This window comes from Astatotilapia calliptera, chromosome 16, assembly GCF_900246225.1.
Source record: "Astatotilapia calliptera chromosome 16, fAstCal1.2, whole genome shotgun sequence".
Classification (NCBI taxonomy): domain Eukaryota; kingdom Metazoa; phylum Chordata; class Actinopteri; order Cichliformes; family Cichlidae; genus Astatotilapia; species Astatotilapia calliptera.
Window position 1 is genome coordinate 11935586 of NC_039317.1, and position 142280 is coordinate 12077865.

Sequence of the window (142280 nt, forward strand, 5' to 3'; positions counted from 1 at the left end):
AGAGTGAACAGAGTCTCCATAGTAACCACTTTGCACAATCTCCATCACGCTGTTTGTCTTCTCGGCTAAACCCCCTCAAAACAAACAGGAAGTGAGACAGGATGGGGGGAATGGGATGTCCTGTAAGAGGACAGCCTCAGTATTAATCCAATCCAATCGGAGACGGGAGCTGCAGTGAGGTCACTTCCTGTCAGGTCAGTGCCGTCACATGGTAAACTCTGAAACAGCTTTGTGAAGTCAGCGTGTATAAATGCTGCAGCAAGCAGAGAGGAAGGCACACACCACACACACACATCCTCTGTTTGTCCTAATGAAATTGTGTTGTTGTTTTTTAGCTTCGTGGCCACTGTGTTATTATTTTCTTTGGTGTTGCCAGTAGCGATATTGACATAAGGAAATAGAACATCTGCCATAACTGGAGGCATCGCCACAGCAACCCAGACCCACAATGCCTCTGGAGCAAAGCAGCTGTTCTGTCCAGGGGCGAGAGACCCAGAAAAAGACAGAGACTGTGCGAATGAGAGAGACAGAGAGAGACACAGTTTTACTAATATGGGGGCTGACATTGGGGCGCACGAGTTCCCACACACAGTGGAATGCTGACAGCATCACTATCTGAATTCCTCGAACTTCACTCTGTCCCAAACTGTGAGTTTCACTTCATTAAAGGCAGCTTCAGTGGACCTTTAGTTTATTTAGCTACACTTAGCCTGAAAGCTCATCTATCAGTTCTCACAAACATTCATACTTTTGTTTTGTCTATTGTCATGTTACATCAGGTAAATTTGGGGTTCAGCAACCTGTCCACCCCCGTGCAGACTGTCAGAGCTGGGAATCAAAATAACTTTTTTAAGGAAACCTTTATTAAAGCAGAAACTGTTTCACGAGGTTAGAACGATGAAGCAAGGGGAAATGATGAAACTACCCATTTTTATTGGAAGAAGGATGGATGCCAGAATTTATTTTATAATTCACTCACACCAGCCGCTCATTAAAAGCCATGTCAGACAACCGCGCCACCCACCAGCATGTCTCCTGATGTGACACCATGAAGAAGAAAGATATGAAAAACCTTATTTAGACCTTTACTTTGATAGGAAAGCAGAGAGGAAACTGGAAAGTAGCGAGAAAGCTAGATTTACTAGCAAACAGGAAATGTTCCAGGGCGGTTTCAAACTCAACTCTGCTCTATTGGAAACAAGCTTTTTTCCCTATTCAAACAGCAACCTGCAGGCTGGGAAATTCAATTATGTACCAAAAACTGCAGTTCCTCTAAAGGCCACTTGAGGCCGGGTCCAAAAGTAAGTCAGTCTAAAGCAGGGATGGGCAACTCCAGGCCTCAAGGGCCGTTGTCCTGCAGGTTTTAGATATCACCCTGGGTCAACACACCTGAATCAAATGATGAATTCATTAGCAGGTCTCTGGAGAACTACAGTCGTGTTCAAATTTATTGGCTGCATCCTCCTGAGGACCCGGCCTTCGTGGTCTACGTGGGTCGGGTCCTCAGAAGGTCGGGTAGGCCGAAAGTAAACGGCTGTGAAATTGGACGGTCTAGCCTTCAGATTTGCGTCACCGCTGTCTCGGTGGAGTTTAATAAACTCAGCTGTCTGCTCCTTGCTATCTAGAATATAACAGGACACTGGTGTAAATTCTCGACCATCTCACACTTCTGTTTAATCAGTTTTCTGTTTGAAGTTTATTCAGCTGTGTGAAAACCAAGGAGGAACCCACCCGGGGGATTAATAAAGTTTTATTTTATCTAATCTAATAACTTTAATCTCAGCCAAACCGATTTACTCACGAACAAATAAAACACTGAAAAAAGCCCAACAATAACATTTTTAGATTATCTAAGTGATTTATATATTACGTTTAACCTGAGTAGCGAAAGACCGCAGTGATCTGAAAATGATGTGCCGAGAGTTTGCCGCTCTCGCCGGCTCTAGTGACCCTCGAGCTCCCGGCTAGCTATCGAGCTGGTGGATAACAGACATCTCCGACAACATCGGAGCACTTTTGCAAATATCCGATGTCTTGATAAACCAAGCAGATATTTGAAGTTTACACAGCTACATTCTCGCCTGAAAATATGTTAAAAGTCTATTTTGTGACCCAGAAAGAGTAATAAGAGTAATATTAAAAACTTAGTAGCGGCCGCCATTGTTGAAAACTGGAATTGGCTGGTCCGCGCTATGAATTCTGGGATATGGTGGGCCACGAAGGACACACCCGGCACATCCTTCAAATTCGGGGAAAAGGAGGACACATTTGTCAGTTGCATTCGGAGGAGTCTACAAGTTTGGACAGCCTTCATTGCGTCGCTGTGACGTGATCGGCCTCAAATACACAGTTTTGTTTATAACTTAGTTCATAAATCTTAATATGCTCACTTCTGGCTCCAAAATCCTAACCACGAGGCTTCAGAACAGAGCTTCACAAACCAGTGGGTGACGTGGATGTCACTACCTCCATCTTTTATATACAGGCAATGTTTCTGCTGTGATTTCTGTTTTTTCTGTGATTGGGACCACCAACAGCTCAAGCATAAACAGAACAATGTGTGACAGAGTTCTAAGAAGAAATATTGTTATATGTTATTTGATGTTAACCCTTGAAGTCCAAAATGTTCAGTTTAGTTTATTTTTGGGGGAGAAATGGATTATTAAATTCAGAATATTGACACTGGCAGAGGTCTGCGCTGTCGTAGTGCACGTCCAGTTTTATTAAGTTAAAGGGCAGCTGATTCCACTAAATTCCTCTAATATTTTATTCATTATTTGTTGATCTACTGGTTGAGAAACATTTCAGTACCCTCTGCAAAACTGCAGAGCATTTACAAAGAAACAGTGGCAACACTGACATCCGACCTGAAATATGAATCACAACCATGTGTGTGTGTTTGTATGCATGCACATGTGTGTTTTAAAGTTAATTAAAGTTTAAATTTGTACTTCCTGTCTGTAGTTCCCATGGAGACTGTGGGAGAGACCGAGGATGTGTTTGATTGTATAGCAACGCACAAATACACACAAACGTCCATACGCAGAGTGAGCAGATATGAACTCCACAGGACAATAGGAGCCTCCTTGGTGTGCAGCAGTATACAGGGACGCATAACTGTGCAGCTGCAGTGGAGGAGGAGAACCACTGCTGGACATTTTCTGATTAAATTGGAGAGAAACAGGACAGCAAACAGTAGAATATACAGAAGAGTCTATGTATGTTATTGGGGTTTTAGCTCTATTGTTCTGTTTTGTCCCAGATCTGACAAAGCTAACTGTATTAATGATGAAGAGGCTAATATACACACACGCACGCCGAGGCAGTGCAGTGTTTAGTTGTTGGACAGCAGAATGGAGCTCTGTTGTCACATCTGCAGCTGTGTGCATTTTCCTTCATACAGAGGCCGAAGGTTATTCCACCACTGGGAGGTCAGAAGTCAGAGGTCACCTCCTCCTCCTCGTACCCGCAGCCGCTCCCTCCGTTTCGGATGTCCTGAACCTTGCTTTTTATGAGGAAGCAGTTCATTTTCATTAGCAAACAACATGCTACAAGGATCAACTACAGTCACGGACAGTTTATTAAGCACACCTTACTTTTCCCTACTTTTGCCTTCAGAACTGTCTTAGCTGCCTTCTTCATGGCATAGACTCAGCAAGGTGCTGGAAACATCCCTTGGAGATTTGGGTCCACACACACATAGCATTATGGGAGATTCCCTGATGTCAATCTCCTGTTCCAGCACATCCCAGAGGTGCTCGACTGGATTGAGATGTGGTGACTGTGGAGGCCATTTGAGTACCGTGAAGCTATCGTCGTGTTCAGGAAACAAGTATGAGCTGATTTGTGCTTTGACATGGGTACACTGTGGTCATAAAGGGGGTGAAATGGTCAGCAGCAATTCTCAGGTAAGCTGTGAGGTTTAAATGATTATCAGTTATTACTGAAGGGCCCAAAGTGTGCCAAGAAAATATCCCCCACACCATCCTACTGAGCAGAATAGATCCATACTTTTATGTTGTTCATCCCAATCTCTGACCATACCATCCAAATGTGACTGCAGAAATCGAGGCACATTAAACTTGCAGCGTTTTTACAATCTTTTCTTGTCCAGTTTGTGGTCTTGCGTGAATTGTAGCCTCGGTTGCCTGTTCTTAGCTGATAAGAGAAGCACCAAGTGTGGTCTTCTGCTTCAAGGTTTGACTTCTGCATACCTTGGTTGCGATGAGTCGTTATCTTAGCTACTGTTACATTCCTAACAGGTCAATGCAGTCTGGCCATTCTCCTCTGACCGCTGACCTCTGGATATTTTCTCTTTGTCATACCATTGTCTCTAACCCCATAGATAGTTGTGACGAAAAACCCAGTAGATCAGCATTTTCTGAAATATTCATACCAGCCCGTCTGACACCAACAACCAAATTCAAAGTCACTTAAATCATAGTTTTTCGCCTGTTGATGCTCGGCTTGAACTTCAGCAGGTAGTCTTGACCACGTGAGCTGCTGCCGTGTGATTGGCTAGTTAGATAGTCAAAAAAACAAGCAGTTGAAAGGGTGTACCCAATAAAGTGGCAGATGAGAGTATAATGTAGAGTGTATTAATTAGATACCAATGAGGAGCAGTGAAGATCAGCAGGTATGTGAAAAGTTGGGTTTTAAATGCAAAACCACAGGTTCTTTCTTTTATTTAATGGGCAGGGCTTCTTTCTACTTCCACTCTTTCCACCTAAAAAATGTAGCAGCCTTTAAATCTGTAGCATTTAGAGTAGAGAAATAAAAAGGTTTAAACACAACATTACCACCTCATAAAGCTCAGACATCTGCGTCCACCAGATGATTACGAGTCCGCACTCACTCTTTAGCTTAATTCTTTTGTCTCTGTGGTGTTGATCCTGTGTGCTGCTGAATGCTGAACAGGCAGTTCTGGTGTTCACCGCTGTTCCTCCACTGCTGCGGATCAAACGATGAATATTTTGACAGTTTTAAAGTTCATGGAAAAACTTCTGCGTTTGGATTGCCACCAAGCTCAACAACGCCATCTGGCGGTCAGGTGTATTAAATTCTGATTGTAGAGGTTGCGGATTTTGTCGCAGGTCCCTGGTGGTCTAGTGGTTAGGATTCGGCGCTCTCACCGCCGCGGCCCGGGTTCGATTCCCGGTCAGGGAACAGCCTTTTCTACCAACAGTTAGAATTTTTCCCTCTGTCTTTTTATTTTTTATTTTTAAAGATTTTTTATATTTTCTTAATTTCTATTCTAGCATCTATAAGTACTAAGCATAGATTTTCATCATTTGTTATTACATCAATGTTTTTGTACCAATGCCTATATTATATGATATATTTCATTTCTGTATCACAGGTTTTTGCACAATGACATCAGGACAAATTCCTCATTTGTGTACAAACTTAGGGATAAGTCAAATTCTGATTCTGATTAAGACACATCAAGTAAAAACCTTGGTGTATGTATCCTTATGATTGGTGAACCATTCTTGCACAAACAGTTACCGTGAGTGGCAACATCTATATGGCGTATTTTGTACAAATACCACAATCGTATATATTTGTGTATCTATATTTGACAGTTCAGTTCAGCAGTTGACGAATGTCAGGTTAGACTGGAGTGTCACAATATAATGTATCATAGCATCATACTGTAATGATCATATGTATGTATGTACTTTCCCTGCCTCCCACACATAGCTTGGGAATTTGTTAGTATATATAAATATAATAAAATAAGGATAGGTTTTATCTTTTAGTGACACACATAGATACAGATTTTATTAGCAGAAGCCTCAAGCAAGGTAACCTTGCAACCCTCTTACTGTAGATGAAGCCATGAGAAGTGTGATTGAATGATATTTTTCTTACCTTTTTCTTATTGTTGTCAGGGTTGCGTGGCTCCAGCCAGGTGGTTGAATTGAACTGTTCTTGCTTTGAGACGGTGCTAATCACCGTGTTGCTGTGCTGCCTGGAGTTTCTTACCAGTGATGATAAATATTCTTTCATCATCTTTCTCACTTTAGCATCCAGGTAACACAATAATACAGAAAGGAATGCTTTGTTTCTGAGCTTGTATGAACTCGCTTCTCGCTTTTGTTACAACAATTTAAAGTGACTGCTTTATTTCAATGCATTAAACAGTGAACAGAAACAATGAAACACGGATGTGACTGGTAAAGACATGAAGATCTGAGACTGCAGTGTATTAAACAAACATCTGCAGGGTCATTTGGAGGATCTTAATTAGGATGACTCCTGTGTCCTCAGAAGAAACAAAAACACAGTAACGTGTAAAACCTGTGTGCATGTGTGCAGCATTTATTCATGTTAAGCCTGTGGGACTTTATAAAACAATGCAGCATCACAATAAGTGAACCACCTATTTATCATGGACACTGTCAGCTCTGTGGGTGTGTGCATGCCCCCATTAATCACAGTGGATTGGTTCCACCAGCGGGACACTCGGATCTCAGAAGGGGAGCCAACTGTTGCTCTCACATCTTCTTCTGTGGTGAGAAAAATCACAGGGGACTTGAGGTAAATTTTGACTTTTGCACTAAATTTACACTTCCTGCTAATTTTCCCATTAAAAGTTAGTGCATCTCGATTTCAGCTGTCCGGAGGTATGCGCTAATGCACTAATACCACCCTGCTGACTTTCAATGGTGAAGCTAGAGGACAAAATAACAGAATCCCAGAGTCCAGTGGCATTACTTCAGGGGCCACATGATCTTTTAGAACTGGGATGACTTTACCAAACATCACTAGAATGACAGTGCAAGCACATTTCACACTAAAAGTACTGATAATATCCCTAAAACATAATTACCAACATCATTTAACGCAGGCCAAAAATTCTGCTTAGTAGTTCACATGTCACAAATGTCATGATTCTGCTTTAGCAAGCTTTGCTTATATGCAAATTCATATTTAATATGTTTTTTAAATTGTCAGAAGCTTTAATTTTCAAAAATATTTCAGGCAATTATTTCATGGTTGAGCATAAAAACCACTCTGACATTATTTTGCTGCCATCTCCTGGAGTTCATTTATTCCCACAGTCTTTCTTTTTCTTTTTTTCTTTTTCTTTTTTTTAAGAGGGCTGTTCTTCTGTCATCATACTCCTCAGTAAAGACTCAAAGATCCCTGTATACTTTTTTTGTGTAATGCTCAGCTACATTTAGAAAGAAACTCATTATAGGCTACTATAAACATCCTTATAGCCCCCCAAAAATGTTTCTTTTTGTTATTTTTCTATCTTCTATCATTCAATGTGTGAAAATGTTTGTAATCCAAATTGCTTAAAGGTAGCGTTTAGGTTTATTTATTCTGTATTTATGCTAAGATTGTGCTCCCATCATTTAACACATATAGAGTTTTAATACCTCAGTGCTGCGATTCTTCTATTTGCGACAATCGCTGCTTACTTCCGAGTTAAACTAAGAAAACGAGGACGAAGCCTACATTTCCCGTCGGCCCCCGCGGTGATTTCTCCGGAAGAAAACCTTGGCTTTTTCCTTTGCACTTCCTCTTTCCGTCAACGGAGTTTAGGTAGGATGTCTACTTTCTGATCCCCGTCCTAAAAATCTGTTCTAAATCCAGATTTAATTAGGCCATCCGCTTTAAAAAGACATTTCTAAATACGGAACAAGTGTATAAGACTAAGACCTAACGAGCATTTTAACGACAGACTTTTGATTTTAAGTTTTTTTTCGTGCTTGTGTGTCCCTGTTGGGCGACATGGCGCACTTACAGCGGTGTGCTGGTAGCTAAAAGGCCGGCAGCCTTTCATATGAGCAAATTTGGCAAGCTGCTAATAATTAAATTTGTATATACTCGTGTAAGTGTTGGAATAAATGAAATTTGTGTTAAACCTGAACCGTTACTTTAACAAATTGACTTAACGGAGGCTAGCTTGGCGGGCTAACGACAGCTAGCATTATGAGAGATGTATTACTGCATATGAGAAGCCAAACTCGCTTTGTGCAGTGTTTCAGCCACTATACCGACAAACATACATAAGCTTTAAGTTAAAGTTCCCATAAAGGAAAACTTCATGTGACTTTACATTAGTAGCAGCCCTGTTAGCATTTCATATGTCAAGCCGACAGATACGTGTCTGTTTCAAGCTTTTAAAAACCAGTGGAACTCATTAAATCCTCACATTTAAACTCAGGCCTTTGAAACGTTTTCTTTAACTTGCTACTGGTTAAATGTTTGCTTTAAAGTGTTTTTATGTATCATAAGTTAAGGTTGGATCCATTCAATGAGGTTTAGCTTTAGTAATTACTACACAGGTCTGCTTAGAGGGGTAGCCACATGTTTCTCTCTGTTTTGACCTGTTTGATGGAGATGCTGGATTTAATTTTATCCTGTATTAAACAAGACACTAGAATGTAACTTTTTTTTTTTCATTAAATGCTCTGTTTTTCAGTACACGATGGGACGTGTAATCAGGGGACAGAGAAAAGGTGCGGGCTCTGTGTTTAAAGCCCACGTCAAGCACAGGAAAGGTGCTGCTAAACTCCGTCACATTGACTTCGCTGAACGCCATGGTTACATCAAGGGGATTGTGAAGGTAATTTGATGATAAATCCGAGCTGTTTTGGGCAGTGGTGAGGGTGGACGGATTTGTAATGTCTTTCCTGCTGGTTTCCCCTTGCAGGACATTATCCACGACCCTGGCCGTGGTGCCCCCCTGGCCAAAGTGGCCTTCCGTGACCCATACCGGTTCAAGAAGAGGACGGAGCTCTTCATTGCTGCCGAGGGCATCCACACCGGACAGTTCATCTACTGTGGCAAGAAGGGTAAGACGCTGAGCAAGGGTGTATGAGCTGCTCTTAGATTTTCATCTGTTGCCATGGATCTTTCCACAACGTGACGCTAATGCATGAATTATATTTCTGCGTCCGATCTTACACCATAGCTGGATCCCCATTTTAACCTTATGCCACAACCTGCTACATAATCTGGCATCCATCTCCTGAGAAATGTAACTAAACATCAGGTCGACACATAAAAAGATGACTTGAATGGCGTGGAAGGTTGAGGTGTACGGATGAAAGTAGTTTCCGGTTACTGTGCAAGTTATGACATAGATTTCCCACAGAAGTCTAAATCAAGCTTGAGAAGGAATTTTGGACCTCTGTCTCACTCAGACTCTCTTTTAAAGTTCCTGTTAAGATTGAGTGGCTTCAGAGGTGGCAGTAGTTCCAGGGAGCCATGTAATGATATGATTTAATGTTTTCCTGTCATAAAGTTAGTCACAGGAGTAATGATCATATATGATATAGGAGCTGATAGAATATGCAACATACAGAGCAACTCGACAAGAAGCTGCCTGAATGTTTTCTGCTCTTTCATAGTTTGGGTTAGTGCTGGACACACTTGAGATCTCAACTTCACTCTCTGTGTTTTCACTCATAAGTCTTAAAGTCCTTGCAGGATGTAGCTGTTAAAGTTGTTTTTTAGCTTTAGTCAAAGTGTAATTACACTACTTGATTACTTTTATTTGTATTTCCTTCTACATGAATAAAAATCAGCATTTCCTTCATTGATAATGGTGCTGTTGTGCAGAGAGTCAGCTGTTTGGGACTGCCGTGATGTTTTTTATTTTAATATCTGCTGACAGAAACTCAACAGTTTGAAGGCATTTACACACTTTTTTTTTTAAACTTGGTATCTGTAGTTTTGGGGCTGTGGTCCACACTTGTGCTTTGTGGGGACAGAAGAAGCACCCAGTACCATGTGTTTGGTAGTAGAAGATGGCGACAGTTGCCCTCCTGTACTTGTTATGGGGTTGGAACCAGCAGCTCTATTCTGATATATAGGTCAGGACTTCAGCTGTCCTCAGCCACACTGCCCACTTCAGGGGGATCTCTGTTTTCCCCTGAGACTTTTAAGTTGTGGTTGTTAAATGACAAACATGATAACAGCAATTTTAACCATGAAGTGTGTAATGTTTGAGCTTTCATCTGCATGGTTAAATATTTTCTGGTCTAAAAATAAATCTGTTCCATTGGTGGTCCTTGATGGAGAAGATGGATAAAGTTATCTGAATGAACCACAAGATGTTTTAATAATAATTTTCAGTCTCAGTGTTGGTTCTAATTGAACTATTGTCTTATTTAGCTCATTAAGCAAAGATGAGCATCCGTGAAAATAGCAGAAGAATCCTAGGGTGTAATCAGAGAGCGATTATTTGCTTTTGTGCTGTGCAGCACCTGCTTATCTGCTGCCTCGTGTTTCTGTTACATTTTTTGATTACCTGTCTTCAGTCAGCCTCCAATGAAACGCGAACAGAGCTGTTGCTTAGGTGACACTGTTTTCAGATTGTCAGATGGAAGTTTGAAGCTTGTCCTCTCATCCCTTGTCCCACAGCTCAGCTGAACATTGGTAATGTCTTGCCCGTTGGCACAATGCCTGAGGGAACCATCATCTGCTGCCTTGAGGAGAAGCCCGGTGACAGAGGCAAGCTGGCCCGTGCTTCAGGAAACTACGCCACAGTCATCTCCCACAACCCCGAGACCAAGAAGTCCAGAGTCAAGCTGCCCTCAGGCGCCAAGAAGGTCATTGCCTCTGCCAACAGAGCCGTCGTTGGTAAGAAAGCGTAACGAAACAGCCGCGCATTTGATCTAGTCTTTGGACTGAGGAAAGCGTTTAAACGTGTCTGCCCTCCTTCTGTGGTGAAGGTGTCGTTGCTGGAGGTGGACGTATTGACAAGCCCATCCTGAAGGCCGGTCGTGCCTACCACAAGTACAAGGCCAAGAGGAACTGCTGGCCACGTGTCCGTGGTGTGGCTATGAACGTAAGTGAACATGAGCGTACCGGCACTGTGCTGCGATTAGAAACACATACAGGACTGCAGGCAGAGCAGCAGACAGATGCATGTATTTATGCATTGAACTGAAAGACATGTCATGTAGGCAGATAATCAGATTGTGTTATTTTGGGCATTGAATCTTTAGAAAAGTTTACTATGGAGCCCCATAAAAAGTCTCAGCACTGATGCAGATGATTGCCTATTCTCAGAGGTGGTGAAGATAATAGCTAATCACTCGGTATTACAGTTACCCTAATGGGTTTCCAGAAGAGTCTGCAGAACTCACACACACTGCAATGAGTCTGTGGGCGGGCGAATCTCAAAACGTTTAGAGGAACAACCTGCTTTGAGGTTTTAGATGGTGCTGCCTGTGTTGTCAGAGCACCAACCACATGAAGAAAGTCCATGTTTGAGCCTTTCTGGTCACAAAGAAAACAATCTTTATTGAACATATGAAATAAAGGCCTGTTGGTTCTGATTCTCAGAGCTAAGAGGCTGGTGAAAGGATGTTTATCACAATACCTGGTTGTGTGCTTGCTGTTAAATTAGTCAGTGAGGAAGAAAAGAGTAGAGGATGGATTCCCTTTTGAAAGTCCTCATACTAAAGATGCTTCTCCCCCCCCTCTCCTGCAGCCTGTTGAGCATCCCTTCGGTGGTGGTAACCATCAGCACATCGGCAAACCCTCAACAATCAGGAGGGATGCACCTGCTGGTCGCAAGGTCGGTCTTATTGCTGCCCGTCGTACAGGCAGACTGCGCGGAACAAAGACCGTCCAGGAGAAGGAGAACTAAATCTGACCGTGTTGATAATAAAAACCTGTTCCAAAACATTTGATTGGCTGAAGTCATTCCGGAGTCCACACCAATACAAAACAATGAACCCCATTTCAGTGAGGTGGTTAGATGAGCAGGTTTTCCTTGTGTGAAACTGAGTAGTTGCAGAATTTTAAAGGTGAAGCTGTGATATTATAATCTGAAGTTAAATTTGACAGTGTTGACTTTGCTCAACAAGCTTTCAACATGCACAAACTTTGGGGAGTTTAAAAAAAAAAGCAATATAGTGGGGGGGGGGGGGTTCTTCCTGAGTTGTGATAATCAGGAGCAGGTGTTTCAGCTGTCACACCAGCAAAGCTTTAACACAATTTAAAAAAATACTCAACAGATGTTTTTTTAACCCTGTTAAGGCTAATTAGTTTTTAATTTGAAACAATTTGTATACAAGTTAGAATTTGCATCAGGTTTTAAAGATTTAGTCAGATTTACTGGGGGAAAACAAATCACACTGAGGTCACCAGTTATTTACTGTTTGGTGACAGGAATAACTTATACCAAATCCCTTTGTCTTAATCTTTGTTTTTAGGTTATGGTCTTTGAGGAGCGAGGGTCGGAGTGTTTCCCTTATCTGAAAGATTTCAAAAGTTCTTTGGGGTTTTTTGGAAAACAAAATCAATTTTAGCTGCTTTAGTGTAGTGACCACTTCTAAACACTAGAGGGCATCTTATTGGGCAGGTGATTGAACTTTCAATGCATTGAAGTATATAAGCAATAAAATAGCCTGACCTTAGTAATTCATCCCTGCTCTCAGCCTTCTGAGTGTGACCCAGAAATCAGTAATAGTGAAGGGTACGTGGAAAACAGACTGGAGACTTGATGGAGGCGAAACAGCCACGTGATTGGCAAGAGTTTGTTAAAGAGACTTAATTATTTTGCTCTTGTGGCCACTATGTAAGATTCACACTTTCAACAAATACTATGTGCTTTTCAAAGTATGACTCCCTTGAAGTTGGGCCTTTATTAAGGCACAGATTCAGTAAAAGTCACACTGCACACACAAGTTGTTTGTGGCAGTTGTTTGAAGAGCTAGTCTTTTTTTATTAAGTTTTGTTAAACAGTTTAGTTTTTAGTCAAACATATTTAATTGACATTGTAAAAAGGAAAAAAAGTCTCATTTTACTACATGGCTGCTACCTCGCATCTTCGGTGGGAGGTACCAAAGGGGAAGGGGAGGAATTGAGGATGTGCAGTTCAGGAAATGAGTGTGAGTGTCTCTGATAGACAGAGATTTGAGACATTTTCACAGAAGTCAGGTTTTGGCCATCAAAGCAGGAGCACCACAGCTGTAATTTATTAGTGGTGGATTCCATTTAGTGGAGACCCGTCCAGGGACAAATTGATGTACATTTATCAATTAACCAATCGCTCAACAGAACAGTTCATGCAGAATCGAAAACAAGTATCTTCTGAACTGTCCAACGCTTAAAAATGACACGCAGGCAAGATTCCATGTTCTTTATTTGCTAAGGGCGCAATGCTTTTTTTTTTTTGTTATATTTCTGTGCACAAAAAACCTCACAAAGTGAAAGTCCACATCGCGACTGTAGCTCCAGAATTCAACGTCACACCATGGCCAAAACAAAAGTCGGCAAAAAACAGGGCGCAGAACTCTGTACAGTCAAATATCTTCTTTAAAAATAACACAAGGACAAAAATGTTCCTCTTAAATCAAATTCTATTTTTTTAGTGAAATACAACAAAATAAATTCTATAAAATAAGAGCAAAATATTTAAATATAATACGGTGGGCAGAATATTTTCATTTGCAGGAGTATTTGGTATGTTTTTGACAAAATAAAAGAAAAAAAATGAATAAAAAAAAGAAAATTACACGCATTCAAGTTACCAATTAAATACAGTATTTACTGATGTTTACCTTTACTCCTACATAATCACAAGTTAGCTCAAGTTGCAACATGACTAACCAGCCGCTATTCTTATGGTAAAACCCTGCTGTGGGACCTACTCTCAAAGGTGGGGATGGGTGGGGTTAGGTGGGGTGGGTGCTCGCTGCTGCTCAGGATCAGTCACATCATCCCAAACCGCAGCCAGATGCCAAACCTGACCAGCTCCACGGCAGAAAGGAGGCCGATGGGCAACAAAGTCTGTCTACGACTAGGCTCTATTGAAGAGACAGAAGCAAACCACACAGTCTATTATACACCAGAAAGCCCAGTACAGCAGTTCTGTTGCATATGTGTTCATTTTCCTATAGATGAAAGCTAAAGTTGTCTAACCCACCGAAACTGACTGCCAAATGTGAAGTTGGAGGATTATAATGTGCAATTGAAAAGCCACTTATTCATACATTGGTTCCAAAAAAACAAAAAAAGTATCGCCCTCTTTGTAGACAGGGTAGATGAGTAGAAAAAAAAGACAACCTAAAGGGAAACAACACCCCTCTGGAGATGTGGATTAAGAACAGCTTTTAGGTTGTTATGATCACAAGTCTTCCCATGGGCTACACTATTCTGGTGAGAAGCCATGCTAAATGTTACAGCATATTAACTAGAGCTTCAGAAAGGATTGAATTAATTACCAGAACCAAAAAAAAAAGAAAAAAAGAAAAAAAAAGACAAAAGTGAGAGAAAGGCAATGAGTTTCAGAGCAATGTTGCATCAATGCTGTTTCACATCAACCAAACACCATTAAAGTCCACCCAACCATTCCACGTCTCGCAGTAAAACCCAACCACAGCTCGGGGGTTGATTTGGCGTGGGTCGTAAGGTTGCCAAGGAGCTTAAGAAGAATATAATTATGATGATAACAATGCGTCCTTCTACAGGTGAATGACCAGAAACCGTCCGATGGCAGAACAAAGTTTTACTGCTGAGCATGGGTGATAAAACAAAGGAGTTGTTGTCTTCTTACAGTTTTTTTTTCTGGGGGGGAATTTTTATTATTTATAATATCCATTTTGTTTTTCATAACATCTGCAACATCTCCCAACAGCAAACCACACAGAGTTATGCTACTGGGGAATCTGAACAGTCAAAAACATTAACATACTATGTACACCTTTTCGTCGTGTAGACAAGCGCATCAGCATCGTCAGCTCCAGGTAAATTTGTTTTTTTCGTTATTAGAACTCTTGTCCACTCCCTCGCCTCTGCAGCCGAGAACGGGCCCCTGTCACACAGTCAGGCGGCCTCAGGTCAGGGGAGAGCGTCTCCCGCAGGCTGTCGGGGGGAGTGGGGACAGTGGAGAGAGAAGTGGCCAGGCTCTACCCTGCCCTGGGGCCAGAGAGAGAGAAAGAGAAAGGTGGGACCCGGCGAGAGGAGAGAGTGGGACGATGGAGGCTCGAGGCACAGCAGAGGAAGGGAGGGGGAGGTTACTCCTTAGGCGGGGCGGGCGCTGGGGTGGAGGTGGGGGCGGGAGCGACCTCCTCTGTGCCCTCCCAGTTCTCTTGTGCTCGCGGGCCTGTTCCTGGAGTGGTACCGGGGGCAGGGGCGGGGGCGGAAGTCTGGGTCGGGGCTGGAGTCGGAGCGGAGGCCGGACCGGGGCGCTGGGGGTTGTTCATGTGCTGAGCAGCAGGCCCGGTGTACGGCTGCCCGTGAGGGTGGTTGTTCTGTTCGGGGGGAGAGCGTGGAGAAAAATCAGCACATCATATAAGAAATGCACTCAAATGAAAACATGACATGCTTTAATTGCATCCACAGCCACGTGTTTTATGCACGTGCAACGCTGCTGGGGCCAATAACTCCAAACTAATCTAAACTGACAGACCTCACCTCTGCTGCTGAATCAGTAAAAACATCAGAGCCACATTTCTTCACTACAGTCAACATGTGCACCACAGATTGTTTTTAGTCCGTGTTTGCTTGCTGTAAATGCACTAAACAGGAAATTACCCTGCCTTTCACGAAGCAGAACCTATAAAAAAATTAAAAAAAAATCCCCATCTATGACTAGTAATGTATGTCTTCAGTAGGGATAAATGCCCTGACAGCCACAGAGTCACTCAAGGTGAAGCCACATGCCGCTTCCTGTCTACATTTTACTTGCACTTGACCTCAAAGACGGATGAAGTGTTTCTGATGAAAGAAATGAGCCTGGTGTGGTAAATTACTGAATACACAGACAAAACGTGCCAAAATCAGTGTAAAGGGATGAACTCAAGTACAGTTTGTACTCGGGGAAGGACACAAAGTTGTCTGCAGTACAGCATTATCACAAACTGACAAACCTGAGTCACTGATTGTGTGAGTGCTTGGGCACGAAATAATACTCAGGAAAAAACACTTTTCACCATGGTTACCAGCATCATTAACAGATAATACAAGACTCGCTACGGGGATGGAAACCACTGTCTAAGACTGCGTTCTTTTACCTGTGCAATATGAAAACTCGAGAACATCCTGTCTCAGAGTGACACTGAAAAAACACTTCACAAGCTCCGCACTTCTGGGATGGATTTATTTATTTATTTTTGTAAAATCAGGTGTCGTAACCCCTCCCTGAAAAGTTTCCAGTTAAGCAAAAGTTGTTGGCAAACAGAAACTAGGAGATGTCATATTTCTGTGTCCCTGTTAAATCCAGAATTCATCTTAAAGTCTTTCCTCTCACACACCAAAGTTCAGAAACCCCATGTTCAGCTAGCAGGCCCCTCTGCTGTGGACCGAGCTCCCAGTTTGAGTATGGGAGACAAATACTTGAACTGTACTGTAAGATTATCCTTTTTTCTTTAGTAAAGAGCTGGATACTCTCTTAGTTATGCTGCTAAAAGCTTAGGCTGCTTTCTATTGCAAGTTCTTTTCCTCACATGTTATGATTTAGAAAGATAGAACATCCTTTGATGGGAATGGGCAGTAAGCTGTCCTCTGAGACACTACCTGCTGAAACTGGGTTGTTCCGGGAGAATGTGGGTACAGAGACGTATCCTCAGGTGGGGAGGAGTCCTGATCATCGGGTGCTTCCTGTTCATCTGGCTCCTAGAATAAAAGAGATGAATATATGTTTGTAATCACATATCAAGACAAAAACTGGAAATGTGCTCATCTATTTGAACAAAGTATAATAGTCTGACATCAGAGAGTAGCTTGTGTGGGAAAGTCAAACTTCCTACTGTGTTGTCAAGTAAATAAGGTTTAGGAGATTGAATTATGTGTGTGGGTGGCGTCTACAGCTGAGAGCATGAAAAAATGGAGCTAACAGAAGGTGCACATGAACCTCTACTGTGGAGGCAATTTCAGTGCGTCGTTTTTAAAGGACAAGGCTCATTGGCATTTGTACTTTTATCATGCTATATCGAATAACATCAGCCTCATCGTTTTACAGTCTTATCTCTGAGGCAAGGTCAAGTACACATCAACATTACAACATGATGTAACGGACAGGACCTGAAAGCTATCTGAAACATCACGAGTTTATAAACTTTTCAATTTAGCTTTTGTTCATTATTTTGTCACAGATTAAAACTTAATACTATGAATATGATAAGTTCTGGCTTTTGATTTGATCCAAATAACAAAACTGACAGCTTCACATTAGGGGCTGCTTACGCCTTTAAGAGTAATGTGCAACCTTTGAGATCTAGAAATGTACAAATCTGCAAAACAGCGGCTAAAAAAGCACAACGGCTTAACAGTTAAAATACTGTAACTAGCATTGAATGCTCAAGTACAGCTGAGGCTAGGAGATGCAGGTGGCTGGCCGTACCACACTGCAAGTTGGGGAGGAAGCAAAAACTGGCAAAAGAGCACTAGACTGAGATTGAAGACTGGCTATGTCAGTGCTGCTGAGACTGGGCAACAGGACAGGAAGAGAACAAAGATCTGTTCACTGTGTGCAGCTGCGTAACATGACTTCTCATGCTTAGTTACACTACATAGCATCTCATATCTCACCAGTGGCCAGTACACCTTGCCTTTTACTTGAACAGCCAAGAAATGATTTATTTTTTTATTTTTTTTAAATAAAATATCATGTACGCTCACAATCTGCTTTACCTACGCAGAGTGGACATGTACAAAATTGGAGTAGTTTACTCTAACTGCACATCCTAAATTATTTACATGACATTTATATTGAAAATACATGCAAAAGGCTCATCGTCATAGTGTTTCAAGCCTCTGACTAATCTACAAGAAACTCAAAGCTGTGCAATTCGATTTAAACTAGTGTTAAATGTGATGGAAGCTAAAACTGTTGTTTCTCTGCTGATTCTTTTGGTAGGTTTTGTCTCACTTCCTTCTTTTATGTCGTGGTGCCTGGAATACTGACCTTCCCTGGGCTTCCCTGAGTACACTTGAGCTGTGTATGGAATATTACAGGAGAAGTGTGTCATTTGACTGGATTTTCCATTCATAAAAAAATATATACAAGTAACGCATTTTAAGTGAAAACAACACAATCATATCTGTGTGTATTGTGAACTGCAGCCATGTAAACAACACAGAGTCAAACATGGTAAGCTGTACTTTAATCAAGCTCAGTTTCTTTTAGCTGAGCACTTAGATTCCAGATAATTTACTCTCTGTATGTTTAAAAAAAAAATCAGGATACAAAGCTAAAAATACACAACACATTTCGTGCGTAACTACAAGAGGTAGAGAAAATGGTAAATTACAAATTTTCTGATCGGCTTAATATTCGATTAATCGCCGTGTTAGTACTCATACATATCCACATGTTAAATGCTGGTCATGTTAGACCATTCATTTGGGCTATTTGTGTTGAAGTGATGTGATACACATTCACATTCAGCCTCAGTCTTACAATATTTTTTCTGTTACCTCTCCCTAAGACTGCAAGATAGTGTTAAAGAGAATCTGTGGGTGTGTACAGTACAAGGTTAATGGTATTACCTCCTCGGGACAGAGCTCACAGGCCTTGGCCAGTGTCATACGTGCACTGTGAGAGCGCTCCAGGAAATATCCGTTGGAGGTCTCGTTGCTCTGAACAGGAGGTGACCAGTTGTTGTAGGTGTACTGTGGATTTCCTGTGTATGGCCTCCTTTCCAGCTCATCGCCCAGCCACTCCACTGCCCACGTCCACTTTCGCTTCAGGTCACCGTTACTCTGTACAGACAAGCACAGAAATGTAACAAACGTTTAAATGTTTTAAAGCTTCCAGTCTTTTCACATGCCAAAGCACATCAATATACCTCTTTCTTGTTGTTATGTTACTTAGTGCTTACTTTGGTCTGCATTAGTTAAAGAGAGACAGCCTGTTTACCTGTAAGATCTGGTAAGCCACAGAGCAGTTGCTGAAAAGGGCCACCATGCACTTAATGCACTGATAAGCTCGTTTCTGATAGTGGTTCTTGGAGCGCTGGATGGTGTCAAAAAGCCCATCTCTGTCATCGGGAATGCCCTTCAGCGCATTGTGAATCCTACACACACAAAAAGAAGCAAAGGAGAAATTTAAAACCACGTTCAAGTTTAAAAATTGTAACTTTCTGCACTCAGCAATCAAGTCTGACCTGTGTGTTTGCCAGGAGTCCTCGATGAGCAGGATTTGTAGCAGCAAGTCCAGGTAAGGCCTCAGCTCATAGGTGTACGAGTATGCCACCTGCAGACAATGTGTACAGTCTAATTACAAGCACTTGTAGACGTTTATAAGTAAGAAACCTATGGAGTTCTGAATATCATGTTGCTCTGAAGAAGCATTAGATGTTTACCTGCCAGAGCAGCTCACTGAGCACAGTGGAGGAGAACTGAGGGTTCTCCCAACAGCTGAAGCGAAGCAGCTTCACTGTCTCTTCAGAGTTGCTGCAGTCCTCAATGATCTTCTTCACGTAGCTCGTCCTCACAAACAGGATCTCTGCCACCAGCTGCTGCACAGGCATCACTGGAGCCGTCAGGTTGGTGTCCCCATATGGGTTAGGAAGAGGGGGATTACCTGCAGGAAATACAAAACAAAAGTTAAGATGGACTATCCTACAAATGCAGGCGGATATTAGCAAAGTCCCTCATTCATCATCTTTGAGAGCCCTCAGCTCCAAGCTGTGCCTACACAGCACAGAGGCTCAGAGTGGCTGTTTGTCAGTCACTAGATCCTGAGCAAGGATGAAAATCCTCACTGGGCTCTCACTAACCCTTTTCACACAATCACTTGTTCACTTTAACTGAGCTCATACAACTTGTGCCTAAAAGGAGAAAGGGGGGGGGGAACCCCAACAACTCACCATTGATGGAGGACTGCATGCGTGAAGAGACATCACAACAGCGAACCAGCTGAGAGACGACAGTGTAGAGCTTGCCCAGTTCAGCATACTGATACTTAATTGGAGGGCCAGGCCCCTCGTCCAGAGCGACCAACATGAACGTGGCAGGAACATTCAGCTTCAGCAGTTGCGTCTTTTCAGCCAGGCCTGCATGTGGCAGGAGTAATGACAGGTCAGAAGAAAGTAAAAGCATTCCAAGCACCAAATAACTTTAATTATAATTTACATAAAATTTTGTAGAATTCATTGAGGAACAAATGTACATAAAAGCTTAACAATCTCTGTGCGCTCCTTACCCAGATTGGCGTACATGACAAAGAGGTTGAAGTACTGCTGCAGATGACGGCCGTGCTCAGAAACTTCTCGTCTGAGCAGGTTGAGGACAGCTCTCAATAAGTGGTCACTTAGACTGAGGTTATCACAGCCCTAAAACACAAACATGAAATCAGTTGGAGTCCATCAAAGGCATCGTGTTAACATGTGAGGCCAGACAGAGCGAATTAAAGTCCTTTTTCCAGTGCCCAGATGTAAGCCTGGCACCAACCTGAGCTGAGGGTCCAGGCGAGGCAGTGGGGGAGGGGCAGGGGCCATCTTGCAGGGAGAAGTGAGCGATGAAGACAATGAGCTTGGCAAATGCCCCACGGACCTCAGCGCTCGGGCACTCAAGCAGGTACTCAGAGAACCGGTTAGGATAAGCAAACAGAACGTTGTGTGCAAACCAGTAGCGTACATTCTTACTGTGTCTCAGCAGGATGCAAAGGGCATCATACCTAGAGGGGAAAACAAGATAAACAAACATGTGTAAACAAGGGCAGGAACACTTGAGGGGGAAAAAAAAGGAAAAAAGAAACAGCAAGGCTCACCAGTCACTGGCAGGACCCCGTACTACTTTCTTGGTGTGAAAACCTGTGCTGAAGAGAAACCTAGCAGCCAGCTGAGCACTTATCATAGCAATCTCCTCTGCCTCTGGCAAAAGGTGGTCTTGTCCTAAAAGAAAGAGTAGCGGTTACCAAAACAAAGAAAATATTCCATGTAACTGCAGCTAATTCTTCAATGCTTAAACATGCAACTAAGGCTTCACGCAACTACTTCTCCTTAAAGTAACTACTGCACATCAACAGAGCTGGCTAAGAAACACACAAAGGAAGTGAAATATGCAACTCCACTGGAGTGTGTAAATAGCAAACAGACATTTCCTTTGTTTGGAGTTAGATGAAACATGAAATGCACATAATGAAACAGCAGATGGGAAGTTGTCGGCTCACAAAATGAGGCAGCAGCTTAAAGGCTCAGAGCAAGCTCAAATAAAATGCGAAACTACCTAAACTGACACTGTTTTCTTATTTTCTTATGATCAGAACAAATTCTGTGTTTTTGGGGTTATGGCATCACTGGGCTCTGGTTCAAATAATAATGCATCAGAGCTTTGTAATGCCTAACACAGAGGTAGTGCAGTATTAAGCAGTCTGTGCTGACCTACTAAACATCAATTTTTTTTCCCCCTCCATGAGAATTTTATTTATAACATTGAGTTGAGTGAGATATAATATATACATATAATTTTTTTTTAGGCATAGATTAGTGATACAAATATTTTTGGCAGCAGCTGTATCTTTAAGAGAGAAGCTTTGAAACCCACAGATCAGATACAATGAGGAATTAATCAAAAAGATCAAAGTAGGTTTCAGGGGGAATTTAAGAGCACGGCCATTACTGGAGGAACAACACAATCTGTGCATCAGTAATGAAATATATGCTATTATTTTTCATACAACCTGTCAACATGAGTGGATGGTTGGACTGTCTTATCTGAGTATTGTTTATTTTATTCTCGCTGGTATCATTTTATCGATTGCCTGTTTTCATTGCCATCTTGTTCAGGTCTCCCTCTCTTAAGAGGCTTTCCAGATTACATGGACCTTACCTTGATTAATAAAATGATCAAACACAGCTATATTAGCTGGTGTTTGCAACCATGATTTACCAGCATGATATCTGGCAGCAGATGGCTTTGTAAACATCTGCTACAGTTAATGTTTCCAGTATTGGAACCATGTCTCAAAAGGTCTGAGCAAACATAAAGCAAAAAGAAACTAGCACTAAACTAAACTCTAGCTAAAAAGAGTCATTCGTTTTTTCGGATCCAAAGAGTTAGCTCTGAATTTACCCGCACACACAAAACTGATGCATACCTGGAGGAGGGTTTAAATAGACACTGTTACAGGTCAGAAGTTTCTTAATGAACTGGAAATATTCCAGGCTGTATTGCATTCGGTTGTGCATGAATTGGACGTTCTGTTTGCGGACGCTGCACTCGATAACACCAGGCATCTTGACCTGATGCGGCTTAGTGGAGGAGATATTCAAGTCCGAGATGTATTTGACAAGCTCGCTGTCCTTGTCCATTGAGTCCATACGTTCGTAGAACAGGATGTAGGCATTCCACCAGCGTTTCTGCCTCCTGTACGACATCCTTTTCATCATATGATCAAAAACCTCGCCCATGTATTCCCCTCCAAAGCACTGGTTCTTCATTTCCTCCTCATCGTCCATCTTGCACTCAGTCACATCACCATCATCAAATTTATACCAGCGGTTCTTCTCACCATCACCCCCATTCCTCTGGATTATATACGAATAGTAGTGTCCGCCACTGGCCTGGCCTGAGTGGACCAGCACTCCCACCAGGCGATACTTGGAGCTGCCTGGTGGCGTCGGTTCAGAGGGCTCATTCTGTTGGATAACCTGGTTTTCCGGATTTACGTCGTCGCCTTCTAGCTTGGCCACACCTGCTACCGTGTACGGCTCCATGTCGAGCTCCCTAGGGAACTCAAAATAGTCATTAAACTTGATGGCACACTCCCTCTCCCAGTCGTAGTCGAAGCGCTTCAGCTGGATAGCGAGGACAGGAGGCAGCTTCTTGATCAGCAGACGTTTCACTGTGTCCACCTGACAGGGAGAACAAGCATCACAGATTATCTACGGCTCCTTTAAAGCAAAAAGCATAAAAACAGGTGAGGAAAAGGGAACTGGTGAGAAGTTAAACAGAGGACAACAAAGTTTGTTTAGATTCAGTGTGAAAATGATGGTAAAAGTTGGCGTGAATTTCCCATGAGCAGTTACAAGTAGAGGTGGGAATCACCATACATCCCACAATATGATAATATCACAATATTTAACTCACGATACGATATTATTGCAATTTTTAAAAATATTTTGCGATATTCAGATTCTGTACATAAAGGTAAACGTTTTCAATATTCATTTTATCTAATATCAAAGTCTCACACTCAGTCTCTCATTTCAGTCAGTTTTATTGTTGACAAACTGAACGGTTTGTATTACAGTCTAGTCCAACTTAACTGAATGCAACCATCTGGTACAATTATAGCTATTCTGAACTATGCAATATGAAAACTATGCAGCCCCTTCAGCAACTGAAGAATTTGAAAGTAAATTAAAACAAAATATAATTTTACATTAAATAAAAAAGTTTTAAACTTAATTAAAATAAAACATGTCTTAAATTAAAATAAGTAAACTGTCATGTTTATTGCTGCCAAAAAAAAAGTTAAACACATTTGGACAGTGTCAGGATTCTTGCTTAGAAAAAGGATTAACATGCTCTGAAGTCAGAGCAGTTCCAGTCCACAAAAACCTTTTTTGTAACAAGATATCGATTTCTGCTGTCCCTGTATCGATACATTATTAGCAAACAAAATATCACGATACTACACAGTATCGATTTTTCCCCCCACCCCTAGTTACAAGCATCACATACTAAACAGAAGGACACCAACTTCTCACCTTTTTGTTACACTTCTCACAGTGGTAGGCGTTTGCTCCTTCCAGCAGATCTCCTTTTACATACTGCTCCATTGAGTCCAACAGGTTCTGATGGTTTCTGATGTCTACATTGAGTGTTGTGAACGACTCTTCACACTCATATCTGACAACACATTTTTTGTGGGTTAAGTATACAGTGTCTTAAACTGCTGCCCATATTCAGTCACCAAACACAAAGTATGTGTACTTACCTGTGTGGGCATCCTTGACAGATTTTCTGGTCAGCAAAAGATCCTCCCAGCACCTTACTGAGCATGGCAGGGTGGCCCAGTGCTTTTAAAGCCTCGTCTAAACTGTCCACCAAAGAGTTGAAAAACTCCAGTGCATCATGCTGTTCCCTCAAGTTAACTGGCTCACCCCATAACCTAAAACAGGAAGACACGGATACATTATGGTTGCTACGTTGGTCGCCTTGCTAGCAAACATTGACACCACCACAGCTCTGAAAGCATTTATAGCAGTGCTGAGGGCACAGGCACTCAGATACAACATCAACTTCGACGCTGGTGTAGGAGTAAAAGACGTTGAAGCTGGAAGCAAAGAAATCAACAAGTTTCTTTTTCCCCCCTTTCGACATCTTTTTCTTTTCAGAATAACTGTATAATCTGGGACACACTAAGCTTCTATATTGATGTGGCATTGACATTGTGGTAAAAACGGACATGATCATCGACTGCGTCTTCAACTCAACCGCTGTGGTACCCACGGCTGGCTGAAAACAACACAAAAATGCCGCCTGTGGCAGGAGATCTGACATAACTTCTGGAATCCCCCATTCGCAAGGACGAGAACATTTGGTATAAGAGCCCGCTAGACTTCAGGAACAGGTAACTAGGCAAACTGCTGATGCTCAAAACAAATGAGTCTTTGCAATACCTGAACTGTTTCCAGAATCCCCTAGGGACGTAGTACTGCAGTCTGGATGCAGCCAGGTGGCCAAAGATGACCTGCAGGTGACGCAGGACCCCGATGTTGTACTCTTTCCTGTCTTCTGACTTACTGGAAGGTTTGTCATCAAACTGGTGATGATAGCTGAACACCTCATCACGAGGATCTACATTGCTCTGTGGAAACAAAATACGCAGGTGAAATATTGATATCCACATGTGTCATTAAATCTAAAATTGTTTATCGTTTTTAACTGCTGCTGTTTAGTTGGGAAAACAAATCATAGCAGCTAAATGACAACTGGGAGGGAAAGTCACTGTGTAAAGTGATTTGCTATTTGGTCTTGTAATTATGCTGCCCTCAGCTCCAAGCTCTACCTACATGACCTCCATGCTTATAGTTGGCCAGTCTGTCAGTCACTGGATGCTGATAAAGGATGAAAACTGGGACTAAATCTCTTGCAACACAAACTCTCACTGTACCTCATTCTCCTGCTTCTCATCCCCCGACATGTCATCATCCACATCGGTCCCCGTGCCCTCAATGGCAAGGATGCCATTGCGGATAGGAGGGATCATGTATAGCTGCTGAATGACAGAGTTCATGTAACAAGTGGCCCCAGCGTTCTTCAGACCTACAAATCCTTTGTTGGGCCGTGGCCCCACTGGAGGCAAGTACTCCCACTCTGTCAGCGTCTCACAACCTAGATGGAGAACAAAGTAAAAACACCCTCATGTATACTGTAATTTACAAGCTGCTTGGGCGGCGTCATCTCTAAAGCCAAAGCAATCTCCATACCTAAATAGTACATGTCAGTCAGAGTGTCAACTATCTGTTTCAAGTTGCGGACACAGCCAACAGCCAGCGCCACGAGGAGCTCAAAACCAGCATTGATGGAAGCAGGAGTGCTGCACACTGGGATGGCCTGCTCTGTGGGGAACTCGCCAGTCTTCATGTACTGCAGGTAAACATTAGATGCTGGGAAGATGAAGTCATCAATCAGCTCCTAAATCAAGCAGGAAAAAAAGGAGAAGAAGAAGATATGGTTTCTTAGTGATGTTATGTGAAACAAGAAAAATACAGGATGGACATATTCTCATTATAGTAGCACTGTTTTCATGAATGTGTGTTTCACCTTAATGAGGTTTGCTCCTCCCTTCTCGCAGCCGATGTAATACTTCTTCTCTGGGGTTTGGAAGGCAAGCAGCTCTTTGGTGACTCCAAGGTGGCCCTCCAAGATCGTCTCCTCCACTCCAGTTTCCCCTGTCCTCTTCACTTCGTCCTGGCAAATGAAAACATACAGTACAGCCTCACTTCTGCCTTAAATAACTAGTTGAACAACAGCATATATTATGATTCCTTACACATTTTGCACAGCTAAAACAAATCATTAACAATGATTAAAAGGCTCTTTTACCCGTATTCGTTTCAGCCAGTCGATCTCATTGTTGAGCAGCACCTCAGCGTTTGGCAGGTTGATGTTGCTATTGTAGGCATAGTTTAATAAGTGTCTGAGCAACGTGAAGTAGTCCCCAGCATGCTTGGCTCGCTCTTTGGCCGTACTCTAGAAACAGACATGGATTAAGTTAGGATTCTGTTGTGTGGACTGCAGTGATGTTATGGTATTAAAATACAAAAGAAATATAGCCACTCACCCCTAGTACAGTAAAGAGGAGGGTGATAAAAAAGAGAAGGGGTCGATGGCCCATACAGCACCTAGTTGCCATAAGGAAGAACTGCTCCTGGGCCATTTGCCGCACCGATCTGTTGAAAACAGATTTCAAAATCAGCATCATGTCTCCCCCACCCAAAGCTTAAATCTCATGCCTCAGAAGGTGGCTAGAATGCAAACTGGTATCCTTACTTGCTGTGGCAGTGTAGCAGCAAGTCTATGATGAAGGTCTGCCACGCCTTCTCTTTACTGAGTGTGTCCAGAGCTGTGGGCATGAGGGCAAAACACAGTGTCATCACCTCCAGGGCCTCACAGCACACCTGCTCATCCTCTCCATCTGGTTCCTTTGCTGCATTCGTCTACAAAAACAAAGACAGATAAAGGTCACCAGGCTGATCAAAACCTCATATAGATTTAGACTTTTGCTGATCAAGCTTTAGCATTCTTTCCTCATACATCAAACACCTGATGGCAGACAGTTTAAAGTGCTGCTGGAACACAGTCAACAAAACACGCACCGATCTGTTGAAATTGAGGAAATTCAGAGTCATTTTTACCTTCTCATAGATTTTGCTGATTTCCTCATTGGAACTGAAAACAAGCTGCACTGTACCACAGCCTGATGCCCACACAATTTTCTGTATAGCACGGATCACACAAATGTCCGGGATGTACTTCGATGCCTGGAAGAAATTCTAGTGAAAAAAACAGTTCCAGAAAATCTACTGTTACAGACATAATAGCTCAAATGGGTCTACTCATCCAGTGTTTGCGTGAATATATTTTATGCTTTTCATATCAACATATAATAATTATAACTATATATCAACCTACTTATGTCAGCCCTTAATCGCAGCCCTTTTAATGCTTATAAACACATTTGCCTTTATCATAAAAAATAATTATTTATTTTATTTTTTTATTTTTTTATTTTTAAAGGTAAGATACCGTGACCTCCCTAAAAAACCAAACAAAAAACAATTTAAAGAAATCAGTTCCTTGAACTTATCTCACTAAAATTTACCTCATCAGAAATCTGCTGGGCCAAGCGAATGGCTACATTTCGTAGCATGCATTCTGAGGCAGGGTTGGGGATGTTTTGCAGGGCACTCTGGAGGACCAGTGCCTGGTCATGAGTAGCCTGATTTATCTGCAGAGAGGTGTTGAGAAAGAAGCAGGCACGTAAGAGTATGGCAAGCATATGTGCTAGTGTCAAACAAGTAATACAGGTTTGTCTATGTGTGCATCATGAGTGTGACCTAACCGGAGAGACAGGAATATTTCCCTCTGCATTAGGCTGGCAGGCTTCAGCAACAGCCTTCACGTGTCCAAAGCCTACTGCAGTCAGGAGGAGCTTGGCGATCTTGAGCGCATTGAGGTAAGCTCCACGCCGTGTCTCCATGTCAGCAGATGGGAGGAAGTTGTTTCTGGTGAGCATGCTTAAAACCAGGGGCAGACCACCGCTTTTCAAGAAATTATACTGGAAGTCGCTGGCATCCTCGCCCAGAGTGGCACTGGCTGGCATCAGCAAAGCATACACAACCTGGAACGCACACAAGAAAAAAATCAATCTTACATTTTTCTAGCACGCCCCACATCCAAGAATCAAACAGGTTCAAAAGCCACACCCCACAGCCTTTGTCAATCGTTGGGACTGAAAGTTTAATCTGGATGAAACAACCAGCATGGCAGCTTCAGCAAACTCATTTTTAAAAACACATTCTCAGCAAAAATCATATTCATCCAATGTATGTTTATTTCATTTTTGTCCCTTGCTTGTCAACTCCCCATAGGCAGTGACTGCATGCCCTATTAGTGGAGGAAAAAAAGTTCTTTAAAAACATAATGAGGGCTGGGAAAAAAAAAAAAAACCCTAACAAAACTCACTCCTGTGTAATATTCCTATTAAATACAGATTACACTATAAAATTACAGGTGCCATTGGGGTTGTTCCACTGCTGGTCAATGTACAGCAGCATACATTATGCAAATCTGATAATGAAGGGTATATAGATAAAAGGGAACACAATGTATAACAAGGCAGGGCACAGTGACACTCACCTCAATGAGGTAGAGCACTTGTGAGGGTGAGGGGCCAAAGAAGCGTGAGTCCAGAGAAGGACTCAGACTGTTCTCACCAAGCTTGGCATGGTCCAGACAAACAGCTCTCAGATTCTCCACTGTAGTGTTATCTAAGGACAAAGAAACCGCACAAACAAGACCACTTAAAATAACACCGTCTGTGTGCATTAGCATAGGAGTACATTATCACCAAGCAACCTAGGTGTGTAATATTGTGAGCACAGGTGTGTGTAATACCCGGGGGCATGAGTTTCATGAGATCTCGAGCTCCATCTCTAAGCAGGGGCATGTTAAGGTTACACCCCAGGTCGGCCACTTGCCACAGGAAGGAAATGTAGCGCAGATGCAGCGACATAATCTAAAAGAGAGCAGAGGGTGTTACAGTACGTCTGCTTACATACTGAGCAGCACATAATTGCATTACTGCATCATATTTAGAGGGGTCTGATTTAGGGCTGGGCGATATGACCCAAAATTCATATCTCGATATTTTTTAGCTGGATGGCGATATAAGATATATATCTCGATTTTTTTTTTAAGCCATAAAGTAAGAACAAAAAGAGAGGTCTTAGTCAAAGCTGTGTCCCAGATGTCACACAGGCACTTTTATTAACATACAGCACAGATGTACATGAAAAATTACTCAAAATTAAATTATGAGCATTCATTAAATAATCATGCTCCATAAATAAAAGAAAACAAGGTTGTTTTTGTGCTAAACAAAGAGCTCACAATTGTGCAGTCAAAATATAAACTAAAAGACGCTGAGCGTAATAACAAAGACAGATTTCACAGCTGCTCTGTTCCCAAGTTTTGCTGTGTGACTGACAGCCTGGAGTTTGAAATCCGCTTCATAACCACGTCTCTTACAGGTGCCATTTATGGTCCTTATACACACACAATACGGTAATATTACGTTGATGCACAGTACGTATCACTCCGCGAAGCTCCTCGGTAGCCGTAATGCGCCGACAACCTATCAAGCGGTGCAGCTCCGTAGCTGACCAAAGTCGTACTCAAACATTTTGACAGATTGCTGAGCGCCGTGTACCACATAAAATCGGTTCGCGGCCATCAAGCACAACCAGAATTCATACATAAGGCGCGCTATCAACTTTTGAGAGAATGAAAGGATTTTAGGGTTAGCGCTGTTAGCGCTGTTAGCTCGTTAGCGCGGTTAGCTCGTTAGCGCGTTGACGCCGTCCAGCCCCACGCATGGGGCGATGCGCAGTAACTCGTTAACGGAGATTTGCCGTGTCCGTCTTGTCGCTGCCTGCACGTGAAGCGATGGGGGAGGAGGGGGAGTTGTCTTCAGTGAAGGCGAGGCGGAGTAACGTTGCGTAGAGACAAAAGTGGACGAAAGAGAGGCAAACTTGCGGCTCCACAACTATAATTATAACGTAACATAGACTATATCGATATAAAGGATATTGTCACATCTTATATCTCGTATAAAAATATATCGATATGTTTTAAAAACTCGATATATCGCCCAGCTCTAGTCTGATTAACTATCAACTAGCACTTGTTAGTGCTGTACAAGTATATGGAATATATATGGAACATGGAAACTGCATGTGCAGCTTATGCAGAATCTATTCACTTTACTTACCACACCTGGAAGACAGCTCTCCACCTCAGGGTTGGGGCCATCACTGTAGTGGTTACCGTGGTTACCAGGAGAGCCAGTGGATGAGTCAGATGAGCTGTCTGGACTCGAGGGCATATTGGCACTCACCTGGGTCAGCTTGGCTGTGATAAGCTGTATAAAAACAGTTACCGTGCAAGGAAACATTTTTATTTCAAAGTCTTAATATTGGTATAGGCAGCGTTAATGCATTATTAATAAAGAGCAAAAATAAATATATTAGTACATATATTAGTACAAAAAAAATAATCACAGTACAGCAGCTTCATCAGAGTGATTCTTTTGTCAGTCCAACAGAATATCACTCTCTCACCGTTTTGTCCTTCAAATTGAGCTGTCCAATCAGCTTCCTGTCGTCAGCTGGATCAACAACCTCTCCACCAATAAAGAGCTCGATCTTGGTATGGGCAGCATTTGCTTTTATCCTGTTTAGAATACCACGCCGAACCGAGCCAATTGTGTCATTTGTGTGTGACCAGATATCCAAATCATCCACCTGTCGACCTTGGTTGGGGAAACGTACAATCAATGTGATATGCTTCCCACGGAAAGCTCTGCAAGAAGAAAAGAGTAAAGAGGTAACTGAAATATAGTAAAAGTAATGTCAACACCTTACTTATCTCATGAAGAGAAATGTTGCAAAATGTTTGTGCTGTAGTTTTGTTTTCATGTCTCATGTTTTTATTTGTCAATCGGATGACATTCGACAAATGAGATATGGGCATTTATGATAACTGAATCAATGATGTAATTGCGACAGTACCTTGACATGGGCAGTATAGTCCTCTCTTCATGATAGTCACTGTCACACTCATTGATGTACTCCTTAAGCACAGTGAGAACTCGTACCATGCGGATGGCCTCCTGACGGGCACAGTTAATGCTGTCTTTATCTCCATCTAACACACAAAGGGTGTCGTAGGATGCCTTCAGGCGGTCAAAACATGACTGGATGAAGTCTTCGTGAATTTCAACCTAAAAGGGGAGACAAGAAAAAAAATGGTCAAAGACTTCGATATTACTAATGTATATAGTACATTTGTTAACTGACACATGCGAACTAACAATTTGGAACAGCAGATGAAACAGTTTCTCTAACTGAGAGAAGTCACAGTACCTGGTTAACTTGTAGTTTTGGTCCCAGATTGGTATAGATTTCTTTCAGCAGGTCTATGGCTCGGTTTGCAATGTCGTCACTTCCTTGAATCACCACCTGGGAGAAAACAGAAGAGCTGCAAGTCAGTCTTTAATACATTCATGTGTGTGGATGTCTGAGATAAGTGCACAGCAGCCTCATCTTTAAAGGCCATGTGAAAACATTAACAACCCAAACATCAGGTAGTTGTGTGAAGCTTCAAAGCTGCAGAGCATGCACAGTAAATCTTTATTAAAGCACCTAAACAGAGAATTTGTAAGTTAGACATCTTAGCTCTGGGGCACTAAAGTGGCAAGAAAGGTGAAAAAAAAAAGAGAACGTGATTACAATCTTCAAGGTACAATTTTTTTTCTCCTAAATCAAATTCTCATGACCTTAAAAAATAAATGTTAAAGAAAACTAAAATGTTCATGTGTGCCTGTTGCAACTTCTCTCCTCACCCTCCAGAGATAGTCCAAGCCTATTAGTTCCAGGTCATCCATCATGTAGGCCCTGCGCTTTGCTACCAATTTCCCCTCCCTGCAGTTGACAGCCTTGAAGAACCTCTCAAAGCACTTCATCCCATTCTCTGTCAGCAGAGAGGGATCCAACTGCAAAACATTGTTCTCAAAGAAGTCCTTATTGATGTCTGGGTCCAGATCTGGCTCGTCACCCATCAGTTTGGAGTACCTATTAAGTGATGGGAAAGAAACACATCGTTCAGAAAGCATACTTTGTGATTATCAAATTTCAATTAAGAAACTAATTATGCCATAGGCAAGGAGAAATAGAGCCATACCATTTAAAGCAAGCCTCACGGTCACAGAGAAACACTGCGTTCTCAGCCAGACACTTCCAGATCTGCTTGGCCTGCGGGGCACACAGCCACAGCTGGCCATCTTTTAGCAGAAACCTGGTACATACAAATTTAAATTTAAATGGACCCTGGTGACCAGAAGGTCAGAGTGATGTTGACGCAATATGTGGACTTGTATCATATTTGCACATTTTTACACAGGATCCTACCTTGTTTCTTTCTTTTTCCCTCCAAGGAGTACTACTTTACTACTACATTTTATATATTTAACTATGCAATGCCCAATGTAATGTACCTCAGGAAGTTGAGCCTTTCCTGGACTTCCTGGACATGGCTATAGCGGCTTCCTGGTCTAACTGTCTGTGGGTCGAACTCTGCTTGTTCCTCTGAAAAAGAGACATGTTGAGTCACACAGCAGGTTGTACACAATTCAACTGACACAACTAATATAGAGGACCATATCTGGTCTGACCAAAGTACCTTTAGACAACTGCCTCATGGTCTCCATGTAGGCTGAGAGGTTCTCAGCCACAAGCGTCACCAGTGCGTGGTTATGCTGCAGCTGGTTGATCAGGTCATGGCGGTAAAAAACATGGGGACTTCTCTGAGTTTGACTGAAGAGAGAACAGCAGGATGATTGGTGGATATAGGCGGTTTTAAAGCAGTGAGTAAAAACACAAGACTGTTGACCAGCCTGAAATTGAATCTACATACTTTTAGTGATACAACTGTGATTGAGAAAACATAGCAAGACTGATTTCTCATATGTCTGTATTAGGGGCATAAATAAAGCAGCTTTTATTGCATCTCTGTGTGTATGTATGCTATAGAATAACCAGCAAAGAAAGTCATATCAATAAAGGCCATTTCATGCCTTATTTCCACAAGAATGTTTTGGTCTGAAAATGAATAAGCCTGCAAACCTGTACTTTTGAGAGCCAGTATAAACCATAAAGAGTCCTGCGAGAATCAGCAGATACTTAAAAATCATTTTAATATTTCTTCTTTTCCCCCATCCCATTATACTCATCAGCTATATTGTCTTATAAGAACAACTTAAAAAAAAAACAGTACAGTGATGACACCAATTATCAATTTGAATTCATAAAAAAATATAACATTTAAAAAATATATATAACACTAAAAAAAGGGGGAAAAAACATGTTAACATAAATGAGACATGTGGATCCAAGGCATGAAATACCCCTGATATTTTTGCATTGAATGATTTGAGCTGAAAGGCATCAGGAAGAGCTGGGCTCCATCTCAAAGGACCTTTCATTGAGCTGTGCAACTCACTACTAGATTAAATGCTGTGTATGCACCATGGCTCCCACCAAGAAACTCCCACCAAGCGTCTCTAGAGAAATTAAACACACTAGAGTTTATCCAGTGATGGCTGTTCTTCACCTATTAAATAACTACATTTTACATCATTGAGTAACCGCTTTGAAAGAATCAACCACACCCTGAATGTATTAATGTCACCATAAATACCGAGATTACCCTGATTCTGTTCAAATCTGAGAGCACAACATTAGTTACTCATGTAAGCAGTCCACAGACCTGTCACACTTAAGTTGTTAGAAGCCTCATGTGACTTCAAAACAAAAATCCTTACTAAAGACAGTCATCAATTACAATTATGAAACAAACTGATGCAACTTTGGTATATAAGCTATAATTCTCTGTAGGACTCATTTTTGCTCTTAAGGGGAATTGCTCCTATAAACAACCTGACAGCTAAGCAAACACTTGCCACCTGGGTCACCAAGGTTTCAAACAACACAACATTAATGATAAAAGTTAATGCAATTTAGAGCTGTCCTAATCTTGCCTGACCTACACATGCACAAACTTTAAGGAATTTGAATAAGCAGTAAGTCATTTGAGATGAAACCCATGAAGGAATTGCTTAAGCGGATTCACGGCAGGGATTTTGCATTTTTTATACATTTTAATATGTCAAAGAGAAAGTTAGACTTGACGTAACACAGAAATAGGAAGAGCCCTGGAATTAGCATTAAACTTACCCCGCTAAGCTCGTTTGTATGTAAATTGGCATTTTCTTTCTGAAAAACAACAGGCATGTGTGCTACATATTTTCTACAGTTACTATTAAAGAAAAACACTACTCCAAGTCTAAACAATTTAATGTTGCACAATCAAACTTAAAATTATTTATTATAGTAACTTTAAATCAATGCTACTCTGGGGCCTGAAGACCCTGAGTTGCTAGAGTACACAGCTTAAAAAAAAAAAGAAAAGAAAAGAAAAAAGAAAGGGGGGGGGGGGCTGCACGATAACCTGATTCACTCGCAGAACAAGCTTTAATGTATGCTTGACTTACACTTTGGGAAAAAGCCAAGTGTTAATAATTAAATTGATAATGGCTGAATTCCATTAAGGTATATTTGTGATCTGTAAAGTTGCTCAGATGAACTTAATTAACTAATATTATTTACTGGACAGAACTAGTATCGTGTCAATAAAGTATTGTGTATTTTGACTGGCATGATGCGATCTTATGTAAAAGCTTTTGGTCCGAATTAAAGCGGAAAGTGCAGCTTTTCAGCTCTTTCCAGTGTATTCAAAACAAAACAATGCTCACCAACCCATGCTGCTTGACTGATTTACTGAGAGATATTGAACAAATAAGGAAGAAAAAAAAAGGTTGTCCAGCTTTGTTGGTTAGTGCTGATGGATAATTAGTGCACTGGAATGAGTTGCAGACAAAAAATGTTATCTTACAGCGGTGTAATAAAATGTAAACTGCAATGCCATTAATTTTCTGAAATGCAAAATTGACACGCCTCAGCCATTGGGATAAATGCTCAGCTCAAACACAGAAAATTATGTTTTCTTTATGAGTGTTCAGGCATTCTGTGCAAAATAAATATAAATAATTCATTATAAAGCATTAAAAGTACAGTAAATGATACCTTTAAAAAATAATAATAATTGCCAGTATTAGAACTGTGCTTTTTGTGCATTTATGTAGGAATATATTTCCACCATGACCTTACCTGAGGTTTTGAGGAGCTTCTCCAAAGAGGCTACAGATTTCTCTGATTTGCTTAAGGGCAGGGATCACCCATTTGTCATTGGTTCGTAGCTCCTCTATGAAGCGATCTATCCATTGAATCTTCTGGGTGTCTCTGTCCTGTGAATGAAAATTAAACATCATCAGTATAGAGTTAAGAAAGACCAGCCTATTATTTTCATATTTTTGGAGTCAAACATAAACCGCAGCATGTACCTGTGAGCAACTATAGTCCAATATCTTGATGTGAGCACTGAGAGCCTGGTCCATGATGTCTACAGGCACATCATCGCTGTGTGCTAGGTTCCACAGCAAGTTAAGGACCTTGTGGGCCATCACACCATCCTTATCATCCTCAGCCAAGCGGCGAATAAGTTCCAACAGTTTTTCACGCTGCTTCTTGCTGGCATTGGTCCAGCTTGCCTATAGAAGTTGGGGGGGGGGGGGGGGGGGGGGGGGTTACAGTAGTATCAGTGGAACAATTACACTGCAGCACGATTCAGCTGAAAGCAAATGAAAAATATACATTGTGGACAAAAATCCTTTATCGCCTGTAACTACTGAGGACAAGTCTTACTCACCTTGAAACAGTCAAAAAGGTGATCCAGCTGCTCAGGCGAGAAGTCCCACGCCAGCTTAGCCAACAGGTCGTGGACATTTTTAACGATGGCCTCGTGTTTACCAGCCTGCAGACATACACAGAACAGTTCAGCTGTCAGGGTCACAATATTTATATTCTACCAGAAACTTTGTGATAAAGGGTTTACTCTGGCTATTATAAAGACACTACAAAAAGTATATTCTAATTTGCTTGTTTAAATGAGAGAAAATTCCCTATTAACAGTGGATCATTTTAAGTCAATTTACTAGAATGTTGAAAGTGCGTGAAGTCTGGTCCAGAGAAGTTTACTTTCCAAATCACGTCCTTTTCTTGGTGATGACAGTGTGCTACATGCTTCAGGCTCCACCCCAGCTCAGCCCTGACTCACCTTCCATCTCATACTTTCTATCTAACCTTTTTGCTAAGAATAAAAGGATGTCTGTATTTTGCCAGCTTAAAAAAAATATCATGCAGTCCAACCTTCATGTCTGTCCTTGACTATGTGCATACATTTTAGTGTCCTGCTGCAAAACAAAACTACATCAGTATCTACCATAGAATACAACACTTCAAAAGTTATGAAAAACTTTAAACTTATGTATTGAAAAGGTTGGATTCAATTGCTTTTAGCCAATAAGTAGTGGTGCTTTGTACATGTCATCCATTTATAAGAGACTATTACTGCTCCCAATCCTCCTCATATTTCTCATCTCTTTAAATTTTCTAACTACAATTCAAAACCCAGTAAAAACATAACCTTCAATATTCCCCAATGCAAGCAGCAAACTTGGCATGTCAAGTACATACGCACTCTTCAACTAGAATAAAGTCGAACCTGTCCTTAAATTAAAGTTGTGATCATTGCTAACAGGTTTAATTATCCTTGCAATTGTTTTTAATGATTTGTTGATTATTGTTCTGTTCTGTCAGCTGATTGTATTCTTTTGAATCTTTGCCAGCTCTTTCTTGTAAGACAGATTTGAAAGATGACGTATACATTCTCAGCGATTTATAGGTGTGAGCACTGCAGAAATCTAGAGCTGTGTGCCATGATCACACCATGGAGGCACAGTTTGTACAGATACTGCACAAACAGGGTTGAGGTTAGAAAAAAAACAAATCTATAAAACATACCTGGGCAAGGACACATCTTTTTATTTATTTATTATTTGTTCCGCACTACTGACAAGAATGTGGCAATCTTTAAAATCTTAAAATTGTAAAACATAGTCCAATAAAGCTGGCGCCAGTGCAAAACAATTATAATCTTCAGGATTCTTAGAAACCACTAGTAAAATCTCTCTCTAAAAAAGAAAAAGACAAAACAAAACCACACATTTAAAAGGTGCTTTCACGCTGCAATCTGAAAGCCATCGTTTTTAATGACTTGTACTGTGCAATGGCAGTCTGTCGCCATGCAGAGCAAAGCCCAAACATAGACCTCAGGAGCTCTTGTGAAGAATGAAGTTGCCTTTGCTACAGCAAATACAAAAGGGAGGAAAATTTGATATTGTGCATTGGTGCATGTATGCTTGTACCATTGTACTGCATTTACTGCATTCTTTTCTTGGAAAGAGCTGCACCAGGTATGCATTTTAACAGTGACATAGCTTGCTGCATATCCGCAATAAGGGTTAATAGTTTAGATGACTGACATCTTGCACAAGTTTTTGAAAGTGCCCATTTTGCTCCTTTGGCCACAGGTCCCTGAAACAGTGCACTGAACGCAAACGTCAAGCACAGTGCGTACCACGTCCTGGATCAAAGCCCCATAAAACATGTTTTGTAATCTTGCAACAATGCCGTACTGTGCTGTATTGCTGCATCTGTTCAACCATCTGCAAGGTTTTATCTAACTTTGATTTTTGCCTCCGTATGAAAATAAGAGTAGTTGATAAAACCACGAGTAAGGGCTCTTAGGCTATAATTTTTTTTTTTTTTTTAATGATCAATTGCAGAGTACCTGTGCAGCCCAGATGTTGTCCAGATCCTGCATGGTAAGAGCTTTCTCTTTGATAACAAAGCGAAGGATCTTCTCCAGTTTCTCGACATACTGTGGTTGATGCAAACTGTCCCTCAGCACAATGGACAGGATGTGGTTCTGTTGGATCCATTCCTGAAGCACCATAATGAGATGTGTAAAGGAGAAATGAATTTCACAGACATTAAAATCCCTGATGTAAAACACAAATGTTAAGAGCTGAGCGTACCGCCATACGCTCTGCAGTCAGCCATTCCTCCTCCTCAGGGTTATGCCGATGAGTGTAGTAGGACACACTGGAGATGACCTTGTTAACTTCATTTAGTGCATTCATTTTGCCATTAAAAGAAGAAATTTGCAATAACCTGGTGGTAAAAAACAAAAATAAAATGTTTAAAACCTGATCAAACTTAAAGTTAAACAAAATCTTTATCAGAGAAGACTGAATTTGATATTTACCTAAGAATCATTTTTAACCTAAAAATCTCTAAATTCTTCACGGTCTCCTCCTGCCCTGGTACACGAGAAGCCAGATTCTTCAGAGACTTGATTATCATGGACAGTGCGTCATTTTTGGCTTCATTCTTGGCCTCTTTCTTTAGCTCCTCATCTGTGAGATTCTCTAGAAACTGGGGAACCATCTCGATGACTGGAAGGAAGTACTTCTTTACTGTGTGCAATGTGAGAAACTCATAACACTGGCCAAAAGGCCTGTAAAACAGAAAGTAGAAACAGAAAGTCAGTTCCAGAAACAAGACCATTGCACCAAAAGCACTTTGCAACGTGGTGTAAAACCTTGTGCTGTGTCAGCACTTACTTGATAAGTGCAGCGATGATCTGGACATTCAGTGCTTGGCCGCTCATGAAGCGATCGTGCAAAATTTGAAACCCGTTTAACGTGCCAAATTTGTTTATTAAGTCCACCAACCAACCCTGTGATCAGAATAAACAAGGGACAAAAACAAACTGTATAAGCACCCTTTAATGTGAAGTCAGGTTGGTTACACAGGCTAAACTATCATCAGCTTCCATTCAGAGACTTTAGGTTGAAACTACAACAGAAATTGTTTTCTCTGTGTAAATGAACAACTTCTCAAACTAAATTCCTATTGGCAAGCTTGAAGAAACATATCTATTCTTTGGTTTTCTATATTTATTCTCAGTTGAGATGCATGGCTTGTGAAAGAGGCACACTGCTAAGGAGAACAAGCTTCAAACTTCAACTCTTATTTTAATGTAGCTGGTCTTCCTTTGGTCTTCCACTGCCTCTGTCAGTGCCCCCCAGGGTGGCTGTGGCTACAATGTAGCTTGCCATCACCAGTGTGTGAATGTGTGTGTGGATGGGTGGATGACTGGATATGTAAAGCGCTTTGGGGTCCTTAGGGACTAGTAAAGCGCTATATAAATACAGGCCATTTACCATTTCCTTTAGCTAAAAATTAACTTTAAATTTGGCACTGCTGTTAAATATTTAGTAATGAGTAATTTGATTTAAATTTCCTAAAAATAATAGTAATAATAATAATAATAATAATCTCTGACGTAACAGCACAGTAAAACACTAAGTAGTCCTGGGCCCCCTGCCAATAGACAGCCAGACAGGCAAGCAATACTGCAGTACTGCTTCTACTGACCCTGTGCCCACACTGCATTCATCACTCCTTTACTGTACAATTCTTATTCTCTGGTGTATCCACCTTCCCTTTTATACAATCTGCTTTCTGACATAAGCATTAAATGTCTTAGGGACAGTGAAGTCCATGTTATTTTTTATCAGGCAGCTCCAGAGAGGGATTCTTTATTTCAAAAGGGTCTTCAGGGCGAGACTAAAATGTCACTTGATGGAGTTTGTCTTGAGGAAGAAAGACGAGCTAACTCTCCTCAAAAGAAAGAAAACTCAAAGCTCATCTTCTGCATGACATATCTTGACAATTTTCCATACACCTAAGGATTTGTTATACAATACAAAACGCATGACTGGATCAGTCTGGATCACTTAATGCGAATCAGATTATAAACTAGTCATTTTACAGTTTTTATGGTCAACTGTTGTACTGAGTCACCTTGGGAGATCGAGGGTCTGGTGGTCGAGCGTAGAGTTCATCATCAGCCAGCTGTGCTCCAGCAGGGACGGTCTCAGAGGGCCGTGTGCCATTGTAGATGTGGAACTTGCAGTGAGGGTTGGTGGCCATGGCCAACAGCTCCAGTAGAGGAAACCAGTCCTGAGAGAGCTTGGCCACACATAGCTCCACCAACCGGTGTGTGTTATTTATGATACACCTCTGTGGAATAAAACCCGAGTTTAAAAGAAAGAAAGGCAGGATCACAAGAACAATATCAAGAACTGGAAAAAGCCCAGCCTCGACACTGCTGTGATTAACTTCTGGTCAGCCTTACAACACACATTTTACTATTCATGGTTTCTCCCCAGTAACCCTGAAGTCTGACAGGCTTAACTCTTCAGCTCCCAAGCTAGAGAAAAATTGCACATTTCACTCATTACACCCACATTTTGTTGCCTTTAATGAGGATTCCACATTGTCAACAAAAGAAATTACACTTCCACACAAACAAAGGAAGAGCACTCCTGCTAGTCACGCCATTGGTCAAATTCCAGCAACCAGGCTGTTCTGCATGGCTCCTGGCTAGTTCACATGTCTGTAGAAACCAGATATGAGCAATCAATACAGGACTGACTCATCACAGCATTCCCAGCAAGCTTTTAGACTTTACAAGTCTCTGACTGCTTCATCTTCTCAGTGTCTCATTTTAAAAGGAGCTGCAGGTGACAAGCATGATGATGTATAATATACTGAAAAAGATTAGATTTTAAAAAAGAATCCACAGTGAGGAAGAGAAACAAAAACCCCTTTTCCGCCTTTAAATCCTCACACATCTGTCTTACTGGTTTATTTCAAGTACGTTCCACAGATCAATTTCAAGAACAAGAGCTTAAGAAAAAAAGAAAAAAGATCACTGATCACTGCTGGAAATGCCTCTTTCTATTAAATCTACAAAAACTACATAACAACTCACTTTGCAGACCAACCTAAGATCTGAACAATGGATGTATCTAATGAGATAAAGGCAAAGAATGAAGAAACAGGTTTTACAGACCGCCATCCCTCATCAGGACAATCTGGACCTTTAAATCAAATTTTAGAAAAGCATCTAACATACAAGAACGATTTTGTATCTCATAAAAATGTGAATTTGCTTTTAAATATACTATATAGGTTCTTTATTGTGATTATTTGAAAGCATGGTCATCTTAAAAAAAATCAAACCAAACTGTAAGGCAGAAGCAAAAAAAACTCACATGGATTTCAAACTTCCAACCACTGACTGCCTCGTCTGTGAGGATTTTTGTGAAGGAAATAGTCAAACCATCTCGGAAAAACCTCTGACATGCTTCACACTTCACATCCAGTCCTGCAAGAAAAGTCACCCATTAGATAATAATAATAATAATAATAATAATAATAATAATAATAATAATAATAATAATAATAATAATAATAATAATAATAGCAAGGTAAAGGAGATGAAAAATAAGAATGAGAGGCACAACAACAACAACAAAGCATTCATATAGTGAAAAACATATTTGAGTTGACTATCTTCTGATTGGGTGCCTCTAATAAACAGAACGTTTGGAGAGTCAAGGATTTCCTTTCTTTCTGACATTATCCAGGGCAAACAGTAGAAAAAGAAAAACACTTGGAAAAAGTGTTTAGAGGAGTCTGAAGCCTAAGAATAATAAACTTGTTCAGTTAACATAAACATAAAATAAGAACCTAACTAAGGACCCGTGTCCATATGCAGTTTTATGTGCTGTCAGCACATCTTTTCTATAGAAATCCTATGAAGCTGAGCACTGATACCACTCATAGTCCTCAGAGAAAAAATGCCCTCAGGCACACAGCAGTTTTCCGCTGCGCTTTACAGGCCTCTCAGCTGAACACAGGTCAGTTTTGGGAATACTCCTGCTCTCATCAATGTCACTTCTCTCTTAGAGACCAATCAGAAGGGGCATAACTTACAGTAGCAACACTAAAAATAATGACAGAGGAGAAAACTTTAAAGAAGACGGTTTTGTAACCTAGCAACAACAAGCACCTGAGAGAAGCCTCTGCTAAGGAGGTCATGGGCACTTCCAGTACAAAAAATGTCTCTGTATACAACTCGCTCTTTTTGATTCCTCACTGACTTTGGTGGATTTCATCAAAAGAGACAACTGCCCTATATGCACGAGATTAATATCATCACTGATGCAATTTAAAAGTTAAGTCCTTTTGGTATACTTCATATAAGAAATACAAAACATATGTTAACAACATATTTTGATTGCATAACTGTAAATCTTGGATCAATTTAAAGAACATTTAAAAGGTAATTGTTAGCAATGTTATAGGCAGCACAGAGCTGAACACCTACACTGCAATAGCAAGGCCAGTTCTTCACTGTTCTCTTTACATAATTATGTCAATATTGCAGATTAAGTAAAAAGTAAAGGTTATGTGTATTTAACAAAAAGTACAAAACCAAGTACCAAATGGGAAAATGTTTGAGTTTAGTGCTAATCTTTTTAATCAATATGATGAAGTTCTAAAAAAGTTACAAAAACACTTGCATCTGAAATTTACAACTACACATGAAGATTTTGTAATATTCCATTTTATGTCTTTGTAAATTATTTAAGTATTTTTACACATCCAGGAACTCTTGATGTGCAAAGCACGCAAGGAAAATTAAGTAAAACAGGCAAAAGAAATCACTGACTATTTTATATTCTACTGAGTGTTTCATTATTTAACAAGCTCAAAGGAAAGAGATTTCCTACATCTGTTAGATGTTTCACATTATATTATATTGACAAAAAACTAGCCAGTGAAAGCCATAAGCACAGACTGCAGGATGTCAGTGCCACAAAGCTCCTCTATGAAAAAGAACATTCTGTGCACTCCCACCTTTTTTACTCAGGTCTATAGCAGCTTCCAAGAGGACTTCTAACTCTCCTTTTGGCAAAACTGGAACAACCCAACGAGGCCTAGGAGAACAGAAAGACATGAATCGCCAGAAAAAAAGAGGAAAAGGATACTGTGCAATATTTGTAATATTCACCTGTGTAAAATGCATAAATATTACATTGATATTGTCTACCTGCACCCCAAAGAGCTATATTTACTTTGCTGTTAGGCAACTCTGCTGTGAGAGTGTGAATGGTGTGATGTGTTCAGACTGAACACGAAGCAAACTTTAAATGGACTCCGCAGAGTATGCCAGGAGACATGGGTCCTCCCATCCCCCCAATTTAAAAAATGTTTTTAACCAAGTTATGTATGCTTACAAAACAATTTGAGTTTACTCTCTGTCATAGCTGAGATTTAAATGTGACCTACCTGTTGATCATGTCATCGAGCTTGGCTAGGTCAGTGTGAGGAAAAGCTGGCTCTTCCTCTTCCAGCTGAGGGGGACCATCCCCCTGGCCCTGCTCATCTGGTGGGCTCACTGGAGAGTTCTCATTAGATGAGTTAGGAGATGACGTCTAGAAAAAATGCAGACCATCAAAATCAGATCTCATGTAATAATCTTTCTGGATTTCAGGTCTATGCTGCTATGAAAGGAAAAAAATGCAATGGCAGACCAAGTATCAAAAGCAAATGTAGCTTAAAATCCAAACTAAAAACCTAATGATATATATGTGGTTTATTACGAATGCAGAAACAAATTGAAAAAAAATGCACTCACACATTAACAATTCCTAGCTTCTACAAATCCAAATAAATTCACCAATTCCAAAAAAGTGCACCAAACAATAAGTTGATGTAAAGAAAATGCCTGAACCAGCTTACAAACACACGACAGCACGGCCCTCGATGTGCAGTATGCTTCATTTCAAAAGACCTGCACCTGGGCAGCATTTTGGAAAACAATGGCTTTATTCCAGCACACTCACTCCTTTGTTTTTACTAAAACATCTAACTAGTGTTAGTGGCCAACTAATTATATTTTCATTTTTCCTCAGTTTATTTAAACTTTAATACCCTAACCTTTAAAAGCAGCATTGTCTAACAATTTCACTGTTCTCATCTTTTCTGACAATTACCTCCATTAAATCCAGTTCACTTAACAGTCAGTTATCTTTCATTTTTTTAGCTCAGTGGGCAAAAGACATAAGTCATAAAATATCACCCCTATCTTTTTTTTTCTTCTTTTTTTTAAACACATCCACATGCCTTTGATTAAAAAAAACAAAACAAAAAAAAACAAAAAAAAAAAAAACCTCTCTCTTTATGACCAATTTCACAGAGTGTCTGCTAACATCACCCAGGAACCACTAGCTAACCAGTGAAGGAATAATGCTTTTTTTCCTTTGTAACTTGGGATTACCACTGACTGACTGATTTCTAGGCCTGTATGACTGGGGCTTTAGCAATCAATTTTACAGTGACTGCCTACAACCACTTCCCGACCGGTCACACAGCACACTTCCCCCCCCCTAATGAGCAACGGTTGACAGAGGCCACCAACTGGTCTCTAGGCATGCTTAACTCAAGCCTTAGCTTGTATAGCTGAAGGTCACACTATCACTCAGGATCATTTACTTTTTCAGGCAAGTGTAAATCTGTTTTGTTTTTTTGTATTTTTGACTGGGTTGAGGTTTAGAGCTTAATTTTCAACCACAAAAAGCAAGTAAAGAGGGAATTTACCAAAATATAGAAACAAATCACTGAATGCGTTACATCTCACAAAGGAAGCTCATTTATTGCATAGCTTACTTAGTCACATTTATAACTTTATCAAAAAATAAAAACCCACAAAATGGTAGATTTACACATCACCTGTGAGGTACTGCTAGAAAGCATAACAATGGGCGGGAATGTGTCAACCAGGTACATTCAAGAACCAAAAGCAAGGCTGGAGATGCACCAGAAGACCTGCTCAAAACAGGGGCTTTTTGTTTCTGCTTTTAGAAAAGGAAATATGTTCTGCTCTAATGCTGGTTGTACCGCTACTGATATCACATTAGTGTGTGTCTCAGAGTTTCATCACTGATGAGGTGAAACAGGTGCAGGTTGTTCCTTTACAGACACAGTGGCCAAGTCAAGACAATATGTTAGTTCAGGCTAAAGCCGTTGGACAAGAAGTCCCACATTTTGTTTAAAAATCTGTCCTAACAACAAAAACACTTACAGCTAACTTAAAACAAATAAACTAAAGATACAAAAACCAGTGTGTTAGGGACTGAATGATTTACCTCATGTGATGATAAATATTTAAGAGAATTTTCCCACAAGCCAAAACAGCCATTTTATTCGTTTTGGACTGTGGTTTGATAACACAAGTTTTTTTGTTTGTTTGTTTGTTTGTTTTAAGATATATTCTGTGTACTCCTGGCAGCAGAATACAGCCGCTATAAACCTACATAAAAGCCAACTTTCAACTTCTGTAATCTGCATGGCTTTTACATAGTCAACAAAATATCAACAAGTGGAATATGTTCAGAGAGGCTTATGGGAAAGCCTAACAATGTCATGACAAAGATGCTTGTTAGTAGATATGGGCTAGCACAGCCATGATCCTACACTAAACAAACAACTAGGGTCAGCTTTGGAGAGGCTGCATAAGGATCTCCCAGTAGGGGTGCAATTAAAAGAAACTGCACTACATACAGTTTCCAAGAGAACTGACTGAAACAAAAGCTTTCAACCGACAAACAGATTTTAAACTGTTTGGCTTGATGAGATAGTGTCAATAGGCAATAAATACTGAAGTTTGCATGCATTGTCATGAGAGAAGATTGGATTCCCAAAAATAAGGTAGGACTGAAAAAAAACATTAACCTTTCACATGTAAAGGGATTTTTTTCCTCCAAATTAGGTCCTATAGTTACCAAACAGCTAGGACAGGATCTGCTAGTTTGTGACCACCTGCTCCTATTATAGACATTTTCTAACTTCCTGCTTACGCTAGTTTTGGTGAAAAGCTTGATTTAAAACAAAAGAAAAAAGAAAGGTCATTCAAGTGATCATAACTCTGATACTTTAAATATGAAGTATTACTCATTTCACCATACAGGAAATATAATAAGAGTTGACATGGGCTACACTGGAAGTAAGAGTATTTGAGAAATACAATCAAAAATGTACATCGAATATGCATTTAACCACTTTATTTTTTCTTTCATCTTTTGAGTGCGCATCAACAGTGGTGGTGGTGTGAGCAGCTGTGTATAAGAGTAAAGGAGGGATACTCAACGTGGAAAGAGATGCATAACTGAGAAATATAAAATGTGGGGGTGTGTGGTGAAGGCTCCTTCTGCTTGGCTGACCTACATAGGCAGCTTGCCTCTCACGTCTCACCACAGCTCATCTCTAACCAACACAGGCCTGCACACGCACAAAGACACGCACACACACACCCTTTATCCATCACTCAGGAGGCTCTGTTCATTGATGCTTCGCCTTCTCTCCCTTTCTCCCTCCTTTTCCGCCCCCACCTCCCCTCTCTCTTCATCTCCCTGGGCATCTGTGTGTGGTTAGGTACGAGCAATATCAGCAAAAGAAAAAGAAAAAAAAACTGTGCTGTGTTGACTGAAAAAAGCAAAACAAAACAAAAACAAATATCTTTTTTCATTCCTATAACCATTTTTGGTTTTTTTTCTTTTCTTCATTTCACCTATCTAAAACGAGTGTTAGAAAGATGATGCTGACCTGGTTTTGTGGCAGTGGGGGTTGGCTCTGAGCATCAGGAGCCTGGCCCTGGCCCTGACTGTCATTGCCCCCCACCGGAGAGCCACGCGTGGTGGCCGTCATGCTCGCCACGGGGCAGATCTTGGCAATCTTGGCCTCTTAGGGAGCGCTGGCCAGGAGGGAAATCACAGCCACCTCAGCTGTAGAGCAGAGGGAAGAGAGCCGGAACACACGAGAGAGGGACACAAGCACCTGGAGATCTGGGTGTGCTGCTGAGACCATTGCATAACCTGGAGCAGAGAAGAGGGGGCAAAGGTCAGAATTATCAGCTGACTGCTTAACATGTAAAAGCTGAATGGGTTAGGAGACTTTGTAATATCTAAAATACATGTTTAAATCTAAAATAAAATAAACTGAACTGAGCTGTGCCTGTCAGCTCAGTTCAGCTTGTATCACTCAGTTTTTCAGTGACTGCCTACATGTTCTTTTCTCTTTTATTCAGAAAGGAAGATGATTTGCCAAAAAGGACAAAACTGGAGAGTTCAGTCTCAGCCCATCAAGCCTTAAAGTAATAACACTACCCCTTACTAACTTAATAAGAAAAGAAAGATAAAGAACAATAAACTACTATTGTAACACTTTGATATATGTCCCTGGGATTAGCCAATATGAGGCAAACCATAAGTCATCATCCAAAAGCCAGTTTTCATTTTAATTCTAATATTTAACCCAGAAGATGCTGTCTGCCTGAATCCCACAACAAGAAAAATAATAATCTCAAATGCAGACATAAACATCCGATTGTATATGAAGGAACGGGTTAACAATGGAGTGTATAGGAAAAAACAGATTTAGTGCTACTGCATTAGTTATCAGCTAATTGATCCCTTGTTTTAAACTATACTCCCATTTAAGACTGAAAATTATAGCTTTTACACCATCATGAAACGCCTTTTGAGCACTGTCATGTATTAGCTCACAATACCTTAGTTCACATTTATTCTGTTTCTTACTCTTCAGCAATCATTTTTTAGATTACAATACAAGTGTGCCTGCCAAAGTAATTTCTGAGATTTAACGACCTTGGTGATACTGCTAAATGGTACAGTTCAATGGGACAAGAACCCCAAGCAGCTCATGATTAGACAGTAAGGCAGTCTGGCCTGATTATTTAATCACGTTGCTTTACTTGAACGGAAAACCTGTTATGTCAGTAAAATTCTCTCACTGCACTGCAAAACTATGTGTCCATGTGCAACTGTGATGAGAAGAGCAGGTCAAAGTTAAGCCAGGAAGTTTTCCTGTAAACTGTCAAGGATGTCTAACAAATAGAGCTTGGGTAATACAATTTTCATTCACATTTTAAATCAAATTCCCTGACCAATTTGAGTTATTTTGTTCAGTACCATAGACTGAACACATCACAGCAATGAATTTAATGAGAACCACAAAATAAATGGACCATATATTCCCTTTAAGGTCAGATATGCTCATCAGTAAGCAATTCTAGACACCAGTTTAGCACTGGCACTGTGTGTGGGGTCACCGATAACCACATATTTCTGAAAATAAATGTCATTTAACCTTCTCCCTGGATTTCAGTTCTAAACCATCAGACCTTTAGATCACTTTCATTACATCAAATAGTCTAAAGCTCATCACTTTTTCATATTCAAAAGAATACAGAAAGAAAACCAATTTCAATTGTTAATTTAAATATTTTGTATTTATCACATTGCCTAAAACCACCACTAGAAAGTCTTCCCATTACAATAGTCAAAAAATAAGTGAAAATTCAAATTACCAAAATAAAATGTTATGTTGCTGGAGCAAACCTTCTAGGTTTTCAGTTATTAAAATGAGCACTTAGGATATATTCTTATTCAGAGTGAACATGTTTTCCATTTAATTTCTTTCCCCACACAAATCAAGAAGGAGCATATATGAGAGATTTACTGACAAGGTCTGAACCCAGAACCTTAGTCCCTTCTGCAATGCCCTTGTAATAAAGAGGGAATATCAACATATTCTCTACACCATTTTACCAGCTGAAAGCAGCTGGCGTGGTATAAAATCTAACAAAGCAAATACTCAAACCGCAGCTCAACTTAGAAACATCATTTAGCAGCTCAATATAAGACTAGAACTAAGAACATAATTGAAACAGAGTGCTGGTTGTACATTATACAAAAAACAAACAAGCAAAACGAGATACACATAAACTGCAGCTGTTCTGCTCCCTTGTATCATACCAACTATCTGAAAGAAAGTTAACATGGGTGTGGAAAAATAGCTGATTTAATATTTATTGGTTTAACAGAGGTGAAACTAGCGCAAATTCCACTTTACATGCTACCTGCTGCACCACCAACATTTTGATGGTGCAGCAGGTAGCATAACATGCAGTCCATAACAGTTATTAATAAAGGCAAAACGTTAGGAGTATCTTTAGCTTGCAGAGAACTAAATGTCACAGCATTTAGCCAAGTGTGCTATCTGTAAAGCCAGCCATTATTAACTAACTATCTGCCAAAACAGGGACGGTGGGTTACTTTCATGACGCACGAAGAAAAAAAAAAACATACTATCATGTTTTGTTTGTTTTTTAACCACAGTCAACAAAGTGATATACAAATTTAACAACAGCCATAACTAACGCTAGCTCTCTATGCTAGGTGCAACTGGGGCCTTTTGGAGCGCCCGGCTTTGAAATAATAGTGTTATTTAGCGACATTATTAACGGGTAAATCGGTCATGTAATGTCATATGCTCTAAGATGGAATATCTTCAAAATGACACACAGCCAGATGCAGATGAAGTAAACGGTGACATTACGTAACTGTCGTCGTAAACTAGCGCCGTCAACTACTACTAACAGCTGGTGGTCTAGTTAGTTAATAACCCTGGCTGCTAGCTAGCTGCGGCAACTAACGATGGTTAGCCTGCAAGGCGATCCGCCCAGACAGCACAGCAGTGAAGGCCTGGTCGTCCAAAGCCCACTGCGCTGAGAAACACAGGCCTCATCATTCGCTCAGGCCTGACGTTATAGTTGTCCTGCAAACCTCTGCTGCATAGCCGATGAGCCTAAATACGTAGAGAATTTGGTTAAATAGCTAAAACCAATACTGAGAGAATATCGCGTTTCTCCTCACTACTGTCGACCATCTGTGTTACCATAACGCCATTTGCAAAGTACATTAGTCGAGCTAATAAGAAGTAATCTAAACAGTTAATGTTAGCCAGCCGTTAGCTTCTGTTTAAGTAAATGTATTCACCGTAGCTAACCTTTCTGTTTTGACAAGCGGCTTGCTGAGATGACTCGACAAGTAATTAGTGTTCAACCCATAAAATTATAATTTTCCTATTCAACTCAATGCCACTTCGTGGCCATTTTAGCTTTCTGGGATAACGCATAAAATGTCAGTGACAGTGGAGGCGTCTATTTCCTGAAATTTAACTCACTGTTCTGACCCGTATCGCCTAACGCTAAGTTCTAACTTAGCTAAAACAAACTGAAAATAACATATCAGAGGCCCGGGTTATAGAACAGGTTAGCTGCAATGTAGTTTTGATAAAGCCGGTGTAATAAAACAATTAACAACTCTGGGTGGATGAAATTTAAATTCGCCAACATGTAAACATTAGACGTTTAAAGGAAATGTTCCTTCTCAGTCTTTAAACAGGACCAATCGCAGGTAGCTAGCGCTAGCTTGACTTCAGTGAATCTAGCGGGATGAGCTAGGCAGCCTGCACGTACTGTCAGGACTATGAATTGCAATTTAATCGCATTGACATTGTCAAAGATTCAGTAAGCAGTAGCTAACAGAGAAAACTCCATCAGCAAGTGAATAACACCAACAACCCAAAATGCTATAATGTTACCTTGCATACACCAACAGCTGACGCTAGTACTAGCAGTAGCCAGCTAACAATCACCAGCCAGCACAGCGAGCTAGTTGGCTAACAACTCACCAGGAATTTGATATGACTTCCCCTCTATTCACGGGCTACGTCCAGCCTTGAACGATGGTGTCGTCGTGTATTACATAAACGTGGCCTATATCAGTGACAGTTTCACAGGACACAAACCTGTTACTAGAATGATCTAATTCCTACGTTTTTTTCCTCTGCTTCTGGGTGTTTTTCCTGCGTCACCGGCGCGGTAACAGCCCCCCTAACTCTATCTAGTCCGATTTCTGGGGCTTGTCACTTCGGTCCCAGCAGTCAGTCACAACTTGATTCAGTTCAACATGGCGGAAGCGCAGTCGGACACAAATGCAGCTCACTAAAACAGACTAGACGACTGTGTGAACTCCAACAGTCAGCGATGTCTGTAAGCTAGTTTGCACCACAACCGAGCACAGCTCAGCTAACACAACACCCGCTGAATGGAAAGCGAATAAAACCCCTTCTCGATTCTGATAACTCACTCCAGCTCCGGCATTGATATCCGATCCATAGTTTGAACAAAACCAGGCGGAAAAAAGCCGAGCGGTACGATGCACTTGACTATATCGCCTCCTATCGCTTGGGGTGGTCATCAATTAAAAAGTAATGACAATGAATAACAGAATGCGAGCAAATTCAAACTTGAGCACTTACCAAAGAAGGTACAGTACTGTGCAAAAGTCTTGAACCACCCCTCATTTCTTTAGATTTTTCAGTTTGTTCAGTTCTAACAAGCTTGAAAGTCGATATTTGGTGTGATCACTTTTATTCTTCGACACAGTCTGAACTGTCTAAGGCAAGCTTTCATGTCATTTCTGTCTTTTCTGGAGACCTAGTCCCAAAAACTACTTCGGGAATAGTTCTTCAGGCATCTTGAAGGACATTCAAAGCTCTTTTTTTAGATGCTAACTGCCTTTTCTTCTGTTCTCTGTCAAGATGATCCCACACTGCTTCAATACTGTTGAGGTCTGATAGTGTTCTGTTGTTCCTTTGTCTATGTAGGTATGCTTTTACTGCATTGGGAGTGTGTTTGGGATCACTGTCATGCTAATAAAATTAAGCCAATTAGATATTGCATGGCGGATCAAAATCTAATAGTACTTTTCTTCATTATCCCATCAATTGCAACAAGCTCTTTAAGCACACTGGCTAAAATGCAGTCTCCAAACCATGACAGAGCCTCCACCCTGTTTTACAGTTGGCTGTAGACACTCAGTCTCTCCTGACCTCTTCTGTACATACTGGTGATGAGTTCAAGCAAAAATTGTAATTTTTCTTCCTGTTTCCATTCATGAAGAATGGCTTCTTGATAGCCACACATAAACTGAGATCATTTCTCATGAGGCTCCAATAAACAGTAGACAGATCAACTGAAAGGTCAGATGCATCTCTCACGCCCTGTGTCAGATCTTTGCTGGATCTTTTTCTTAGATATTTTTAGGCCTGCCACTTCTTCTTTTGTACTCCACTTGTCCATTTCCCCCAGATTTTTTGAAGGACGCACTGCATAGCAAGCTTAGATATGGCAAGTTTTAGAACTACAAACATTGAAAGGCTTTCAGAATGCCTGGGGAACTATTGCTTAAGACCACTTTAAAAATGACAAGGCTCTTTGGAAGGACAATATGTGGAGTGGCTCAAGACTTATACACAGTACACTGTGACTGAAGAGAATTCAAATCAAGAAACATTTTTGCAAATGCATACTTCATATATTAAAGTATATTCAGGCCTGGTTCCAGGATCTTTTAAATGTTATGGCAATGGTAGGGACCAAGAACCAGTGAAAAGGAGTCTGAAGGAAATTTAAACAAAAAATCTATCAGAAATTAATACAGGACTGAAAATTGAGTTGGAAAACACTGAACAGGTTTTTTCATACACCTTTACAGTGCCCTGCATCGTAAATGTGTACGTGAACAACACATTAGCACAAGACAAGATTTCTTGTGAAAGCTCCACTGAAGAATGAAGCTTGATTGTGTATAAGTTAACAGCCCGCATTGTGAGCAAAACAGGGATTACATTTGTTGAAATGTCATCTTTAAACCCTTGGTCTAATAACAATATGGCTGTTTAATTATCTGGCCAGTCTTTCAAAGGTCAAGGCAACAGACCAGCCGATGAATTCTCTGATTACCTCCACCCCAGTACACATGATGTCACGTTAAATAGCATGAGAGATGGAAAATTACAAATTTAGAAGAAAAATTCAGATCCCTCACATAAGTAAAAGTTATATTATAGCTATATTACAATGTAAAATCATAATAGCAACATTTGCAGGCAGTAGAAAGGTTTCTTCCTTGAACTTATAATTTTAAATGTTAGCCTCGAATATGCAGGATAGTAATTTGAATAAACAAATTAATTTATCAATATAAGCACCACATTCGTCACAGTTTTACTGTTGCATTCGAGTGCCAATAATGGGATAGCAAGATATACTCCAAACAAGCACCGCATGGTATTTTTCCATGGTGAGGGTCAACCTTGTTAACATCTTAACCTTAACTAAAACAGCAAACAAATCTCACAGGTTTGTTTCCAGTTTGATCAACAGCACACTTCTTTCTGTTTTGTCAGTGTGCACTAATGCAGCATTCTGACCACACTGGTGCTGCATGCAAAAGAGGTCCTGGTAAGAGAGATGTAGATGCAAGTAGGTGGGGAGAGGTAACAGTAAATTACAGAGACAGCTTATAAAATTATCAATATAGCTGTAAGCAGCAGTGAGGGGTAAAAGCAGTTCAGCAGGGCCCAGTTGCCATGGCAGCTTGACTGTGTAGCTGTAAGCACTAACTGAAAAAAAAGGGGGTCATTTTTTATCATGCTGTACAGGCCAAGTGATGAAAGATGTGTTGACAACTACAGGAAGATGCTGCTCTCTGGCAGGTAGCTCCAAGCCCTCCTGGGTTTTAAATGCACCTTAGAACACACATGCATCAACATTACAATGAGTGGGTGGAGGGAGGTTCGGAGTCTTCTCTCACCCCCGTTCTCTGCGACCTGCTGGAGCAGGGGGGCTAGGACTAGGAGGAGGAGTTGGCCGTCCGACTGCGGTCTGGAGTGTGGAGCCTTCCTGCTGCTGCGGAGTCGGGGCGGTCTGCCTCCCCCCACCGCAGGGAAAAGGGAAACACCACCTGGGTCTGGGTGCAGTTCCCCCCTCCAGGGGCGGGGGCACCTAGACCCGGTTTGTAGAGTACGCTTGGGGAGTGTGATCGTGTGTACAGCGTCTCTTTATGTCTGTCTCCACGTTGGTTGAGTGTGGAGTAAGTGCATATGAGAGCATGAGGGTGGGAATGGATGTTTGTATCTGTGTGTGCCTGTATGTCTGTGTCTATATGTCAGGTTGGGTGTCAGGCGCCACCTCTCTGGGGGCATCTCAGGCCCTCCAAGGTTTGGAGGCCTATCTCCCCCTACCACCACTTCCCCTGCCAGTGGCGGACCCCCTCAGACATCGGTGCGTTGGTGGTTCTTTGTGTCCGGGGATGGGCGTCCAGGTACACACCGGCTCACTCCTTGGCGGCCGCTTATCGGGGCCTGGAGCCTGGGGCTCGCTCGGGCCACTTCGGAGGTGGGGTGCCCCCAGCCTCTCGGCCTGGGGCTCGGTCACTCAGGCGCAGCTGGCTGCCGGCGGAGCTCACGGGCGCGTCACTGCAACTCCCCCTGGCTTCTGCTCCGCGGCTGCTGAGTGAGCCCTCATCTGGGACTCTCCTCAGCTCTTTCCGGGACAGTGGCGCGGCTGCCCCTCTGTTGGTCTTCCTTGGTCTCTTGTGTTCTGGGGGCCTCTGGATGTCTGGAGTTTTGATCTCCTCCATACCTGCTTCATGCCCTGGAGGACGGGGCTGTGGCCCCCCCACACCCTCTAGCAGATTATTACATGAAGGAACCTTTTAAAAAAAAACAAAAAACAAGCGCGTCCATGCTCACAGGTGTACACACGGGTGATCACACCCACAAACTACACCCTTTTTGGCTCCTACCTCAAAGCACACTGTGTTCTGTTGATCTTATGTGCTGCACAATAATGTTTAACATTTAGTATTTACTGTCATATTCCCATATATCATTGTGATGTTGTTTATTCTATTACTCTTGTTCTCTTCTGCTTGCTTTCTTTTTTCTTTCTCAGCAGGTGATCCAGGTGATTGATATATGCATTTTTTTTTCTCTGCCCGTTCTGTTGGTTTTTGTCTTTTGCCCTTCTCCCCCGTCCCTCTTCTCAGCTGTTTCTCTTTCCCTCTTTCTTTCTCCCCTTCTTTCCCCCAGTCAAGTCTGTCCCGTATTCAGTAAGTGAAAATAAAATAAACAATAAAAGGTGAATCAAATGGACCATTACGGCAAGGCTGGGATGGTCAGTTTGGTAAAGTAAATCCGTTGGGCATCTTTCTTTGCCTTTAGACAATAATTCTGATGGCAAAAGAGCCAAACGGGACAGGCCAAAAAAAAAAAAAAAAGAAGATGTTGAGAGAAAACACAGAAATCAAAGCACGAAACAGCTTAAATGACCCCACCTCCAACGTGACTGCTTCACTGCTGTTTAAGCTGGCTTTCACAGACAAGGCGTCTTGAAGACTCACCTGATAACATTTGTGTGCTTTATATGTAAATTGTCTGTGTGTGGCTTAATGCAAGGGATAAGGTAAATGGCCTGCATTTGTATAGCGCTTTTCTAGTCCATAGGACCCCAAAGCGCTTTACACTACATTCAGTCATCCACCCATTCACACACACATTCACACACTGGCGATAGCAAGCTACATTGTAGCCACAGCTGCCCTGGGGCGCACTGACAGAGGCGAGGCTGCCGGACACAGGCGCCACCGCGCCCTCTGACCACCACCAGTAGGCAAACACGGGGTTAGTATCTTGCCCAAGGATATTTGGCATGCAGCCAGGATGCAGCCTGGGATCGAACCACCGACCTTCTGATTAGTGGCTGACCTGCTCTGCTGACCTGAGCTACAGCCACCCCATATAAGGCATATAAGGTTCAATAGCTACATGCATATGCACCTCAAACTTCGATGCAGAGTGCTCATACAGTGCTACCTGTTTGTTATAAACAAACAGACTAAATTGCAAAGTAGAACAGAGTATATTAAATATGCGATCCAACTTCTTCAGATTCTTTATTCTGTATTTAGTGATGAGTTAAAGAAAACGTCATTGTGGATACAAATTTTGGTGACCATTAATTTATATAGGGGCTGTATGCATGTGAGAGAGTATAAATAACAGTTATACTCAATTAGATGGTGCACAAAATAGAAGAACAGATAAATATACTGACATTTATAAAATGTTTATAAGTATAACATATACATGTATATTATCCATATACAATTATATGATCAGACATCCCCTGATGTTGTTCCTACTTCATCACAGCATTGTTGTTTGTCTGGCCATTCGGTTAGCATTAGCCAAGAAGTAAGCTAATGCTATTAAAAACTAGAAAAGCTACAGGATTAACCTAAATTTGGCTAACAGCAAATTGATAATATATTTGTTAAATTGCATACATTGATAAATATAACGCTTTAAATTTTGTACATTTTGTTTCAGAAGATAGTTTTATGTAAACAAAGCTTCTTTCTTTTTTCTTTTTTTAATTTTCCCACCACATTTCAAAGCTATGACATCACAACAACACGATTGGTCAGTTGTAACGTTGATCCTGGACCAACATTTTATATGATGATGTAGGAACAACAACAACATGGAGATAACAGATACACCTATACTGCATATGCGTACATATGTATAAAAGTGCTTTTGCGTTTAAAGGATGTAAACAATAAGATTGTAAATGAGGACATTGCACATTAGCACATCTGCAGACTATGAAATGTACAGGAAAAATGGTGATTATATAAACATCTGGATATGTAAACATTTAGAGTTAAACAGGAGAATATTGCACATTACCTAAAACATTTAAAGACTGTGAAATGTTCATAGAATATATAAATACATTTATAAATATGAGATTATTTAGGTTATGTAAATATATTTGTATTTCTGAGGGGTGTAAACAAGGAGAATTGAGCAGAATAATTTTGGCATTACCGCTATAAATAAGCTATTGACAGATTAAGTTCATGTAATAGATATTAGGAAGACTCTATTTATCAATCAGATATTACGAGTTTAATAGGTTAAATGAGTAGTATTAAACAGCGTTGTTTTAGTAGAATTTGTCTTAAACAGAAAAGGGAGACTTGTTCAGAATGCGTTTCGTTGTCATTAATATTTTATTATTATTATTATTAATTATAATAATTTGAGACAAAGAATTGCCTTCAAGCTGAGCCTGTTAACACGAAACATTGTGCACAGTTTTCACAGTATTGTAGCAGATGTCAAACTCGTGCTTTTGCTCTGGAAACAAACGCATAGACTGTGCGGTGTCCCTGTTTGTCGTTCCTCTAAGGTCTTGTCGGGGTTTTCTGTCCGACCGCCTTCTAGGCGATCAGACCCGACAGAAAAGATGGCGGCCGAGCGGCACTAACTGTTCTCTATAATGAGTTACCAAATTTTGTCTATTTGTTGAGTTTTCTTCTGGACAAGAAAAACGAGTCCGTGCGGAGAACCTCATCTGGGCAAGGACATTTTGAGGGACAGAAAAGCTTCTTTTCTGAAGCAGTTAGCTGCTACAGCAGTTTGGTGTAGCAGCTCTGGCTTCGGCGTAGCTAACGAGTCTGTCTCGTCATTGTAAAATGGCTCCGGTGCAGATCGGCTCAGACGGGCCGCTCGTTCACGTCGGAGGTATGATTGTTTCGGGTCCACAGGCACCAGCGCTCGGTGCCCCGGGTACACCGGGGGTCCGACTCAGCATGCTTATTGAGTTTCTTCTCCAAAGGACCTACCAGGAAATCACCACACTGGCGGAACTGTGAGTAGCATTTACTGCTGCAGGCCTCAGAGCTAAGTGATGTTGACCTGGCGGGCTAACCTTCTAACTTGAGTAAACTGTGAGGATGTTCGTCTTCCAGATGCTAAAAGAAAGCCTAACAGGCTCATCAAACTGGGACCAACAGTTTTATATTTATATTCAAAGGAGCAAAAAGCTTTAACAGTAAAGACGATTAGCACAGCAGCACAGGTAACTGCTGATATGTTAAGGGCGTACATGTAAACAATACATGACTATAGGAATATAGAGCCAGGATCGGTGATTATGTTTGGAGATGAATATCTGATTGCTCCCATAGAGTTAATATATTAGTACCCTTTGACCGAAATACTATTATGAATAATGTTTTCATTGTAAAGAGCAAGGATACATAATTTGATCATTTGACAGGACATAGGTCTTGAGTTCAAGAGCTTAATAAATGATGCTTAAAGATCTTTTGTTGCTCTTCCAGGCTGCCCAGAAAAACAGACATGGAGAGGTATGTTTGTTTTCTCACATTTCATTCATTCATTCTCCTTTATCCACTCACACATTTAGTTACTGTGTCATATTTTAAAACCCATAACAAAAGACTGCTGTTCCCACCTTAGGAAAATCGAAATCGTTCAGTTCGCCAGCCGGACTAGGCAGCTGTTCGTCCGTCTCCTGGCGCTGGTGAAGTGGGCGAGCAATGCAGGAAAAGTGGAGAAGTGTGCGGTATGTTGTGTGTGTGGATTAGTACAATTATTATTAACATTCATTCTGGTCATCAGAGCACTACATTAAGTTATGCTGAACTCTCCATGGTAACAGATGATCTCCAGCTTCCTGGACCAGCAGACCATCTTGTTTGTAGACACAGCTGATAGACTGGCATCACTGGCCAGAGAGGCCCTGGTGCATGCTCGTTTGCCCAGCTTTGCCATCCCCTTTGCCATCGATGTGCTCACCACTGGGTCGTACCCGCGTCTGCCCACCTGCATAAGAGTAAGTCTTGGACTTCTTTCCCTGCATGAAATGATGGATGTAGCTAAAACTTGTTCTCTTGAAGCTTTTTGGTATGTGAGCTCAACTGTTTCTGTGTCTATTTGCTTAGGATAAGATCATTCCTCCAGACCCCATCACCAAGGCAGAGAAGCAGACCACTCTGAACCAGCTTAATCAGATTCTACGACACCGCCTTGTCACCACAGACTTGCCACCTCAGCTAGCAAATCTCACAGTCGGTAAGCAGTTTGTGTGGTGTTTTAACTGGCACCATTCTCATGTCTTAATCAGATTATTTTCATCTGTGCTGAAAAGATCTTGTGTGTGTGTTTATGTAGCTAATGGGCGCGTAAAGTTTCGTGTAGAAGGAGAGTTCGAGGCCACCTTGACCGTGATGGGGGATGACCCTGATATTCCCTGGAGGCTGCTGAAGTTAGATATTCTGGTGGAGGACAAAGAAACTGGAGGTAAAGGGACAGGGGGGCACTCACTCACTCCAACACAAACTGATTGATAATGTACTCGAGTGCTAATGGACTCAACTGGTTTGTCTTTCTGTCACATCCCCCTTCCCGCTCTATTGTAACAGATGGCCGAGCCTTGGTCCACAGTTTGCAGGTGAACTTCATCCACGAGTTGGTCCAGGCACGTCTTTGTGCTGATGAAAAGCCTCTTCAAGACATGTACAACTGCTTGCGTATCCTTTTTTTCCTTTGTATTTAACCACACACATGCACATTTACACATACAGAAAATGTGTTTGCGTGTGTATGTCCTGCCTGCATCCACTTGGCTTTTATCCCAGTCTGCTCTCAACTGCTGCAGTAGGGCGGGAGTGTGTGTCGGAGCATATAGAGTATTGACCGGTCAAGCAGATGAGTGTAGAATTCCAATGAGAAACACAGCTGCAGGAGTGAATCCTGTGTAGTCCCCCCTTCACTAAAACAGCCTTTTGTTAATGACAAGGAAAGAGCAGCACTGTTCTGACTATAGCGAGGTCACCCATCCAGGTCAGGTGCTTCAGTATTTTAACCTCCCTGAGAGATGTGGGCTTGTTAAAGTCACAGTGAAGAAAATAGTCCTTTTCTTTGTTCAGTTTTCTGCAAAATACAAGTATTATGTTGTCAACCTGAAAATCACTTGAGCGAGCATATGTGTAGATGATATCTTGTAATAGTGCCGATTTGTTCCCATGTGTCAGACAGTTGTAAGTCTTTGGTTAAGTGTAGCTTAAATGCAGAGAGAGGTAAAAAAAAACTGTTAGTGAGCAGTATTCACTTTAATCAGAGTCCTTAATCAAGCATGCGAGCTGAGCACAACTGTGCTTATCACAATGCTAATCAGTACATCTCTGCTCCGCCTTTTCCCCCCAGCATGTCAAAGAGCAGTCTGTATGAGGCACAGATACCTCTTTTACTACTGGACTGTGTGTTTTGAATTTTAATGGGAAGATGGGTACATCACTCTACCTCTACCCACCTGGCCCGGTATTTTCCCACGGTGTGTTTTCTTTAACCTCATTGTTGCCAGACTCCTTCTGTTTGTCGCTACAGCTAGAAGTGCTCCACTCTCAGACTCTGATGCTGATCAGAGAGCGCTGGGGAGACCTGGTGCAGGAGGAGAGATACGTGCCAGCGAAATACCTCACACTCTCTGTTTGGAAGTAAGAGCTTATAAGCGGCCCTCACATGCGTGAACACATGAACAGTCACACAGAGAGAGGCTCAAGCTGACTTTTTTTTTTTTTACTGTTTCTCCAGTCAGCAGGTTTTGGGTAGGAAAACGGGTACAGCATCAGTACATAAGGTCACTATCAGGATCGATGAATCAGATGGATCGAAGCCATTACAAATTTCTCATGAGCCCCCTCTCCCTGTCTGTGACTCCAAATTAATGGACAGAGCAATGAAGGTGAAATTCACACAAATATCAGTATTTTCACTGTTTTACAGTACAATTACCTTCCAGTTTAGTATAACTTTTCCCCCTCTCTACTTTTTTTTTTTTTTTTTTTACATTTTAGATTGATCACCTGTCAGTGGAGAAGCTTTTGATTGACAGTGTGCATGCCCGGTCACATCAGAAGCTGCAGGAACTGAAGGCAATTCTAAAGACCAGCAATCCCAGCGACAACTGTATGCATCCACTCCTCATTTTTTATTTATTTATTTATTTTTAATCCCTTCAAACGTGTTTATTTAGCAAAGCCTTTCAAACTTCTGTTTCCTTCTATCAACTGCAGCCAGACTTAATCAGCAGGCTGCAGATAAGACTGATGAGTGTTTGTGGTCATGAGTTAAAAAAAACTTAGAGATGTTGTCGTTCACACATACTTCATTCTCCTTCTGTCAACTAGTATCTGCAACCAGTCCTTTGAGTCATTCGCAGTGAAAAGATGTACACTTAAATGTTTGTTTGTTTATTTCAGCATTCATCGAGACTGCTTTACCTACACTTGTTATTCCAATACTTGAGCCCTGCGGCCGCTCAGAGTGTCTACACATTTTCGTAGACCTGCACTCGGGCATGTTCCAGCCAATGCTGTATGGGTTAGGTAAGCTTGTGTTTGTGTTGTATTACAATAGGAACATGTATTTATTTAATGGTAATGTGGATCACATTATTAGAATGAGCCTACACCTTCAACCCTTTGTTGAAGATAAAACCCTAGGTGTGCTTTCTCTCTCTCTCTATAGATCAGTCCATATTGGATGACATTGAAAAGACCATCAACGATGATATGAAGCGCATCATCTCATGGCTTCAGCAACTGAAGTAAGTCCACATCAAACAGAGATACAAGTCAGAGCAGTATATCTTTACAGCTAACAGAACAAAGTGTTGTTAGCACACATTAAAGATGCAAATGCACAAAGGAGTCAGTAGTAGGAGATGGAGTCTGACGGCTGACTGTAGCTTGTCAGAGTTGACTAATTGCAGTCAGTAGCAACACTTGGCTCAGCTGGTGGGATGATGGGTGTTGAGATGAATTGTCTGTGTTGTGAGTCTTGCACGAGTGAACAGTGATTGGTCAGTGAGTATCAGTTTCTGCAACTCAGCTCTCATGAAGACTGACACTTTCTTTCTTTCTGGCCAGGTTCTGGTTGGGAGAGCAGCGCTGCCGGCAGTCTGTGAAACACCTTCCCACTGTGTGCACCGATGTCCTTCACCTCTCCAACTCAGCTTCTCACCCCATCGGCAGCCTGTCAAAACACAGGCTCTTCATCAAGCTCACGCGGCTACCGCAGTACTACATAGTGAGTTTTTCAGCCAGTACATTACCGACAAACGTTGAGCTCGAACAACTCTGTTACTTAGATTTTTATATCCTCCTTCCAACTCTGAATCTTTTCCTCACATCTATTTTTTTTGTTTTGTTTTTAGATAGTGGAGATGCTTGAAGTGCCTAGCACTCCCACAGCGTTGCAGTACAAGTACTCTTTCCTGTCAGTGTCTCAGCTGGAAGGAGATGATGGACCGATGTGCGCGCAGCTTCTGCAGCATTTCAAACCCAATCTAGAGCACCTTGTGCAGGACTCGACAACAGGGAGAGGGGCTCAGCCTGGGACTAAGAGAAAGGTAGCTGCACAGACTGCTTTCATCACCCACTCACACACTCATTTTCTTATGTGTGGCATGGCATTGCTAGGGAAAAACATTTGTGGTCAGTTGGACACTTAAAACTGCAATTATGTCCTTTCAGTGTGGGCTATTTATTTATTTTTTTTGTTTCTGTTATTCTGTAGATTGTTGGAGACCAAGGGGAGCCAGAGCCAAAAAAGCCTAAACGGTCTGGAGAAATGTGTGCCTTCAACAAAGAGCTGGCTCACCTAGTTGCAATGTGTGATATCAACATGCCTTTTATTGGCCTTAGAGCAGAGGTACTTCAGAGTGCTTGGATACTTTGAATCATTCCCACATGTGGTGATTAGACAAGCCCAGTTTAGTGTTTTCTGGTTGATGCTGGATCCCTTTCTCTGCCTTTTAGATGTCCAACATGGAGATTCCAAATCAGGGCGTCCAAGTGGAAGGAGATGGCAGCAGTCATGCAATACGTCTAATAAAGTAATTATAATAGAGACACATATTGACACAATTTATTTTAATTAAAGTGTTATAAACTGTAGGAAAAGTGAAAACTCCACAGTGACTCCACGGTTTATTGGGCTTTCTTTTACAGGATTCCTCCCTGTAAAGGTGTAGGAGAGGAGACCAGGAGAGCTTTAGAGCGTTCCCTACTGGACTGCACCTTCCGCCTGCAGGGCAGGAACAACAGAACCTGGGTGGCTGAACTGGTGCTGGCTAACTGTCCTCTTAACAGCACCCATAGTAAGGAGCAAGGTGCACAGCATTTACAAAGTCTTATTTATATACTTTGATTTAGTCTTGAAACAACTGTAGTATTAGTGTTTTTATGGATGTTGTGTCCAAATTAGATGGCAAAGACAGCAGCTGTAACTCCATAAAAGGCTCTAAACTGGAGCAAAAAAGAATAAAATGCGTTTAGTGTTTGAGAGCAAGGAATCTGTATTTTCTTCATATACCAGCTTCTAAACAACCCCATGTTTTTTGCTGTATTAGCCTCCACGCGACACGTGTATCTGACCTATGAGAACCCTCTGTCGGAGCCAGTGGGCGGGCGGAAAGTGGTTGAGATGTTCCTTAACGACTGGAATGCCATTAGTCAGCTCTACCAGTGTGTCCTCACCTTCTCTCGTGCACTGCCAGGTGAGTGCATGTTTTTTTCCGAAAAGTAAATCCCAGATTTGTATTGTCACATGTACACCTGTTTAACGTAGCTGCACATTATGATTCCCCCCCTCTAGAGATGCCATCTCATTTGAGTACCTTCTCAGAGGTGCGGCTGTATAACTACCGTAAGCTGGTGCTGTGCTACGGCACCACCAAGGGCAGCTCTGTCACCATCCAGTGGAACTCCAGCACTCAGCGTTTCCACCTCGCCCTGGGAACTGTGGGGCCTAACTCTGGCTGCTCCAACTGCCATAATATCATCCTCCATCAGCTTCAAGAGATGTTCAACAAAAACCCACAAGTGATGCAGCTGCTACAGGTACACTGTGACCCAGTTACAAAATGTAACCACGGAATGAACACATGCACTTTTTGGAGCTGGATTAAGGGACGATTTGAAATTAAATAAAATCAAAAGGATGTGATTGGATTGCTTCAAACATTGGGTGTGGCTTAGTGAATGCAGCAGTGTCGTATTACATGCAGCACTGTGGTGCCGTTGAGTTGCAGTGCTTTACCCAGACCTTCAAAAGCTGTGCGTTTAGTCCAGGTGGAGGAGAAATACATCAGACTGAACCATATTTATTTCTTCTATCAGTCGTACCCGATTAAAATCCAAACCCACACTGCCCACTGTGACACTGCTTTGCTTATGGAATTGTATTCAAGTTAAAGATCTGTGCGATAAGCCTCCGCACTCCTGAACCATTAGGCTGTAGTACAATATCTCACACTTTATTATACTTAATTAAAAAAATAGAACAGAAACTGAGGATCCGGAGAGTAAGGGTGGATCAGTATCTAGGATTTTAGAATAACAGCCAAAACAAAGGCATATTTTCCTACCAAAAAAAGTTGCCCAGTCTTCAGCGAGGTAACTGCATGCACTGTGACTGGATGGGGCTGCTTCAAAACGTGCCTATTAGGATCCTCTAATTTATTTATTATTTTAAGATTTCTTCAGCATTAAAGTAATCCACTGCCAGTTCTCAGTACTTTGGCTGATACACCTTTAAATAAATCAGCCGTTGATTCTCCAAACTTTTTTTTCCAAATTGTAATCCTATACTGTATAAAACAGTGCCCACGTTGCTGACATGGTGTAACTGAATTTAGCAGTTAAAACTCAACCTGCCAATCAGAGAACACTTACTTTGAAAGTGACCACTCACATTACTTCCCTTCCTTCTTTGAGCGACGCCCCTCAAACTGTCAGGTGAGAGTCATTGACGAGGAGAATTCAGGTTTGAGAGCAGAGCTGCTGGTGAAAGTGAAACCTGCAGCACAAGCCAAGTAGACACTCTCGTGAGTGTAATACTTGCTTTGCGTCCTGATTTTACGTGTGAGGAACTGAATTTTGCGAGTGGCAGCGGATGAATAATTACCTGAAATTAATGTATTTGCTTTTTGTTTAAATGAAAAAATGTTTTTAATTTTTACATTTTCTTTCTCTCCAGGTCCTTTCAGACACACAGGCTCCTCTGAATGCAATCAACAAGCTACCTACGGTGCCCATGTTGGGCCTCACCCAGCGCACCAACACTGCCTACCAGTGCTTCTCCATCCTGCCCCAGTCACCCACACACATCCGACTGGCGTTCCGAAACATGTACTGCATCGACATCTACTGCCGAAGCCGCGGAGTGGTTGCTATCCGAGATGGAGCCTACAGTCTCTTTGACAACACTAAGATTGTAGAGGGCTTTCATCCTGCTCCAGGATTAAAGGTATGCCAGACACACTGGCACAGTAATAATGTAACAGACAATATGCAGCAGAAGTCCTTTAAGCTTAAATTATTAGTTGAACTTCCACACAAAAAGTCATTACACTTGAAGCTGTCATTACAAGCATTGTGACCTCTTGAAAGGACACTAAATATTGGGTGCTAAATATTAAACCACTTCCTGGACCATATTAGCTTTCCTTACTGTAAAGACTAGAGAAAAGGATGCCCAGCCCAGCTCTGCTGCAGGGATACGCTAAATTATCACTGTTTTTGTCTGACTCTTGCCAAGCACACAAATAAGCCAGTTTCCCAGATGTTGAATGACTTTAAAATAGATTGAGACATTAAAATGGATCCAATTCAGTGTACAGGTACTTACTTCTTAATTTATTCTCTCTCTTCTTTCTAGACATTCCTAAACATGTTTGTAGACAGCAATCAGGATGCTCGCAGGCGATCGGTCAATGAAGATGACAACCCGCCTTCACCTGTGGGTGTAGATGTTATGGACAGTCTTATGAACCAGTTGCAGCCTCAACCACAACCACAGACTATGAGAGGTGGTCCGGGAGGGGTATATCCTCCCCTAACTTCACCGCCACCCAATTATTATGCTAACGTTACTCCCTCACCATCCATGATGCCCACCCCATCACCAGGTATTTGGACCTATCGTACACTGATTGCTTAATTGTGCCTGTGTGAATGTTGCAGTAAAGTGTTTGTGTCATATAAGCTTGTTAAGCTGCCATACAGCATTGTTTTCTCACCACACATTGTGTCATCAGCCACCCCGCTGACTTATGCATTTGTTGCAATAGCAAATTATGCAAAAAGAATGCGATTGCACAACCATGTGTGCCCATTTTAATTTTGTGAAACCATGCGATCAGTTGTTTCTCTTGCAACATGCACACCTCGCAGCCAAAAGGGAACAAAGCATGCGTTTAGTCATGCTCCTTCCATTCCCCTCCATCTCAGCCCGCCAGCCAGAGTCTATAGCCCTTCCGCCCAGCTTTAGCTTGTGTGCACATGGAGTGAGTGTGTGTAAAGAGTACTTGTCATCTTTAGTCTGATGAGCCCTTTGATGTGTGTGCGTGTGTGTTGTGCGGATGTGTGCAGGGAACATCCATGCCTCTGGCTCCCCTAGTGGAGCTCTAAGGGCACCTTCTCCTTTCGGGCCAACCCCGTCCCCGTCTTCTTTGGGCATAGCCATGGGCCAGACCAGCTTTGCCAGTCCCCACGGTAAGCAGCAGGATAAATACTGGCCTGGTAGTAATTTTGTTCTGCTGGGCATGGGCTGGAGCGGGCTGGACTGAATATCTTTTCTAGGCTGCAGACATTAACAGACATATGACAAATGGTCTACACAGCACGGGCACACAGTGGTTTATTTTTCATTCATCTGATTATATTTATTGTTGTATGAGAAGTGTTAATGTGATGGTGATGACTGACTCTCCTTTAACCTAGGTGTTTTAGACCCCAGCTCTCCATATGCCATGGTGTCTCCCACCAATAGGAACCAGTGGCCAGGTTCACCCCAGGTCTCAGGGCCTTCTCCTGGGGCAAGGATCCACGGCATGTCCCCTGGCAACCCTTCGTTGAATTCACCCATTCCTGACCCGAATTCTCCACGTGCTGGGTCCAGTAAGTACTGCCTCACATTGTCTTTGTATCCTTGTATTTAAAGACAAACACTTTGTAAAAATAGAGTTTAAATATATATATTATTTTTATTTTTATTTTTTATTGTATCTATTTATTTTATCGTATCTCATTTTAATTTTCTTTACGTATGCTATTAACATGTACAGCACTTTGTGAAACCCTGGTTTTATGTTAAAGTGCTTTAGAAATAAAGTTGGTATGGTATGGTATGGTATTTTTATTTTTTATTTTTTGTAACATGTGTCTCTGTCTTTGATTTAGGTTCACAAGTCATGCCTACCAGTATGCCTCCACCCCGCAAGCTACCTCAGCGCCCCTGGGCTGCCTCCATTCCTACTATCCTCACCCACAATGCCTTGCATGTGCTTCTGCTCCCTTCCCCCACTCCCTGCCATGTGCCCGGCCTGGCAGGAAGCTACCTCTGCTCACCTCTGGAGCGCTTTTTGGGTTCAGTTATTATGAGACGGCACCTACAGAGGATCATCCAGCAGGAAGCCAATGTGAGTGACGAGCAGAGCCAAAAATCAGTCTGTTGTCTTTCATTTCCTAAATGATATCCTTTCTGCACTGTGCACTGAGTTATGGAAGCACGCAGCAAGGCCATGTTAGCCAACATGAGTTTTCTCAGTTGTAATTGGATCATTTTCATTTTATAGATTAACATGAGTCTTTATGTTAAATTAACATTTTCTGTAAAGTGTTTTGGTATACCTAAGGATTGTAATAGATTAAACATCCTTAAATATAGGATGACACGTAAAAGACTAAACTGAAATATGAATTCAGTCATGTTGGCTATAAGAAGTCTGTATATGCAAATTCACCAACTGCCCGATTGGCTTTTTTGTTTTTGTTTGGGGGTTTTTTCCCCTCCCCAGTGCAGTAATCACTGTGTCATCTTTCCTCTCCTCCAGTTAACTATCGTGAACTCTAACGAGCCGGGGGTGATCATGTTTAAAACTGAAGTGCTCAAGTGCCGTGTGGCTCTCAACCCAAATAACTACCAGACGCTGCAGCTCAAAGTCACTCCAGAAAACACAGGTCCCTGGTCCCAGGAAGAACTTCAGGTGCTGGAGAGATTCTTCGAGACCCGTGTAAGTCTTCATGTTTTTATTTATTGATTTTTCCTGAACTGATCATAAAAATGGGTAAACAATCCCTTGCTATTTTGTATCCATTAAAACATAGTTTGAATATTATATGATATATGACTAGTAACAGACACCAGCATTAATCATTAATCCATCTACTGCTGTCCTCCCTTCTAGGTTGCTGGTCCTCCCTTTAAGTACAACACTCTGAATGCCTTCACTAAGCTGCTGGGTGCACCCACTAATATCCTTAGAGATTGTGTGCGCATCATGAAGCTTGAATTGGTGAGGAACTTCTTTTATATGGAGTGTTGTTGCACATTTGGACCGCCCCTTTAACCCCCACTTAATAGTCTTTGCGTTTGAAAGGTAATGCATGAATAAGCCTTTTCTTCTCCTGCAGTTCCCTGACCAGGCTGCACAGCTGAAGTGGAATGTCCAGTTCTGCCTCACCATCCCCCCCAGCGCTCCACCCATCGCTCCTCCTGGAACCATTGCCGTGGTGCTCAAATCTAAAATGCTTTTCTTTGTAAGTCACTGCAGTGCTTTACCTTTTTGAAACATGTACTTCATTTTCATTTGATGGAAAAGAGAAAAAAAAACATGAATATGTTGAAGCCACCTCACCCTTTGTATTTGGTCTGTTTTGTCCCACAGCTGCAGCTGACCCAGCGCATCCCGGTACCCCAGGAACCAGTGAGCATTATCGTACCCATTGTGTACGACATGGCCACAGGCCTCACTCAGCAGGCTGACATCCCCAGACAGCACAGCTCCTCTGGAGCCGCAGCACTCTTGGTCTCTAATATCCTCAAGAGGTTCAATGAGCTGCATCCTGCCAGACAGGGTGAGACTCTGGCCTCCCTCAGCTGACGAGCACTGAATAATTTACTGTACCTAAACCTTTTCCAACTGAATATTCTAATTAGATGTAAAACAGCTTTGCTAACACTGACTGTATTCTTTTCCTCCCAGGCGAGTGCACCATATTTGCATCTGTTCACGACCTGATGGCCAGCCTCACCCTTCCCCCTGGCACCCGTCAGTAGAAACGATGACGTCAAACCCAGAGCGGAAATTCAACCCAAGTCCCTTTAAAGACAGAAGACGAGCCTCACCCTTAAGCTTACTCGACGCATGAGTGTAAAAGCTGTGGTCCCGAGAGGTCAAAATCCAGCTTGCGTCCCCTTTGATACAGCCACTGGACTTTGATGTGATGGATGATTTCAAAGGGGATTCAATTTTGACAGTCTTGGAGACGGTCTTTAAGATTTGCCATTCAGGTAGACCTTAAAACAAGCACGACATTGGATGCAAATGGATATAAATGTTCGTTTGTTCTTCCTCCAGGTGCACTTGTAAACAAAACTTATGTATTGAGTTGTTTTTTTTTTTACAGAAATATGTATATTTAAGTGTTTAAAAGAATGAGGTGAGAGATTTTTCTTTTTGCTAGACCGCTGACTTGCTTTTTTTTTTTTTTTTTGGGTAAAAACTGATATTGTTGTAGTATCAGGAGATATTTTCCTTAGCACACTATTTAACTGGCTTCTTGCCTTTACCTTGTCATTCCTCTGCAATCTAATTTCAGACGTACACTTTGGATACTGTAAAAACTGTGATAAACTTTATAAGCCAGTTGTATTTTATTAAGAACCATTTGGAGTCCTGATTAAAGGATTTGAGACATCTTTTCTGACTTTTGGTATTTTATTTAACCAAATTCTGAGTTGGTTTGTGGTTTGAGGATTTTGCACCAGAAATGGAAAAGAATCGGGTAAGTTACCAAACAAACAAAACAACAACAAAAAAACGGTGTTAAAAGAAAAACTTTGCATTATTTATTCTTTTTCCTCCATTTGGTGTTTTTTCATGGTGACAGAGAGCACGGTCTTAAAAAATCTGTCCCAAATCTCCCCAAAAGTGTCATTCCTGCTCATCAAGCCATTCAGTGACCCTGAGTCACTGAGAGATCACTTCCACTGAGGGAGAAAATTCTCATTGTAGGATAAAAGTTCAATGGACCCAAACAACACCAAAAAATGACCCACAGTAAGTAAAAGAGCCACTGGATGGCCTACTTAAATATAAAAGGCCAAGGCTTTGCTTTCCATCCAATGTCTCCCAGCTGGAGCATACCCCAGCTGTCAAAGGTGGAGTACACTTAACCTGTCATAGAAAAACACCCATTCACACCATTTAACCTAACCCCGCTGTGGGAGGAAGCTGGAGTACCCAGAGAGAACCCATGTATACGGCACACAATAAGAAGAGACAGAGGATTTAAACCCCTGATGTTCTCACTGTGAGGCAGCAGGACTAACCACTGCTCCACCATGTTGCGGTTTTGTTTTCAGTCCTTTATTTTCCAAAATTATTCTGCAATCTCATTATGTTGTGAAGATTAGTTACATTGTTATGGGATTTATGAACTGATTATTATCAGTTTATGGCCTGTTGGACTCCTCACGTTTTAGGAAGTGTTTTTTTTTGGGTTTTTTACATCATTTATCACTTGCAAAAATACAATAATTATATAGATTTTTTAGTGTGCAATAACCTCTTCTGAACATTGATTGTGAATATAAATAACACAAATACTCAATCCAGGTCGTGAAAGGAGGTTTGTTTCCCAGGGGAAAAAAACGCTGTTTTCTGCCTGCATCCTCACTAAAGTGATGCTGTGCTCCTCATCCCTAAAGCATGACATCATTGTGAAAGGCTGGTCCTCTGCGCGCGTGCCGCTTGAGGGGCGTTCCCTGCCGCAAATCACGGGCTGTGACTGCGCCGCCGTTGTTGCAAAAGGGGCGCGGGCTTTTTATTGTTACCGTCGTTGCATCAACCTTTCAGCGGCTGCATGAACGAGGCTCTATTGATCAGTGCGCGGTTGCGTGGGGGCATCGTCATCTAAGAGGAAGCGGCGAATCAGGGATGAAGAAACAGTGTTTCACCTGAACGTTTGACACTCGAACGCACCACCTGCGAAAGAGACTTCCGACCAAATGCAATAAAATAAACCGACAGATCTGATCTGTTATTATCTAGTCCCACTCTAGCAAGTTGTCATCGCGTTCATTGTCTTCATATGGCTTTAATTAGCGGGACCGAATCAGGAGAATAGGAGTGATATAACACAGCCGGTCCGAGCCATGGCAGTGAGGATATCGGAGCCGCTCTGTCAGCCCTGCGGTTACCATGAAGCATTTAAAGGTAAGTCCCAGCATCACGCTTTTTAGTCGGGTTCATGCAGCGTTTTGAGGCGTTTCAAGTTCACTTCGGAGGAGTGCGCCCTGCAGGCTCCGACTCCTTACAGCCCACTGACCACTCCCCTTCAGTCCTCATCAACCATCCTTCCTTGGACCTGTAGAATAGACAGCGTGTGCGCACTGATTTATAGTCTGCAATGGTGCACCCGTGTGCTTGTGTGTGTTAAGAGATTATTTTTTCCGGCAAATGTGAGAAATGTCATGGAGTGATGTGACTGCTCTGTGGTCAGTGGAGTTACAGGTGAAGAGACCTCTGATGCCTGTCCAGCTGAGTCCTGAGCAGGTGGGCCTGGAGATGCTGTGTCTTTGTGGGCAGCTGGACCTCCTCATCAGGGCACAGATGCAGCAGGTATATGTATGTCTCCTCAACTTTGTGTTAGTTTTCATCAATTTTCAAGTGAAACTTCAGTCAGATGTTCCATCAAACATTTCATTATTCAAATGTGAATCTGGTGAGAATATGGAGGGCCAAAAGTGCCAAAATGAAATAATAAAATAAAACACACACATCATTAAACACAAAAGTAAATGTGTCATCAATTAATCTAAATGGGGAAAAATATGACTTATACATGTTGGTATGTGGTAAGGACTTGAGGAGGTCAGGGATCCCAGAATATATTTTGAAAAACATTACAAGCAGCAGTTCCCAAACTGTAAGAAAGGTTTGTGATACTACTTTTTCTGTGTCACCAAATAAATTTTTTAGGATTTTTAGGTGAGACCACTGTGGCATAATCTTAAAAATCTGGTTGATTTGTCAAGATAGAGTCAGTTTGCAAAAGTGCTCCTATGCTGGTGACACAGAAACTGCAGTACTTTAAAACTTCACTTAATTTTCACTTCACAAGTTGTTGTTGGTTTTTTTTTTTTATGTTGGTGCTCTTGGATCCCCATAGTCTACAGCAAATAAACAGTCATTTTGGATGCACAGCTAATGTTCCTACACACCTAATAAATCAGTCAATTAGCTTTGGGTGGGTAGCTGGTTAATTACTCTGTACTGTCACACACAGACCTTAGATCATTGTATTAAGAGAACAGGAAGTGCACTGGATAGGACCTAATGAGCAAATTAATGCCCATACACATATTGTGACCTAATTTGGGACGTGCACATGGATTTTTTTCCATCATCGTCATTTCTTTCCAGCAGCTTTTCTCGAGCTTAAAACTAAATAACAATGTATAATTACGATGTTTATTATGTTAATGATGATGTTTATAACACAATAAATAACACCAGGAAATAGTAATTATGGTGTAACATTGTTCAGTCTGTACTGCTTTGATGTTTAATCACTGTTACTCTGTCACAGTTCCAGGAGCAGTTAGGACAAGGGTGTAGTCCAGAGGAGTCAGACACATTCCAGGCTCAAGGTATGTGTGATGAAATCTAAGAACAAAAGATGTCTTGGATATTTTCTGATCTTCTGTATATATATATATATTTTGTTTATGGCTTAAAGGATCTGAGATTCTTGACCAGATGCTGCAGTGCCTTGAACATCTACCAAAGCCTATGCCACAGTTAGAGGTATGACCTTAAACCGTTCTGTCCTAATGAAACAGTAACATTAGAAACAACTGGGCACTTCACATATTATCCGCCCCCAACCCCTAAAACAGTGAGTTGTAACTGTCAATATCAAGGATCAAGTGGTGCATGTGTTTCCTCAGGACTACCTGGACATGGTGGGACTGTCAGCAATGTTTCCTCGAGTTGAGGTGTTCCTTATTCAAGGTAGTCCTGTTGACATGCTGGAAAGGCCACCAATGGATGGTGAGAGGAACGTGTTTCCAATTCATACACACAAACACGTAACTTTTCTTGTATGTTGACAGTAACATTATTAATTTATTGTTAAATCTTTGAGCATAAGGCATCTTTAATGTGTTTGTAGACTGACAGTATATTGAGAAAAGACCATCCCCTTGTTACTTTCCTTTCCTTGTGGTCATGGTCAAGTCTCTGTGAACACGTCCTACTAGTGGTGCAACGGATCAAAAATCTCACAGTTCGGATCGGATCACGGTTTCAAGTCACAGATCGGATCAATTTTCGGATCAGCAAAAAAAGAAAAAAAGACAAAAATTTTACATTTACTTATTGAATTATTTTTGCCTGTTAAAAACATTCAACTCAAGACTCATTCCACGCAATTATTTAAAAAAAAAAAATGATACAATATAGGGCAGTATAGGGCTTTGTATCTCAATTCAGTTCAATTCAATTTTATTTATAAAGAGCCAAATCACAACAACAGTCGCCTCAAGGCGCTTTATATTGTAAGGTAGACCCTACATTAACACATACCGCTAATTATATCGCACACCGCTGTGATATAATGAGCTGTCACGGTCACGTAGCTTTCCGTTGCCCTGGAGGTCCAACCATTTGTAGTAGTTAGGGCAACAGAAGATGCCTGGGACAGTTCAGCCATAACTTAAATCTTTTCCTGCTCATACATGCTTGGAACGATCTTGCCACTAAAGTGGACGTGCAACGGGATATCATTGCCCCTTGTTAAACCCCTTGTTTTGCACAATGGAATATGGCCTCAAGTCTGCAGCTAAACACCCCAATAGCTTTTGTAATAGCTTTAGCCCGGTCGGACTGGGCAGCAAAGGGCTGCTTAAATACCGCAAACTCCTCTGCTCCTCCACTTGGACCGCTAGCGCTGGCCATAACTATCGCTTGACAGACCCACCACGCGCACCATACACATACTTTTTTTCCTTCTTTTTCGAATCTTCAGATCACGTGCGTACCGAACCGTGGAGTGGGATCGGTTCAGATTACGGATAAACCGTGATCCGTTGCACCACTACGTGGATGCTTCTTAACTAACAATGTCTATAAAACAAAAAAAACAAGCATGTGAGAGTTTCTTTGTAGGACTTTTCCTTTTATTGCAGTTTTTGACTCTTAAGTTCTGCTGCCTTGATACTTCTGTTGCAGAATACTACTTCCACATTGCCAAACTGAACCAGCTCCTTGTGCTGAGTCAACAGCTAGAAGAGGATATCAGGCACCTTGGAAGTCATAAGTACATTGCCCACCAGCTCTCAGTTATATATGTAAGAGTGATGAACTATAACCATCCTCTGTTTAGCTGTGCCTTTTGCAAAATGTGTGCATTTTGTTTCATTCCACAAAAAATTGCTTTGTGCTATTTAATGTCTCTGTTTTACAGCAAGTCCTCAGCTCTTTCAGGGGAATTCAGGTCTTCTCAGAAATAAAGAAGGATATTGAGGCCAACTTCAAACAGATGAAACAGTCTCTGGTGGTAGAGGAAGGCTCAAGGCATGAGCCTCAGCTGGCTGTTCATTATATCAACTGGTGGGTTTACATTGAAATAATTAGCTGTGAATGAGGTGATGATTAATTCAGCAAGAATCTGATGGCAAACATGTTCTGTTCTCTGTGCAGGATATTAGAAATAACTCAAAGCTTAACATCGATGGTGCTGTTACTGCCAGACGAGCTGACAGATGATGTTCACCAGGCCGTGACCTTCGTGTCTCAGTTCCTGTCCTGACTCACGCTGAGGAACGCCTCTGTATTTATGAATCCTTCTCCAGGGCTCTCCCGCTTCAAAAGCAACTGATTATGTTACGACCATTAAAAGGTGCTACACAATACGATTCTACAGAATAATAGTGGGGTTGAATAGCCCACCTGTTTAGAACCACATAGGTTTTTTGTACATCGTCTTTTGGAGTGCGGCCCTTGTTAGTCCCTGTGCTGAATCGGTTGGTTGGAGCTGAATGTAAGCTTATTGAATCCCATCTTGCACTAATGTTACATTTTTTAAACCTAAAGCAGAATAATAAAACTGAATGCAATCAACGCAAGTTGTATGACATGTTTGCTCTTTGTGGCTGATAAACTCATTGATGAATGAGTGTCAGAGTCAAAAAACAGCTATAAAGGGACACCAGGTAACATAAAATCACAAATTGATACAATTTGACACAAAATAACCACAAAGTCACACCACACAACCACACATCTACAGTGACTACAAAGTAGCGTTAGACTACACATGCAAAATGACCCTAAAGTAACAAAAATTCCTGAAAAAAAGGCAAAGGTAACAAAAATAGCATGAGACGCTACCTTGAACTCATGGGCCAGATACCAGGACATGGGCCATCACATAATATGTCCTATTAGGAGACCATCTCTCCTGGTATGAGGAGAGATAGGCGGGCAGTAGAGGGGCATCACCACTCTCTTCATACATGGGAGCAAGTTCCCACAGAGCACATGGTGGTGAATGTTACATTGCTTACATCATCCAGCATAACAGATTTGGCAGTGCATTCAATATCTGGGACCACATGCTCTCCATGTATTCACCAACACCAAAATATGTAAAAACTTCACGGATGATGAAGACACAGATGTCAGTGACAGGTCCTTGCGTTCCCCAGACTTGAATCCAATTGAGAACCTCTGATATGTTATGTGTCAGTGCATCCAATGCTGCCAACAGACAGTCCAGGAGCTCACTGATGCCCTGAAGGTCTGTGAGGTCCACGAGAACAATATCGTCTGTCTCAGTAGAAGCATGCCCAGACATTGTTGAGAGTGTATGCAGACATGTGGAGGCCACACACACACACACACACACACACACACACACTGAGCTACATTATGATTCACGTTGGATGAGCGTGTGATTTCAGTTTTTATTAACAGCATGAAAATGAAAAAGACGGAAAAACCTTCAAAACCCTCATTTCACTTCAGTCATTGGTGCGCCCTGAGGATTGTTATTGTTTTGAATATCAGGCCACATAACCCCAACTAATTAGGTAAATTGGCAACAGGAAAGTAACATGAGCTGCTGTAAAAAGAGCATGACTCCATTAAAAGAGGTCCCGAACTAGCGAGCAGATGAAATCCTATCTCAAGCAAGAGTGGGAGGACATTTGGCTTTCAAAACCACAGCATCTGCTCTCTCGAGTACCCAAACACAAAGTGTTGCTGTATGAAAAGCTTTAAAAACAAAAACAAAAAACCAGCATCAAACAATAACATAAAACTATCTTTAGTTACATGCAGGCTTTAAATTATTGCATTTTGCTTTTGAGTTACATTTTACACAATGTCAGAACTTCAAGTTCAAAAACAAGTGAAGAGGTCGCGTTATATTCACATTAATCTTGCATCTGTTTCACTTCTGTCGATGATGCCAGGAATGTGAATGTGGGACGACTGCATCCATCAATAATTAAGTTTATTAATTACACCTATGCTTTCTAGCTACTATGTGTCATCAGATCTGCGGCGGAGAGAGTTGTCATGCTTATAATGTTATTGGTTACACCTCAGCTTTTGTGCTAAGACATAATCATGTGTACAGGTCCACTGAATGCTTTGTTCATTGTTCGTTGGGAGCTCATTTTGATCTTAAGTGGGCTGGACCAGCGAAACTGCGAGATAAATGTTTAAATTTGGACAAAAAGGTATGAAAGTCAAACAGTTTTCGTCAATTTACAAAAAAAATCTTTATGCACTGCTTCACATTTTCCAAATCCGTCCCTTGGGCCGGATTGGAGTCGTGCCAGGCCGATTCTGGCCACCAGGCCTTATATTTGGCACTCTTGACCTAAAGGTTCTTCAACCAAATTGTGTTTAAGATCATGGTCAAGGTCACATTTTTTGTTTTGTACAGGAAATGACCTGTAAATTGTCATGGATCGTGAGCTGAAGTAGCTACTTACATTCTGGTTCTGGTGACTTCCCCTCAGTCTGGCATCTATCCACTATGTTTGGACAACAGTTACTCATATTACAAGTATAAAATACTTGGGACTAACAGAAAGAAGTTGTCAAAATACACAAATGCCAAAGGTGCCCCATTAAAAACTCACCAGGAATACACCAGTCAGAGCACATACAGAACAATCAGTCTACATCTTTTAAATTGAGAATGAGATAGAGCGTGAGCTCAGACTTTCAAACCAGTATTTCACATTTACTAATTGGAAACATGTTTACTTACACTAAACGTGAGCTGTAACAATGGAAAAGTGGTTAACTGTGCATATTTTAGAGTGTTTTTGACTGACTTTGTCTCTGGTGGAGACTGGCTTTCAGCATTTAGCTGCAGCAGCTTTTATTCTCCCCATCTGTTGACTAATGTCACGTGTATATAAGCAGGTATCGCTTACTGGGAGGGAGAGAGAGAAAGAGAGGCAGGTGTGCGCTACAGTCTGTAGGTGAGAGATGTCAAGCAAATACAGCCCACGCTAAATGGGCCACACCAATGAAAACTCACATTTCTATCAGAAGTAAGGAAGTCTAAGTACACATTTAACCTCTGAGATATCTTAATATAAGAAAAAGAAAGTGTAGTTTCAATAATACATACAGTTTTTCAACGTGACAAAGAAATGCTGATGTACTAAAGGAAAGAAATCTGTCACCAAAACTTTAAATTGTAAGTAATAAATGTGTCATGCCAGACTGTCATGCAATTATAAAACAGAAGGTTTTTGTTAATTGACAGAAACTCATTTCCCCCCATTTCTGTAGTAGATAGTGAAAAAACCCAGCAACATTTGTGCTATTTAATTATTAATTATTTGGTGTAATATCTTTGTCATGAGGAAACCGCAGTGTTTCTGGCCTTCAGGCCTTATGTTTGATACTGCAGCTGTAGGTGATGCAGGGGTTCTGAGAGGCCTTTCTATTCTTTCCTGCATTTATAACATTGCTTCTCAAATCCTTCCCGTCCTTAAACCTTTGCCTGCGGGCTAAGCTGCTCGCATAAGATGAGTGAATAGCTCCCCCTGCTGGTCAGCTCATTCAAATAGGAATGAGCTGACCAGGAAATGCCATGACATCTCCCTTCTGAATTGACTGCTGCTACTGTGCTTAATTAAATTACACGGGAAGCGCTTTTGGGACCGAGGTGTGCAGGATACATTGCATTAAAAATCACAGCAGGACCAGCGAGATAGCTAAATGTGCTGCATTATTTTTGTGGTAGCACAAAAAGGCACAATCTTCCTGTTATTCACTCGCTAACAGTTCATACGTCGACGAGGCTCTTCTTACAGATGTTTACAGCGCTGTGGCCTGACGAAAACCGCTCCGTACAGCAAGCCTTCTGTCACCGCCGCCGGAGGAGGGACTCAATTCACACTGACGTTTCCCGCCAGCCAATCGCATCATTCTATTCGGGCTCGTTAGCCAATCACGACCCGTTAGGCTGTCTGTCAACTTGACTGTGAGAGCTGGGGCTAAAGACGGAGGATATCAGTGGAAATACTTGAATTAAATGAGTCTGACAAGCTTCCAATTCAAAGGCATACACTGACAAACATCGAGGCGTATGCGTTTATGCGAAGAGGGTAAGTTTGAAAAGTTTAGCAGCGACCTTTGAGTCTTTGTCTTACCTTTTAGTTTTAATCCGTGCTTGTTATATTCTGCAAGCCGAGGCACTGCTAATTAGGCTAGCTGTAAATTATTACTTATATTTTTTTGATTTAGTAAAAGAAAGTGCTCTGTTCAACTTTCATGGGGGCCAAAGCGGCCACTATGCCCAAGTGTCTTTAACTTACCCTTTAAAGCACCGCGGTAGCTCCTCCCAGCGGAGGGGGCACGCAGAAAATCAGTTAAACGCAAGCCTCTGCCCCCACCCTCCAATGCATTGCTTAGTTTTGGTAGCACAGACTGTCGGGTACTGTGTTTGCAGATGCAGAGTCACACAGCTGAGCCCTGCGTGAACGTCTGAGGGGATCATGATACCAGAGGCCACAGCTGCAGCTGCATCCAGGTCCTCAGAGCAGAAGTAAGTTAGCAAAGTTAGTCGTTATTTGACAGTGCCTGCTATAATAACCCAGCTTCCCTCTGTTAACCAGTTCTCCTGTTTCTGAATTCCCAGTAAGAGCTCTTGTGCCAAGGCGGACACCTCTGAAGCCGTCAGTCACTCAGAGGAGGACTCTGGGAATGAGAACAGGCGAAAGAGTGTGGTATGTGTTATCCACTGATGCTCCTGCAGGCTTACACAAGAAAAACGCTTCTTCTGCTTCTTTTTCTTCTTCTTCTTCTAGCTGCTCCCTTTAGGGCTTGTCATATCTGATCCCCTGCTTCCACCTCCACCTATCCCTAGCATCCTTTTCTATCACATCAACCCCCCACATGTGAGGTCTTCCTCTTTTCCTTCTGCCTGGCAGCTCTATATTCTACAGCCTTTGTCCAATATATCCATTAGTCCTCCTCTTCACATCTCCAAACCATCTCCTAACTTTGTCTCATAAATGCTAAACCTGAGCTAATTTGTAATCTTGTCCATCCTTGCACCAGCTGGTGGAAGCCGCCATGTTGACCCAGAACATGAATACAGTGGCCCAAGTGGATATCAGTGTTCTGCCTAATTGAGTTTAGTGTATGTGGCTACAAACCAGCCACATACGTAGTCCGGAGAAGAGAAGTCGTAGGCGTTCTAATGCTGTGGAGGCAAATTTGTGTCTGCGCCTTCAGACTGATTTTCACTCGACCTCGACTGGAAATCGTTGCACATTATTTCAGCCGGCTGTATTTTCTTCACCTGTCACGTTTTCAATCCCGGCAGAGACGAAGGAGGCGAACACACGAGAGCTCCGAGAATGTCAAGTGCAAAAGTCCCAAGGCCAGCTGCAGCGGCACGAGGAGAGCAGGAAGAGGACACGGCAAACAGAAGCACGTGGAGGCCGTCACCTTGTTTGAAGTGATCACCATGGGCAGGAGTGCCATGCAGGTAACTTCGTACACATTGTGTCGCTTTGTTGAATTTAAAAAGGGAAGCGTTGTAATCTCTGCTATCTGTCAGAGCTGCTGATTTCACCCTGGCTATTGAGCAGTTATAACAGGCTATTAAAAATCCCACATCCTCAGTGTAGAAATGGAAGATTCTTAATTGTGTACAATAATATTATGATTCACCGGGTCTTCTTTGATGCCTGAGCAGGCGGTGATAGATGACTGGATTGAGGCGTATGGGTCAGACAGAGACTCCTCTCTCCTCGACCTCATCAGCTTCTTCATCCAGTGCTCTGGGTGCAAAGGCAAGCAGACCTGCCAGCGCGCACATACGTGCAGCATACCAACAAAGGGCTTTGTCTTTAGCGTGCTTTCTGGTTTTTTTTTTTAAGGTGTCGTCACAGCGGAGATGTGTCAGAGCAAAGAGGACAGCGAAGTCATGAGCAAGATGGTCGAGGAGCTGGATGAGGTAAGAGGATTTCAGCTCGGCGCTCTGTCGTGTTATTATGTGAAGCATGTTTTGGATGTTGTGGAAGAGAAACTGTATTTGAGTGTTTCAGACTGCTGGTCTGCAGTATAAGAAGTTTCTGGCTTTTCCGTGGATCCTCACAGTCACGTGGCCCATGGATACAGTCAGTACCCACTCACTGCACTTTAAGCACTTCATGTCAGCAATGGCCAGTTACTGCTCTTCCATTGTTTTGTAAATGAACTTTTATTTTCTTTTATCAGCTTTAAACACAAAGTGACAAACAAAGTAGTGTGGTATATAGAGATATTTGTGGCATCTTGGTGTTTTTTACTTTGCTTTTTCTTCTGTTTCCAATATATTTGTTGTTATTTCAGCTACATTCACACGTTTGAAATAAAACGGTCAATCAATCAGTCAAGTAAAGCCGATGGTTCAGTAGCTTGTAGAACCACCTTTAGTTGCAGTAACTTGAAGTAGGAGTTATATGTATGATTTTATTAGTCTCTCACATCACTTTGGAGGAATTTTGGCTTGCTCATCTTTACAGTGTTGCTTCAGGTCATTGAGGGTTGCAGGTATTCGTTAACGGACAGCTCTCTTAAGGTCCTGCCATTTTAATCAGATTGAGGTCTCAGTGACAGGGCCACTGCAGCACTTTGATTCTTTTCTTTTTCAGCCATTCTGTTGTAGATTTTCACAGGTTCTTGGGATCATTGTCCTACTGCGTCACCCAACTATAGCTATGTTTTAGCCTGGCAGACAGGTGGCGTTATATTTGAGTCTAGAGTACTTTGGTATACGGTTCCAGGCCACTCAGTGACTGCAAGGCGTCTGTTTCCTGTGGCTGCACGACAAACCAAATTCATCACGCCTCCACCACTGTGCTGACAGCTGCTATGAGGTGTTTGTGCTGATATGCTGAGTTTGGTGTTCATCGAATGTAGTGCTGTGCATTACATCTCCACTTTGGTACACTTATACTTAGTCTGGTGGTTTGTTCGGATGGAACTTTGCAAACCTAAGCTGTGTTGACATGTTATTTTTTAGAGAGAACAGCTTTCTCTTGGTGTTCATTAAAAGAAAAACAGAATGACAAGGATGCTGTTTTTTATTTTTAATGTAGGAATCTTTGAAGTTGAAGTCTTGGGATTCAGACAGACACCGACAATAAACCTGCAAAATGTGGAAGTTTTGAGTTCAGTGTTGCTGTTCGTTTGTTCACACGTGGTGGATTGACTGAGCATGAATCCTGTTTTGCAATAACATACTGTTTACATGTCAGGCTGAGTTACTTTCATTTTCACATATAATTCACTGAGCGGTTCCACCACAGCAGCAGGGCAGGGTTACAGTTGTGGTCAAAGGTTTACTTTCACTCATCATGAGCATGAATGTCAGGGCAATTTGGCCTTTAGTGATTTATTTCAACTTACAGTACAGTATGCATCTTTAATGACTTTAAACAACAAGAACTGGATGCACTAATTTGAATTTGTTTAGGATTTTCTTGAATATACACAGGGTCAAAAGCATATTTACAGACAAATTTTGTCTCATTTGAGGGTCACAATTTAAGTCTTCTTCTAGACTTTGGCAAAGTACTTACGTACAGTTTGAAGTGATGATCTTGGAATCTACAGTTGTTTAGAAATGCTTGAAGAGATTGTAGAACCTTCAGCACCACTCATTAAAAGAGTTTAGTAAGTGTAGGTATATACTTGAGGCTCTGTGTATACTTATGCACTTGTGCATAAGTATACATTTGATAAAATTCAAACTTGTGCACCCAGTTCTTGTTTTTGAATCATGAGTGTATTTAAACTTCTAAGCACAACTGCAAACTGGTTTTGCTTAAAAGTGGCGTATACCCGTGTTTAAAATGAAAAGTCTTGTAGTAGTAGTAGGGGTGATGCAGTACGGCTGTATGGCACTGAGATTAGCCGGTCTGCCGGGACTGTGGCTGAGCTTGACTTCCTAAGCTAATGCTCTGCTCAATTAGCCAAAAAAGAGACAAAAAAGCACAATAAAAATGTTTGACTCCTTGCACAAATGTAGCTTTTACATGATTTTCTATACATGTTGCAAAATTATTAGCATTAATTTTCTTGTTCATGAAAACCTTCAGTACGAATCTGATATACTGTATGATACTAATCACCTGGAAAAAAGCATTTCAGTAACATTTTGGATACTTCAAAGGTCTTAAACTTGCTAAACCTGCTGTCTCTTTCTCTCCTCCGCTGTAGGACAGTGTTGAGTATCCTCTGGTGCAGTCTGGACCGTACGGCCGCTGGTTCCACTCCGAGTTCTGCGACTTTGTGTCTGTGCTGGTGGCTCAGTGTCAGCACGGCATCATCTTCGACGGCTACCTGATGAACACCCTCATCTCGCTGCTCACCGAGCTGTCAAACTCTTGCGTGCGAGCGTTCAGACACACCTGCACACTAGCGGGTAAGAGCGAAACTACGTGAATCAGCATTCAGACACACTTGCGGATAAACTAACCCGTACTTTCGATGTGGACTTCTCTAATCAGCGGTGAAGCTGCTGAGCTCTCTGGTGGGCGTGGCTCTCAGCTTGAGCGCTGGCATCGAAAACAGTCAGAAGCTGTATGAGGTGCAAAAAACGAAGACGATGAGGCAGAAGAGCGCACAGCAGCTGGAGAAAGTACAGAGGAAGATCGCAGAGGTACACAGAGAATGAGCAGGACGAAACTGAAAGGACTTTTCCTTTTATTGACGGTGTGGCTTCTGTGTAACCTTCCTGTTGCTCCTCTAGTTGCAGGAGAAGCGAGCAGAGATCGAGAGCATGATGGACATCATCTTCAAGGGAGTTTTCCTTAAGCGATACCGGTACAGTTTTCTCTGACATGCTTCATTATTTAAATGTTTAATCTATACTGCATTATTATTTTAACTCAACTCGGGTTTGTGGGTGTTTGCGTGCTCGTGCAGTGATGTGCTTCCAGAGATCCGCTGCGTCTGTATGGAAGAGTTGGGTTTGTGGATGAAGCTCTACAGTTCTGTGTTTCTCAGCGACAGTTACCTCAAATACATGGGCTGGATGATGCACGACAAGGTAGCCAGCAGCAAAATAACAACAAAAAAATCATCATGGGATGATTTTTACAACGCCGCCTGGCTGCTGTTTATCTTTCAGGTGCCAGATGTGCGTCTCAAGTGTGTGTTAGCTCTGCAGGGTCTGTACGGAGATCCCCTCTTCCTGCCTAAACTAGACCTGTTCACCAGCCGCTTTAAGGTAATCCAGCCTCCATCAGGACCGGTGAAATCTGAATTACCTACACTGCCTTCAAATATCACTGGCTTGTCATGTCATGTTCGAGCCTTAAGAGCTCAATATAGCTGGAGATCTGGACAAGACTTTTAATAAAGCGCTGCTCATAATACTGCAACTACTTCTACTACTGATAATAATAGTAATAGTAACTGATAGGGTTTTTTGTATAGCTCTGATTAAAACAAGCATCACAAAGTGCTTTAATGCTCTTGTACTGTTGTGTTCCAGGACCGGATCATCTCCATGACCCTGGATAAGGACAGTGAAGTGGCAGTGCAGACCATGAAACTCCTGGTGCTCATCTCCAAGTGAGTCTGTTTGATCTGTCATCTAATCTTCTCACTCATGTCTTCATTCTGTTCCTCTTCACATCCACTTCCTTCCTCACTCCTCAGGACATCTGACGATGTGCTCACTCCAGAAGACTACAAACACCTCCTCCAGTTTGTTTACTCTTCACAGCGCCCTCTTGCGGCCACTGCGGGGGAGCTGCTCTTCTCAAGGTATGTCTTCCTATGTCACTTGAAAAACAACTTAGCGGTTTATTAGTGCTTCCATATGATATAGATTGTCTCGGTCAGGCTTCTCAATGCTGTAGCCCCTGCATCTGATACTCAGGATGGATCGAATGAAGACGAAGCGTGTAAGCAGCAAACATTTGCCAGACTGAAGGCTCTGCTGCACTTCTACCAGGAATCTGAGGTGAACACAGACTGGCTGTTTCAAGTCGAAGCTCCAGTCTGAGCTAAGAAAGGACTTTCTTCTCTATTGTGTTATCACCTAGTTTACATCTGTGATGTTGTGAATCATGTAAAGCTTATGCTTTCAGCTGCACAACCATGTGGTGTACTTGGTGGACAGTCTATGGGACTGCGGTGGAGCTTTGCTGAAGGACTGGCCCTCCTTCACGTCTGCACTGCTACAGGACTCTTCCTCATGCAGTCCAGGTAGGGAAATGTGTGTGCTGTCAGTTCCTAATAATTTTCCCTCACCAAAGACTTTTTTGTGGCTTAAAAGGACCGTTTAAAATCATCCACAACCTTCATCTTCCTCATTCTGGTTTTCAGTTGTTTCCTCCACAAAAAAACATGTTAGATCCTCTGTGAACTCCTGCTTTTCTAAGTATGTGTGTGCGTATGTAGGTTTCACCCTTGCTGAACAAGCAGTGCTTGTAGAGATCCTGGTAGCGTCGGTGCGTCAGGCCTCAGAGGGACCTGTGCTGGCAGGGAGGAGTGGAGCGAAGAAGGTCAGTGGAAGATGTCTGTCCTCTCTTTGTATGTGAGATAGCACACTGATAACTCATCATTTAAAAGACATAAGTGTTTATTTTGTTGTGTTTCAGGTAATGAGTGCCAGAGATAAGAAGATTCAGAACGATGACTGTTTGAAGCTCACTGAACATCTCCTGACGGTGCTTCCAAAGCTGCTGTCTAAGGTGTTTATTCCACATGTAGCTGTTGCTATATAAATCAGTGTGATTCTGTATCCAGGCATCTGTGCTGCACTATTGAATTCTGGTTGTTATATTGTAATGTCTCTATTCTCTCTGCAGTTTTCAAGTAGCAGTGACATCCTTGCCTACCTGATGAGGATTCCCCCGTACTTCCTCCCAGAGTGTCTGCACGCTGAAAACACACAGGTATGCACACCTGCACTCAGTTTACACTATTTAGTCATACAGAAATGGGAATGTGGTAATGTGCTTTCCTTATCCTGAAAGGAGGCCTATTCCGCTCATTTCCATCCATGTGTTTTTATTCACGGACTAGAGCAGCGGTCCCCAACCCCTGGGCCGAGTCGCTTGCTACCGGGCCGTGAGAGTCGAGGGTCGGGTGTGAAATTTATGGTTTTCAGGGTTTTTGTCGTTAACTTGGTTTCCCTGGGTCTTTTCCCGTGTTGTAGTTGTGTCTTATTTTGAAAGAAATATTTACACGTTACCTTAGCAACCAGAGAGCATTAAGTGGCAGAGAGGAGGATGTTACTCTCAGTGTTGTCAGGATGCTGCTAATAAAGTTACACAATTACACAGTGAATTTGCATTTATTATTATATTTACAAAATACCATCGTTTTTGTCTTAGTCGTATTAATTTACTTTGTTGTATTTATCTGCGACACCTTAAAGGCCGGTTCGTGAAAATATTGTCTGACATTAAACCGGTCCGTGATCCAAAAAAGGTTGGGCACCGCTGTACTAGAATGTCTTCAAATGATTCATAATAGAAGATAACCTTCAAGTGGTTTTTTAACAGAGCGAGGGATTTTCAACACACAATTTCTCAACATACTACTACTAGTTCTGTTTGGTAAACTTAATGGTGAAATGACACTACTCCAATACTCAGCTGGGCTATCGTCTTAGCTTTTTACTTTCATTATACATCACAAAGCCTGCAAATGAGTTTTGCTACCAAATGCGATGTTTTCAAACGTGAGTCGTGTCTCTCCTGTAGGCGGTGTCCAGCCTGTTGACAGAACTGGAAGCTGTTTTAGACGTCCACTCAGGCCCGGCTGTTCTGGAGGGAGGGGCCCGCGTGTTCCTCTCTCTCTGTCGCGAGGAGACAGCTTGGTGCTCCCCCGCCCGAGCTGCTAGAGACTCTCTGGTCCAGCGTTGGGTGGACCGGCTGACAGCACTGCTGGGGGAATCACTCAAGGTGAGTACTGCTGGATTTATGTGGACGCAATTATTGTGTGTCAGGCTTGTATTCATGTATCCTGAAAAAAAAGAGTGATTACCTTGTACTTCTATTCTGATTTTACTTTTACTCATCACGCCTGAAATCCTCGAAATGTTAGAGACTGAAAGCAATTCTCATGAAGTCTGACTTCTCTTACACAGGGTGAAAGTTTCTCTGCTGATGAGGAGAAAATCAGAGAGATTTTAGCCATGCTGAAGAAACTTAGAGCTTTCAACAAGTAAGACTTGACAGTCGTTTAAAGTCAAGCGTGAGTATGGTGCTGCTGATGTGGATTTATGTGGCTGTTTCTCTTCGTGTTTCCATAGTTGCCATGACCTGAGCCAGTGGGGTCTGTTTGATGTGCTGTCTCCTCTCCTGTCAGTAGAGAGCAGCCTGGAAGGAGCTCCACCTGAGGTATCATCCCCGCCTGCTGTGTAGACAAATGTGGTCTTTGTACTGCGCACACGTCTTCAGTGTATTTCCACTTCACTGTGTTTGCAGGTGTTGCTGGAAGTACTGCAGTGTTTGTCCTTTTCCATGATGTGGTCGCTCAGCACCAGCAGTCAAACTCTGACCTGCAGGGTGAGCTACATCCGCTTTACAGCTCAGTCTTTAACCTGTGTGAATGTAGTGATATAGAGATGAGGTGTTAGCAGCGATGTATGTGCACTTACACAGAAAACACTCTATGTGTTCTCAACATTTTAATCATTTTTGATAATTAAAAAGACCGCGTTTTATTTTAAAGTCATATGTAGTGTTTCTTTTTTGCTTTTGTTTGTTTGTTTTGAGTCTGGATGCTTGGGTCAGAGTAAAATTCTCACTCAAAATCAAAAGACATCCCCTCTGAACAGCTGTATTAAAAGTGAAGGAAGATAAACTGCAAATAAAAGTATACTACTGTTCAGAGGTTTTGGGTTCTTTTCCCTGTAAATTAAGGATTTCAATTTTACTGTTTAAGCTAAAATAACATAAAAATTATATAAAACCGGTTGTTATTGTGTTAGCCCTGCGACAGGCTAGAGACCTGTCCATGGGGTACCCTTCCTCCCATCTTATTACAGCTGGAATAGGCTCCAATCGCCCTGTGAGCCTGAATTGGACAAATGGAACAAGATTGATGGATCTACCTAGGCTTACAGAGGCTCATTTTCTGTGTTTCTGTGCTGTTTTGTGTTCCCTAATTCAGGATTATCTTTTGAAAGGCTGATTTATCAGCTGGAAACAGTTTTACTGATCACAAAATAATAAAATCTGCATTGTTGAGACTCTGTAGCATCAAACTCTGTGGGTTTAATACACTTCTGAGGGTTTGAAGGGTATACCATGCAGGAAACTGCTGAAAAAAGAAGTTTCTGTACAACCGTGTGTACTACTTTCTGGCTTGTATGAGTAAAATGTGATGAAGCAGCCAGCTGAGGAACTGTAATGTGTCAGTTGCTCAAGCCCTAATATACTTGTGAGCTGATCGTTTTACCTTCTGCTAATAAGGCAAAATGCTAATGCTATAAAAGGAGCAGTACACACTGTAGCAGTCTAGTAGCAATCTCGCAGATGTAATGATCTATTTCCTAGAAATGTTCTTTCAAAAAATGACATTTTTAAATGAACCTGAACCTTTAAACAGTAATGCTAATTTCTTGACAAAAACAGGAACAAATTTAATTTGACAGTTTCACATCTTAACAACACCTTAGGAAGTTTTCATTAATTATTACTGTATTATTATGCAAGTCAATAGAAGTTTTTAAATCATATTTACAAGTTATTACAAGCAGCCAGCAACAGAAGAATTAGAGCTGAAATGATCAGTCAGTTAATCAGTCAACACTGTTTGTGTTTAGGAGAAGGCACAAGCCCAGAGGCTCCAGCTGCGTCTCTTCTGCGAGAGAAGTCATCACTGTCTGTCCCACGGTGACCTCAGTGTGAGGCAGCAGGTACGCCTGCTAACCATTTCGACACTTCCTCCTCCTCCTCCTCCTCCTCCTCCTCCTCCTCCTCCTCCTCCTCCTCCTCCTCCTCCTCCTCCTCCTCCTCCTTCTTCTTCTTCTTCTTCTTCTTCTTCTTCTTCTTCTTCTGGCCTTTCTTACGTCTTCTCATTTTTTCCAATTTCAGGCCTTCCTGGGTGTGTGTGACGTCCTGACGGCTCACTCCTACCAGCTACGCGTGTGGGATCCCACCTCTTTCGGTCCACTGCTCTACACGCCCAGCCCCAAACTGCAGAGGGCGCTGTTGAACTTTGTGTGCGTGCACGTCTTTGTCGGCTCAGACTATGACAGCCAGAGCAGGGGTGAGACGCCAGCCTGTTTAAGTGGCTTTATTTTTTCTTATCCTTACCTCACTTTAAAGGATGTTTTAGCCTCTCTGTTCAGAATGATGTAAGTCCACAGGCAGTGGGTGGTTCTCTCTGTGCTCACCTTAAATCAGGCTTTAAGATTTCTGTGTATGTTTGATTGTGAGCAGAGAGGAAATAAGAGAGAAGGGGAATGAAGAAGTACGAGAAGTGAAAGCAAAAAGTCCTGCATTAAAAATTGTGACCCGAGCAGAGGAATAAAAGTATCATTAGCAAAATGAGCTTAAGTACTCTCCCGGTGATGGAGTATTATTTATGGCATGATTGGATTGTTAATACTAATGCATCAAAGCCTGAGCAGCATTAGCTGGTCGAAGTTTACTTTTAATCAGGCCTCCTCTGAAGGCTCGCAGCATGAATCTTTGGGGATCGTAAAAAAAAGGATTAATGGGTCAGGAAAGAGGAGAAAACAAAAATCCGATGCTACAAATTTGTATTCATTTCTCTTTAATCCTTCGATGCAGCGGATGGAAGGCAATGGATAATTTGACCTCTTTGGGTCTCAAACATGTAGTTAAGTGAAACCATCTGAGAAGTTTAAAGGGGAAATGACTCTCTGGTGAAACGGCTCAGCAACTCATGGATATCTGAAACACGACAAGGGGGCCAGCGGCAGGGGGGCACAAAAAGCCAAAAAAGTGTCTAAGGCATTGGTTTTCATTTTTATTTTAACTTCTTTTTTTTTTCTAACCAATGCAAAGTATTAGGATTTAATGTTCGTTTTTATGGCAAGAAAAGTAACTACAGCTGGTTTTTGGAATAAAGAACAGAATACTGAAGCGTGCTCATTGCAGCGCCGCGCGGTAGATGGCACTCTCACTCTGCCGCTGCTCTGAGCGAGCCGCTGATTGAGTGTGCCGGCCCCGCTGTGGTAAAAACATGTAGATATTAAATGCACGGCCACACATTTGGCTTAATAAGTCACTGCAGAGCCGCCTGCTGACTGTAAATGGGGTCTGATTTCCAACCTGACCTGACAATTGACCCTCAATTACAAAAGAAGCCTTGTTAATGTCCTCAGACTGAAACAGGGTTGACTAATTTGTAAGAAGGGATGTTAGACTTTGTTATGCAAAGCAATGCAGCTTGTAAGCGGATGACGGTGACACGCTCCTGTCTGCTGTGAAATGAAAAAAACAAGATTGACATCTTGGAAATACATCGTTTTTTTTTTCCCCTTTTATAAAGTCCTTCAAGTAAACTTATGAATTCATCCACAGCTCACTATATCTAAAACATTTTATTATCTTTAGTATAGCGTCTGCTTTCAGAGACATATTGCATCCAAATATGGGGATAGTCTAGAGAAGTCAATAACTGTCCTGGTGGGAATCTCTTAAATGTTCAACCAAATACGATACAGGATTATTGGTTTTTGAACATGTAATAAAAAGCTATTGTTTTATTGGATTTGCCTGGTAACGATTTTGTTCTATAGACAGTGTTTTCTATTAGCTGCTGGATCAGAGATCACTCGGAGGGCAAGGGCACTGAGTTAAATCATAAAATCAGGGCAATCTCTTTCCGTGAGAAAATTCCATTAACTCTGGCTCACCTCCGAGCCTATTTTATTAGCCTTGTGAAAGATTGAAGCCACATGGTGTCACAACCATAACTCCAGCGTTATGTTATCTTTGATATCCACCTGCTAAAGCCATTGTCCTGAAACCAACTAAAACACTCTTTCCTGTGTCTGCTTTGTTCTTTTCTTTCTGTTATATGACTTCTCATCATTAATCACTCTTTGGCGTTCCACCACTTCGCGACCGATCGCACGCCCTGCCTGCTTTTGGGCTCTCAGTCAGTGAAAACTCTCAAGTGGAGAAACTGGAGGACCTTCACAAATGGAGAAATGTGCTCGCAGCCTACTGCAAACTGATAATACACGGAGTGCTGGAGATGAGCATGGCAGCAGAGGTCTTCATGTACTACATGAAGGTAAAGGTGAACTCCTCAAATGAGTAGTGTGACATTATGGGGAAGAGCACTAATAAGCTTTTGAGTAGCGAGGAGTGATTCTTCCTGTTCTGTCCTTTCAAAATAAAGGTTGTTAATATATACACTATTTGATTTTAAACATTCTGATAGTTGCATGAGCTATTATTATTTAGACACACACACACACACACACACACACACACACACACACACACACACACACACACACAGATTGGTAATATAATTAAGTTAGATTATTTTTTTTGTATAAACAAGCAAAAAAAATGATATGTATATTTCTTTGTAATATTTATATTGATGTGAACATAATATACAGGTGTCTTTGAACAAAAGTGCAGCAGCTTTAATCCAACACTAGCAAGAAGACAACTTCTTATAATGTGTTGTGGTGACAGGAAGTACACATGCGTAAAACAAATCGAGTTTCCGTGTACATATCTGGCAGTGATGGGCCTTCAGAAACCAGTGAAAACCTAAAGATGTTTCATTAAACTCTCTTAAATTATGGTTAATGTTATAATCTTGTGTTGTTTAGGTTGCGTGTGGAAATAAAGTCTTGTTTTATAATATCTGTGGTTTGTTTGGCCTTGTTCAGCATCCAGTTGGGTTTAAAACCCTCTAAAGGACCTTTTCAGTTTCTTCAGTTAGTTTTGTGTTAAGCCTGTTTCATATTAGCCAAAATAAGCATTTCATTTAATATCACAGGGAATCATCTGCTGACAAAGCTAACTAGCCAGTGGCAGCATTAGGCAATAACTCCCTTGCTTTACCCTCTTGGGCAAATTTGGTTGGGAAAAAAAATGGTGCTAGCCAAAATTTCTAACTTTGATACATCAAAACAGTGATGATCCACAAACCAATGGGTGGCATCCATCTTTTATATACAGTCTAGACTTTGTAAGAAGATTTTTCTACTAACTTATCCAAGAAGTAGTTTAGCACATAACTAGAAAAAAACACAAATCGTTGTGGGTATTGAACTAACATGATATAACATGTTAAACAGAGACTTTTAAGGGTGCTGCTGGGTGGATTTTATTGCCTTTGAACCACACCAAGGCTGTTCCCTCTGTTTTTGTGCTAAGATATTCAACTCAGCCTCAGTTTGTGTTCCTAATGCATGATCAATAAATCCCCAAAATACTATTTTAACCATCTAGCTTCATGTGGTTTTGTGACTTACAAAAGATGAATATGGTTGGGTACTTGAATCAGGACATAAAGGTGCACTTAAAAACCATTTTTATTTATGGAGGGATGTTTGGGTTGCCTTAATCAAATGTAGCGCTTTAATGCTGCTGCTGTTGCTTCACTAAAGATCTTTGGATTAAACGTCAAGTGTCATCGTCTCCCTCTTTGTCCGCAGTATTACAATGACTTTGGAGACATCATCAAGGAGACTGTGTATCGCACCAGGCAGATGGATAAAATAGAGAGTGCTCGCACACTGGTGCTCTGTTTGCAGCAGGTATTGTCACTGAAAAATATAAACTTCAGCCCCAAACTGTCACTAGAAGGCAGCGAGATACTGATGTGCTGTCGTGTGCACCTGCCAGCTGTTTGTGCGCCTTAAGCAGGAGCAAGAGAGCGGCGGCAGGCCTCACCCAGGAGTCCAGACTTTCACCAGCATTAAAGAGCTAGCCAGGCGATTCGCCCTCACCTTTGGGGACCTTGTCAAGTTTCGTGAGTGTGTCGTCCTGGTCCACAGGTTGGCACGTGACCTAATTTCTCTTTTTGTGTTACTTTTTGCTGATATTTTTCCTTTTTGTTCCTAAAGTCTGTGTGTATACATGTTTAGGAACGGCATCGAGTTTGTGTTCCAAGACTTTACTCAGACTCCAGACTCATCTACACCACTGTACCTCTCCTACCTGACCATCCTCAGCGAGTTCTCCAGCAAACTGCTCAGACCAGACAAGAAAGCAGTGTGAGTGCTGAAAGCAACAAGCAGGAGTTTAAATGGTTTTTAAAGAAAAACAAAAACCTCTGAAGGCTGCTCATGTCTGTGCAGGTTCTCCTACCTTCAAAAACACACTGCTGAGCACATTATTGACCTCAGGGAGGAGTGCTGGCAGCCTCTCATCTACTATCGCGCATCCCTGTTGGCTGTAGCCGAGGGGGAGGACGCCATATCCTACGTAAGCTCGGACAGGAAGGCCAACCTGCCCAATCGCTTGCCCTTCTCCAAACAAAAATGGGAAGGTAGGAGAGCCGAGTTCAGTCAAGCACAGAGTGATTTCCTCACCATCACCAGCTGCTTCAGGTGTGTATCCTTTTTTATTTTCAGGAAGAAAGTCCCCCAGTCTGTTTAGCCCTGGTGAGTCCAAAGTCAGCAAGGTGCACAAACCGAGCTGCAGCCCAAGGTGAGCCCAAGTGAAGTGTTTTCAAACCAGCTACGAAGCAGGTCTCACATGAATCACTGTAACCTGACCTCTCTCATCAGCCATCAGGAGAAAGCAGCTGATACAGATCCATTTTCTGTCCCTCTGGATCCTCCACCCAAAAGACTGCACGCTGAGGGATCTGTAATCTGTGTCACCAAGGAGCCAGATGATGGTGATGGTACCGTGGAGGTTGAGCTGTGAGTGTGAGGAGGTCGGGAGAATCGGTGCTGCCGTCTGCATGACGAGACCTCAACAGATGTTTTACTTATGATGCACCTTGTTACCAGTGTCCTCTGTGTGTGGATAGAAACTGGTGGGGTTTTTTTGTACAGTGATCATGCAGCATGTCATGTTTTCAGAAGGATGTGATCAGAAAGGATAAAGGTGGCCATATTCTGCCATGCAAAGACCAAAACCACAACAAATGTGTTTTAATCCACAGCTGAAAATAGTTCCTTATATTATTACCAACAAACTGCTGTTTCAGTAAAGTTTCCCCAACACTGGACTTCCCAGATATTTAAGTAAGTAAGTAAGTAAAATTTATTTATATAGCGCTATAGTAAACAACTGAGGTTGTCTTACAAAAAAAAAAAAAAAAAAAAAAAAATTCCAATTTGGGATCATTTAAAAAAAGATGGAACATTTTCTGAAACTGTACATGCAATTTGAGTGGAGTGATACAAACTGGCTGATTCAGGGACCAGAAGTACAAATTGTTGGTTTTGGCCTTTTAATGGAAAAATAATGACCAACACCAGGATTAATCTGGTGTTATGATTTACAGACCACTTTAATTTGAGGACCATTTGTATCAGTATGTGCATAGATTATTATTATTTTTTTTTTAAACATACAGCTTTACTGTAAAAAATACTTGATTTTTAAAAATGACACTAAATACTTTCTCTTTTAGTTTTCCTATTGGACACAGGGTCAGTTAAGAATTGTAGTTTTTATTTTGATACCTGCTACTTATGTATTTAATATCAATTAATGTAAATTAAAAAAAAATATTGCCTTCAAGTTAATAATATATTCTATACTTGGAATAAGTTAACAAGCACTTTGTTACTTTTTGAAACAGCTGTACATTTATGTATTGTTGTGCACAGAAACATTGGTTAATCTAGTAAATGATATTCTCTTATCACTAACAAACAGCGCAAACACTTGAAATGTGATATAGATAATTTTCAGCTGGTACAGATACACTTACCAGCCACTGTGTTAGCTACATCTTTTTCACCGCACGTTAATTCAAATTTCCAAATCAGCAATTCGGTGTGTGCAGGACCTGGACAAGATAACCTGCTGAAGTTCAAATTGGGTATAAGAATGGGAAGGATTTAAGTGACTTTGAGTGTGGCGTGGTTGTTGGTGCCAGACAGGCTGGTGCCAGTATTAGCTGGTCTCTATGGTTTACAGATGGTCTTAAAAAGATGAAATATTCAGTGAGTCACAGTTCTCTGGGCGAAACTTCCTTGTTGATATCGGAGGTCAGAAGAGAATGACCACACTGCTTTGAATAGGAAGGCAACAGTAACGCAAATAACTTGTTATAATCAAGGTATGCAGAAAAGCATCTGTGAACAGCAGCAGAAGACCACTCCTGTCAGCTAAAACTAGCTATGATTTGCACAACCTCCCCCAAACTGGACAACAGATGACTGGAAAAATGTTTCCTTCATATAAAGTACAACACTGAACGTAACAAAAAGCATTTCTTTACATCACGCACCACATTAAACTGCACACTCTGTTTTCTTTAGTCTTCCATTAACCAAGGCTTTATTATTAATTTAAAGAAACACAAAACATTTGAAAATGGTTCCTTTTGTTCTGTCAAAGTAGTCAACTGAAGTACTCTGTGACATAGAAAAAAAAGGTCTAAAATACTTGCTCAAATCACATTTACAGCACAGCAAGCACAAAATAAATATTTACATTAATTTATAAATTTATCTCTAATAAATTATAACCCCATCTCGCACACACATTAAAGTCATAACGAATATAGGTCTGTACAACAGATGCTGTGTGTGTGTGTGTGTGTGCCTGTGTGTGTGTCCAGAAGGCTTAACGGTGGCTTGTTTGGCATTTACAGCAACCTCCAACTGCACTGACGAGTTTACAGCAATATAGAAAACACTTTGTTGTGATCACTGGAATGTAAGACTAGCCAATAAGTTCGATATCTGAATCCAATCAGCATGGTTTTTGTCCAAAATACAAAACAAAATGAAAAAAAACAAACAAACAACCAAAACTCCCGGAGCTCCAGTGTGTGATTTTTATGTGACTGATTTCAAAACATTTATGTTTAGATGAAACAAAACTTGCCCCAAACATTATTGATGACCAACCATTACATGCAGAAAACAACTTGTTAATGTGTGGGGAGGGAGCAAAGGTCTAACGTGTTCACTCGTGACATCTTGTCTGCCGGGCTGTTTACTGTAAGTGTGAAAATGTAAAACGTCTGGTTCAGTATTGAACTACTGTCTGTACTTTAACGACTTCTTTGTCAAATCTGTGTCAGCATGCACGTTTCTCCATCTGTTTGCAGAAAAAGAATATGGCACTCTGGCAGTGCTTGACTGCATCTTTCTGGTTTACTCTGTTTGGTGATGTTTGTCCACTAACCCAGGTGCATGACTTGTGTTTCTGAGAGTGGAAGGTGCTCAGCAGCTACACTGCAGGATAAAAAACAAAAACAAAAATCATTCGAAGTCATCGTCATACTCATATTCATCCAAGTCCAGGTTGCAGTGCGGGGTGGGGATCTCAAAGAAGTGTCTCTTTGTCAGACCCAGCTCACTGGAGATGTGCTGCCCTAAAGGGCTCAGCGGATTTTCATACCTAAACAAAAATACACACAGACAAAACACTCAGTGTCATCAGGGAAAAGATACTTTAACACATTTTAAACCGTCACGAAACAGAAGTCAGAAGTAGTCAGACCAGTTTTTCTTTGCTGTCAGGCCTCCTGTTCTTTCAAATTTAGCAATGTGGGATAAAATTCACAGGCAAAGTTTAGAACAGTGACAGTGAAACTTTGGAAAGAACAGCTGATCAAGCCTCATATTTCCATTCTAAAAACGTCAGAATGCATTCTGACATTGACTGAGGCCAGTCAATTTTCCCCTCCACCTGTTCCTTCTTCACAGCTTCTATACTGGCCTCGACCCATAGAAGTCATTCAAAGTCATTCAAGAATAAAACTGAATTTGACCAACATTTACAGAAACGTTGGAGACATGGTTGATATATATATCTGCCTTCTTTCAGAGAGCTAGATGAAGTTAATGTACCAGGATATCAATATAACAAGCGAGAAATTTGTATTATTTTTCCTTTGATTTAGTTGTAAAGTTTATCAGTTTATTAGCTTTAGGGGTGAGGGTGATTGGATCTTTATTTAGAGAAACAAGTATTCCCATCTAATTCTTAGCAAGAAAGTATATTCCCCAAAAATGTCAAAGTACTTTTTCAGTAACTTGGGTAACAGGAGCACAAGGCATGAACAGAGGTGGAAAAAGTTCATTCCCTTATTTTAAGAGGAAGAAGGATAAAAACAGAAGGTGTCCGGTTCAAAAACAGACTCCCAGGTCCAGGCAGTGGCCACGATCATGACACCCTGCTGGCTGACATTACAATTATCTGCCCTATGCTCAGATCAGTGATGGGACAGGTAGACGCTAGGAGTGGGTTTAGGACTAGACTTTCCCAGAGGAAGAAGAGGAGAACAGCTGAACCCTGGTGGCACCCTCAGTTTCTTACCTGCTCTGGTTAGCAGCCATGCTTTAGATTTAGTCGGTAGTGTTCCTAAAACCGCCACACAACATAGCTGTCAACAGTCTCATTTATCACAAACTCGCTCTCAGGGCGGCATTGAGCCATGACTCCTGAAAACTTAACAACACAGTGCACTCTCACTCATCTTATGACTTTATCTATGCCATCTGTGAATACTTTACAGCACACTTTCACTCTTCACACAGAAAAATGACTTTACTGATAATAATGATGAATTTTAGATTTACATAGTCAAGCTTAAGGTTATGTGCCTGCTGTCCAAAACAACTTTAAGTAATCAGATATATGCTTACTAATAGCCACAGTTCATGTTCCATCTTATGTGAACAGATTACATTAAAGGAACCATCATACAGATGGCATTAATAATACTCAAATAAGGATAAAATAATCAGTAATTGCCTCAAAGGGGAAAAGTTCAAATTAAACTGGAGGCACTACGACTTTCAGCTGCTGTTGTTCAGGCTTGCAAGCAAAATCAATCCCAGTTTTATTCTCATTTTTTGCACCAATGAGAACAAAAAAAACATCCAATTGCAAACAAGGAGGCTAAAGCTACCATATTCCAATTTATCATATTGCATCAGCTATTCATCATCAAACTTCAGAGACCTCTGGTGCCGTCCTAAATGTAAAAGCATTTTGAATTTGTAAGAAGAAAAGAACTTTTTTTTAAGACTACGAGTGGACATGAAAGTGAATCCTTTTTTCTTTTATCTTTGCTTAAGAAGAACTAAATGTTTGAGAAAAACTGAACCTTGGGTTGTAACTGCTGCCATTTCTGGCAGACCTGTGAGTAACATCACACTTACACATCGTTACACTGGTCATTGCCTGCCTCCTCGGTTACCAGTATGTCGTACTCCTCTGCAGCATATTTCTCCCAGTTTGACAGCTCCTGTCCGTCCGTCTCCACGTCCTTAAAAACACGACAAGTTACATGATCCACTGGCAGGAAAACGAGACACGATGCTGTGTCAAATGTGGTGGCATCCAGTCAGAATTCAATCTTGCTCACCCTTATCACAGAGAACGGGTCCTTTTGCTCGTGGTCCAGGTACTTCTCGATGTTGAAGAGCGTGTCAAAGAAGATATGAGCCATCTTGCACCTCTTAAGATCCCGCAGAGTGATCTTACCTGGACGACAAAAATCAGCTACTTCAAATGGAACATTTCTGTTTATGATATTAGGTAACTTGTATCTGTCTATATGAGGTTTAGCCTAGGAAGTAGTACTGGTAACCCAGCTACAACATCTACTAAGTCTTTTTACGGTTTGCCTCATCTTGGGGCGGAGGGAGGGATGGGTGTGGTGTTTTGTCCGGAGATTAAAACAGAGTATGGCTTTGGTGACAATATTTCAAACTCTGGCTGCAAATAACGATTTCCCTACTGCTTATTTGGACAATAAATACTTTAAAAGGTAAACTATACTTAATGTTTACTTTCCTGTTTGATTATATTAAATTAAGAAAGAAGAAATCTGAAAACAAAACTTTTTAAAAAAAAAACAATTCAGGTCATAAACTTAATTTCACCTAAGTAAGCTGTGCTGCTTGGTGACTTAAACAAAGTGATGGAGCGAATTTCTATCACACTGTGGATAACACCAGCAGCTGTCTCTCATCTATCAGTGTCCCCTCAGATAATGATCAATGACCTGGCTTCAAAATGTGTGTGCACGCATGCCACTGTGATTGTGGCATGCGTGCAAACTACAATGTGAATGTCTGAGTGTGTATTAATGTAAAACAGGTCTGACCTTCGACCTCAGGCTTGACAAGGTCAAGCATTTGGCAGAGGCAGTCCTCAAAGGGCAGCGGCTCAATAGCCATGGCCTCCAGCTTCTGGCACTGCTCCTCGTAGAAGTACTCCAGCTCATACATGCTGAGCACCCCGTCCCCATCCAGGTCCATACAGCGGAACCAGTACTCTATGCTAATCAGACATAGATAACGTGAAAGAGGAGGGGCCAGACATGAGCGCAGATGAAACCTCTAAGCAAAAGGATGACGCAATCAGTGTGGCTGAGTGTCAAGATACCTGGTGTCAGTCTTCTTGTCTTCCTCAGAGATGAGGAACCAGACGAAATCAGCGTAACTCAGCCGCCCCTCCTTATACACTCGTCTGTCCCTGACGGAAAACAAACAAAACTAGTATTAAAGCTGGCAGTGGAGACTAGATAAGACTTTCATCTTTTTAAACTTGATTACATTTACCTTGTTACTGTTCCTGAGAATATTCTCTCAATCATCTTCTGTGAAATGGCTGGAAAACAAATACACAAAGGGGTCACTTCCAATCCACTGTGTTTGGAAGAAATATCTCTTTTCCCTCTTAGGCAACAGCTCCTTCAGTTACTATACAACTTTTTCACAACACATGTAATCCATTCTCACAGTCTGTAAATCCAGACTGGCTAGTGCAGCTCTTTTTTAGCTTGACAATGCTATAAATCCTCTGGTCATCATTTCGACTGTACGGTGTTAGAAATTGTTCCAGACTTGGCGTCATTGGAATCGAGTATATATGCTGCTCTCTTATTGATCTCGTGTCTCATTTCCCCTGCTTCACTCACAGACCATCAACCAAGAACATGTGGTGTGGAGTGTGTGGGGAGGAAGTGTCAAAGACAAATCTTTTTTTCCTGGCTGTGTGTTTGTTTTGTGAGGAGTAAGCCCGGACGGACCCAATAACATTTACAAATGCCTTTTTTTGTTCTATGTAGTTTCAGCCTACTGACTGTGCTGCCACTGGCAGCAAGACTTAAGCAGAGTTCATTTGGTTCTGATGAGGCTGAGCACTCCTCTTCTATCTTCTGTATGCATTTTTACAAAATACATGTTGATGGGACATAAAGAAAAAACTATATTGACCAAACTAATGATTTAAAAAAGGCAGGGGTGTGTTTGTGCACCTTGGTCATTGTGTCCTGCTAAGTCCTTCTGGTCTATGTAGAGGTCGTGATCGGTGTCCAGCTCCCAGAACTTGCAGTAAATAACATAGAAATGTTCGTAGGAGAAGAACTCTGTCAGCTGGTTCACATCCTCTTCTTGCTCCAGCAGCGCCACGTTCTACCCAGCAGAAAGTAGAAAAATCTCTCATTATGATTATAGACCAGTTACTATTGAAAATGATTCTTTTAACAGTTTATAAAGTCCCATCCCCCAAAAATTGAAGTTAATATGCATTTCCATATTGATGTGATTTCATTATTATTTTTTGAAAAGAGAAAAAAAACATATGAGATGTTTTAGAGTCCAAAAAATTGAGAGAAATGGTTATTATACATCTGTTTAAATTTTAAAAAAAATGCAGAGTATGTGAATAAATACCTGGAGAAAGTTACTCTTCCTGAGCTCAGAACATGTTATTTTCCCCGTCCATGACCGGTTCACATTGTAAAATACCCTCTGAATCACCTGAAAAACAATGGACAGTCTTATCTTTGAGATAATGCCATTTCCGTGTTTCACTACAAAGTGCAGTGGTGTATAATTAAGGCATACCGTTGTGATGTATCGCGAGTGAAAGTCTGGTGCCTCTTTTAGAAAGGCCAGGCCCGGGTGTGAGTTCACTACATCCTGGGAACATAAAGAACAAACCAGCTCACTTTGATGTTACTCTGCTTGATTTATAAAGCCAAACAAAAACAAAATAAACAAACAACCAAGCGATAAAGATCACTCCGATGACACGCTATGCCTTCTGCACTAACAAAAAGATACGCTCAGTTAAATTCTGCAGTTATTTCCAGGCACCAGCTAAATGACAGACAACATCTGTCTTTCTTTACAGGTATACAAAGCACATGACTTTCAAAGAAGGAATGAAAATGAACAAAACTGATTCACACATCAGTAGCTGCCAGTGTTTATAGTTTATAAACAGTGCTATGTAAAGAAATTCTCCTTTTTAGGAAATCAGAATTTTCTTTGATTTACAAATTTTTTAAAATTCTCGTCCAACTTGTTTTGGGATGAGCTTGAGCCCTTTTTAACTGACAACAAAGTGTTAGGAAGGCCAAAAAGAATATGTTTACTGAGTGACCTTCTCTCCTTTCTAACGCCATAAAGTCACAGTGAGGGTGCTGCATTTCAAGTGAACACTGCAGCTATATTCTTGCCGTGAAACTCCCTCATGTCGCTTCTTTATTCTACTCCCCATCTTTCTACTGGAGGAAAGAATTGTTGACATAAATGTGAAGGCGGCAATGAAATTAAAAGGCCTTATTTTCAGGGCAGTCGTCATGCCTCTTTGACTCTTACTGTGAGAAATTAAATCATAGAGAAACACATAAATCACAGGGCACAGGAAACAGGCGGGGACAGTCAAATCTACTCCACTGCAATCCGCCTTTCATTCATCAAAACAGTCAAAGGCGATTCGCTGAGTGGAACCACACAAATTAAACGGCGTGAGCCACAAGGCATCTCTGGTGGTATGCTAACGGGCGTTCAGCTCAGATCGCCACTTCTGCCAGCATGAAAATGAATCAGGTGTAGGGTGGGGCGTGTGTGGCACACCAACAGCTTGTCAGCTGGGATGCGAATACAAATAGCCGCCACAGCAGGTCCACATGGTAAGAATTTCCAAACAGTCAATTAAACCTCTCTTTTGAGGACAATAAATGAACCATAAGTCCAGGTTTTTGTGACTATTTTAGTACCATAATGCATTTATAACATGAGCCACATTTTCATCTCTATCAGGAGACTCTTCTCTCATAACACTATATTCCAAGCTTACAGTAAGGTGGCTGAATTAGTCCTCCGCCACATGAAAAAGCACAGTCTCAGCAGGGCAGTCTAAAAACATACGTCCAGTTTGCACCACCCAAGCCAATGCTATTTTGCCATCCCACACTGCCAAATCCAGCCCTCTCCCTGGGTGTGCTACAGCCAGTACCTGCAGGAATGGAATAAAGTCATCTTGTTCCAGGTAATTACAGCCAGGCTTGGCCAAGAGGTGCACAAATTTAGAAGCGTCATCATGACAGGTCAGCAGAGTTCTGGAGGAGAAAAGAGAGAACAGATGGTTACAAGGTTACTCCCACTTTGGCTGTTAAGTTGCCTCTGTCTGTTTTATCATTCCTTCAAAAGCATAAGTTTGACAATGTTGTACTAAAAAGTGCTTATGTGAAAGTATAATACATTCTGAAATTAAGATTCTGTATCGCTGCTGGGTGATTATAAGCATGGAGTGTTATGGTAGCAACTCAAAAATAATGGGAGTGTCTGTTGTGGCCTCTTCTAAGAATGGCTCAGTCATGAGCTAAAGTCAAAGGGCAAGTCTGTCCAGTTCTCTGGAGGCTTAAGATATTAATACAAGAGCATGCCTATTGCACACAACCACATTCAGTGCAAATCACCAGTATAAAAGCCCCTTGGTATTCCTTTCAGTTTCACGTAGAAAGACACTGAAAGGATGTTTTCATTTATACACTGTATGTATACAGAGGGTCTTTCCCCTTGTGATGTTTATGAGGGCAAAGATTTTTGTTTAGGAATGAAAAGGAAAATGCAATAACAGCAGAGATAATAGCAGTGTATGTTATTCCCAGCGAGTGGTCATCATTGTTCAAAGGAGATTGTTTAAGCCATTTGGCTGTGAGTGAATGCACCAGTGGTCTAGTGACAATAAGAGAAGCTATTGTCTTACTTTCTCCACATAGCCACAAACTTGTGAACGGACACGAAGCCCGTCCTGTCGCCTCCAGCTGAGCAGAACAATGGCACTTTCCAGTAGAGGGGACACTCACAGGCCTATGGAGACAAGGTGGCAGAAGAAACGGGGTAGTGTGTGATCAGGATTTAGAGAAGATAGAGGAGAAAGATTAAATAGAAATGCAAACTCCACAAAACACATGTGACCATTAATGCAGAAATGAATAGTGAAAAGACATCAGAATCAGAATGAGTGTTTCACGGTTTAAAGACTTCCCAGAGGAAACCTAGCTGTCATTGCTCTCTTTACTCAGGTTCCCCTCTGACCATCACCAACCTTCTTCAAGGTCACGGAAATAATATTTTTCCAGGAGGTTTTAAACATCAGCAAACATTCGTACAGTCAGGAGCTAAATGGCACTAATGAAAATAATTTGCTGTGTGGCAGCTCCATGCTACAAATTATCTACTCACCTTGGCAACCTGCCCCATATCCTCAATGGTGGCTCTTTCATTTGGGAATTGGGAAAATATTTTCTCAATTTTGGAAATGAGGCCGTCAATGTTAAGGTTGGCTTGGGGACGGCCCTGTGGGAAGTAAAACTTGGGAATGCTTTCACTCAGTGCTGTGGTGACTGGCTCCTCCGTCCTCACCTGAGCCTGGGATGAACACAGAGAAACAAGCAGTTAGCGGCTGATGCTAGCAAAGGCTAAGACCACTCAGCTCAAGTATTCCAGCATGAGCTCGAGGCTCGTCTGAACACAAACTCTACACATTGCTGGCATTCATGTAACTATACCTCTCAGCAGCCCAAAGGCCATCAGGGAAGGGTTGTGACTACTCAGCAATCACAATTATTCATGTGATTGACATTTTGCTCCAATACAAATTCACTAAAAGATAAATAATATCTACCAGTGTTTGTAACTTATAATCATTTATTTATGAAACAGTGTCAAAAGGATTTAAGAATTTAGGGCTTTAGACTGGATATAGAAATCTGCAGATAGTAGAAGTCTATAGTCATGATGTGGACAACTTGTGCTACATTAGTCAAATGATTGGTCTAAAGGGTGTTTTGTTTGAAATCTTAATGGAGAATGAGCAGTTTGTACTGAATAATGATTACAGGCTACCTGTGGCCAACTACAATAGGGTATTATACTAAATTTAGTCTTGCAATCTTTGTGCACTGTGATTCAGATGTAAACATGGTGACTTAAAACAACAAGTGTGTTTTAATAAGTCATTTTAAAACTGCTCTACTTTTGTTTCCACTTAAGGAAAACACAGAATTTCAAGATTTTATCTTAAATGTTAGGATCCATGTAAAGAGAAGTGAAAAAAATAATTGCAAGATTTTACTACAAGCTTCCTAATAAATGCATGTAAATGGAGAGGCACACTATCAAACATGGTTCATGGCAGATGTTATGGATGGCTCTTTCAAGTACCCAAGTAAATCACGAGTGACAGTGTTATCACTTAAACGAGTGCTGTTCGTCTACGGCCACTATGGTTGTCTTTAGTGGAGGGAAACACAGCTGAGGAACTAAATGAGTTTCGGACTGCAATGTTATGAATGTGTGCCTCAAAAGGAGAGCAACAGCTTTTTAAAAACAGAAAAATGAAAGCCTGCCTTTTTTATTTGTTTTTGTTTTAGCTGTGGGTATTTTTCTTCTTTATTATTGACTGTGATCTATTTTATTCTGTTCTACGAAGCACTTTAGAGTTATGTCTTGAAAAAAATGTTATACAAATAAAGTTATTTGTTTTATTGGCAGGATATTATAGGCAAGAAACAAAACTGAAACAGGATTAAGTCAGGGATATACTCTGAACACAGCAGAGGCTAGTGGCTTGAAATGAATGTATTCACCTTCGATGCTTGTGTTTGTGCAGTTTCCTAAGTGATATAAAAACCTGCCTTTATGTTGGAGCTTGCATACGTCTGTGTCTGTTATTATTACTATGATCCCAGGCAGAAAACATCATTTTTTATTGTCAGAGCTTGGTTGCTTGTGCTGTATAATATTATTTTGTTCATTTATGCTTTGTTTAACCATGAAAACATGTGTTTCCTGACTATGGAAAATAACATATTCTCTATTCTAACAATGGAGACATAATATTATGTCCAGGAATGTCACAGTGAATCCAACTGACCACACCAACAGAGCATAGCTGGCATATTAGGAAGATATCAAACTCACTGATAAAAATGACCACTGTGTCACTCACACGGTGCTATGAGCCTTACACATAAAAAGACAACGCGCTCAGTGCCAAATGAGTTGTTATGCTGCACTTATCACTATGCAGACTTTAAAAGATGTACAAATTACCTTGTAAAATCATCACTAGGAACTTGAATGACTGTGTAAACATTAGACTACTTCTTATTGTTGCTATTTTATTGCCATTTTATTATTGTTGTAATTTTAATGTTTGTTTGAAACAGGTCTCTCTTGTAAATGAGACAGTGAGTCTCAATGGGACTACCTGTATAAATAAAGGTTACATTTAAAAAACAAAAAAAAACCCAGTTACTAAATACAGCCTGAGCAGACTATACTTTGCTCTCAATCGTCATTCTCAAAGACTATTCAAATGAGTCAACAATGCTCTAACCGAATCATTTTGTGAGGCCTCTAATAACTACATAAACACACCCACACTTTGCTCAGTTAAGACACCAAAAATAACATCTTGCTGTTTCTTTTGGTCAAACATTTATTCTACCCAAAGTTTATTAGACTAAGTCTCCATGTAACATCATGACTGTAACAATAAAACATTCAACAATAGCTTAGAAAGGCCTTAAATTACAGATCTAAACATAACAGGATGGTAAATCTTTCCTTGCCAGCTTCTACTTATATGACTGTTAGTACTGTCTGAAAATGTTTTGTTGTACTCTAATAAATGATGAATGCTGCTGATCCTCCGCTCTTGTCAACTGTGTTGGTGTGAGCCATGGCTATAAAAGGACATAAACATCTCCCGTTGCCCTGCCCCGCACTGTCCCCTCTTTCTCTCACTTCATGCTAACCGCTAGCAAAGCTCTTGAGCACAACTGCTAAGCCACATGACATTTTACATATTCCCCATGATGTGGTCTGAAAGAGGACAGAGAGGCAGCTGTGCATAACATACCACAAAAGATGAAACACCATCCAGTACGCTTAAATTTCCTACATCTCCGTACAAATGAAGAATACCTTCATTAACAAAAAGAAGAACTGATTGCACAACAATATTTCACATGACACAGCTGTGCGTGAAAGCAAAGTTTACAATATGCCCAGAAAAAGACTTAACTACTACTTTGCCTTTATTTGCCTAATCCGTTATTGTACTTTAATTAGTAATTGTGCTACAGTGACATCTGAATACCAAGAAAGTAAGTCCATAAATACCAGTCAACATTAATAGACCTGTCCCCTCACTGAAAGGCCAGCAAAGCCTGTTTGACACAGCATACACTCACACAAACACCTGCCTGTCCTTGCTGGAAGGCTCTCAGCCTCTTCTTAAACCGAGAGGGCAGAACAAAGTCACATCCACGTGCCAGCAGAGCCAGCTCCTTCCTCAGGTCAGGGTCCTGACGCAGGGATAGCTCCTTCATCCTCATCCTCGCTCCACACAGGACGAGGAACACATAAACATAAACAACACTCAATCCAGCGTTATCCCCTTGACCATGCAGTCACCACTGTAAGTTAAAAGGCAGTGGAAGCAGTGAAGCTTCTCTGTGCGTATGTCCCTGTGGTTGTCCTCCGTTTGAGTGAGAGCCACTTAATGCATGAGAGCAGCTGCTACTGTGACTCTCTCTCCCATTCCAGATCTGGTCTCACAATTTCAGCTCAGCCTGCTGCTCTGTCCCAGCCTCTACCCAACATGCACACGCACACACACAGACGCAGCAGTGTCAGGGAGCCCTTGCCTCAAAGCTGCTGGGGAGATAAGGAAGAACTGGGTGCATGTGTGTGGGAGTCACCTAGTGTATGTGTGGGATGGGAGGGGGTTCAATGGATCTGCCCTTTCCAGTTTGCATTCCTGAGTCCTCATTGAAGGTTATGTAAAGAGACAGACCTGTTGTTGCAGCTAGCAGTCGCCAGAGTTCAACTACAGGATGGATCTCCATATGACAATGTCACACTGTTCAAGCTAAATGGTTTTCCTTCTGAAAGCTTCCACAAAACAAAAAACTTGGGAAACTGACCCCCTTATTCTTTAAAAGGCATCAGGGTGCTAATGAGAAAATTCAGAATAAACCCCTGAAGTGATGGAATATAATGAAAGCTGCATATTACTTCTACTGTCACTAAATTTGCCTCCAAGCATAGATCACAAAAAGAGATTGAGCCAGAACAAGCTACTGATGCATGGGTATGTAAAGTAAATAAGAAGGGTATTTACTATTTAATGACAGAAAACAAGGGTCCACTCATCAGATCATATCTAGACAGCCATACATTTTCCCCATACGTTCTGCATGCTGTCTTCTGGTGGTTTTTGTTTTGCCTTCCCTTCGCAAGCTTAGGCTGCCAGCCATTCCACATCTTATTATAGTTGATGGGCAACAGAGCGAGGCAACGGGACATGCCAAATTCAAAGACTGATGACCGAACCAGTCCGTGCCTATTAAAAGCACCACCAAGCACTGTTTGGGCAATCCAAGAAACTAGATCTGGAAAAACATGAGTGTATCTTTAGTCCTCAAACAAACATCTACTTCCGATTGCTGTTATCCTGAAATGACGGCAATTACATCAATTCTCCATAAACGCACTGATCTAACAGCTGTAGAGTTGCGTTGACTGCAGAGATTGTAGACAGGGCAAAGCCCAACGCCTAAACACCTTCTCATGCAAGTAGCTAATCAAACAGAAATGTCATAGAAATGTCCGCATCAGAAGACTATGTAAATAAACCTGTATCTGTTAATGGCATTGTCCATAGAAACTAAAAGCACACCCACTGTATTTTTAGATGACAGGACTCCACAGTTTTCCACTGGTTTCTGCTCAGTCCCAGTCCCTGGCGTCTTCCCTACAGGATGCTGCTGCTGCTTGATAAGCTGTTTGTATACATTCATTTCACATCAGCTGCCTTTTGCTGATGCTCTCAATACAAATGAAACGTAGAAAGGAAAGCACAACCAAAAGAAACAAAACAAAAACACTCCAACAAACCCTTGACCAGATTCAAGCTTGAACTCTCATCTACTGTTCAGTCTATTTTTGCATAAGCAAACAAAATGTGAAGTCTGTTCCATACACAGAGCCATCACAACACAGCAGGGATAACAATGTGTTGTTTTACACATGTAAAAATAACCCCATGGGTGTGAGAAGTGATGGTGCACAGGTTCTGTATAAAGTTTGTGCTTTTTAATTAACTAGATAAGACGAGCTCCAGCAGGCGCTATAACAAACTAAATCATCTTAGGGCCACTCCAGGAAAGTTGTCTGAACAGCACCTTGAGAGGCAACTATCTTACAGACAAGCTGCTAAACATCCCCGGGCTGATGGGTCACTTAGTAAACAGAAAAGCAGGAAAACTCAAGCTGACCCCATAATGTGTCCAATCTCTAAACTGTGAAATCTGATTTGTACACAACAATATGTTAAGTCATGTTGACTTAACCGAATTACAGATGAGATTATGAAACACACTGTTCACTGTTAGAGACCTCTGGCAGATCTACGTGTTAGCATTTCAAGCACTCAGATGGCAAGATGAAGGTGGATTTTAGATGGGCTTCAGCAGACTCATACTCTATGATATTCAAGAGACCAAACCCACCAATCCTATCTGACAGTGACATGATTTCTACATCCAATCAGTGGCGACTTAAACCATCACAACCCTTTGGTAGAGCCACAGCTTGTTCACAGAATGAGAACAAAGCCAGTGTTGCAGTGAAATCCAGAAAGCTCTAACTCAAATCCCCACAACTGGGATTTGAGTTAGACCATCTATGATGGGGATTTGGGATACATGTGAATATTTGTCAGACATTCAACTGAGTAACTGATAACACAGTGGTCACAGACAGAACATGATGTGAGTAACAAATGTCATAGCAGTCTAACCTAGATATTTGAATGAAAATCAATGTAACCAATATGAACAAGAAGTGGAGCAAAGGAAGAAGCTGTAGCTGAGACACAGGCACACCGGTACTTGTATAACAGCACTGCAGTTTGTTTGTTTAAAGATTAGGCTGTAAAGGAAGTTTGTAAAGTTTTTTTCTTCTATTGGCACCATAAGATATTTAAGCAGGATGATAAAATGTTGATGTACCGTACTTTTTTGACATTAATGGCATAACTAGGTAATAGGAATTAATATGTCAAACAATTACACTTTTTATCAAGATATTCAAATCTCATGAAAGTAGGAGATGCCACCACTGAAGAAATATGCTTTCAATGCATCCTGTAGTTTTACAGAAAGCTCACAGTACTAGTTAAAAACAACATTTGCTATTGTACAACGTTGACGCACAAATGACTGAGACTCCAAAATAATAGCACTTGCGGGAAACACTTTAACACCTGGTGCTCTCTGACAGGTCAGACAACTGATAACGTGACCCCAGACCCCCTGCTTCAAATAGCTTCTATGTTGCTGAGTGCAACCAAGCATGTTATAAAAAGATGTCTTAAGAAATGCACGATATACCAAATGCAGATGCGGAGAACAGAAAAAAAAAGTGAAACCCTCAAATGCAATGTGCTCTCACTGCCCTATATTTCAATAACTCACTGTTTGACCAATTGGACTCCTAACACTGAAGTGATTTTACGTGTTGAGCTACACAGCAGCTCTGAAAGCCAAGCATTCACGGGAGAGCTGATATTTACTGTACATAGTGTAAATAAAAGACCTGCGACTACATATCCTGACAATGAGCAGCATCTAATGGAAGCAGTTTCAAAGGAAATTACGCAGAAGATGAATGTGCTGCCACACCTCATCTCACTGGCAGAGTTCTGGGTATCCAATGCCAGCACAAGGGAACCAAGGCTATCTATATCAGTGTCTGATGTCAAAGTCAGACCAGCTGTTCCAGGCTGCATCAGTGTGACATAAATCGAATTTTTTAGTAATCCTTTGAAGAATGCATCTGTATGCAGGAATTCATTTTGTTGTCTTAAAATAGAAGTATTGCATTTATTCACCCTCACAATCCCTCTAATATTGAGTGACACAGTGTGGCCACATGCCATGACACATCACAGCAGAATATACAAACTGCCCAGCAGTTGCCTTATAACTGATTGATCAGCGGAGAGAGGGCATTAGCGGGCAAATTTCACAGTGGTGTGTGAGAGTGCGTGTGTGTGTGTGTGTGTATGTATGCAAATATCCAAAAGTTTAGATTCAACCCTCCAACTGTTCAAATGATTAAGGCTCAAGATAAAGAACAGAAACAAAGAAAGCCCCTGATAGACAGTTAAAGATAATCGATTACTCTAGTTTCAAAGAGTGACTCTACAATCCACACTTCCTCTTGTGGTCAGGCTATTAAATAATCAACTATAGCTATGAAGAATGAGGTTTTACCTCAACCCCAAAATTTATAATAGATAAAACTGATGGACATTTAATTAGTTAATTTCATTTTATTGTCCTCTATTGAAATACGCTGTTTATCTGTGCCTATAAGGCTGTGCAGTAAGTTGTAAGACCATAGTTAAGCATAGTTATTTATTTTATAACATACTACCACTAGTGCTACAACTGGTCCTGCTAGTCATGTTTCTAATATATAAACATGTAAGTTGAAACAAACATTAGATCTCATTCTCCTGCTCTGTTATTTTACATGTCTACTTGAAGATCTCCTCATGCACCTCTTTAGCATGTCACTAACATGTAGGAGGTGGGGTCCTGAGGACCGTATGCCTCCAGCTGTCTCAGGCTGTCTCACTGTCATCACATGCACTAATGTCCACAATCTATCACTACTCTAGGCTTTCACGTTGCACTTCTCATCCTAACAGATTATGAGTCCTTGAGCAGATATACAAAATATTTACGGGCAGCTAACTATTTTGTGTAGATTGTTTTTAGGCCATAATCTAAACAATCCAAAGCAAAGCACCTTGGACCCAGCACAGTAAGAAGTACAGCACACAGACTGAAAGAAGTAACCAGAGCGCCAGGGACAGGCTAGGTTCAGACACTCCCACTTCTCATACCACACTAATTCATGGGTGAGGCCTGAACATTTGGAAAGTATTTGACTAATAATCACTACATACGCCTACAGACAAGAAGGCTCCACTGTGACTGGGTAGAGTGGACAGCCTCTAAATGTCTTTGATGCTGTAGGTCACTCAGCATCCTCTTGTGGCCAGTGAGAGCAAACAGAGATCCCAGAACATACAAGTAAGGGAAACTTGACAATTAAATCAGTGTTAATACAGAATTTAAAAAAGAATTACAAAAAAAACATTGCAAAGACAGATGTTAAGCAAATATAAGTGAAATCCACACTATGTCCATTTAGAAGTAGCATTAAACGGGACATGTATGCTTTGTATGACAAAGCTCAACTTATGACTAAAACAGAATTTTTTTTTTAGATTGGAAAAAAGTAACTAGGAGGAGGATAACATTAATGTTTACAAACTTTTCATGTGAGATATTTCGATGCTAAAGTAAATTATCAGTGGCAGAAGCCAATGTTTATCTAGTGTGTTGCATCAGTGTTGCACTGGTTAAAAGTTGTTTTAGATCTTGTTTAATAAAGTGTGATGAAGAGGGAAGTTTCTTTTTTCTCCCTTGTTTCCATGTTGCAAAAAGGAAAACTAAACAATAACAACAACAAAAAAGGCCCCAAAACTCTACCACTTTTGGCTAAATTAGCATTTTTAACACTGACCCAGAATTTCAAGCTAAGACATGTCCTTTTTGCAAGTACATTAAGTTTGTACGTCATTCATTTAACTCACAATAGCATAGCAGTTGTTCGGGTCATTACTGACTGGAAAATCAACAGTTTATGATTTCAGCTAGTTTAATTAATTAGAGTTTAATGAGCCAGATAAACATTATTTGATCCTAAAATGGTCAGAAATAACAAGAAAACCCATAGTTTTCTATCAAATAAGGTGACACATAGAGACTGCATTTCCTGTTCCACATCATACTCGCTTTGCTGCTGCCCCACCAAAAGGCCCATTCTGTGCCACGAAAACCTTGGTTTAAATGTGCAAATATGGATTTAATTTCAGGTTACTGTATGGATTGCACAATACTAAAAAGATATGCAGATAAACTGCCAGTTAAACATACAAATAAGTGCATTAAAACTATAAAGATAAACTTACCAGACTGATAAGCTGTTGTGTAAAAAAATGCCAAGCCAGGATTGCTTTATAGTTGGCTTACCAGAAAGCAAAGAGAGGTTCCCCTTTCGACTTTTAAATACATGTTTACTATCGGTATGCAAAGAGTTTAAAATATTCAAATCATTGTGCAACACACCCTCAAGTACCTCAAGGTGGTTTCAGGAAGAAAAAGAACAGGGTGGCACACCTTGTTTTTCATACTAGTAAATCAAAAACTGTCTGCAGTGTAATGCCTTTAGGATAAAAAAACAAACAAAAAAACGGACTAACAGCTGGCACAATGCAGAACTCCTTGTTTAGTGGATCTTAGCATGTTTGTGGATTTTTTCCTGTGGCACCTTAAGACCTTTTGGCTAAATTTTTCAACAATTAGTTAAATGCTTACTAAAAAACATGGAAAATATTTTTTGGAGTTATTGTTCGAATACACAGTTTACCTTCTTTGTGCTGAGAGATCTCCGTAGTACTCTTCCACTTGGTCCAGTCATTCTGGTGTTACTGCTACTTCGGGAAGGCAGGGTACTGGTAGATGGGGTGCCGAAAGGTGTACTTAAGGGAGCAGGCCTCTTCTCTGCCAGGTTCTTCTGTGATGCCACATTGTTGTTTTCATTGAAGCTTAACGACCTTTTATCAGGAACGTCCCCAGTACCTAATTCAATAGGCTGTCCACTTTTGATTAGATCAAGATAATTTTTGAGTATTGACTGAGTTGTAGGATCACTCAACCAGTTGAGAAATAGCTCGTCTACTTTCATTTTAAGAACCGGCTGGAGAACTTGTGGTGACGGCATTTTGGGCAATGTCGTCTAAAGCTTCCTCTGATGACCGTACCTGCGAAGAATTAAAAGCATCTTTAAACTCACACCACCAATATCTGCCTCCCACACAACGTCCATAGATGACACGAAACTGTCAGAGCAGCGGCGCTGAGTAGGTCACTGAGCAAAAAAACATGACACGAGCAGTAGCCCTTGCTTTGAGTACAAACCAACACTCACTCATGTTATTGAAATTTAGCGCGAAGCGTCAATGCTTTAGCCCATAGGCGAAAGTGGAAAACCCATATGACTTCAATAATGTTTCCAGCCAATTTTAATCCACCACACGTCAAAAACGGCTGCATAAAGTAAACATTTCAAAAGCTTCTGTTAATTAAACCTATCCTTCTATGGAAGAACGGGGACTACAACAGGTTTAGCTACTATAGCTTTAGCAGCTAGCGCCAACTAGCCAATAAATGCACCCACCTTGCCGTGAATGGACAGCAATGCAAAACACGTTAATATGACTCTACATTTCCTTCATAAGCGATGATACTCAGCGTACGTTCGGCTAACAGTCAAAAATAAAAGCACCATCGAAAATCCGGTGACATTCATTTCACTGGGAGAAAACACAGCAGACAGGAACAACTTTTCAGGCTCTCGTTCCCCTGGTAACCACACAGCGTTATCGCGAGATCGTCCACTCTCCGCGGAGTCAGTAAGCACTTGAGCTGACGCACACCTGTTAAAATTTAGAAGTGTGGAAGTATTTCTTATATAATGGTTCTATTTCCCCCGCTACATAAGCCTATTCTAACACTGTAGTATTCTCATTTATAAGTAACAACAAAAGCCTTACTGCCAAGTCTGTCTCAGTAAGTATTAGAAGTGTTTTCAAAGAAACTAGGCCGTAGCCCGTCGACTTGGACTTATTAACGTCCAATGATTTCATCTCCTAAGTTTAATAAGTTCATTTTTATGACTGTAGTATGTAGTATTATAGTGATAAAAAATATATAAGCATGTAATATAATACATAGTAAGTTTACGATATATTGTGGATTAGTATAAATTGTATGAGGTTGCTATTATTGCTTGTGCATCTTGAGACACTAATTTAATACAGGCGTTCATTCAGTCTTTTTCTCATTTAACCTGTACATCTACATTCCCTTTGATAATGTATGTTGATGATATGTATTGATATGTTTGTATGATGTCCAGCGAGAGCTGTTCATCAGTGCACTACTCATTTCCATGAAACTAGTCCTGTGTGTCCAGTTTAGCATCGTACAAACCTGATTCCGACTGTGCATGAATAACAATGATGCATGTGTGTCCAATTTCACTCTGTCTACTCAAAGCAGCTGGACTGAGCACCTGCTGTATATGGAGCTGGACATACTTATTGATTACTGTGCGGAGGAGTGGCCCCAGACATCTGGCTCCCTCATTGCATCCCCCAGCATAGAAAACAAGCAACACAGGAAAAGGTCAGTTTAGATTATTGATACCATATATGACACCTGCAATAAAAGAAAGCACAGTGGAGTATTTTTTTGTTTCATCAGAAAGGCATGCTTTATAACAGACCCAAGACCCAGGCTTCAACCACTAATTTAATGGTTTGGTTTTTTTGTACTTGAGTCTTGTCTACATTAGTAAAACTGATTTCATGATCACAGGGTCGGTACTAATGGTACACCAATTTCACGTGGAATTCTTCTCATTTACACAAGCACTGCAGCCAAAACTAACATGTTGGTTATTGTTTGTTTCTGTGAAAACAATGTTGCTGGGTAATTATGTTTATTATGCAGCCAACAGAACAAATTTTGTCTGGACTAATCTTTCTCTTTTGGCATTGACTGATTATGCCTGTAAACATTTTTTCTAAACACCAGTTTTTTTGGCATATGCGCTGTGTGTAATTATTTGTTTCTAATGACTTTAATTTACTTCACTGGAGCTTTATGACTTCTGACATGACGGATGTATTTTCGAAGGTGATTTAGAATTTTTAAAAAGTTACTTTTTGATGGAACCCATACCGCAGTGGTATGCTGACAGGCTTTACTGATGTTTCTCTTTCTTTTCGGCATGAAAGACCTTGGGGACACCTATCACTCCAAACCTCTATCTCGTTAATAAGAACATTCAAAGTGCCTGTAGCTTTGTTTTTAAGAGCGCATTAACGGCGGTTCCACAGTTGTGAAAAATATCGACTGAATTCCTCTGATTGCTTCCCTTGATAACACGAGTAAATCAAATCTGAAACATCCAAAGTTGTCTGAGGCACGGCACGTAATGAGAAACCTCTTTGTTCTGTAGAGCAGCGAACCTTACATGTGTTTTAGAGCCCAATCAATATCCGAAATGAGAAGAGAAAAAGTCAAGGTCTTGAAACTTTAGACTTTGCAACTTTTCAAAGTGTAATTATAGTGTACAAATAGGATTTTACCCAAAGCAGTGTGCATGTTGTTTTTTCACGCCTTGAAGGACATTTCAAAGGTTTGGCCGAGTCTGAAACCACAGGGGGACAGCTGGTTAGCGTAGGAAAGTGTTAGTGAGGGGTTTATGTGTGCAGCTCGCCCTTACTGCTGTCAGCTATGCTATATGGGCGCTCTGTGAAGTAGACGATAAGCAATCTGCTCTAATAAGGGGAGTGAATAAAGTTAAAAGTGTTGTGTTGTAGTTATGTGCTGTAGAGAAATATTTGGACCATACCGTACTCACATACTAGAAAAGGCAATGGGCCATGGTTATTTTAAGGTTTAAGTTTGTTTGACATTGGTACGTTTAGCTACTACTCTTTTCTCTTCATTTAAAAGATCCAGATTGCAATGTGAGATTTTTTTGTGGCTGAAGTTTCACATAAATTACTTACATAGAAGGAGAGCAGTCTTTAATAAGTAATGTACGGGTAACTTTTGTTGTGTAAAAGTGTAAAAATGGCTTTAAAACATACTGTAGACGGACAACAGTGTCTACAGTGCTTTTACTTACACTCAAAGAAAATCTGATAGTTCTCTCAAGCTGTTTTTTCTTGAACATCTTACAGGATCTGATACCAATCCAAACATCTTCACCTTTGACTTTGGCTTTCATTCAGTAGGGACGTTTACAACGCAAAGTCAAGACAGTGACAAATTTGTGAGCAACGTTGCCACCTTTGTCTCAATTGCTTCTAAGTGGTCTTAACCTCTGTTGCACATTTGTTTTAAACCAGCTCATTTGGTACATTTTTGTACAAGGCAGAGATAAGAACAAGGCCCAATCAGACAAACAAATGACTTCTCCATCTGCTTGAAATTTGACAAAATGACCCAAATAGTTTTAACATATTTCCCAGAAGATATGTGGAATAGCAATGTAATATTTTCTTTTCTGTTTTATGACTTTGAATATATAACAACTAAATAAGTACATGATAACAGCGAGTTGAAAAGATTTTGATTGTGAAATGGAAATAATATGCAGTTACTGTTAAGTTACGGTGATATTATTCCCCAGTCGTTTTGCAAACACAACAGAAACTAGTAGAAAGTGCTTTCTTAAAAATTGTATTTCATTATGTAGTTAAACTATTTGTTCAGCTGCAATTTATGCGTATGTTGTTTTAACTTTTAATATAACTCATCGTGGCACTGTTCTCCTCAGCGACACACGAGCAGACTTTGCTTCAACATACATTGTCAAATGTGTGCTGCAGAAAACATCAAACTGCATAAGAAATGATTTTAAGCTTGGAGTAACAGGAGTAAAAGTAAGCAGTAGATGCGTAAAAAGTAATGCTGATACAGACGCTGCTTCTTTTCAATATCTCAACATTTAGAGCAACATATATGGTTTTATCTTTCCCAGGCATCTCCTTCTTTTATCTGCGCTCCGTAGAAAACACAAGTGTACTTGCTTTAGTTAAAAACATACAATCCTACTGAACCAAGAGCCAGTGTTAGCGCTGGAAAAACACATTTCAACCTCTCTGCCTGTCGATGGGACTTTTAACATTGTAGAAGAGTAGATTTACATTTTGTAATGTTAGAGGTCTTATTAAAAGTCCAAATAATTGTATATATAAATTACATGGTGGACTATAATGAATGTAAATCAGTGTAGGAGTAGTATTGACGTGATTAATCATTAGATTTAAATCAAAACTATTTTTACGAGCAGATTAATGATCACAGTGCCTGTTGTTGCAACTGTTTAAATGCAGGAACTACTCAGGAACTCACTTAGCTGGAAATATTTTAAGCACAAAGTTTCTATTCTGAAGTGCATTAATATAATCAGAAAGTTGCTCCCATCCTCACTAGCCTTTATTAGATTATTTTTAAGAATCTTTATTTATTTTTTTGCTGTTGTTGTTGCACAGCAAGTGATGAAACTCTGGCTGACAGGGTGATTTAAACTCTCAGATTCCTGTGGCATGTAATACAAAACAAGGTACACGAGTTACCACAACAGTCCTGAAATGTCATTTTTATATGCCTCTGCCCATTGTGCACTGTGTTTGTTTTATTTCCAGACACTGCTGAAATAATTGTTAGCATAAAGCAGAAATTTTACAAGGATGTTTCTATAGTCTAGTGATATTTTTTGAGCAGAAATTGCTTTGATCTTGGTCTTAAACAATCCTCTGTTTGATATGGCTTTCAAATGAACTGTGGTATGAACCTCACGTTCCGCCTCCCAAAATGGCATCGGGTAGTGATGAGCCTTCTCGTAGCTCTTTCATGGCTACACTGTAAACACGCAACGCTGTTTTTATTCCTTAAGAAAATCACAGACGCAGAATCAAACTGTCTTCAGTCAACATTTAGATTCCTAATATGCTGTGCGAAATGGAGCCGCGGAGGAGGAGACTTCTTTCATTAGACACTTCACTGAGGCTCTGAAGTTCACTCCTTCCATCTGAGATGACTTTAAAAGAGAAACAATGCATCTGCCTATTGGGGCCTTTGGAGATTTTCTCTCTCATCACATATTAATGAAAGAGGTGCATGTATGGAGTTGCAAAGCTTAAGCAGGAAAACCTGGTTTTGAGCATACCAAAGAGAGTCGACAGATATATAGATATATTTAATGGAGTCGTATATAGTGTGTCTAATCAACTTGGTATACTATATGTTGTTTCTCAGGTGAAATGCTTTGCAAATTTTCTTCAGTCTAGTTCTGCAGATGCTATACAAGGATGTAAAATGTGTAACAGTTGCCTGTAGAGGGTGCACTTCACTTGGGATGTGTTAGGGCTGTACTCCTCTCACTTGCTTTCTAAGCAGACACAGATACATACACAAACAATTCACTCAAGTGTAATGATCTTATATGAGGCACACAGACAGCATGAATCAGAGGTGAGTTCATGCCAGTTATTCTGCTGAATGCACCGTACATCAGTTTCTCACATTGGCCTCCATTTCTCCTTTAATGAGACAGGCCCATCAAGACGGAGCGGGAGCTTTTTGATATCCTCAGAGGGGCATGGTGAGCAGACACATTAATGCTCATAATTCATAGCAAATCAAGGAAGATTTTGTTGGAACAGAGGATCACACCAATTACCAGTTGTTTATTGTTTGCTATTGTTGTGTTTACTGCAGTCTAATCATATTTGGAGGTCGGCCACAGCACTACATCAGCTCCAAGTGGAAAAGCTCTTTTGAAGCCTTTCATTTCGTTGTGCCATATTAGCTGCACTGAGCAGCCCTAGACAACATGCTGCCTTTGCTTTCAAGATAAAAAGAAGCAAGCATTACATCACTTTCTAAATAACTTTACAAATTAAGAAAATTGCAAGTAAATTGGTCACCTAGAAAAAACAAAAAAAAAGTAAAACACCAGCCCATTAAGAAAAATGTGTTTCATCTATTAATTTGCTTCGAGATAGTAATCGTTTCAATAATGGCTTGAACATGGGAACGAGAGTTCGTGTTCGATTCTGGGCTGATGTTGTTGGTCGCTAATGTTTGGCCAGACAGAGCTCAGTCTTTTCCCTTCTTGCCCCTCCTATGGAACAAGCAAATTCGTGGCATGAAAGCAAGAAAATCATGGAAATCAGCAAGGCCTTCATTATACCAAGGTCATTACATCTGGCTTTTATCCTCCTCTGTACTTATAGGAGGTAAGAGAATCCTATTCTCCATCACCCAAGGCCTCACCTTTGAACACACACATGCACACATAGGCTTACACCAGAGCCAGCATTTGCTCATGCACGGGCACACACATATACACAGGCAAACACACGTAAGTTTCTCTTTCATTTGGCCTGCTTGAATTTCATCATTCATTTTTACATCACATTAGTGTGGTGTGTTAGTGGTCGACTTGTCTGCGTGTAGAGGGCGGCTGTTACTTCAGGAAAAGACTGAATAATGCACGGGAGAAGGCAGGGAAAGGCTCAAAGGGGGTCTGTAACAGAAGAGATGATTGCCTCCTTATACTATACATATATATGGCACAGTTAGGGTGCACACAAAGCAAGGTAAATAGATCAGTGTCTTGAATCTTGCTTCACGGTAAACTGGAATGTAGGTGGGCTGTTTTTGGGCCATGCAGTAGAGTAAGAGTGCTTAGTTGACTTTTTTAAATGATAAATCACACTTAAATGTTGTGTCCTGTCCCCTTACATCAAAAAAGACCAAGAAGATGGAAAATATAAGCAAGAGTTGAGCCAAGTGGGTGAAATGTGCTGCTGTTTTGTATCATTAAATCACATTAGATTATTCTTGGAAAAATGGCAAGTATTAACAGCAGATTTAGTTTCTCTAAGCAGTCAAGGTTATTATTTCAGATCTTTTCAGAGACATGCGAGTATAACAATACATTAAGTTACTTTAATTAGGCTATTACTTTCAAAATAACCCAAACCTACAATCTGGAGGGGAAAAAACTCTCCACCTTTAAAGTTAATATTTTTAATGGGCATCACAAGACAGTTGAGTCTTACTCAATGCCTCCTTCAGAAAAAGCAATAACTGTGATGTTAAGGGGAAGAAAAGTGTTCTCTTAATGTGCGCCAAAGATGGTCTCTTTTGTCTGCCTCACTGGCTGTGTCTAACTTAAAACTCTCGATTGATCTGATACCACCAAGAACTGGCCTGCATATTAAACCAAAGCTGCGATACATCTCCTCTAAGACGGATGAATTCGGTGCATGTGTGTTTTAGTGGGCTCGTGGCTGCGGTCCAGGTTTGGATTATTACAACAACAAAAAAAGCTGAAAAAACCTATTCAGCGTTTGCTGTTGTCCATTAATAGTCATACACACCATAATATCCCTCAGAAGTCCAGCTCAGCGCCTGCCAACACACATTGGCCTTCGCTTCTGATGCTGACATCATTTAATCTTTAGGAGGAGCTTGAAGTTTCTATCCCAAATCCTTGATCTGGTTCACCTTACAGGACGAGCCTCTTTGTCTCTAATCCAAAATAAACAGACGCGTTATTGTATTCTCTCTCGTCCAAGGCACACGGACTTCTTTGCCTGTCTTTAGGTGAAGCAGTCTCTCTACTTTGCTGCCCATCCACATTGAAAATAATTAAAAGAGCAAAGTGAACACAAATGTCCTCATCTGCTGTGCATGGGAACTGACAAAAAGCCAGGAGATATCCCTTTTCAGAAAAGCACGCGTACTGCCAGCGCATAAACACACACAAGTCCTTTGTAGATGTATGCGGTACAACAGTATGAAAAACAATCCTCTGTTGTCTCACTGTTTTTTTGTGCCTGGGTGTTTTATAAGCATTGAAAAGGATGCACACTTCTCAGATTAGGACTGGCAGAAGTGCTCGGGAGAGTGCGCCAGGAAAAGGATGAACATTAGGCACCTGATCAGACAGGATCAATGAAAAGCAATTAGATGATAAGTCTGCAGGAGCAGGCCTGCGTGCGCACGACTGCAGGGGCCAAGACCTTTACAACAGCCAGAAGAGTGAGCGAATAAACATATCTCCTTCAGCCTTTATGCAAGAAGTGAATAAGGCTGAAGGAGTCTGTGACGATCTGTTTAGCGTAGTACAGTATTTATGTGCGTTTGTCTGCTTCTGTCTCCTTGTGCGGCTTATGTGTTTTGCCTAACATCTATTGTCATAATGATGTATGATTATTAAGGGAGCAGGGATTTCACAGCAGGGGAAAAAAAAGGGGCTGAGCCGACAACAGGTTGGGCCTCCCTTTGTGTCTTTGTTTGAAAGCTCAGCAAATCCATATTCATGCTCCCAGTATGCACACAATAGCAATATGCAACACATTTGTTTATAATCTTTGTTTATTTGGGTTGCATACATTAACAAATTCCCATTTCGTACCGCTGTAATTCAAAGAGGAGGTAAAAGGTAACGGTAAGGAAAGGTTTCTCGCAAAAGAGGTGGACACAGTCTCCAAGAGCTGATGCATTGTTATTTCAGTTCTATCCATGGGAGAGTTTAAGCTCTTGCAGTAGGCTTGCTATTAGGCTAAACCAGGGTGCGCTGTGTTCTGTGTGGGTTGAAAAGACGAGTTCTGACCATTAGCGTAGCTCCCGTTCCTGGTTGCAGAGTACAAAAGCGCATAAGAGTTTTTCTTCCAATTTGTGGGTGTAATGACGACACACACAACAAATAACTCGGCGCTTAATCCAGTCTTTGTTAGTTCATTGAAATATTTTTCCCTTTGTCTGCTCTAACTAAAATATCCATCATTTGTGGCCCTTAAAACTAAATGGAGGTGTAAACATAGCATATAGGATGCAGTAAAGTGCCTTTCCTCCTTACTTGATTCCTGCATGTGCTCATTTCCAACACTAGATGGCTGTCTGTGCTGTGTATGCCTTGTGTCAGCACCAGTGCAGCCTCTTCATGCTGCTTTTTATTGGCCTTAGAAATGCAAGGCTGAGCAAAAGATTTTTGTTAATAATGCTTTGAGACACTCGGGTTATGAAAACACAGGGCTGCACAGACACAGCACCCAACTTAATGTTTTGATGTTTGAATTTGCCAGCCCTTCGTTTTTTTTTATGATGTCACGAGCAATGGATTAAATACACTGTCATCAGAAAAGTCAGTTGCAGATTCGCACACACGGAGGTGAAAGTGCATTTGAGTGCATTTAAAAATAAACTCTATGTGATGTCAATTCTAATATATATTCCACATATTTCGATCTTTTTAATGTGGTTTAGGAAAGACTTCAACTAAGCTGACAGATTTCAAAACAAGTCAGAGGTAATGCTAATGTCAAAAAACCCACCAAACACATAATTTATCATTCCAGTTATCGTATAATTATTCTGACTGCAGTGCCATTTGTGTATGTGCTTTGTTTGCGTTGTTTAAGAGGCTATTTGTAGTTTCATTATGTGCAGTAAATGGGACCACATAGAGCACTTGCTTGTATTGACTTTGAAGATTGCATTTCTTCCTTCTTCAGAGGCCGTCCGTCTCTTTAGCCTGAAGCTCCCAAACCACACAGCCGGCCAGTTCATGGTGGCCTTTTATTATGATGTCAGCACTTCGCTTAAAGAGCATTCAATATCTCCAGGACGGCCGTTGGTGGAACATCAATAGAATAACACAGACGAGCAATAGATGGCTATTCCTCATAGCCGGTCAGTTCATTTGCTCATTGATTTATTGGTAGCTGACAGTGTAATGGAATTAAGTAGCAGTGATTATCACAAGCAAACAGGTTATTTGTTTGTTTGTTCTTCCTGCATCTGTTTGCAGAGTTTCAGCACTAGCTGTGCACAGGTGAAAGATTACACACGCGCTTACGGACACGTAAATAGATCTACGAAAACTCAAAGTCCTACTGAATTATTTGAACAAAATGAGAAAGGTCTCAAAGTGCAATGTATGTTATGTGATTTATTATTAGACAGGGTAAAAACTAGGTAATGCAAAGGAAAGAGAAATGAAAGAGCAGGAAAAACAAAAGCATCCCCGATGGAGGGGAAAGCTATTGGACACAGCCTGATTTTCAGGCCTATTAAAAGATGGTCATCTAGAAAGCAGGCGGAACCTTGTAAGACAATTGAACCAAAATCACCCACATAAATCAGAGCGTGATTACCTCAGGAGCTGGAGTTATTGGGTGTTAACGTTGCTGTGCACGCGCTTTAACTTATTAACACTCTTAATAGTGAGGAACAGATTTTAACAGAAGTCCTGCAAAACCCGAATGAGGTGGAACAACAACAGCAAACCAAAAAAGAAGTAATGCATTCAACTGGTGTTGGTCTGTTTCATCTCGACAGTGGCACCTTGATGCTGAAGTCAAAATCCTCCAAGATTTCACAAAGTTTGGCAATTCTGTGTTGAAAGGTTTCTCTGTTTTTTTTTTTTTTTGGTACATGTGTACAATCATATCTCTCCATCTCCATCTACTACAGCATCCCTGGTTCTGTAATTCATGCAAAATGAAATGAAAACCTTCTTAGCAATATGCAGATTTCTTTATGCAAAACAGCATTACCTATGGTGCGCGGACGGCAGCTAATGCCTTTGATCAGTCTCTCTGACATTCTAACTACTGAGAAGAAAAGAACTTAAAAATTGTAAAGGCTCTTAATTGAAGTGAACATAAAAGAAGATACATGGTGTTAATTGGTATACGCTAAGAATAATCTAGACCTTGGAGACCACTGTCCCTTACCGGCCCCCCTGCCAAAGTGTCAGGATTTACATCTTTAATTCAAGATTTCCCCACATTAATTACCTCGCAGGCAGCGAAATGCGGATTACTTCATTTTAAAGTATAATAAACATCCAAATAGCCCCTACACCCTCCTCATCCATGAATATAAATTTTGGTTAGTGTGCAAAAGCAGCACTGGGTCTCGTGTTCTTAAAGAGGTTGTGCAGCAAGCATGTGTCTCAGAAAGAATTTGAATTTAGTAAAAACATAATTGAAGTACACATTGTTGGATGAAAACCTTTAATCATAACAGTTCAGAGTTATAACAATAAAGTTAGAATGATGCATATGGAGATTTAAAGATGAAATTATACTTAGAGGTCACTGTGCAGGTGTTACACCAGATTGTTTTGGAAAATGCAGAGCATATTTGGCATGGTATCATTGGCATAACGACTAATTTGTATGTGTTTCTGTGTGTGTGTGTGTCTGTCTTTTCAGTGAGGTAAAGCAATTTGAACACTGGACTCCAATATGACCTTTGATTATGAGAGGAATAAAGCAGTGCTCATATCCCAGGCCTCTCCGTTTCCTCTCAACATGATGAATGGGACACCCTGAGCTGCAGGACAGAACAACCATTTGAGAATCCAGGGTGACACACACACACACACACACACACACACACACACACACACACACACACACACACACACACACACACACACACACACACACACACACACACACAGAAGTGCTGACAGACAAATGACACTCTGATGGAAAGTGAAGCACTTTTAAGCCCTTAAATGCCACCACCACCAGCAGCACACACACACACACACACACACACACACACACACACACACACACACACACACACACACACACACACACACACACACACACACACAGTCTGTACTATTCTAGCCGCTGCACTTATCTCCCTCCCTTTAGCACATTTAACACTATACTGCCCTTGAAAATAACCAGCTAAGTTGTGGCTTTTATCTCGTGAGCAGGTTCATGTATGGATTTATTAGTGGAAAATAGACACATCTACCATGGCTTATTGAAACAGTTTCAAACGCATCCCAATGTGGTTAATATTATGCAGTTTATTAAGCAACAATAAGCAATTTATGTAAACACAGTTCAAACGAGCGCCGCTCCTGTACACCTTAAAATCCTCCTCTTTTTTTGAAGTGGTGTTATTTTGGGGATTCATTGTAATTTATTGGCTCAAAGTGCACAATACAGTGTTAAAACTGATTTGATATGGAAACCTGCAGGGACATATTAATTAAAATAGCAATCTAATTAGCATTCCACTGTGACCTAAAAGTTGAATATTATTAGAGCTGCAACCGTCGGCTGTGATGAAAAGAGCTTACATGACAGTGAAATTGAAATTCAAAGAGCTGGAGATAATGTACACACAGATCAAAAGAACAAACGGTGGGGAGAAAAATAACACACCAAGAAGTTTTACATTTCCTCACAAGGGGGAAAACCAGTGTGTTGTGCACACTCCTGCACCCACATTCACACACATGAAAACACTGTTACACTCAGTATTAGGTAGTTGAGTATAATTTAACCTAAAAATGTAGCACGTAGAAATGTCAGCGCAGTGACAAAGAACTTACACTGGTAATGTAATAGCAGGTAAGTTCACTATTTATAAAGTTTAGGAGGAAGAGCAATTTGGGCTGACATGAATATTTTTATCTTTAGGTTATAAATTGGCTGTTGATGTTTTAATTCACATCAGTTCATATGAAGACATAATGTTAGAAAGTTGAAAAATGTATCAATAATACCAAGTAACGTTTTAGTTTTCTACTTACTCAAAGACTATTTTACAAGTTTTAAAGCCTATTTCTCTGCTGGAGCAGGGAAAAAGTACCCTAATTGCAGGACCTACATTATACTTTGTGATCCGATAATAGGAATGTGTCGATATGCTGGCTGAATATAGCAAAGAAGACAATATAACACATACTGTTATCAGTTTGTCTGTTGTGCTACATAATTAGTTGTACATTTTTAAAGATAGCGTGAGGAGCTGAAAGAGCAATGAGGATTTTTTTGTTTAGCTGGCACACACAGGGCATAACAACAAAACGTTCTTATCAGCACTCCTGACTTTCAGAATAGTTGCATAGTTTTGGAAGTATTGGAAGTATTTTAAAGTAAGTGCTTTCTATCTAACAATCACACACATTTGCACTTGAGGTTTATTTTACTCAAGCAGCCAGAGATTCAATGAGAATTAGGTAGCTGACCTGCTCTGCCTCTTGAGCCACAGCCATCTCACCAGGATATGAGTAAAAGACCAGTTATTATAATATTTCTATGAGTAAAGTTAAGAGGAGTGCATTTAAAGCACTTGAAGTAGGAGTAGGACCGCTCATGATGCAAAATGACTTTTTTGTTATGTTATGACATTTTGTACTTTTATTACACAGTAATATTGTTTCTCTTATTATAAAACAATAATGTAATATTTTTCCCCAGTGGAGTATAATGAGGCATGCAAAATACCTGAAAACTTAAGTATTCTAAATAAACATGCTTGCTTGCTTTACACCACTGCCGTTATCACACTGTCACAATAGTACGTCAGAAAAGGTAAAGAATGTACAGACAAACACTTTTCTATCCTGATCTGTTGAAGTAAATATTGTGTTTTCAAACCGAATAATAATACCAAGAGTTATTGATTATTTTGTCCACAAATGACTGTCCTTGATTACTGAAATCTTCCTGTACGCCTGTTGCGGTCTCTTTTTTCCTAATGATTTTGTGCTCTTGTTAAATAGACACTTCAGATAGGACAAAGCTGAAAAATGACACGCAGTAAGAATCGAACCTGAGGACACCCTGCCCTGAGCAGCAAACCAACTGACTATCTGGACAGCCCTGGTTTTAATATTTTATGATGATTGCTGACTTTAGGTCATAGGTTTCCAGCCTGTTTTCCCCATCTCTTGGCTCCTGTTTGAAATCCAATAAGCAGTTCTTCACAGTCATATTGAAGTATAGATTACCTACAGTACACAGCAGGAGGAAGCAAAGGAGAGGTTTACATTGCTGCGATCATTGACTCTACACTTGGTCTGACAGATTTCATCATTTTACCAAAGCGGTTAACCTGTATTAACTGCCACAGCTTTCCCCAATATACATTAAGCCTAACACAGGTCATGACAATCAAAACAGTCCTCACAGGGGTCAGTGCGCTCCACTCTACTCATTGTTACTTCGGTTTAACCTTGAGGGGTTGTATGCTTTTCCCTGCCTCCCTTTGGGGAGACTTGCATATTTCTGCATAGCCTTGTGCACCAGTTGAGGTGCCTGTTCTCTGGGTAAGGGCCTCTACGCTTCTCCTGCAGCTCTACAAGCGGGTGTGTTAACATGTGTCCCTGCAGTGGGCCGCCGCGCCAGCCAGCAAGTGATAATTATTCATTAGTATTCATTAGTGTGAGGTGCTGGCCGGTGCAGGGCTCATGTTGAATCAGTGTTCTGACGAGGCCTCGGCCCGGCGCGGGTCAGTGAGGAGCCAGTAATTAGGCCCACCAGTCAGGAGGCATTTTCCTAAGCACAACACATGAGCTTGAGAGAGACGAGATGCAACCACCAGGAGAGAGGCTGCAGGAAGAGAGAGAGTGTGCATTTTATTTTTAAAAGAAAGCCAACCTTGGCCTCCTTGCTTCCCTGCCTGGGTAGTGCCGAGTATCTTAACCTTTCTCCATCACTCACTCCATCTGCGGTAAAAATGCGAGATAACCTTGGCTGTCTGCTTTGTTTGCCTTGTGCGCTTTCTCTTTGAAGATTTTTTTTAATCCTTTTTTTTTTTTACTTCCCTCAGCTCTCCTCTCCATTTTTTAATTGAAGGATATATAGCGTATATGATTCTGTTTCCTTAAATCTAATATGTTGGTTGCATATGCTTATTTATGGATCTTTGCATGTCAAATGGTTGATAATAGCAGCAGTTATTATCACTTACAGAGATAATTGTGTAACAGTTAACATGACAGAGTGGTCGCCTCCCAGGAATGCTGTTAGTATTGTAAATGGGACCGAGGCCTAACCGAATTAATCTAATTGAAAGATAATTACACTGGCTGCAACAAAGCTGGACCAGATTCATCAAACTGCTTCCTGCCCCCGTGAGCCATTAAGAGGAAGAGATCTACAAGCAAGCACGGGAAGGTTAAAGGCATCCGGGGTGCTCAAAGCTGGCTGTGCCGAAGCTGTCAGTACATATCTGACACAGAAAAAGAGGATTTGACATTGACTGACAGCAATTGAGAAAACAGGGGGTCAAATGTTGAGCTGTTGCGAGACAGGAGAGAGGAAAGGCGCGAACCCCCCAGATCCAAGTCTCTGTGGAGGACAGCAGAAATCCAATGAGATGATAGCTTATCCTGTCAACACATAATGTCAGTTTCCCTTGAATATAAACAAAGAGCATAAGACACTGACAACCTCTCACTCTGCTTCTCTTTCTGTTTCTTTCTATGTTGTTGTTTTTTTTGCTTGTTCATTCATGTGCAAGCATGGGTACACATGGATGTGGGAAAGGGAGTGCCTCACATAACCTCGCAATATCCTGACATGATTCCAGATTAGACGAATTCCCTAAACTACAAGCGAATGGCACGACACCCTCGTCTTTCCCAACAAGCCCCCCTCCCTTTACATTTCCTCATTCCTTCCCTTGGTCTCCAGCATGCACATTTTTTCTCCTTTGGATTTATCAGATTGGCATAGGTGGGTTGACAGCTCTCAAACTGGCACTGCAGAAGGGGGAGATCCCAGAGTGTGAAGGTTAGCTGGATAAACCTATCCGGGGTCTGCCCAGGAGGAGGAGAGGAGGAGAAGGATGAAGAGGGTGTGTATGAGGGGGGAGGCCATGGGAGAGCTGGAGAAGGGGAGAGGAGAGTGAGGGAGAGAGGCTTGGTAGGGCCCCGCTGAGCACATAAGCTTCCATGCTGAGCGCAAACGTGGCTGGCTGACAGTTGTGCTCAGCCTTCACTGTAATAATGAATAAAAGGAAACTCCCTGCAGATTACACATCTTCCGTGTTTTGACATTGACCTTAATACATAATTTAACCACAAAGCCTGAACAGTGTGTAACGAGATAAGAGAGGACCAGAGGATAGAAAAAAGATGCCTGGCCTAAAACATACAGGCCAAAAAAGGCGCCTCAGCCGTAATGGCTCTAATATGAGCCAGTCTGTGAGGACCAGTATTTTTTTTCTAAACAAGATGGGAGTATTTGTGGGAGAAGACTGGAAGATTGAAGGCAGCAGGAAAATTATGGATATGTGTGCGTGTGGTGTGTGTGAAAAATACAGTGATTTTCCTGCTTATCGAATTCCCAGTGGGAGGAGAAGGTAGTGCTGCTAAACCTCAATAGAATAGTAATGTGCCAGCCCGGCTGTTGTGTGTGTTTGTGCTTCTTCCCACTGTTCATATAGTTCTGTTTAGTGTGTAACTGCAGACTGGCTGAGTGTGATATCTGAAAGAGGTATTTGTCACTCTCATTGTCACTTCTCGGTCTGTGTGTGTGTGTGTGTGTGGGGGGGCATCGTGTGTTTGTGTGTTTTCCTCGGGGCGTGTGAGCATTGTGATGTCTGAGTGACTGTTAAGCGCAGTGTTTGCTGAGCCAGCACTCTCTGCCACAGGTTATGTCACTTCAGCTGAGGTCACCATGTCACAGAGACTGTCAGGAAATGCTTTCTTTAGCCAAACTCCCTAAGGAGAAAGCTACCAGACTCTCACACACACAGCCTTTAGCTGAATGTGTCCTAAGTATTCACATCCTAGATGAGCCACCATTATGTTACCAGCAGCTCGAAAGGCTGCGACATGAAGAGGGACACCGCAGTGATCTCGATGCCATTTGTTTACTAAAACACAAACAAAGAGAATAGATTAAGCACAATTACTTAACTGCAGTTTCTGTATCTAACCATTCATGCCATCATGGATAATTTGTATCCAGTATCATTTAGTACTTAGTGTTATTCATTAGACATGGAATCCCATGTGGGATCAATGTTTTTTTAAACTTCTTTTACTCTTTTTCTACACTTCCAGCACATGTTCATTTGCTTAGCCCTTTAGTTGTTACTAAAAGACATGAAAACACCTTGTTTAGGGTATGAAAAGATTGTGCTTTAGCTTAAAATACAAAGAAAAACACTTATTTTAAAGCTTTGATTATTATCTTGCCTGAGTGACACAGCTCAGTTGGCATGTGTAGTGCAAACACACACTTTGTACCTGCACAAAGTCAATTCCTGCCAATGCACACAAAAGAACAGACTGAATTTCAGGCTTTGCCATGAGACTAGGAGCCACTAATACAGACCTGGCCCACATCCTCACACAGTTTCCTTAGGGTCATAATCAGGGTCAGCACCTTGAATGTAAGGACATAGCGACTGGTCCCAATCCTGGTTTAAAAAATACACCTTTTGTTTTCTACTTGCATTTGGCGCATTCATGTGTGTTTTACTGTTAATGGTAAATGCTGCAGATTGAGAATCATTACTACCACATTAAAGCGATGATTACATCACTACTCACCTGCTAGGTGCTGTTGAATACAGATACAGGTCTTAAATAAGAATTAGGAAGGCTGTACTTGCTCCTTCCTCTCCTACCCTTTCATCCTCTTCACTGCTCTCACACCCTTTCGTCTTCGGGCTCTACATGCACAGACTGTTCTGTAATTGAAGCAGCACGTCAGAGCCGTCTTCCTGTCTGCATGTAACCCTCTGATTCACACTATTCTCATTAGTGTCATAATTACCTCGTGTTGAAAAGCAAGGGCCTGAACGAGCTCCTCAATGAGCGCTAAGGTGAGAGTGCGGGCCTGTGGCACTCTTGGTTGGGGGGGTTAAGGCTGACCTCCAGCCCAACAGGGGGCAGTGGTGATGTACTGAACTCAGCCTGCATGATGTCCACAACTGAGTGCATGAGGTCTTTTTAAGGGCTGCCTGCTGTTTTGCATGGTAACAAGCAGTTGTGAAGGGAAAACCGATTGGGCAATAAATGAAACAGGAAAAATTGTTCCCTGGAATAGATAAGTGCTGCTGCTTTTTCATACATTTTCTGTTTCTTCTATCAGCTATCTCTTTATAAAGCCGCCTCCTTCTCCCAGGAAAATATACACACCTGTCAGTCTGTGCCTAGTCCTTGGACTAGACCTTTGTCTCAGAGCCCTTGGAGTTCTTTAGGGGATTTGCTTGGCTGCGGCCTAACCGGCCCTGAACAGCCAATAAAGTGGTCCAGCTGGGTAGGACATCTAGTATGTGTGTTGTAAGTATGCCTGTGTGGACTTGTGCCATCATGGCTCAGTTAGCACACAGACCCACAGCTATGACTGTGGTGGCAATAGTACTTTGGTGCTTTGCCATCAGGCTTCCCTCCAAGGACTGTGTCAAGACAGTGATGATGCAGGGTGGTGCTCTACTTCTGCAGCAGTAATCTAATGAGCCTGTAAACACACTCATTTGACATCATTAATTGGAGGGAGATCAGAGATCCAAGAGGGTGTGTGTGTATAGTGTGTGTGTGTGTGTGTGTGTGTGTGTGTGTGTGTGTGGTAGCAGTTGGAGGGTTCTCCCATCAGAGAGGGTTCTCCCAGATCAAAGATTTAGAGTGTGAAATCCCTGATTATGCGACAGAGAGACACATTAGAGGCAGTTTTCTGCCAAGCTGAGAGAGCAGCAGTGTTTGGTCAGTGCCAACAGAAGGCCTTGTTTTCAGCAATAGAAAGCACTAAAGCAACACACTTGAAGCTGCCCTCTGTTTTGTCAATTATACAGTGAGTGGATAAATCAAAGTTGGAAGACATGGAGTTTATCTGCGTCCAGTTTATTGATTTTTAACTATTTCAGGAATCGTAAACGTGTGAAACTACATTTTAAACGCATGGTGACAAAGCTTCTCGCGGTGCTTTTGAAAAAAGTTTGAATCTTCTTTGTGACTGTCACAGAGTGCGATCCATTAGCTTTAATTGCGCTGCCATACTGGTTCAGTCACATTTGTCAGCTGGATCTAAGCGGGGGGGAAACAGAGGTGCAGTGCTAGAGTTGCTTGCTACTAGTAGTCCTCTGCTCTGAGAGCAACCCAGTCCAGTCGTTAATGATCTATCTGTCTACCACCCGCACAATGGCCCACACCGCTGTTCGCTTTCATTTACAGAGTGCCAGTCTCTGAACTCCCCTCATCAGCCCTTTGTTCCTGACTGTTTAATGTTTTTTGGGGAGTTGATTGGTGTAGCTTTGTATGGGATACTTTTGAGCAAGTGGCTTAGAGAGACAGCTAGAGCAGGAATTTTCTAGTTTAATACATTATGAAGATTTCACTTTCTGCCTTTGATTCTGTACTGACAGTTATCCTTCAGTCCTCCTTTAAAGTCCCACTTTCAATCCCTAATGGCTGTCATGTCGCTGCACTCTCTGGACTCTTACTCAAAGTGTCATTGGCATAATGGTCGGCAGCCGTTGGCCTCTTTTGATCATCCATGCTGTGTGCGAGAGCAACTAGAGCTGAAACAGTGAGGTGTATGAGGTGTGTGTGTGTGTGTGTGCGCGCGCACTGCTTGCGCCTCTGCTCGGCTGCCACTCCCAGGCAGAGCTCCACCACCGGAAATCTAAAATTCACTTTCAAATAGTTTTCCTCCTGTTCTTGGTGCCTAATAGCCACGCACTGCAAAGTGTGTGTGCATGTGTGTACTCATTAAAGGGATAGCACGGGTTTCTCCTGTATCAGCATCTCAAGCTCAGCCCAGTTTGGCACCCTCTCAATGGTTATGCATACTCCAACAAAGAGATGAAGGGCCGCAAGGGAGTGAGAGAGGCCAGGAGTGAGAGAAAGTGTGTGCGTCTGTGTGTGTATGACGGTGAGCTGAGGCCTTGGACGAAGCCAAGCTCAAGTTCAAACACCCCGGCCTGCGTTCGTATGTGTCATGCCAATCCAAGATAAAATCACACTCACCAGGCCAGAAAGAACACATCTAAGCAAGATGATCAGGGCCAGGAAACATCCGGAAGGGTTCTGAGGCTTTCCAGCAGAGACGTGCTTGTAATAGAAGCCAGTGTGCACTTACTGAATGACATTATGTTCAAACATCCTGGGCTGAAACCCTCTGTGCTTGGATCCAAGTAGTGCAACACTTCCAGGATCAGTATCCTCTCATTTTCTGCCTGCTTCACTTACCTGCCCCATAGCAGCTTAGGCCTCAGTCCAGGTGTTAGGCAGGCTCGGCCCAGAGCCCAGGGCACTATTGATGCTCAGACAGTAAGACTAGCCGCAGGGCTTCTGCACATCAGTGTATGTGGTTTCATGAAACCAGAGAACGTATTCTGCTTTGATGGACTCACTTTGAATATATTCCTTGAATTTGACAAGAGCATAATTTATTGTATAGATATTAGTGAAGTAAAATCTCTTCTAGCAATGCTATTCCTTTCTTGGATTCTCTGCTGCTGTTTGGTCCTTTGTGGCCTTTTTCCTGAATCTGCTGTTGCTTCCATTGTGTTATATTATCAAATTTTCTCCCAGTCTTCCTTCAAACCCTAAAAGGCTATTAAATTATACAGAGAAAAGTGCTTCACTGTCTGAAATTTGAACAACAGTTGTTTCTCAGGTGGTAAAGGCTGGTTGTCAACTAAACTCGGGGTTGGCAGTGCGATCCTGGCCCCTCTCATTACAAAGCACCCTTGGGCAGGAGAAAACTCAACCTCAAGTTGTTCCCTATAGTAGGCCAGGATACACACTCATACTCGCAGTCACTCTGGTGTGTGAGTGTGTGTGACTGGGTAATGAGAAACACATTTTGACGCACTTTGTGAACCTAGTTAAAGGTGGTATATAACTCGGTGCACAGAGCGTTAGCGTATGCCGTCACAGTGCCGCATGTAATATTGTGGTTTCTCATCATATGTTGTTTTTTCTGCAAACTTTCCCCAGTAAACTTAATCGATTTGCCTTTGGACTTATTTATTTAATGCACTTACTCGCACACACATACATGTGCAGCCCTGCCCTCCCCTTTATCCACAGAGGGATACAGATCAGAGCACTCGGCCAAGATTGTGTGTGATGTAAAGTTCTGGAGAATAAAAGACGTCTCTTCCAATAACATATTTCCGCCATGTATCGAAAGACGTGTCAATTTCAGTTACACCTGGCGCGGCAGCTGGAAAACAGCGAGTTCTTCACTTCTAAAAGACAATGCCATAACAGTCACTCCCCACCTGAATGACTGATACATTAAACATGCAGAAAGCAGCGGGAGGACACCAGGGAGGGAGCGTTCAAAGACGAAAACAACGCATCCAAAAACAGAAAAAGAGAAATATGTTGCTTGCTACAGTACAATGCAATGCACCTGTCTGGTGATGCTGACTAGCAGGAAGGATTAAGGATTAAGCCTTAGTCTTTCCAGGAAAAAAAGAGTATTTTACTGTACAGACAGTAAAAAGTAAGTGCTAATATACGCATTTTCTTGCTGTATAAATCCCAGAAATTCTGTGTTACATTCCAGCTCACAGTGTATTTCTCTGTCACTGTATTATTCCAGCTACGCATATATATCTTGTCCCCAGTTCTGGTCTTATCCATGGTCTGAAAGCAATCCCAGAGAGTCAGCTGATCACACAGGGCTTTTGTAATAGCAGCAGAGGACCGTCTCTGTCCTCTAGTTTCATGACAGGACTGTCAGAGAACATGCAAGCTTATAGACCAGACATACTAAAATCTGCAGCCCTTGCCTTGGTTATGAACTGCTGACACAGCTCCTCTGGCCTGTTGTAGAAAATTAATTCAGGCAAGTCAGAGGATGCCTCAGTCAGTGGGATAGACAGACAGAAGGGGTCCTGCAAGGCAACAGTGTGAAGAGGATAAGAGTCTGTGGTCCTCTCTGTTCACTGCTGGACACATTAAGACTCCATTAAGGAAGCCTGACACAGATGGTGATGGCTGCCTCCGTTCTAACTGAGCAACTTATTAGAGAAAGTGGAACTTCGGCTCTCTGTCTTTTTACTCTGGCTCACATAGAAGTCCACATGACAGTATTTAAAGTCAATGAAATGTTTGTTTTGACTTGAGTCATTATTTAGACAAAACAAAAATTTGACACTGTTATTTGTGCTATCTAAATTAATGAAGTGTCATTTATTTTCATGAGCATTAACATGGTTTAATTTCTATTTTGTAAAATGGAGTCACCAAGTCGTCATTGTTCAGTCTAAATTTGAGCAGTAAAACAGGGTTACACAAGTATTAAATAAAACTTCATGTCTGTAGCACTGGCTGCAGCCAGAGCGAACAAAACTCTCTGCATGATGATAAATGAGAGATCCTGTGTGATCCAAGATGATTTCAAGTGGACTGGATAAACATATCTAAACGATGGTAGAACTAGTTAGGGAAACTTTGTCAATTGAGACATAGCTTATGATTTCATGCTTGTATATCATTTATACATTAATTATAACATCCTCTTCTTCTTTCGGCTGCTCTCTTTAGGAGTCACAACAGCACATCACCTGCCTCCATCTTATCTTATCCCCAGGATCCTCCTCTATCACTCCAGACCTCTGCGTGTCCTCCTTCCTGACATCCTGAATCTTCTCTGAGGTCTTTTCCTCATGCCATCCACTGGCCCATATATCCACTATTCCTCCTTTTCACATGTCCAAACCATCTCAGCCTTGCCTCTCTAACTTTGTCTCCAAAATGCTCCTCCTGAGCTGTCTCTTTGATATACTCATTCCCAATCCTGTCCATCCTGGTCAATCCCAGTGACAATCTTACCATTTTCAGCTCTGCCTCCTGTCCTGTTAGTACTACTGTCTCAAAACTGTAATATTGAAAAATATTTCTGTCCCCCATCAGTGGGCTGACTTTAGACACTAGTCTCGGCTATATAGACTAGTATAGTAATAATAATAATGGATTGGATTTATATAGCGCTTTTCAAGGCACCCAAAGCGCTTTACAATACCACTATTCATTCACTCGCACATTCATACACTGGTGGAGGCAGCTACAGTTGTAGCCACAGCTGCCCTGGGGCAGACTGACAGAAGCGAGGCTGCCATATCGCGCCATCGGCCCCTCTGGCCAACACCATACATGACCTCTGCAGCTATAAAAGTTTAGCTATAGTTGTGCCTATAGCAAAACTATAGTTGTGTGTAAATAAATGGTTCCTATTGTTATGACATAATTGACAGACATAATGGAGCCGAACTGCATACTTTCTTGTAGACATCCCCTTAAAATATAATGTGGGCTTAACACAGCACTAATTTTGTGGGAACAGTTAAAGTTAGTGGGAGTAAGAAAGCTATGAAGAGCAGCAGCTTCAACTTTCCACTTAAAATCATGGCAGCATAGCTCAGTAGCTTGCACTTTCTGACTGGTTAAATATTGTAGATGCCATCAATTGCTTGCAAGACATAATCGTCAATAGAGAGGAGGAAAAAAAGGACAGAAAAACATGTTTGTTTCATTGTCGTTAGGTTATACAAGGCTAGACCAGTCAGTACAACTGAGCAACGAGTCCCTCAGCAGCTGACACACAAAGTCTACCCAGTGGTTTGAATATTCAGTGTTGATACAAACAGGTGACAAGTGAAAGGAAAAAGCATCACAGTTTGGTGGTTGAGAGCACTATCTAACACGTGAGGGTCTTCATGCTGACTTTGAACGCCATAGCATATGAGCCATGTTGCTTAATAGTGTGCTGTAGCATTCAGTGACCCTCATATGGATGGGGACATCAATATAGATTTTTCTTCAAAGAATACAGTATAATTTAAGATGACAAATGGACACAAACCATGCCAGCAAAATGACCCCCAACGCTTAAAACACTGGATACTCCCACAGTGTGAGACAAACAGTTTTTACCTATAATTATTAAGACAAATGTTTTATCCCAGTTTGGACAAAAAAAGTGCATAGTTGTATTATTTTAGGTGGTAATTATTATACTAAAAAATGAGGAAAATTTCTAATTCCAGTCAGGCTTTCAGACATCTAAAATAAAAGATAAGAGCATCAGCGAGTGGACTGAGTAGCTTCTAACTGCTTGCCAAATCCTTCACATTTACCCTTGATTAATATTACTAATTGTGTCTTTCTGCAAGTATTTTATCTGAAGATGAAACTGTGATTTTATTTAATCAGCTTGCAACTTCTGTTTCTAGCCCTACATTCAGATTGCAGACTTAATCTTTAGTCTTTAGTTAGGCCTTGGGGAATCCTTGTTAATAGATCTTCTTGCTTAGGGCCTCTGGCTTAATCCTTGCCATTTACCACTTCCTGTGCTAGTTTTCTAAATACTCTCAATTAGGTGGCTGGCAGGGCATTTTGTATCACTCTATGTTCTGACCACTCCTCTTTTTTTTGTGCAAAAGGGTTTTGGGGGGGTGACCTTGGCGATTATAGATATAGCCATGATTGGACCTTGGTGATTCATCTTCAGCATCTCTCTGGATATACTGCTAACTTCATAGTGAAATGATAATTAACTCCCAGCATCAATTAGCATTCACCATGTAGAAGGGTAACGAGGAGCCAATTACAAGAAAATATACATAATCAATTATTTATTCATTCTTAATTACAGTGAGTTTTACCCTGTTACAGCAGCGGTAGTTCAATTAATGACCTTCAGCTATCTTCATTTGAAATTGCGACGGAGCAGAGGAATTTACCAAACCCCAGTGTGAAACAAAGCCGGGGAAGCACAAACACACACATGCACGCACACACGACAGACACGCACAAGCTGAAAATGAATAAGAGAAAGCAAGAGGGAGAGAGAGGAGAGAAAGAAAGAGATGTAGTGAGAGAGAAAAGAGAGAGCAGAGGAGGGAAGGGACTGGCACTGTCTGTCAGTCAGATGCCCAGAGTTGTGGTGTGCACGGTGTCACCCACACGACCGAGCCGTCTGTCGAGGCCACCTGCCTCATTATGGGAAATGTATGCATCTGGGGCAGGCTCTGGCTGGCTCATCCTCAGCATGGGCAGGGAAAATGGCACACTGGCAACTATTACTGCATTATGTTAGCAAGCGGTACACACTGCATGCATACATAGTGAACCGGGAGACAGGAAACTAGCAAGCCAAGAGTTTTGCCGAATGGACTGAAAAATTATGGAAATGACTCTGTATATGTGCGGATTTGTCACATGACTTCACACTGGGATAAGACTGATATTGTTCTAGGAGTGCTGGTTTATAGCATGTGGCAGTGTGCCACATAAATCTTTTTCTAATATTTGATGAGGAAGAGTTCACAGTAACTGCCGTTTTAAATTTGTATGCACAAACTTCTCAAAAGGAGTGCAATGTTAGAGTTAAGTTTGACAGATGACAAAGAAGCTGTTTGTTTTAGATAAGCACAGAAGACAGCATGTCAGTGAGTAGACAGCTGCATGCAGACCCTGTGTAGATGTCCTCATCTCTGGCCACAGGGTCCTGCAGAAACCAATAAGCACAAACAGAGCAAGCTGATCACAACAGAAAACTTTCTCCCTGTCCATCCCTGCTCCCCCCTGCGCCCGCCTTCTGCCCATACCTGGCCTGAATACCATTAGACTTAATAGAGCGTGGTGTGAGGGACAGCCAATCATGATGGCGTCCCGTCAGTGACACCGACATGTATCTTGGTGCTCATTATCATCCTTGAACAGCTCCAATTTACATCTGATGCTCTGACTAATTCTGCTCCAGTGTTGTCAAGAGGCATAGGAAGTGGCCTGGCCGTGATGACAGCGCGGCTGTCAGGAGCCCGTGGATGGAGGATTCCTCGGGGCATGATTTAATGCCCATGTCAAGCCCCGCTGTCAGCCTCTCTCTCTCTCCCCGCTCTCTGTGCTCCTTCTCTCCATCCAGCCATTAGGATTCAGCCAGCGGAGAGATGGAGCAATAGAGATGGCGATTGGCCTGCTTAGGATTCACACTCTGGGCAAGAAAATAACACGCCCTGTTTCACAAGTGATTACCCTTTCCTTGTAAACTGCAATTAAGGCTAAAAAAGAAAGGCAGCAAAGAGGTGATGGAGAAACAAAACGCACATGACCGCCAAGCGAAGAGGAAAACCTTGAGCATTTTCCCTTGCTGGTTTTGTAGCTGCTTGTTTGTCTAATTTCCATAGACAACTTTTCACTGGTATTTTGCAGAGTTGTTTTGGTTTCTGTTTGGTTGTATAACACCCACAGATTTTGTGCCCCTCGCTCTCCCTTTTGTAGAGTGATTAGCATATTGCATGATGTCTCTGCGGATAGTTCCAGTTGCACTATGCAATCCTCTCTCGCTCTCTATATATTTATTTTGGTCAGGATAGAGAAGAACTGTTGTGAAGTCCAGCCCAGCCATCTGAAAAGTTTATTTTGTATGAATTTCTAGAACTCGAGATTTGTTAGGGGGTTGAAAATAACACTGTGCATGCTTTTGCATATGCATGCGTCTGTGTGTTCGAGAATAAGACAGACGCTCTGTGCTTATCTGAAACAATGGTCAAACCTGAGACACCTGACCTTTTTGACCTTTGCTAAAGGTCAGAGGTGAGCAGGCTACAGATGGCTGGAACGGCTAATCAGGACAGAGAGGACCAGGGTGCAGAGATTTTACAGTCCCATGATAGCAACTATGCGTCATACGAGTCTGAAACATCGATCTGCAAAATATCCCCCCCCCCCCAGTCTGTGTGAAGGTATTCTTGCAATATGTGGCTGCAATACTGCAATATGTTGCCCTCCCTCAGTCTGTTGCCTCTGTTACAAGGGAATGATGGATGACCAGAGATTTTGCTGCCTAATGTGCAGAGAGTGAGGACATATGGCTCAGTTTGCTCTGTCCTTGTGAACGCTCTTTAAACATGAGAACAGCACTGAATGAAAGGAAGAACACCGCAACTGCCTCAAAGTAGAGGCCGGCACAGTAGCAGAAATTAACCTGGCCGTTTCCCCTGCTTTAACATTTAATGAACATTAATTAGATTCGGTCTGCCTTGTGCATGTTTTGGCACAGCTTCATATCCTCTTTGGCCACATTAGGCTTCGGTTGGAGCACTGATTACAGCACTAACAACGCTTTAGCTGTATGGGAAAAAACACATTCGGTTCACAGCATTAGCACTGGAAATCAGTCAAAAACAAGGAATGTTTATGTGTGATTTGGGTGATAGATGACAGGCATTTTTATGAAGTGTTTCTTTGGTATCCTTTAGCTATGGCTCAGCAGTTGGCACACTAAAGGAGGCACAGTGGGGAAGTGGGCTGGATTGGGCCAGTTAGCATTGGCTCTGACTGGTAAGTGTCTGGTCTAAACCTGCATGACTATGTTTTTTAGCATGTTTCCACCACAAAACTGTGAGGAACCTTTGCAGATGGTTTTAACAGTCTTTCAAAAAGATGTTTAAAATATCTGATAATGGCACAAACTAGAAGTTATATGTAAGTCTATAAAATCAGATTTTAGTTAAATAACAATTACACCTAAATAAATACATGGAACTACTACTACTATGCAGTCATCCCCCTCAATTAAATAAATATGATCGATTTTTACGACAGTTAGCGGTTTGATTGAAGAAAAGGCAAGTATATAAAATGAGGCTTAAATATAATAAAAAATAAGATGCTGAAATGCTGGGAGTGTGTCCACTAAAGTCACTAATTGACAGCTCTTGCATCAGCCCTAAGCAGGACAGCAGCAGGAAAATATACCTGAATCTATTTTAACCGAGCCACACAGTATAAAGAGGGGGAATCACAATGTGCATTGAGACAAGGAATATTTTTTCCTTTGCAGATGCTTCTGTGGTGTGGACAGTTTGCAACTCTTTATAAATATGAACTTTGTTAACATAAGATCCCAAAGTTTACAGCAACTCCTTATCAGATTTATGATCCATACTGCCTGGCCTGTGGCGCTGGTTTGCCACTATTTATTTTGAGATCAGGCAATATGAATAATATATATAATTTGTAAAAATGTTAGTGTTATAAAAATAATTCACAAAAGCTAAATAGATGTTAATAGTCCTGCTAGTTTAAGAGTAAGTTTTATTGATTATTACGTCTAGGAGCAGTTAGCTAACAGAGATACATACATACACAACATATTAAAGCTTATTATAGTAAGGTTTTTGCAAGCTAAATTAGCAACTATGCATAAGAACAATTGGTAGCTTGCACATGCATGTAGGCATTGGGGTATGTACTCCAAAGATAACAGTTTGTGATTGGAGGAAAAAGCCCAGTGACATCTTGACCTGTTCACCACTAACAGTGGATTATATGTGAATCAAATTAATAAACTTTTCCTGTTGTAAAAAAAAAAAGCATTTTATAAATGTGTTTGTTGAAAAAAATCAATCCAGCTCTTTTTCAGTTTATCATTTTTAGGAAATTTAGACGTGGAGCTGTTCTGCAAATTATCCATCGCAGGATTGATGGTGTGTAATGCCCTTATGGATTTTAAGATGTTTCTAGTGCAGTAAACAGGGGGTAGCATGAGAAATGTGTATTTTAGTTACACACACATATAGCTTACCTGATAGTAGCAGGGTGTTTTCCGAGATAGTTGGTGGCCCCGCCCCCTTGTTGTATGGCGACCCCTACATTCCAAAATTGTTTGGAGTGTCGTTTCCATGGCATTAGAGGATGGGCATGATCAGTGTGTGTTATGCCTTGGCTCTCAACATGCTTTGTGAGCCAGGGAAAGGAGTAGGTAATCAGTAATAAGTACTGATTTTTAAGTAACTGGACATGAATAACTTGAACTTATTTTCTAATATTATACTACAGCATATTTCTCACTAACTCATTCTCTTTCTCTTGACAATATGTTAAAGATGTAGCAAATTTTAGGGTCAACTTGAAAGAAAGGGAGATGTGAAATCAGAGGTCATATGTGACATGATCTTTGGATGCAAACTGTAATGTCACATTTAAATCCCCAAATACCAAACAATATACACATATAACTTGTAAGAATCATAATTTCTAAGGCTTTTTTTCAACTTGACTTTGGGGTGAAGAGTGAATGTGAGCCAAATCTGAACGAATTGTTTGTATGACCTCACTCTATACTAGGGGTGCAACAATACTCGTATCAATATTGAACCGTTCGATACAGTGCTTTCGGTTCGGTACGCATATGTATCGAACAATACAATTTTTTTAAAATTTATTTTATCAACTTTTCTTCTGACAATGCTGTCTGTGTTGAGCGCTCAGTGGATCTGCGTTCGACTACTCCGCCTAGGCTGCACTATCGAGTGCAGATCCACTGAGCGCAGCACAAGCTAGCAAGACAGAAGCTAAGCTCGTTACAACATGGCAACTGCCTTAACGCTACCCAAAACTGAACCTCCCCCACCCTCATTCAGATCTGGCCTTTGGACCTATTTTGGTTTTCATGTGACCCTGATGGGGGAATGATGAAGCGCATCATGGACAAAAGTAAAACAGTATGTCGGATGTGCCACGCAATGCATCAATTGGTGGGAACTAGTGCGTTAGCGCAGTTAGCTTATTAACGTGTTGACGCCGTCCAGCCCCACGCACGGGGCGATCCGTGGTAACTCGTTAACGGAGATTTGCCGTGTTGTGGCGTTAACGTCATTTCAGATTAACGCTGACAGCACTAGTGGGAACACAATGAATATGACTGCACATTTACACCAACATCATCCTAGTGCAAAGACAAGTGGAAGCAGACAAAAACAACAAGCACGCATGCTACAAACTTTACCCGAGTCATTTAGACAGCCGTTAGCACATGATTCTCCTTATGGGGACCTGATATGTTTAATATGCTGCTGAGAATAAACCCCAGAAGAAGCGTATAGTATAGCTTTTATTTTGGAAAGAGCCATTTCTCTGTAATAAACTCTCTTTTCCAAAGATGAGTGATTTCTCAATCAGATAGTTTTTTTTTTTTGTTATTATTTTTTTGTTTCAGCAACATTAAATTTAATAACTGTACTTTTGAGTTAAAATATATATTTATAATTTTAATAAATGACAAATTAAAAAGGCATGAACATTATTTTGTATCGAAAAAATATCGAACCGTGACACCAAAGTATCGAACCGAACCGTGAATTTCGTGTATCGTTGCACCCCTACTCTATACCCCTACAAAGTTTAACCAGAATTCATTCAAAACTTTTCAAACTATTGTTTTTAGAGACAGAAAGGCACAAATTCAGGTAAACTGTACCAAAAACACAAGTTCCTTGGGGAAGGTAAATATAGAGTGTACATAGTTCAACATGCTGTGGTGGAGGAAAAAATGTTCACAAATATTCCTGAACAGATACGCATAGTAAAACAAATAGATAAAATGATAAACCATGAAGATTCCTCTACTAGAATAAATGATGAAACAATGCTTTAGTCTCGCTGAAGGTGCTTGAATGCACTCTGCATCATTTTCAGGGTTTTGTGGGAGTAATGACTGACCTTAATTGTCGCATTGACGTTTAAA

At 41.3% G+C, this 142280-nt stretch overlaps 6 protein-coding genes and 1 non-coding gene across 19 annotated transcripts; 5 read left to right on the forward strand and 2 right to left on the reverse strand.

Annotated features, from left to right (window-relative positions):
* Positions 1 to 5094: 5094 nt before the first annotated feature.
* On the forward strand, positions 5095 to 5166 carry trnae-cuc (transfer RNA glutamic acid (anticodon CUC)). Its single transcript has one exon. It is a non-coding gene; the product is annotated as a tRNA-Glu (tRNA).
* Positions 5167 to 8408: 3242 nt separating this feature from the next.
* Positions 8409 to 11658, forward strand: rpl8 (ribosomal protein L8). The gene is made up of 5 exons (XM_026145327.1): positions 8409 to 8584; positions 8672 to 8813; positions 10387 to 10605; positions 10698 to 10813; positions 11462 to 11658. Exons 1-5 carry the CDS (start codon positions 8447 to 8449, stop codon positions 11618 to 11620), a joined length of 774 nt encoding a protein of 257 aa, XP_026001112.1. The 5' UTR covers positions 8409 to 8446; the 3' UTR covers positions 11621 to 11658.
* A 1444-nt stretch (positions 11659 to 13102) lies between these two features.
* Positions 13103 to 50744, reverse strand: usp9 (ubiquitin specific peptidase 9). 9 transcript variants are annotated; one of them, XM_026145952.1, is made up of 48 exons: positions 50669 to 50744; positions 46260 to 46528; positions 42945 to 43090; positions 42513 to 42592; positions 40862 to 40974; positions 39606 to 39824; positions 38360 to 38475; positions 38002 to 38253; positions 37772 to 37907; positions 37525 to 37677; positions 35542 to 35646; positions 35177 to 35383; positions 34944 to 35080; positions 33951 to 33989; positions 32398 to 32531; positions 32213 to 32303; positions 31900 to 32013; positions 31562 to 31790; positions 31083 to 31178; positions 30729 to 30940; positions 30279 to 30519; positions 29930 to 30079; positions 28555 to 28675; positions 28297 to 28427; positions 27500 to 27778; positions 27260 to 27385; positions 26793 to 26930; positions 26428 to 26594; positions 26219 to 26327; positions 25981 to 26127; positions 25699 to 25845; positions 25362 to 25569; positions 25046 to 25266; positions 24552 to 24739; positions 23867 to 24040; positions 23637 to 23778; positions 22022 to 22778; positions 20693 to 20816; positions 20374 to 20599; positions 20126 to 20255; positions 19791 to 19976; positions 19284 to 19504; positions 19086 to 19174; positions 18839 to 18995; positions 18469 to 18681; positions 17885 to 17914; positions 16495 to 16593; positions 13103 to 15230 (listed from the first exon to the last, which is right to left on the reverse strand). In XM_026145952.1, the coding sequence occupies exons 2-48, from the start codon at positions 46359 to 46361 to the stop codon at positions 14994 to 14996; spliced, it is 7839 nt and encodes a 2612-aa protein (XP_026001737.1). In that variant the 5' UTR covers positions 46362 to 46528; positions 50669 to 50744; the 3' UTR covers positions 13103 to 14993. The 9 variants fall into 9 exon arrangements, with proteins under 9 accessions (XP_026001737.1, XP_026001740.1, XP_026001736.1 ...); XM_026145955.1 differs by lacking the exon at positions 50669 to 50744 and adding an exon at positions 50211 to 50662 and having other exon boundaries at positions 26793 to 26918; XM_026145951.1 differs by lacking the exon at positions 50669 to 50744 and adding an exon at positions 50211 to 50662.
* A 5892-nt stretch (positions 50745 to 56636) lies between these two features.
* med14 (mediator complex subunit 14) lies at positions 56637 to 69011 on the forward strand. Of its 3 annotated transcripts, none has more exons than XM_026145147.1 (29): positions 56637 to 57087; positions 57563 to 57589; positions 57702 to 57807; positions 57904 to 58077; positions 58187 to 58316; positions 58416 to 58544; positions 58667 to 58774; positions 59608 to 59740; positions 59838 to 59988; positions 60101 to 60212; positions 60506 to 60631; positions 60774 to 60852; positions 61175 to 61334; positions 61462 to 61656; positions 61824 to 61958; positions 62066 to 62142; positions 62258 to 62418; positions 62659 to 62805; positions 62904 to 63148; positions 64287 to 64556; positions 64968 to 65217; positions 65681 to 65803; positions 66032 to 66208; positions 66491 to 66729; positions 67144 to 67323; positions 67498 to 67605; positions 67724 to 67849; positions 67978 to 68167; positions 68296 to 69011. In XM_026145147.1, exons 1-29 carry the CDS (start codon positions 56912 to 56914, stop codon positions 68367 to 68369), a joined length of 4308 nt encoding a protein of 1435 aa, XP_026000932.1. In that variant the 5' UTR covers positions 56637 to 56911; the 3' UTR covers positions 68370 to 69011. The 3 variants fall into 3 exon arrangements, with proteins under 3 accessions (XP_026000932.1, XP_026000933.1, XP_026000934.1); XM_026145148.1 differs by having other exon boundaries at positions 62258 to 62406; XM_026145149.1 differs by lacking the exon at positions 65681 to 65803 and having other exon boundaries at positions 56638 to 57087.
* A 1083-nt stretch (positions 69012 to 70094) lies between these two features.
* Positions 70095 to 75738, forward strand: LOC113008476 (uncharacterized). Its single transcript, XM_026145908.1, has 8 exons — positions 70095 to 70530; positions 70817 to 70935; positions 71906 to 71966; positions 72056 to 72123; positions 72267 to 72369; positions 73549 to 73667; positions 73784 to 73929; positions 74020 to 75738. The coding sequence occupies exons 1-8, from the start codon at positions 70470 to 70472 to the stop codon at positions 74126 to 74128; spliced, it is 786 nt and encodes a 261-aa protein (XP_026001693.1). The 5' UTR covers positions 70095 to 70469; the 3' UTR covers positions 74129 to 75738.
* Positions 75739 to 77127: 1389 nt separating this feature from the next.
* Positions 77128 to 93472, forward strand: LOC113008396 (cohesin subunit SA-2). Its single transcript, XM_026145770.1, has 32 exons — positions 77128 to 77957; positions 78302 to 78397; positions 78491 to 78578; positions 79181 to 79345; positions 79556 to 79652; positions 79740 to 79816; positions 79908 to 79979; positions 82066 to 82270; positions 82356 to 82507; positions 82598 to 82671; positions 82774 to 82897; positions 82979 to 83077; positions 83345 to 83424; positions 83512 to 83619; positions 83698 to 83818; positions 83946 to 84063; positions 84259 to 84362; positions 84459 to 84551; positions 84669 to 84755; positions 85569 to 85769; positions 85955 to 86031; positions 86120 to 86207; positions 86295 to 86375; positions 87638 to 87730; positions 87909 to 88083; positions 89948 to 90084; positions 91472 to 91573; positions 91662 to 91813; positions 91904 to 92032; positions 92117 to 92307; positions 92393 to 92468; positions 92549 to 93472. The coding sequence occupies exons 2-32, from the start codon at positions 78348 to 78350 to the stop codon at positions 92688 to 92690; spliced, it is 3558 nt and encodes a 1185-aa protein (XP_026001555.1). The 5' UTR covers positions 77128 to 77957; positions 78302 to 78347; the 3' UTR covers positions 92691 to 93472.
* An 883-nt stretch (positions 93473 to 94355) lies between these two features.
* On the reverse strand, positions 94356 to 112836 carry ppp2r3b (protein phosphatase 2, regulatory subunit B'', beta). 3 transcript variants are annotated; one of them, XM_026145772.1, is made up of 15 exons: positions 112595 to 112836; positions 111785 to 112178; positions 102449 to 102634; positions 101970 to 102073; positions 101217 to 101319; positions 99818 to 99892; positions 99644 to 99730; positions 99226 to 99382; positions 98528 to 98576; positions 98352 to 98441; positions 98071 to 98246; positions 97327 to 97445; positions 97121 to 97227; positions 96273 to 96317; positions 95317 to 95351 (listed from the first exon to the last, which is right to left on the reverse strand). In XM_026145772.1, exons 2-14 carry the CDS (start codon positions 112136 to 112138, stop codon positions 96302 to 96304), a joined length of 1623 nt encoding a protein of 540 aa, XP_026001557.1. In that variant the 5' UTR covers positions 112139 to 112178; positions 112595 to 112836; the 3' UTR covers positions 95317 to 95351; positions 96273 to 96301. The 3 variants fall into 3 exon arrangements, with proteins under 3 accessions (XP_026001558.1, XP_026001556.1, XP_026001557.1); XM_026145771.1 differs by lacking the exon at positions 96273 to 96317 and having other exon boundaries at positions 94362 to 95351; XM_026145773.1 differs by lacking the exons at positions 96273 to 96317; positions 111785 to 112178; positions 112595 to 112836 and adding an exon at positions 105478 to 106084 and having other exon boundaries at positions 94356 to 95351.
* Between the last annotated feature and the right edge of the window lie 29444 nt (positions 112837 to 142280).

Excerpts from the sequence above, each read along its gene's own strand:
- rpl8 (XM_026145327.1), top strand. The coding sequence starts at position 8,447 with ATGGGACGTGTAATCAGGGGACAGAGAAAAGGTGCGGGCTCTGTGTTT. Across the intron at positions 8,585-8,671 it reads ACATCAAGGGGATTGTGAAG|GACATTATCCACGACCCTGG; the intron begins GTAATTTGATGA and ends TTCCCCTTGCAG. Across the intron at positions 10,606-10,697 it reads TGCCAACAGAGCCGTCGTTG|GTGTCGTTGCTGGAGGTGGA; the intron begins GTAAGAAAGCGT and ends TCTGTGGTGAAG.
- usp9 (XM_026145952.1), bottom strand. The coding sequence starts at position 46,361 with ATGACGGCCACCACGCGTGGCTCTCCGGTGGGGGGCAATGACAGTCAG. Across the intron at positions 43,091-46,259 it reads CCCCACTGCCACAAAACCAG|ACGTCATCTCCTAACTCATC; the intron begins GTCAGCATCATC and ends CATTTTTTCTAG. Across the intron at positions 37,908-38,001 it reads AGGTTAAAAATGATTCTTAG|GTTATTGCAAATTTCTTCTT; the intron begins GTAAATATCAAA and ends TTTTACCACCAG.
- med14 (XM_026145147.1), top strand. The coding sequence starts at position 56,912 with ATGGCTCCGGTGCAGATCGGCTCAGACGGGCCGCTCGTTCACGTCGGA. Across the intron at positions 57,808-57,903 it reads GAAAAGTGGAGAAGTGTGCG|ATGATCTCCAGCTTCCTGGA; the intron begins GTATGTTGTGTG and ends CCATGGTAACAG. Across the intron at positions 62,806-62,903 it reads CTTCTCTCGTGCACTGCCAG|AGATGCCATCTCATTTGAGT; the intron begins GTGAGTGCATGT and ends CCCCCCCTCTAG.
- LOC113008476 (XM_026145908.1), top strand. The coding sequence starts at position 70,470 with ATGGCAGTGAGGATATCGGAGCCGCTCTGTCAGCCCTGCGGTTACCAT. Across the intron at positions 71,967-72,055 it reads AGACACATTCCAGGCTCAAG|GATCTGAGATTCTTGACCAG; the intron begins GTATGTGTGATG and ends TATGGCTTAAAG. Across the intron at positions 73,668-73,783 it reads ACCAGCTCTCAGTTATATAT|CAAGTCCTCAGCTCTTTCAG; the intron begins GTAAGAGTGATG and ends TCTGTTTTACAG.
- LOC113008396 (XM_026145770.1), top strand. The coding sequence starts at position 78,348 with ATGATACCAGAGGCCACAGCTGCAGCTGCATCCAGGTCCTCAGAGCAG. Across the intron at positions 79,346-79,555 it reads TGGGCAGGAGTGCCATGCAG|GCGGTGATAGATGACTGGAT; the intron begins GTAACTTCGTAC and ends ATGCCTGAGCAG. Across the intron at positions 85,770-85,954 it reads TGCTGGGGGAATCACTCAAG|GGTGAAAGTTTCTCTGCTGA; the intron begins GTGAGTACTGCT and ends TCTCTTACACAG.
- ppp2r3b (XM_026145771.1), bottom strand. The coding sequence starts at position 112,138 with ATGCCGTCACCACAAGTTCTCCAGCCGGTTCTTAAAATGAAAGTAGAC. Across the intron at positions 102,635-111,784 it reads GATCTCTCAGCACAAAGAAG|GCTCAGGTGAGGACGGAGGA; the intron begins GTAAACTGTGTA and ends TGTTCATCCCAG. Across the intron at positions 102,074-102,448 it reads ATATGGGGCAGGTTGCCAAG|GCCTGTGAGTGTCCCCTCTA; the intron begins GTGAGTAGATAA and ends TTGTCTCCATAG.